General features: G+C 47.9%; 2 protein-coding genes and 1 pseudogene across 2 annotated transcripts; 1 reads left to right on the forward strand and 2 right to left on the reverse strand.

The window, feature by feature from the left end:
* Window positions 1-14,766: 14,766 nt before the first annotated feature.
* Window positions 14,767-15,181, reverse strand: LOC116887530 (annotated as a pseudogene).
* A 1,584-nt stretch (window positions 15,182-16,765) lies between these two features.
* Window positions 16,766-107,085, forward strand: Scml4 (Scm polycomb group protein like 4). The gene is given in 12 exon segments (XM_032888868.1): window positions 16,766-16,782; window positions 16,784-16,812; window positions 16,815-16,855; window positions 16,857-16,905; window positions 16,908-16,946; window positions 67,109-67,323; window positions 75,966-76,095; window positions 79,447-79,647; window positions 83,277-83,471; window positions 95,806-96,096; window positions 104,613-104,758; window positions 106,738-107,085. Coding segments are annotated over 12 exon segments (1,479 nt in total). The 3' UTR covers window positions 106,864-107,085.
* LOC116887288 (60S ribosomal protein L31-like) lies at window positions 24,664-25,226 on the reverse strand. Its single transcript, XM_032888867.1, has 2 exons — window positions 25,079-25,226; window positions 24,664-24,981 (listed from the first exon to the last, which is right to left on the reverse strand). Exons 1-2 carry the CDS (start codon window positions 25,199-25,201, stop codon window positions 24,724-24,726), a joined length of 381 nt encoding a protein of 126 aa, XP_032744758.1. The 5' UTR covers window positions 25,202-25,226; the 3' UTR covers window positions 24,664-24,723.
* Window positions 107,086-144,179: the final 37,094 nt, after the last annotated feature.

Raw genomic sequence — 144,179 nt, forward strand, 5'->3', positions numbered from 1 at the left:
AGGACAAGTTGAAGATCAGCGGCTTTCCAGGTATCCTTTAAGACTTTAGCGCTAGACTGGGACTTTTAAAAGTTGGAATGTTTTATCTTGTCATAGCAATAGTAACATGAAATTGTGGGGGCAAGAAGAAAGGAAAGGTTATGGTTTAATAGTAATGTGTCTGAGAGTTAGTTGATAAGGGGTCAATTGTTCTAGTTAGTTGGGTCAACTTGACACAAGCTAGCATTATCTGAGAAGGTGTCTCCATCAGACGGCCTGTAGTGCATTTTCTTGATAATGATGTGGGTGGGCCTGGCCAGTAGGGCGTGGTGCCACCTCTGGACAGACGGTCCTGATTGTGTAAGAAAGCAGATGGAGCAAGCCAGTAAGCAGCACTCCTCTATGGCCTCTGCTTCAGTTTCAAGCCTCCAGGTTTCTGCCCTGAATTTCTGCTGTGGCTTCCTTCAGTAGGCTGTGACCCTGGATATGTAAGCCAAGCAAATCCTTTCTTCTCCAGGTTGCTATTGGCCTTGGTGTTTTTATCAAAACAATAGAAACTAGTGGCTAAGGCAGCGTCTATTTTGTTCACAGGGACTGTTCCATTGCTGTGAAGAGACGCCGTGACTGCTGCAGGCTCTTCCAAAGGAAAGCATTTAAATGGGTCTGGCTTACAGTTTCAGAGGTTCAGTCCATTATCATCGTGGCAGAGAGCGAGAAGCAGGGAGCATGCGTGGCACGAGAACAGTAGTTGAGAATGACATCCTGACCCATAGGTGAGTGGTAGAGGGGCAGACTGGGCCTGGCTTAGGCTTTTGAAACCTCAGAGCCCACCCCTAGTGACACACTTCCTCCAACAAGTCTCACCTCCTAATCACTGTAATCCCTTTGCAGAGCTCCACTCCCTGGTGACTAAGCACGCAAACCTATGAGCCTCTGGGGGATCATTCTTACTCCAACCACCACAGTGCTCGCACTGGATCTGTGGCCTGGAAGGTAGTCTTTAGGAAGTTTCTGGACTCCTGGCAGGCAGGAGAGGCCTTCCCCTCTTCAAAAGGCCTTTGTGTGATGTATCGACCTCAATCAGAGACCCGCTCGCACCTGCCATTGTAAGCAGAACGTTGTCATTAGTAATTATTTAATCTCGATTGGGGTTTCTACCCCACCTTTGATTATTGAGTTCCCAGATAAAAAATACAGACAACCCCTGTACTGGCTGGTTCTGTGTGTCCACTTGACACAAGCTGGAGTTATCACAGCCTCAGTTGAAGGAAATGACTCCATGAGACCCAGCTGTAAGGCATTTTCTCAATTAGTGATCAAGTGGGGAGGGCCCAGCCCATTGTGGGTGGTGCCGTCCCTGGGCTGGTGGTCCTGGGTTCTATAAGAGAGCAAACTGAGCAAGCCATGGGAAGCAAGCCAGTAAGCAGCATCCCTCCATGGCCTCTGTATCAGCTCCTGCTTCCTGACCTGTGTGAGTTCCAGTCCTGACTTCCTTTGGTGATGAACAGCAATGTGGAAGTGTAGGCTGAATCAACACTTTTCTCCCCAACTTGTTTCTTGGTCATCATGTTTGTGCAGGAATACAAACCCTGACTAAGACAACCTTTATATTTATAATAATTAGCTTTAATCAGCACTAAAGCTGGGCAGATGTCTACCCTCTAAGCTATTAGAATCTATTTCTCCATCAATAACACCAAACTATAATTTGTCATGATCCATCCGAGCTGCTCTTAGATTAGCGTGCCCTCATGCCCACGCTTTCCTGACTCACCTAACCCATGACGTCTTCCTTATTTTCCTCCTTCCTCTCTCCTCCTCGTGGTTCTCCGGAAACCCCAAGCCCCGCCCATGTCTCTTCTGCCCAGCTATTGGCTGTTGGCATCTTTATTTAACCATAGTTGTAAATTGAGGAGCAAAGTCACATTGTCCATGCAGATTCTCTCATTCCTGAGAGCAGCCAGGCCTTGGGGGGCCAGCATTTTGCACTGTAATACATAGCATAGAGATCAAACCTCAACAGTAGAGAGACGGACCTTTGAGCAGAACTTTCTCCACAGACCTGCCCAACAAACACGGAGCCCTTGAGTTCAGTGGTGGAACAGGGAACTGGGTCAGCAAAGAAAATGAAGGACTGGCGGTTTGGAGGATCCAAGGAAAAACTTAGCAACTAGTTTAGCAAATGTTCACAATAATTTGGGTCCATAAGGTGCCCTTCCCCACGCTGTACTCCTTCCTCAGACAAGGAGCTCTGAGGCAGTTGCGTCAAGCTCAATGGAAAGCCAGGACTTGGAAGAACCCACTTGCTTATTCAAATTCCCCTTGCCGTCCCTGTGTGATTTGAATATTTTATATCAGTACCAGACTTGCGCAAAGAAGTGAGAAAGTTCTCCCCTTTTCCCTTGCTTCACGCAGGCTGACCGAGGAGTCGTATCAGCTACTCCTCAGGCCCTGAGAAACACCACATTCCCAGCGGTCGTGACGACCAGGCTGGAAACCGGCTAGCGCGCCATCCCCGCCCCCAACACACGCAGGCTCAAATGCTGCCAGTGCTGTGCCCACGAGAACTTCTCTGCATAGGACAGACGTTCCTTTGGACCTCAGGTTTCGTTTCAGAGACCCTTCAAGTCACCGTGCTGGTGCGGATTTCTCAGTCTCCATGAAGTCTGCAGCTCGTGGTGGAGGTGTGAAATTGGGCCTGTGGACAAATGAGACAAAACTGACTGCCGTGAGCGAGACCCGGAGCTCTGTGGTTGCAATCCGGGGCTCCGTAGGGAGATATGGGGGCGGGGGGGGGATTGAACCGCATCCTTCAAGATGAAGTCACTTGGCAAAGGCGGGCACCTTGATGCAGCCGGGAGCCAGAGGAGCGGCAGGGATTAAAGTCTCCACACCCACACCTCTCATTCAGCCAGACGCTTCAGGAGACAGTTTTCACAAACTGGGCTCTCCTCATCTTCCTCCCTTGTGAGCGCACTGGGTTTTGCTGTTGTGTGATTTGGTTTTTCCAGACTGTGTTGCTTCATGTAGCCCTGGCTGTCCTGGAACTCACTTTGTAGACCGGGTTGGTCTTGAACTCAGAAATCTGGCTGCCTCTGCCTCTAGAACGTTGGGACCAAAGTGTGCGTCACTGTGACAGCACGTTGGTTTTTGTTCAGTTTTGGCCTTCCAATTCTTAATAATTTTTTTTTTATTGATTCTTTGTGAATTTTACACCACACACCCCCAATCCCACTCATCTCCCTGTCCCTTTGTATCTACCCTCTGCCCTTGTAACTGTCCCCCAAATAAGATCAAAACAAACAAAAGCAAAACAAAATCTCATCGTGGAATCTGTAGCATGTCCCCCAGTATACTCTTTCAACCACATGTCCTCACTTGCCAATGTGCACTGCAGTGAGTCACTGGTGTGGTTCCAGGCCTCTGGCTTCTGCTGCACCGTCAATACTGGGGCCTCACCAGGACTCCTCTCAGATGTCCTGCTGTTGCCCTGAGTCATGGAGACCCTGCAGCTTTGGATCTGCAGGACCGACCCTTTTCACACCCTCCAGTAGTTCATAGATGGGGTGAATGTTGGGTTGGGCCAACTCCAAGCCCCAGATCTGGGCCTGGGTAGTAGCTGAGTTAGTCATCCCACCAAGTCTTTTGAACCCACACCACTAGGGTGAGTTCTCTAGCATTGTCCTGGCTTACCCAGTGCTGCAGCCTGCAGGGGGCAGGGCCGGCTCTGCCATGCTCACACCCTCCGGGCTCACCCTTGCCCCTGGCACCAGGGCCAGCTCTACTGCGCTCGCTACTCAGTCGAGGTGCAGGGCCTTCTGGGCATAACCCCCTTCACGCTTCAGGAGCCTTTCTTGTATACTTCGATTTTAATCAAGACATGTGATTTTGACATTCTTGCAACCATTTCCCTATCCACTCTCCTCCTTAGCAGTCACCACTATTTATCATGTACTCGCTGGTTTGTGTGTGCACACATCTGTGTATATGTTCCTCTGGGTATGTTCACCAGCACTGCATGCATGTAACGTGTGTGTGTGTGTGTGTGTGTGTGTGTGTGTGTGTGTGTCTCCACATGGAGGCCAGTCTCCATCTCACATTTTGACACAGAGTCTCTCAGAGCTTGGAACTTACCTATTCGACTGGAGCTCTGTGGACCTGCTGATTCCGCCTTAGCAGACACTGGGACGAGCTTTTAGACGGGCTCTGAGGATTTATTTCAGGTCTCTGTGCTTATTCCTGCTAAGTTTGAGGTCAGTCAGGCCCATGACCAGATACTGCTATGTCCTATTGCTCCAAAGCGGGCTATTTTCTCACTCTCCAGAGCGCCCAGGCTGACCGAGCCTCCTCACTAGCCTCTGTAGCTGCCCTTCGCAACTCCCCAGGCTAACTTGCTTCTCTCCAGCTCTCCAGCCGAGTTAGCTCCCAACACCACACCCAGGACTGCGAAGCCCCTGAGTGCCTCCATACGGAAGCAATCCCCGCAGCGCATAGCATTCCTCACAAGAATAACTGCCCTGCTCGGCACCCTTCAAGACAAAGCTTCCCTCCTCAGGACCACTTCTGTCTATGATAGATGCAGGTCAGCTGCATGCGCACCAAGCTCAGGTCGTTGCGTTTATACCTGTGACTCCCATCCCTGGAGACTGGAGCTTGGCTTGCTCCGCTCAGGGTGGCCTGCTTTCCCCGCCCTACAGCCGAGGAAGGTCCCGCAGTAGCCTGAGCGGGGCTCTGCTTCTTCATCGCTGTCCTTCATTTCATCCAAGCTCATCAAAGATGCAAAGGTGAGGTCTCTTATCCATTGAAAGCCAACCACGTCCCGCATGCTATAATTTTCTTTCAAGGTTGAGGTATTCGTTACTTTTCTACGGCTGTGCAACTTACAGAAGGGAGGCTTTCTTCTGTGTTTATAGTTCCTGAGGGTTAAAGTTTATAATGGTGGGTGGAGTGCAGGTATGGGGGCAGACACCACTGGAGTGGGATGGAATAGGGGGCTGAGGGGCTGTGGGGGTGGGGCTGCCATGGGGCACTTACATCTCTAACCACAAACAGGAAACAGAGAGAGAGAGAGAACTGGGCATGGGGGCGCCCGTTTGAGACCTCAGACAGCTGATTTTTGGCACCTGGTCATCATGCCCCCAATCTTCTGACCCACCCTGCCTCCACTTCCTCAATGGCACGTGGGAGAGTTCAAGCCAATCGGCACAAGCTTGTGGCGAGCATTGGTTGAGGAAGGAGGCATGGCCCAATTCCAGCCAATGAGATGATAGGGGTGTGGTTTAGGCTGGCTGCTGCCTTGCTCCTCTACAAAAGTTACTCTTGCAGGGTTTTTCTAGGAGTATTAGCTACCCATTCCTTGAGCTGATTGGGAATGAGAAAGCACGAGACTTGGCAGCAGTTAGAAGCCATGTTGTACACTCGAGGGAAGATAGGCACAGGATGATTCAGACCAGACATTTGGTGAGAAGACTGAATTGTTGATCAGTCTGACTTGAAACTCGTAGATCCCACTGCCAAGAAATGCTTTGACCTTCCTTCCTTCCTTCCTTCCTTCCTTCCTTCCTTCCTTCCTTCCTTCTTCCTTCCTTCTTCCTTCCTTCCTCCTCCCTCCCTCCTTTCCTCCTCCTTCCTCCTTTCTTTTCTTCGCCCTCTCAACCTCTCTTCCTCTCTCTCCTCCTCCCCCTCCCCCTTTTACTCCCTCTCTTCCTCCTCCTCCCTCTTCTCTTCTTCCCAAGACCCGGTCTCTAGCTCTAGCTTCTACTGCATGTCAGCTCACTGAAGACATACCGCACGCACTTTAAGCTGCTTGACTGTAAGAGGAATTAACCAACCAGTTGACATTCATTCACCAAACAGCTGCTTTTTATTAAAGAGTGTAAAAAAAATTGTCAGACGAAATCATTCAAGTTCCTTTTTAAGGTAAAAAATGTTTCAAAGGTGAGAGTGCTTCTTCGCTCGCCTTTGGTAGCTAAGGGGTCCGTTCTTGAAGATGGCTCCTTAAATAACTGGGAATGGACGGCCACCTCCCATCGGTGACTTTGTGGACTTTCTGGTTCTCTCGCCTCTATTTCCTGAGTGGTAGATTGTGAGTGTGCACTGCTGTGTGTCCAGTTTTTTTTGTGAGACTGGAGACGAAGCCCAGGGCCTCGCGCATGTTAGCGAGCACGCTACCAACTGAGTAACACCCCCAGCCTCTAAGCGCCGCTCTGTATAAGTCAGGGTCTCTTTGAGCTCCTGCTCTGTCTCCCTCGTCTCCCAAGCGCTGGGGTTATAGGCGTTTACCATTGCACTGGGCACCAAAAGACCATCTTCTATCTTTCTAAAATAAATAAAAAAAGATGTCTTTGATATTAGAAAAGGCCCCCAGACTTTAACACAACAGACTCCATGATGGAAGGACCATTCAGATTGTAAAACTCAGCTCATAGATGGTACTAGCAACCAAAATGAAGACAAGGTCTAATCCATCAAAGCCCACAGTTCTGGGCAGTCTCTACATGTACTAACCATGCTTTTTGACTTCTGTAGTTCCACGTCTGGCTACCTGTTCTTGTGAACTGAGGAATGGCAACCCAGAACATGATTTTTGTGCATAAAAGCTCACCCTTGAGAAAGGCTCGGGGCTGTACTGGGATCCCAAACACCCAGAGTAGTCGCCGGCCAGCTAGATAATAGAAAAGACTTTCTATTGGCTTAAGCCCATGTCTGAGCAGTCTTCTTTGATGGATACCCCACAATAGTATGCCCTGCTCTCTTTTCTTTACTGATCTCTCCCCACACACACACACACACACACACACACACACACACACACACACACATAGTCACCCACACCACATACCCCCACACCCTATATCACACCACACACACACTCTCACACACACCACATAACCCCCACACCCTATATCACACCACACTCACACAATCACACACAAACACACATACTCACACACACATACCCCACACCCTATATTACCACACACATACACTCACACACACCACATATCCCCACACCCTATATCACACCACACACACACACAAACACACATACTCACACACACACACATACCCCACACCCTATATTACCACACACACACACACACATACACTCACACACACACACTCACACACACCACATAATCCCCCACACCCTATATCACACCACACACACACATACCACACACACACACTCTCACACACACCACATAACCCCCACACCCTATATCACACCACACTCACACAATCACACATTAGCACTGCTGGAACTGGTGCTAGGCTGTAGGAAAGCGCTGAGATGTGGGGAAGCAGATCTGGTTGGGGCCAGAGGAGATCCCTGGCCTGTAACAAGGTGGCCCTTGGGGTTCTCAGACTCTTGGACATCTAGGCACTGCTGGGAGTCATGGAAGAGAGGAGAATGGAATGGAGTTAGGGGCCTGATGGCTGCATCTAGCCTGGGGTGGGGCTGGGGTTGAGGGTTGGGGTGGGGGACAAGGGAGCTCCCGCTTGTCCCAGCAGATGGTTGTCCTTAGCTTTGTGGATGCAGGCTTGGTGGCAGTTGTGGCTGGGAACGAAGAGAGGCCTTCTACTGGAGATTAGGCTCTGGCTCTGTAGGTAAAGGCCTTCTCTGTGGCTCCCTACAGTGGATTCCGATGAAAAGAGACAGTCCATGGTTCTAAGACATTTATTGTCATGTCGGAAAGTGGATGCGTAAAACCATACCCAGTTCTCAGGGTAAGCCTGAGATTAAATACCTTTTGCAGGGAGGAATGTCTGGGAAGGGAAGCTTATTGGCTAAGCCCTCTGGGCCCCTAGGTACCTCATTAGCACGGAGAACTCTATCTTGAGCCGACGTGACCACAGCACATGTCTCTTTTATGTGAGAAGCATGGCATGTGTTCCAAGTCAGGAGTGTGGCAGGGAGCTGGGAGTCACCTAAACCTCAGGTGCGTGCCTATCGAGTCTACAAGTCTGGACCTGCTCTACCTTACCAAACTTCCTGGCATGGTTTTATATCCACAATGCACCACACACACACACAGAGAGAGAGAGAGAGAGAGAGAGAGAGAGAGAGAGAGAGAGTCAAAGCAGAAGGACTCACAAGGTCGAGAAAGCATTTATAGATAAGGAGGCCTTTGGATTGCTACGAAAATAGTTTATCTTTCTCCCTGAAGGCAGATGTAGTGACAGTTTTATATCAACTTGATACAAGCTAGAGTCATCAGAGAGGAGAGAGCCTCAGCTGAGGAAATGTCTTCTAGGTAAGCCTGTAGGACAATTTTTAAAATTAATGATAAATGTGAGAGGGCCCAGCCTATCATAGGTGGTGCTATCCCTGGGCTGGTGATCCTGGGTTCTACAAGAATGCAGGCCGAGGGGCTGGAGAGATGGCTCAGTGGTTAAGAGCACCGGCTGCTCTTCCAAAGGTCCTGAGTTCAATTCCCAGCAACCACATGGTGGCTCACAACCATCAGTAAATGGGATCTGATGCCCTCTTCTGGTGTGTCTGAAGTCATCGAGAGTGTACTGATATAAAAATCAATCATCAATCAATCAATCATCTTTAAAAAAAAGAATACAGGTCAAGCAAGCCACAGGGAACAAGCCCGTAAGCAGCACCCCTCCATGGCCTCTGCATCAGCTCCGGGTTCCTGCTCTGCACAGGTTCCTGCCCTCACTGCTTTTGATGATGGAACTGTTAGCAAAATGAACTCTTTCCTCTCCAAGTTGCTTTTGCTTACGGTGTTTCACCATGGCTGTAGTAAACCCGACTAAGCTAGCAGATATCTACAATTAGTGATTTCGAGGGATGAGGAAAACCCGTGTCTGAGAGTCTGACACTTGCTGAGATTTACCTAGACAGACCTCTTGAAACTCACTCAGTAATAATGACTCGTCCATTTCCACCTCCATACCAGGAGCTGCATCACGTGCTGAGGAACAGCTGTGTCTTAGGCTGGCTGATGGTGGTGGAGGTGGTTTGTTTTGTTTTGCTGTGAAGAGACATCATGACCACAGCAACTCTCAGAAAGGAAAACATTTACCTGGGGCTGCCTTACTGGTTCAGAGGTTCAGTCCATTATCATCATGGTGGGAAACACGGCAGCGTGCAGGCAGGCAAGGTGCTGGAGAGGTGGCTGAGAGTTCTGCATCAGGATCAGCAGGCAGCAGGAAGAGAGAGTGACACTGGGCCTGGCTTGAGTTTCTGGAACCTCAAAGCCCGCCCCCCGTGACATAGTTCCTCCAGCAAAGCCACGCCCCCTATAATGCCTCTCTTATGGGCCTATGGGGGCCATTTTCATTCAAACTACCATAAGCTTAGAGTGGGATCTGTTCTCCAACACTTTGGAATTTATAGACTCATGACCAATGTACAGCCCTGAAGTTGGTGCCCCTTACTTTACAACCCTTTTCAGGCCAGATTCTGTCTCAAAAGGAGAAAGTCTGGGCTGTGAGTCCACCTAACCATCCAACCTCAAGGTCAATGCTTCTGTTCCGATGACTCCTAATATCAACCAACGTCTCAGGCTCAGAGCACAGAGAGAGGAGGCCTGTCTGAAGCGACCATGTTTTGGGTCCAGCAGCGTCTGAATGAACAATCCTTTACTTAGATGGGACATGTTTTCTCTTCACTCAATCATCAACTTTATTTAGTACTTAACACGGGGTTTTACCATTCTAGGATGACCCCCTCTGTATATTGCTTGTGCTCAGTGCCCCAAGCCCTTCCAGAGCTCCAGGGTATGCCTGAAGGGAATCCCAGAGCAGGGGACAGCAGAACAGTCCTCAGGTTAGCTTAGGCTGTTGTCTGATGTGTTCCGCCTTGCAGGAAAAAAATATTTGTTTTTATTTTAAGGGTGATTTATGAGAAGTTCTGGGGATGTGGTTTAATCCAAACACTTGGGAGGCAGAGGCAGACAGATCTCCATGAGTTCCAAGCCACCTTGGTCTAATTCAATAGTTCCAGGCCAGCCAGGGATACGCAGTGAGACCCTGTCTCAAACAAAGCAAAACAAGATTTATGAGATGTGTGAGTGCGTTTCCCAACATGACAAGGAAAGATTTCGTTCCTGAAAATGGATGGCTCCACTCAAATCCCTGTTAGCACAAAATGAGTGGGGCTGCTCTGCGGAAAATATAAAAGAATAAAAGCATGAAAATTACTCACAATTTCACCACTGATAAGTCATCACTGCTAACATTTCTCCCACATTTTATAAATCATTCCTGGTTTTTTTTTTTTTCAAAATAAAATTCCATTCTGCATCTTACTTCCTCAGCTGCAATTTTCTCAGCAAACGTGCATCATGAATCTCTTTTCCTATTGTTCTAGCTCCCTGACATCCATTTTTTTAAAAATAGGATAATATCTCTTATTTATTCTTGACAATTTCCTACATGTAAACAATGCATCTTGAGCATTGGGACTCACCCTCCCAACTCTCCCAGAATCCCCCACGGCTCCCCATTCCCAGGGGATTCCCTGATGGGTCAGGCGCTTCCATGTCCTCTTTGTTTCTGTAAATATCCCACTGAACCCACTGCACGCTGCCTGTTTGGGATGCTGGCTGATCTTGTGCAGGTAACCATAGTGGCAGTGCCTGGAGCAGGTCCCAGTGTCACAGCACAGTGTCTCCTAGCATTCTCTCAGCCCCTCTTCTCCAGCTGGTCTTTGCTACTTTGTGGGTTCTTCTCCCCCCCCCAACCCCCCCGCCCCTGGTTCACTCCCTTACACTAGACAGGAGAAGAACAAGGGCAGAGGGAAGAGAGGAATTAGGAACAGCCTTAAATCTGATTTCTTTTGTTTCTTCTTTGACAAGGCTACTAACAAAACACAACCAACCTCCCTAAATGAACATGTTCCCCGTCCCCCCTACCCCCCACCCCACTGCCTCTCTGGGGCCCTAGCATTTATAAACCTCTGAAAAGCTTCCAGAATTCCAAACATAACACGATTGCAGAAATCGATCTGCAGCTGACCAAAACATGCTTCTGCTAGAGCACGAGGCAAATCATGGTCAGCTGCTGTGGATGGTCCAAAGCAGCCCCACTCCCCACACCACCCCTCACCCACTCCTTCTTTCTGAGCTGTCTTCTTTAAAACTTCCTCCATGGGCGTGGAGGTGCTTACCTTTAATCCCAAACACCTAGGAGGCAGAAACAGGTGGCTTTCTGAGTTCAAGGTCAAGCCTGGTCTACGAAGCAAGTTCCAGGACAGCCTGGGCTACATAGAAAGATCCCGTTTCAAAAAAAAAAAAAAAAAAAACCAAATAATACTTCCTCAAGTTGTCAGATAGATATCTCTATTCATTAGGTCATATGCTATTGGGGAAAGAAAAATATGCTTTTTCCTTTTGCAGCACTGGGAATCCATCTCCAGGCCTGGCACATGCTCAGTACGTAAGCTATCACCGAGTTACACCTCCAGCCTGAACGTGTGCCTTTTTGTGTCTTGTTAATCACAATCACAGCTACTTTAAGCCGCAAACCCATCAACCTGAAGTGCTGATCTGTCAAGCCTGGTGGAGAGAGTGACTCTTAGGGTTGTAGAATTGTTAGCCCCAGATGGGCTCACAAAGACAGCATAGTGTCCAGTTTCATCTCCAGTCTAAAGCAAGGTGGTGATTGGACCAAGGTCATAGAGGGCTGGAATGAGAGGCAGTGCCAGGAAGCTGTTGGGAGAGACCAATTAACCACTGTGTCTTGGAAGCAAATGCCAGGGCAAACCTGTCCATCACTTCTGAGCCCTTGGCAATTTGCCTAGCATCCTGGAGGCTCTTTTTTTTTTTTTTTTCCTGGTCTATGGAGTGGGACCAATACCTATTTTCCAAGATTGATGAGTGTCTTAGTTAGGGTTTTACTGCAGTGAACAGATGCCATGACCAAGGCAACTCTTATAAAGGAAAGCATTTAGTTGGGGCTGGCTTACAGGTTCATTATCATCAAGGGGGCATGGCAGCATCCAGGCAGGCATGGGGCTGGAGGAGCTGAAAGTTCCAAAGCTGTTCTTGTTCCAAAGGCAGCTAGGAGAAGACTCTGGCTTCCAGGCGAGGAGGGGTGTCTTAAAGCCCATGCCCACAGTGATAAACTTCCTCCAACAAGGCCACACCTCCAAATAGTGCCACTCCCCGGGCCCAGCATATCCACCCCACCACACTGAGGTTGGACTACATGGAGCAGTAGTCCTTTAGTGTTACGTATCACCTTAGAATGGCTGTGTGGGCAGGCCATAATGCTGATGCCTTGCCTACAGCGGAATCCTCTCAGCCTAAAGCTCGTGTTGGGAAACTCCATTTCTCCAAGCAAAGGTTACACTTGATCTGGGTGATGTCTTCATCAGCAACTAACAAACCCCCAAAGGGAACCCTTTTCCCTTCATTGCCTCTTGCTACCCACCAACCAAGTGGTGTTTATGTGGAGTATACTGTGCTCTGAGAGAGAAATGTGACCACAGCACAGAAAAGAGCAGGGGGGCAGGGCGGAGGGAGGCTGCAGAGATGGCTCAGTGGTTAAGAGTATACACACTGTTCTTCCGAAGGCCTAGAGTTCAATTCCGAGCACCCACATGGCCTCTCACAACTGTGTGACGTTGCCTTCTGGTATGCAGATGTATACGCAGCAAAGTACCCATATACATAAAATTCATAAATAAACACATCTTTTGTAAAAAGAGCATGGTGGAAAGCACTAAGCGATACGATGCACTGTGTGTGTAAGTGTGTGTGTGTGTGTGTGTGTGTGTGTGTGTGTGTGTGTGTGTGTGTGGTGTGTGTATGTGTGTGTGTGTGTATGTGTGTGTTGTGTGTGTGTTGTGTTGTGCATGTGTATGTGTGTGTGTGTGTGTATGTGTGTGTATGTGTGTGTTGTGTGTATGTATGTGTGTGTGTGTGTGCGTGTGTGTGGTGTGTGTGTGTGTGTGTGGTGTGAGAGCTGAGTGTGGGTGTGTGTGTGGTGTGTGTGTGTTGCATGTGTGTGTGTGTGTGGTGTGTGTGCATGTGTGTGTGTGTGTGTGTGTGTGTGTGTGTGCATGTGTGGGTGTGTGTGCATGTGGGTGTGTGAGTGTGTGTGAGGTGTAAGGTGTGTGTGCATGTGTGGTGTGCGTGTAAATGTCTGTGTCTATTGGCACATATATGTGCACATACGTGTGAAGGCCAGAACAGAGGTTGATGCTAGGCATCTTCTTTGATCCCTCTACTTTACTTAGAAGGGCAGAGTCCCACAATGAGCTGGAACTCTCTGGCTCACCTGACCCACTTAGCCAGTGCACGCCAGGATCCTGTCTCTGCTTCCTGGTCCCGATGGGATTGCAGACTCACCACACCTGCCTGGCATTTCTGTGAGCGTTTGGGGTCTGAACTCCGATACTTATGCAGCACGCACACACCTTATCCACCGAGCCATCCCCCCCAGCACAGCCTGAGCATTTTGGTGGTCATCCAGGGATATACAAGGTCAGGGCTGTGATGGAGGAGGAGGACACTTTGCCTTTTAAAAATCCTTTGGCGGGGTTGGGGATTTAGCTCAGTGGTAGAGCGTTTGCCTAGCAAGTGCAAGGCCCTGGGTTCGGTCCCCAGCTCCAAAAAAAAGAAAAGAAAAAAAAATCATTTGGCAGATAATCACCATCCCACACATTTATTTTTCTTACATGCTTAACTTAAATTTTTCTTGGAATAAAATATTCAATATTTTTTGTAAACTATTGGTGACTTAAGGCCTGCGGTGATGGCTAAGCAGAAAGGATTTTGAGTATCGTGCTTGCGTGCATGTACAGTTCATCTCAGTAATATCGATCTAAATATTTCAGCTGGGCTTTAGTTAACTTCAAGGTCATGTGTGACTGCCAAGTTGACCCATGGAATGGCGAAGCAGCAGCCCAGCACACCTGGCTGAGGGACAAGCCACACAGACAGGGTCTGCATGCAGAGGTAGCGTTCGGATCAGAGGCAGAGCCCCTCAGAGTCTTCCTGGGAAAGGAAAACCGAAGGTCTTTGGAGTAAGAGTCCACCGAAGCCTTTTCTCTTTATAGGGTTTGATTCCTTAAGAAATGTTGGTTTCATTTGTCGAAAGAGCCATATTAAATTAAACACCAGTTACCCACGTTCACCTAAGGTGCCCTTTAGTGGAACACTGTGTGAGACTCTATGACCACAGCTATGGCTGGAACTTGGTGCAGGCCACATTTAAACCACCCATCAGGCCCTAGTGTGCTCCCCCTCCCCCCAGGGCCTTACCCTATAGCTGAGGTTGCCCTGAGACTCACCATGTAGCCCAGGCTGGCCCATTTCTTTCTGCCTCAGGCTCCTGAATGCTGACATCACAGGTGTGTGGCCCACGCCTGACCGGCTTCTAATTTCTCTTCCCCTTCTCATCTTCTTCTTTAGGCCCCTTTCTTCTTTAAATGAAGTCAGTTATATGAAATTACAAACAGCTCCCCCCACCCAAATGAAACTTCCAAGACTGTATTTTCCTGAATAAAACATTAAAATTCGACAGGTGAGTAAAGTAAGGATGTGGATTCCTTCTCTTCCTTCTCTTCCTTGTCTCCACTTTTTACTTTTTCCCTTTGGTTTTATAATATATTTATATTCAAAGGATAAAACCCTTGACAGTTTAAATACATACAAGTCCAAAGGAGTTGCTGTAGGTCAGTGGCGAACCCACGATGCTTTTTCAGTTGCGCACTGCCTCCTCTAAGGCCTCTTCCCACGAGGAGAGGACTCTGTGACTATTCCTACCCCTACTCCTACCCCTCCTACCCCCAGGGTTGGAAATTAGTCTTTATTGCCTCTGCTACTTGAGGGGGATGAATCGGGAGGAGTGGGTGGCCTCAGTATTGGGCCGGCTATGCTTTGCCAGCTTGTAGGCGATGGAGAACTCGCCCAGGTAGTGGCCGATCATCTCTGGTTTGGTCTCCACCTGGCTGAAGGTCTTGCCATTGTACACACCCACCATGCTGCCGACCATCTCAGGCAGAATGATCATGTCCCTCAAGTGGGGCCTCACCGCCTCGGGCTTCTCCATGGGTGATGCCTCCTCCTTGGCCTTTCTGAAGCCCTTGAGCCTGCTTCCACCGCAGGCATGGTCTCTGTCAGGCGCTGTACAACGGCATCAGCTGTTCGTAGGACATGTCTAGCAGTTGGTCGAGATCCATGCCATGGTAGGTGAACTTGTGGAAGGTTCACTTCTTCTGCTCCACCTCGGCCATCTTGGCTGCTGTTCGGTAAAGGAAGCGTTCCCACCCATCCTCCCTAACCACACGGATCCGCACTTTGTGGTGAACATGCTTACTTTTCCTCGTCTACATCATGAGTTTCAGCCCGAAGTTTGTCTCTCATGACCCTAATAATTTCTACTTGGGCCAAATTGCCCATATCTTTCATAAAATGGAGATCTATTGAGAGCTTTTCTGGACCAATCTTGTTTTGCTAACTCAGCCTGATTCCCTTGGATGTCAAAGGGAACATTTACTATACTGTTGGTACAAATGTGTGACTCTTTGTGGTGTTTGGTAGGAATGGAGACTGCCATCCAAGCTGGGCCAGGACCAGCATGGGAACCAACTTGGGGCAGAGGAGTCAGGGCCATGGCTGGCAGCCGACATAGGCAGGAAGGACACATGCCACCCAGGGGATCCCTTCTTTCTTAGTAAGGTTAATGCTTTGACTTCAAAAACATCAATTTCCCGTATCTATTTAATTTAATTGGACAAATTTACTTCAGACGGCACATACCTTCAGGTAAACTTCAAATTGAAGTTCCTTTCTAATTTTTCATATTCTCGGTAACTGGCTAAGCTATGACCCAGACCTTCCAAATTAGCTTAGCTAATGGTCAGTCCTGGCTATAAACATGCTGCCCGTCCCTGCCCGTCAGCCTGGTAGAGAGACCAGGCATTTCATCTGTAGGAGATGCTTGACACGCATCCCGTGTCCCCAGATGAATGAAGTCAGCACCAGAAAACCTGGACTCACTTTATAGAAAGAAGGGGAGGAGAAAAGGCGCCTTCTCTGGTACAGGCTGGTTTAGTGGACAGGCAGTGGGTATGGAGGAGAGACAGCAGCCCTTCCCCAGGCAGGTCCCAAGCGTGTTTGGGCATGGAGAAACACTTCCATATGTGCATACACGGATGTGGAGCCGTGTGGCATTAAATGTATGATAGGTAGCTTCAGAGATGAGAGGTACAGCCATGGTGTGTCCCCATGGGTAAGCTCCTCTGACAATACACAGGTTCTCTGTTGGAATAGCATCGTTCTTCCTTCCTTCCTTCCTTCCTTCCTTCCTTCCTTCTTTCTTTCTTTCTTTCTTTTCCCCAAAGCCAAACATTAGCCGTGTCAGATCACGACAGTCTTATAAGCCTGGTGTGGCCCTCACTGCTGCAGGACTGGGACAAAGAGATGGTGTTACAGTCTGGTTTCTATGGCAACGGAGGAGGGGTCATGAAAACTGAAATGCAGGAAAACACCCATTCTGACTATTGTGACATAATTCAGTTTATTACAAGGAAGTAACTATCTAAGAAGCAGAAGTGTCATTACCTGCCACAGCTCCTGTTCACAAAGAGCTGCACTGTACAGAGGAAAGAAACCACACACACACACACACACACACACACACACACACACACACAGAGCTCTCGCTTTCTGCATGTAAAATGTGTGTGTGTTTTTTAGAAGCCAGTGGTTGGCTGGTTTTCCGGACATGATGTGGTTGAAGCTGTCATCGTAATGGAAATTCACTGCTGTAGCTATGGTAAATCGAGCGCTCTGCCTGTGCTGAATGCATTAGTCTAATGAGATGTTTGCAGCGGGCGAGCAGGGCTGCTGGCGACTGGCTGTGAGCCGTAGCACACGGGTGGAGGATAGCTTGTGCCACACTCACAGGACGTGTGCGTGCGGGAAGTCACCTGTCTCCTAAGACAACACTCCCGACCTCATCAACACCCTGATCAGGGTCCTGTGACCCAGCTGTAGGTAAGGGACGCGCATGCTGGAGGGTGTGCTGTGGTACTGTTATACGGCTCCTTTTCACCGGGCTGTCAGCACAACAGGTTACCTGCTTCAGTTCCTTTGGGAGGGTTTGCATGCCTGCCTCCGTGGTAATGCACGAGTATCTGGTGCTAAAACTACTGAGTCCGGCGGGGAAACTTCAGATCCTAACATGCAAAATACGATGTTTGATTTCTCAACTCTATCTCAAAGGAAGATGAGATAGAAACATACAGTTTATAGCCATTTTTGATATTACACACCGCTCTTTAAACCTGCATGTAAATATGTGCAAAGTTTTATTTTTTCAAACGTGAACTTGGTGTATTTTTTCCCCTAATAGTGATTTTGCCTTATTTTGTTTTATTAATTTAAAAATTGTAGTGTGGTTTAGGTTACAAATATTTACCTAAAATTTATTATTAAAATCGGCATGATATAAGCACTCACCAAAGTGTTTGCTTTTAAGTTGGATTTTATTGACTTACGTTGAATGTTGCAGGTGGGATAGTTCATGTGTTTTTGTGGCTAATTTACCACAGATAAGAATAGTATTAATTGTCTGCAAGTTCCTGCTGTTAGTTCTTTAGGAAGAAAAAAAAAAATCCCAGGTTAGTATGGAATGCTTGGAGTTTTCCCAAGTTCAAAGACAAAGTCACTTCCTTCCCCAACACAGTACTATGTGACCCAAACTAGCTCCCACCGGTTCTTCCTGCAGCACCAAGTGTCACAGACAGGTGCTCTGTGGATGGACAGGACCGGTGGGAACCGGTGCGGAGGGGGCTGCTGAGTAAGCAGTTTTTACTCGTCATTGATGGGTTTTGTGACGATAAACCAGGGGTGGCTTGCTGTGTTGCCTTTCTAGGGTCATGGCATTTCTCACAAGGGCTAAAACCATCAGCAGCCCTCTGAGAAAACAGGGCTTTGTAGCCAGGGTTGGGCCGGGGGGGGGGGGGGGACTTGAAAAGTGATCCAGATGTGGTGGTTGTGTGTTCCATGCTTGTAGTTCCTTTCTCAATTAAGGAACGATGTTTTTGAAGGGCCAGAGACATAATTGCCCTTCCCCTCCTCAAGGCATTTTTCTCTTCTTATTAAAAACAAAACGAAACGGAACGTCTGGAGAACTCGGGAAAATATAGAGGCCACTGTAGAGAAGGTGCCCGAGTTAGACTATTTTATGGATCATTTTGAATGTCTGTTGCTTGGTAGAAATGGCTTGGTCTATCTGAGTAACAGTTACCGGGTGGCAAGTACCTGGAAAACTAGCAGTGAGTGGCCGTCAAAATGCTGCTACAATGTAAACACCGATGCCCCATTCAGAGAAGCTGCTTGTAGCTTTAGGATCGACCTTTAAAACATAGCTGTCAACTGTTTTAAAAACATGAGTGTTTTCTATCTCTCTTAACATTGTGCCTGTCTGACTTGTATCAGAAGAGGAGACGCAGATTCTACAAAATCCCAAATTTTGTCGAAATTACTTTTATTTTATTAAAAGCTGTATACTCGAGCAATAATAAGACAGGAAAAATGAGCGGGCAGGTGTGACTTCTTCCTGCACAGCCTTTCTGCTGCTGGTGTTTTCTGCCAGCCCAGCCGTAGTTTCACTTTCTGGTTCTGGTTGTGGGGCTGAAGGTTGGAGGTCACAGGCGATCAGCTTCTGGGAAACAAGCCAAACTCAAATGTTGTCACCTCAACTCATCCGCTTTGATCTTGCCAACTCAAAAAAAAAAAAAAAAAAAAACACCAACAACAAAACCCAAGGACTTTTAATATATTCAATACTGCTCTCGTGTGATAAAAATTCGAACAAGATCCTGAAGGACAAAGACAGAAGTTTAAAAAAAAAATTTTTTTTTGACTAAACGGTTGGAAAATCATGACCAGATTGCCTTAAACCTTTCATAACATGGTGGCTTTTATTTGTTTCTTTTTCATCTTAATGTTGGAGCTCAGTGCTTAACTGCAGTGAATGGAGGAAAATAACAAGGAATGCTCGCCGAATAACGGCTTTTCTGGTGGAAAGCTGGGGTGTGGAACACAAAACTCAGAGTGTTTGTTAGGTCTGTCTACAGTTTGTCAGACCCAGGGCATCACACACACACACACACACACACACACACACACACACACACACACACACACACACACACACACACACACACGCACGCACGACGCACGCACGTGCACACCCCTGGTGGTGCACACTTTAGAACAGACACCACCTCCGACAGCTTCAGCATTCCATGACCTCAGTGTAGCTGGGCTGTACGCTTTCTCGAGATCAGAATTCTACCTCCCTCCTGTTTCACCTTCTTAGATTTAGTTTGAGAACAGATCTGGGATGAAGATGAAGATGGACTCCTTTCCCATGAGGGGAAATCGTTTTCCTGAGATGTTTATGGGAACAGGCTCCTTCCTGTCAAGCGTGAGCACAGAGGTTTCTTTTTAGTGATGGGCAAATTCAGTATTTCTGAAAAAGCCTTTAAAAAAAAAGTTTATAAGGCTATTTTATGTCTTCATCCCGAAGTCTCCCAAGAGACTTTGAAATTTACACGTTTTCCCCTCCTTTTAAAATGTTTTTGTTGCTCTCGGAGACAGGTGAGGAGAGACGGGGGAATTCAAATGGTCCCTAGGAGGAAGAAAAATCAGATGGTTTGGTGCAAATATAAAGTTACAGAAGCCGCCAGGGTGTCTAGTAAATTACTCTAAATTTTAATTAATGAGACACAAAAGCCATACTACAAGCTTTAAAAATTACCCTTTTATCAATACGGTGGTAATTAACTTTCTCTAGAATTAGCGATTCTCTGAGCCCCGGGCAGTATGCCGCCTGCTAAGTTCTTTGGAATGCTGCCAGTTTTTAACAATCGGTCTCTTGGCAAAGCTAGTGATTTTTAATTCAAATATCTATTGTGGCATTTTTCAGTTGTGGCTCAAAGACCATTAAGATCACTCAAACCCTGGCGAAATCTCTGAGACCCAGAGTAGCTGGGAATATTTGGTTTGCATTAGAATTAGTTACTTTCTCTTTCTTCGTTTTCCCCGTTTCTACCTTTTCCTCGGCAAACCCCGTGGCTGGAAGCCATGGTGATGAATTATGGTTTGCGGGCGCGCGCACAGCCCCCGGCTTCATTCCGGTTCGCTTTATCTCGGCTTCAGTTCTGGAGAGTGGGTGTGTTCCCTTACACTCCTGCAAGCTTGCGTGGGTGGGCCATCAGATGCAGAGACCTGGGTGGAGACGCGAAGGAAGCACAGGTCTGAGACCTTTTTCTGTTGTGTCCAGAGGTTTGCAATTTGGCTGATTTACCCATAGGGATGGCTACTGGTTGTAGGAGCCAGTCCTCACATCTCAGAGGAGCCCCGAGCAAAACCACGCACATGCACACGCACGCACACCCACACGCACACGCACTTTTTTGGTCAGGCTGGGATGCTAGTGACTAGGTCTAGGCAGTCAGTGCCCACTGAGACAAAGCGCCCCCGCTTTCAGTCGGGCGCGCCTTTTGGAATAAATCAGCTCCCTGAAACCAGGAGGAGCCTTTTAGCCACAGCTAAAGAGACCACACTCTTCAGGTCGTAGGGTGGTGACAGCTTGGGTTACTCTTTTCAGAGAAGGAAGGAAGTTATCGCCCAGGGGCAGTCCTGAGTTTGTACTAAACTAAAGTCATTCCAGAGTCCTGGTGTCACCCTGAAGGCAGGGGAGTGTGCCCTTGGCTCTCAGGCAGGGTCCTCTTCGGTGTGTAGCTTTTCTTCCCCCTGCCTGCGGCAGTGTCAGGAATCTGGTGCTGCCAGCCTACATCCACCTCTCTTGAACCCCGGTTCCTCAGACACCCTCCTTCAGAAAGTTTCACTTATGAAGTACCTGAGTGAAGGTGTTGACTCAGGGAGAACGAGGACCGGGCTCGCTTTCTGCAGAAGCCACAACAGCGAAGGGAGATGTGGGGTTGACTGTAGGGAGAACACCAACATGCCGCCGGGCAAAAGGCCCCAGTGCGCTCTGAGATCTGAGAGGTGGCAGTGCTGGCTGCCCAGACTGATGGTGACTCAGCTCTTGAGAGCTGAATGTTTGGTGAGAAAAGCCTGTTCCCTTTCTCTCTCCTTGCGTGGATTGTTTTATTCAGAGACCTCATTGGTTCGAAACAGAGGCATGTGGCTTGAAAGTCTTAAAGAAATTTTATGAAGGGACAGACGCAAGTGAGGCAAAGCACATAATTGTCCCAACAGGGTCCAAGTGAGGGGAGGAGAGGGGAACTGTGGGTAAGTGGTAATGGGTGCTGGGATAGACCCCCAGAGAAGGGGGTTAGGGAATGTTCCCCTGGAGAGAGATGGCCCGTGGCTCTCAGCCGACAGAGTACAGGCAGAAGCAAGGTATTTCTTTTTTCTTCCTTCCATCCCAGGACATCATGTCTATAAGGAGAAAGTCAGGATTAAACACAAGATGTGTGTTTCCCTAGTATCCAGAGCCCTGCCCTGGTCCACTCCCCAGCCACGTGTGTTCTCAGCCATGTGTGAGACTGGCTCTGCCACGGCACTGGCCCCTAAGCCAGCCTGGGGTGGCCTCAGGATTTGAATCCTGTTTTGACTGGCAGCCTGTGCCTCTGTGGGCAAGAAAAGGAAGAACTAGAGAGAAAACACATGGTGGGAGTCAGCTGTGGGGATACGTGCTTTTGATTTTGGGAACTGAGATTAGAAGTTTATATAACCAAAACATCCCTTTAGACCTATTTCTGGGCTACCACCATATCGGACGCACAACTTGTTCTTTGCATGTTTATGTATGTACACACACATGCATGCATATATGTATTTGTGTTTGTGGCAACCAGAGGTTAATATCAAGTATCTTTCTCAATAGCTATCTTGCTGCGTGAGATGGGGACTCTTATGAACCTGGATCTTGCTGGGTGTCTAGACTGGCCGGCCATTGGTCCCCAGAAGTCTCTTGTCTCTGCTTCCCTAGTGCTGGGATTCAGTGCTTACGTCACCATGCCTGGCTTGTGGTGTGGATGCGGGTGCGGGGAATCCAAACTTGCTTCTCGCTTGTGCTTTCTCAGTCAGTTAACAGACTGGACTGAGACATCTCCAGCCCCGAGGCCCATCTTCCTCTTCCACTTTCCTGAAAAGAGGCTGCCTTCTTAACTCACGGTTCCTTACGCTCTGCTCTCTTTCTTGTTGGGAACGTGTGTGTGTGTGTGTGTGCATGTGAGTGTTTGTGTGTGAGTGTGTGCACTATGTGCATATGTGTCTGTGTAGGCATTTCTCTGTCACCACTGCTGAGCCCCGTGGGCCACGGCACTCTCCACTGTTGCTACTTCCTCTCGCCTCCTTAAACATCCGACTGAGAACGCTTGCGGCTTTTGCTGAGGACTCAGGTTCCGTTCTCGGTGTCCCCATGGGAGCTCACATCCATGAGTCATTTCGGTTCCACCGGATCTGGTGCCCTCTTCTGGCCTCCACAGAAACCGGGCATACACATGGTCCAGGCATGCAAAACACCGTACATAGACAAGAAAAAGTTTTAACTCTTAAAAAAATAAAAGTCTTACTTGATTCAAATGGTGATGCTGCCAGCACCCAAGGGGATCTCGGGGCTGCTCAGAGGAGCCTGAGGGACCCACGGAGGCTTTGAGGGGAGAGATGGAGAGAGGACGAGCCTGAGAGCATGCAGTATCCCTGGAATAACTTTAAGAAAGGGCAGGTCTTATGGGAAGGTGCTTTTTAAAAGTGGTTTCATGGAATTGGATAAAAAGAGGGAAGGAGAGCGTGGGGCCACAGTACTGTCCCAGGACTTCCATGGTCAAGCTCAGGGAGCCAACGGGGCAGCAACGGGACATCCGCAATGAGTCTCGACTCTAGTTATGTATTGGTGGTGCTTCAGAAACCTTTAACCAACACTCCCATTCAGCTGGCACTTGAGACTCCTGAAGTGCTTCCCTGAGTTAACGAGGCCGTACAGTCCCTAAGCCTTCAGCCAGTGACCTTTGCCCACCCTGGGTGTTCCTATCTCCAGACTCCCAAATTGTATGTCTTGGATCACTGCCATCCACGGACCGATATTGATCAACAATCCCCGAGGGTAGGGAGAACCACAGTGAGCCACCATGTGGGTGCCTCGAACCGAACCTGGGTCTTCTGCAAGAGCAAAATGTTCTCTTAAATACAGAGCATCTCTCCAGGTCTCCTCCTTTTCTTTGAAAGGCACCGGTTCTATTGGTTTGGGGCCTCACCCTCATGACCTCATTAACCCTTACTTATTTCTGTAAGCGACCTGTCTCCAAATACAGTCATACTGCCAGTTAGGGCTTCAGCGCATGAAAGAAACACAAATCAGCCAATGGCACTGCTTACCTAAGTCTGGCTTGTTGACATCCGCATCCCTGTAAATAGCATGGAAACCCTGCGAGCCTCTTAGTGGCCTCTCTACTGAACCTATGCCTACCTTTCATGGACATTTAAGCCTATCTTGTCCCTACTGTACTCACTTCAGGCATGCACGGGTCCACAGAGGTTCCAGCTCTCCCCCACGGCAGACGAGGTGGCCTTTATGTCCCCAAATCCCTTTAAACAAGAATCCCCCATTTCTTCTTTCCCCTTCAACATTCCCTCCTCCTCCATGGTACACAGTTCACAAAGTCCGTAAGACTGATGAGACATCCCAAGAGAAGGGTACACTGGCTACGCCTGGTTATCACCCCAGAGTTCACACTTGCCGTCAGGTCCAATGTCCTACCTGTTAGTGGAACATGAGAGGTCAGGATCCAACCTATGATGCTTCAAATGCTCATTGGAGGGAAGTCTTGTTGGTAAGAGTTCCAGGTAAATGGGAATTAGGAGTCACACTTTCAGACCAAGTTTTCTCTACTCCAGTTCTGTTCTGTCGGCTGGCCTCCCAGTGAGATGCTCCTTTGCCCGAGTCTGAGATCCCTTAAGTTAAACATCTCGATGTGGCACGGACGGCTTTGGAAAAGCCTCACCTGTAACGCCTGCCTCCAGCTCACACCCGGTGGGCACTGTGGGTGGCTGGATGCAGACTTCTCAGTTACATGGGGATGCTAAGCCCACAAGGAAGGCTCACGAGCTCAGCTTGCCTGGGCGTTCGAGACAGACCTGGAGATTTTGATCTTTCTTTGTCCACATTTCACACCCTACACCTCAACCGGGGATTTCTAGTGTATCTCGATCCCTGACTGGTGTGGCAGGCAATGTGCAGAGAGCTATGGGAAGAAGACTGCGTGTGGGTAACCTTGGTGACAACCCCCACACCCCTGACCGAGCCTCCAGGACAGAGGCAGGTGCCAGACAAATGTCTGCCCTCCACCTGAGGAGAAACCCTGGCTAACAGCCCCTTCTACCCCAACCCTTCGAGCATTAGAGAGGGGCCATTGTATTTTCTGGGTGCATCAGTAGATCTGCAGACATGGGGAGGGACGGGTCATTGGAAGCAGTTATGGGCCTGAGTCCCTCCATGGCTGGTCCCATCCCTGAGCTGGACTATCAACTCTTCTAACATCCTTGCTTACTGGTTGCATTGAAAACCTAACCTTAGCATTCCAACCCCCTTCCCCCACACCTCTTCCTCCTTTGTTCTGTCCTCATTAAAAGTATCATAGCTTCCCTCCTCCACTACCTGAGGTAACAGTTGTGAATCCCCAACTTTCCTCACGCTATGACTTCAAGTCTGAAAACAAGACCTTACGGATGCTTTTTTTTTTTTTTTTTTTTTTTTGGAGGCAGTTCTGTAACTTTGTTTGACATTCAGCAGTTAGTTCTCATCCACATTGACCGTCTGTAGATTTTTGAGTGTGGTAACAGGCACGTAAGTTACCAGTGTGTAGAGTTTGTTTGGTGAATCCTCATCCTCATTACGTTTCCTGGACAAACGTACTCGGATGCGGTACGGAACATTCCTTATTCCCTTGGCCCAGACGGTTTTATTGAGCCTGATGTCTATGCGCACATCTGGAGTCCCCATCTCCTTCATGGCAAATTTCTGAATTTCTTTGAGTGCCCGAGGAGCATGCTTCTTTTTTTTTTCGGAACTGGGGACCAAACCCAGGGCCTTGCGCTTGCTAGGCAAGCGCTCTACCACTGAGCTAAATCCCCAGCCCCTGAGGAGCACGCTTCTTGAAGCCCACTCCATGGATGTGCTTGTGAATGTTGATGGTGTATTCTCGGGTCACCACCTCGTTGATGGCAGAACGGCCCTTCTTCTTCTTGCCACCCTTCTTTGAGGGAGCCATTCTGCCGGGCCCAAGTTGGAAAGGAAGGGCGCAAGGGATTGTGGGATGGAAAGTCGCGTAGCCGTACAACTCACGGATGCTACTTTTAAGAGAGCATCCTGCTTCCCCTGTCCCCTCCTACTCCCTATGGTCCTTGCCCAGGCATCAGGGCACCCTCAGGAGCCCACGGCACAGCACCTTTATATGTGGCTCCTTCTTTTAGCCCGCTTTGCACACTGCACTAATGGTAGGTACCATTGTAAGACCCAAGATCTGATTTTCTCAGTCCGTTGTTGTATGATAAAACACCTTAGATCGGATAACTTACAGATAATAGGGGTTTGTTTCTCATAGATCTGGAGTTGGGCAGTCTAAGGTCAGAGCGGGAGTGACGTTAGTGGAGGATGCCCTCTGTTTCCAAGATGGTGCCATGTTTCTGGGTCCTTCAGACAAGACACAGTATCGTCCTGTAAGAAGGGCGGGAAGAGGCAGGGAATGGTTCTTAAATCTTGAGTCCTTTGTGGGGCAGCTAATTCCAGTCATGGGAGGAGAGCCTTCGAGGCTTAATTACTCCCCAAGGGCCAGACATTTCAATACAGTGGCCATTGAGATCTAATTTTAATATGAATTGTGTAAATCATAGTGTCTTGGTCACTCAACATGTTTTCCCTCCACATTGAGTGTGTGTGTGTGTGTGTGTGTGTGTGTGTGTTTAGGTATGTATATGGAATAGTGTGTGTGTTTAGGTATGTATATGGAATGTTGTATATATGAGTATAGTGTGTTTAGGTATGTTTATGGAATTGTGTGTGTAAATATGTGTGTGTTTAGGTATTAGGTATGTATATGGAATGGCGTGTGTGTATATATGAGTATATGTATGTTTAGGTATGTGTGTATATGAGTATATGTGTGTTTAGGTATGTTTATGAAATGGCGTGTGTGTGTGTAAATATGTGTGTGTTTAGGTATTAGGTATGTATATGGAATGGTGTGTGCGTGTATATGAGTATATGTGTGTTTCAGTATGTATATGGAATGGTGTGTGTGTGTGTGTGTGCGCGCGCGTGCATGTTTAGGTATTTATATGGAGTGGTGTGTGTATGTTTGTGTATGTATACAGCACGGTGTGCAGTAGATCAGAGGACAACCTTCTGGAGTCAGTTTGCTTTTTCTATCACATGGGTCTTGGGAATTGAATTCAGGTCGTCAGGTTTAAGGCAATCTTCTCTACCTGCTAAGCCATGTCACCTGCCAGCTCAACCACTCACAACCCCAGATTCCGTCGCTTACACTTGGTTGCCAAATACTTTATTCACTGGGCCCTCAACTACACCATCATAGTATATGTCTACTGCTTATAATTACCTAATTATGGGTATTCTTGGGTACACATCTCCAGTGCATGTGTAGTGATGAGATGCTGTATACCAGTGTTAATGCAGTCATTCACCATGGATATTATAAAGCACACGGAAAAGAACAAATGAAAGACCCGTTGAGCCTTTGCCCGCTTCCACTTCCCCTCCCCCTCCCTTCTTCTATCCCTCTCCCCTCCCCCTCATTGCCTCCTCTCCCCCTCCCCACTATCCTCCATGTTGCCTTTCTGTGCCTTGGCATTCTCTTGTGTCACATCTTCATGTGATGACATTCTGTGTAAGGATGCAGACAGACAGACAGACAGACAGGAGGAGGATGGGGAGTAATGGAGACTTAATTCCGAATATCATGCAATTATTAGGTTAATGCAATCCGGGACAAAATGGGTGAGTAAAGCTGGTGTTTATTTTCCCCTCAGACTGTAACTAGTTCTCAGAAGTGCTGTAGGTTGTTGAACCTTGGTAACCAGAAAATAGCACCGCTCTCTGACTTCAAGCAGTAGCGAGAACCTAGTCGTTTGACAGGAGCCGGGATGGAAGATAATCGCAGCTGGAGGGAGCTAGTCTCCATCTTGGGCAGCATTACCAGGGCCTGTGCCTAGGAGAGCTGCGAGCACCGGCTGCAAACCAAGTTTGCAGGCCACAAAGACATGGCCAAGCAGTTCTCCTTGCCCAGCCGGGGAGAGAGTGCTTAATTCGCTTTTTGGGTATTCCCACCAGTGTTGAATTGGGCTAATAAATATGACAATAAGAATGAGATGGGACAGGAAAGGCTGAGGCAGCGTTTCGTTAATCTGTGTGGAGCATCAGCCAAGGCTTCGCGAGCCCACAGCAATGAAACGGGAGCTTCTGCTGCAGGCATTTTAATTAGAGGCCCTGGGAATACCAGAGTCTGTGGTAGTGGACCCAAGGCAAGCCTTCATCTAGACCCTGTGCCGCTATTAAGGAGTCTTGCTAGGGGTGGGGCTTGGGGAGGAGAGCCAAGAGTTTCTGAGAGGAGGAGGCGGGGCTCTGTGGGCTTGTGTCCAATAGCAATTAGCCCCTTGGCTGTCAGCACTCCGGCCCTTGTTTTAACAAAGATTGGCTGAAAGGCTTCAATCCGTGATGGACACCAAAACATTCTTAAAAAGATTCTTTTCTTCCTTTCGTCTTTCACCCTGTGACTTAAATACCACAGAAAGGATAAAGACATCATGAGTTGAAAGCGGCAAGCATACCTAGTCCCTGAAATGTGGGGGTATTGAGCAGAGAACGTTTAGGCACATTTCACCGAAGAACTCGCCAGCTCCCGGGAAGACTCGTTTCACATTCCCCCTCCTCGCCCTCAGGACTGATTCCAGATGCTTTGGCACAGGAGGATCTGTACCCAGGGCGAGGGGGGACAGCACCTCTGTCCCACAGGCTCAATTAATTATCAAGTGTTCGTAATGGGTGCAACTCGTAGACTACCTTACTCTGTACAGTAGAGAACAGGTGTCTCCTAGAGCCACAAACGGGTTTCTAACCCCTAGAGACTCCTTCTTCTACCAGTGCTGCTTTCTGCCGGTCATAGGCTGTCTCATGGGCACGCTCAGGCCCACAGCCAGTTCCCCGTTTCTGTAGGTTGGGGTTCAACTATCTCGTGTGTGAGATTTTTCTTAATGAGGGTACACTCTGAGGCCAGCTACTGCCTTTTCTGCTCTGGCACATGAGGTCCTAGGGTAGGCTGTTGGCGTTGTTCTCGGTTTTTTCTGTCTGTCTGTCTATCTGTCTGTCTGTCCATATGTATGTGTGTGTGCACCTGTGTAAGTTTATGTGCACCATGCATATGCAGTAGAACATCGAACTACTGGGGCTGGAGTTAGGGGTGGTTGTGAGACACTGTGTGGGTTCTGGGGACTGAACCTGGGTGTGAGCGGTCTTAACCACTGAACCATCTCTCTAGTCCCGGCTATTAGCGTCTCGACAGTCCAGGATGGGAACTATAGCCCTGACAATGTCCAGGTAGACAAGTCGCCTCTCCTTGAGTCTCTGAGTCTTGGCATGGTCATGATTAGAGGGGAGATGAGAATGCCTAGCTCAGCTGTCTGTTGTGGCAGACGAAGTGGGGAGTTCAGGGTGCGTCGGCAGGCTGAGCCCGCCCGTGCTCAGTATTTCTTAGAGGCCAGGTTCCCTGTTTGACCGCCCTAAGTTGAGAAGAGAATCTATAACTTGTCTAAACATGTCTTATACACACAAAAAAAAATCAGGGAAGACCATAGGTACAGGACACTCTCGGGTGTCACCTCCATGTCACATCCTGTTTTATTTAATGAGAAAAAAAAGGGCCTCTCTCTAGACGGTTCTCAGATGCTTACATTCAAATGTAGTTGTAGAACTCACAGCCAGGCTTCTCTGTGTGAGAACCTTGGACCTCGTGCTCTCGATTCCTCTCGTCCCAGTTGTCACCCCTGCCCCCCACCCCGAGAGAAGTCCAACTTCAATGCTGTTGTCCCTGTGCTCACTGGAAAGACACTGCATCAGAGCCAAGCTGCATTCTCATCAGCTCTGGTTGCCAGGGTTATATAGCTGCCCCGTGCTCCTCAATCCAAGGGCCTATAAAACAGTTCACCACGTACACGAAACTTGACATCACCCTCTGCTGAGCTGAGCTGGGAAGTTTACAGCTGAGAACACAGAGTCCAGTGGACAGTGCAGTTTTGGCTGAGCATAGCGGGTTCTCAGCTGTCTGTGATGCCTTTCATCTAACAGAAACATCAGGGCACACAGCACCAGCCAGGATTAGATCCAGGGTGTTATGTTAAGAGGTCCTGAAGGGTCCCCCCGACCCCCGCTTCTATCAAAAGGGCAGCGGCATGAGTTCTTCATCTCCGTCTTTCCCAGAGTTTGTGAAGACAAACATGGGGCCCTTGCACCCGTGCACTCTGTTTTCTTGCCAGTTGTCACCCTACAGCTTTTCCAAATGCTGCCTCTGGCCCAGTTCCCGCTCTCGGTCTGTCCCTGTGGTTGTGCTTCTCAGAGACAGGCTACAACATGGAAAAGGAGACCTCAGGGAGAAGGACACGGGCCCAGGTTATCATTTATAGTGTCATGGGTCCTGGGAAACTCACACAGGGCCAAGTCTCTCCTGAGGGAGTTATAAAAATCCAGCAAGGTGATCAAAGCCTATGCCAGGGCCTGGCACGAGGCAAGCACCATTCAACAATCCGTCGACCTTCTCTTCTGCAAGCTGTTTAGTGTCGGGACTCTGTCTTGGAGTCTGAGGCGATGGTAGACTGAGGTGATGGTAGACTAAGGTGATGCTAGACTGAGGTGATGCTAGACTGAGGTGATAGTAGACTAGACTGAGGTGATAGTAGACTAGACTGAGGTGATGCTAGACTGAGGTGATGCTAGACTGAGGTGATAGTAGACTAGACTGAGGTGATAGTAGACTAGACTGAGGTGATGGTAGACTGAGGTGATGCTAGACTGAGGTGATGCTAGACTGAGGTGATGCTAGACTGAGGTGATAGTAGACTGAGGTGATGGTAGACTGAGGTGATGGTAGACTGAGGTGATGCTAGACTGAGGTGATAGTAGACTAGACTGAGGTGATGGTAGACTGAGGTGATGCTAGACTGAGGTGATGGTAGACTGAGGTGATGGTAGACTGAGGTGATGGTAGACTGAGGTGATGGTAGACTGAGGTGATGGTAGACTAGACTGAGGTGATGGTAGACTAGACTGAGGTGATGGTAGACTGAGGTGATGCTAGACTAGACTGAGGTGATGGTAGACTAGACTGAGGTGATGCTAGACTGAGGTGATGGTAGACTGAGGTGATGGTAGACTGAGGTGATGGTAGACTGAGGTGATGGTAGACTGAGGTGATGGTAGACTGAGGTGATGCTAGACTGAGGTGATGGTAGACTGAGGTGATGGTAGACTAGACTGAGGTGATGGTAGACTGAGGTGATGGTAGACTGAGGTGATGGTAGACTGAGGTGATGGTAGACTGAGGTGATGGTAGACTGAGGTGATGGTAGACTGAGGTGATGCTAGACTGAGGTGATGCTAGACTGAGGTGATGATAGACTGAGGTGATGGTAGACTGAGGTGATGGTAGACTGAGGTGATGGTAGACTATACTGAGGTGATGGTAGACTGAGGTGATGGGCTGTTTATTTATTCATTTTTAAAAAATACCCAATTTATTTACTGTCTTCCTCCTTGTCTCTGTTAAGATCTGGTAAAAATCAGTGTGATGAACTAGTTATGTGACACTGGAAAAGCTCGTTCACTCATCCAGCCAATCAATAGAAGCCCCTTCTGCTTTAGCTTTGTGCTCGTCCTTATGGAGGCTGGGGGAAGGACGTGACCTCACCCACGAGACACTCAGTCTAATTATAGTGCAGAGCAGGAGGGCTGTCAAGTCACTGGTGAGTCCCATGTGTGGTGAGGCAGGCTATGCAGGGCGCCTTTGGAAGGATCCCTTTGCATATGCCAGGGCAGAGAGGAGAGATGGGAAAGGGATATGAGGGTGAAGCAGCCTGTGTAGGGGAGTCCCGAAAGGAGAGGAGGTGCTGGACTGGCTTCCGGTGTCTCACCGGGATCTTCCCCTATAGGCAGAATTCTGCTCTACCAAAGGGAAAATGGGTCTCTGCAAATCTACAGTCCAGAGCTGGGCCAGGGGAGAGGAGTTTCTGAGAAGCGAGGGTCCGCAGAGGATCAGGAAGAATTCAGTCAGTTGCGCCCAGCAATGGAGAAGGTCCTGCCTTCTAAGAGGAGCACTTGAGGGTGTGGGTTTTGTACCACCACAGAAGGAAAGCAGAAAGGAGAGGAGAGGGAAGGAGGAACATAACTCTTGGGACTCCTGCCACCCCCAACCCCCACACTCAGATCGCCCCACCCCACCCCCACACTCAGATCTCCCTACCTCCAACCCCCACACTCAGATCTCCCTACCTCCAACCCCCACACTCAGATCTCCCTACCTCCAACCCCCACACTCAGATCTCCCCACCTCCAACCCCCACACTCAGATCTCCCCACCTCCATCCCCCCCCACCTCACCTCTCCTCAACCTCCACCTCAGATCCCCCCCACACTCAGATCTCCCACCTCCAATCTCCCCCCACCCCCACTCAGATACCTTCCCCCCCAGATCTCCCCTCCAACCCCCACACTCAGATCTCCCTACCTCCAACCCCCACACTCAGATCTCCCTACCTCCAACCTCCACACTCAGATCGCCCCACTTGACTGTCTTGCCCAGCTCCATGGTCAGCTTTGCTCTAAGCTGGTGTGAACCAGAGAGGTGCAGGTCAGATAGGGACTATATTCTGCTGGCTCTAATCTGTCTTGGGGGCCCCAGTTTTGAAATACTTTTCTTCTAAAGAGACTCAAAAAAAGGGATGACCAGGTAATATCTTCTGATAGAAGAAACGGCAAAAGGAAATTAACGGATGTGCATGGGTGCTCATATACGCACATACATGACTTTAGATAACTTAGAACGAACAAGGGCATACTGTGATTTGGCATCCTGTGGTTTCTATCTAGCACCTCCTCTCTATATTCCCCTTTGGACACTGCATACTGTTCAGGCCAGAATTCATGAAAAGTTTGGAGCCTGACTTGTCCTGGGGTCTAGCCTCAGGCAACTGTGGTCATTCTGCCTCCACTTAACCTTGCCTGCTCCGAATTGCTTTACATTATATTTCTTAGTTATCCAAGTTGAACGCCATAGTTTTGTTTATATTTCAGCGAAAATGAGTGTGTCAGTCCAGGCAGTAGTTAATCCCAAAGAGGAGAGGAGAAAGACCATTGACCCAAATCTTCATGGCTAAATTAATTGAAACTAACAATTAATTAAAGTAAGCTTTTAAATTCATGTACATGAACTGTCTCCCCCTAAAGCGGGTTTCCAGAGGTCAGCACTGGGTGTGAGGAAAACAAGGTTTTTATAGCTCAGGGGTAGGGGCTTTCCAAGTGGGAGAAAAGAGGTGAGGCTACAGAAACAACATAATCATAACTAGTTAGTCATAATGACCTCCTGGAACAAAGACACAGTTGCAAAGTGGGCGTAACAAGGTAGTCATAACAACAGGTAGTCATAGTAACCTTTTCAAACAAAGGTAGTGTTGTGAGATGATTATAAACCAATTTCTCTCAAACAAAAGCATGGCATTGTTTTCTGGACAGTACAGAACTATTTGTGGTTAGGTGGGGCACAGCCCAATCATTAAGAAACAGAGGTTTAATCCAAACCTTAGTTTGTCTTTCCCATAGATGGGTTTGAAGTCTAAAATGGAGGCAGGCTGGCTCTTCACTGTGTAGCTGTAGAGTGAGAGTGAACCTTTTAAAATACAGTAGGTAGTGGGGCTGAGTGTCATACCACTTAGAACACACACACACACACACACACACACACATATATACACATACACACATGCATACACATACACACATACACACATACATACACATAATGCACACACACAAACACACATATACATACAATACATAGACAGACATACACATATGCATACATACAGCACACACACATACACACATACATACATATATACACATATACACACACATACATACACATATACATAACCATATACACACATACACACACATATAAACATACAGGCATATATGCATACATACACACATACATACACGCACACACATACATAATACATACATGCGCACACACACACACACACACACACACACACACATGGGGAGAGATGGGTGGGAGAAAAATTCCTGTTGTACTCTGCTCAGCTTAGATATGCCCAGTGGTTCTATATCCAGTGTTCTCAGTGGCCCAAGAATAGCAACACTGAGGACCCCATTGTCTCCTCTACCCCATTCCCAGCCCTGTTCCCTCATTTTGTACCTGTTGTGTTAATTTTGAGCACCAAGCCCACCCCTGTCCCAGGGTTTTATTTGTCGTTTTTGCTTCTCTAGAATGTCTTCATCACACTTCCTTAGGACTGTAAGTGTCTTGGTGTCTGCTTGAGTTTCCTCTAATTAGAGAGACCTTCCCAGACCCTCCCTGCATCAGGTTTCACTGCCATTTCTAAGTGTACCTTTGTTCCATGTCTGTCTTTAATGGTTTGCTTCTTCCCACCGCAAGACAAGTTCCAGGGGACCAGTAGCACTGGTTGTCATTCATATCCTTGGTAAGCGGGGAACCCTGCCGGGGAGTGAACACTAGACAAACATTTGCTGAAGAAATGGGTGAATGGATGAGTGACTGGATGCCTCAGAACATTCTCGTCCTGCACTCCCATGTGCTGATCTCCACTGTCTTGGTTTAACTGCTGTGAACAGACACCATGACCAAGGCAACTCTTACAAGGATCAGTGTTGCCTGTGCCCTGGACTGCCTGCTGCCCGACCCTACTTGCCCTTGGGGATTGGAGGTGAGGTGGCTCAGAATCAACAGAACAGACTCCGGAATAGGTGAGAAACACTTAGCAAGCGGCTCTGAACAGTCCTGTGAGCTCTCTTAATACCTTCCACCCACGCCCCATTGGTCCCAAGAAAGCATCTCTTCTGAACAGCAGTTCCCGATTGGCTGGCATTGTCGCATCAGCAATCCTTGGTCTCTCAGGCAGTCTTCAGTTAGGTCCTCCTGCAGGAGATTCCTTTGTGGCTGTGATATCCCCCGCCCCCACACCCCCTCTCCCGGCGTTTATGCAGAGGCGGTGTGCAGTTCCTCCTACGTCAGAGGTCAGAGGTTCATCCATTATCAAGTCAGGAGCAGGGCTGTGTCCAGGCAGGCATGGTGAGGAGGAGCTGAGAGTTCTACACCTTGTTCTGAAGGCAAACAGGAGAAGACTTGACTTCCAGGCAGCTAGAAGGAGAGGCTTAAAGACCACGCCCACAGTGATGCTCTTCCTCCAATGAGGCCACAGCTCCAAATGGTACCACTCCCTGGGCCAAGCATATCAAACCACCACAGCCATCCATCCATCCCAGTTTCACTCACAGACAGTGTGCTCTCTTGGAAACGTTCTCTTGTGAGCAAGTGTGCCAGCAGGCCCTCCTCCTCCGGGTAGATGCAGAAGCTCAGGAGTGATCTCTGTTCCTAGGAAGCAACAGGAAACATCTGGAAAATCGAACATCGTATTTGTCAATGGGAGAAGTGATGGAAACCTTAACAGACAATATTCCAGAAAAAAAAAAAAAAACCCACTCTTCTACTGTGTAACGGAGAGCTATACACAGACGGGTAGGCTTCACCCTGGGACTCAGATAAATATGGCGGGGGGCGGCAGGGGAGGCTTCAGCAGGTGAGAGAGATTCCTCCTGAGCTCCCTGGAAGGATGACTTGAGTGTGCTCAGCCATTTGAGGCGAGGAAGGGACCATGAGAGTTGGGACTAGGGTGTCCGAGTGTCTGGAGACCAGGCAAGGAATGGGAACTGGTCCATCTCTAGGTAGAAGATTCCAGAAGGAGATTAATCTGGTTCTCATAAGAAGGTTACAGGGAGGGGCTGGAGTTTGGAAGACCCTGGGGTGCTGCCGGGAGACCAACCACAATGGCAATTTGCATAAGAAAAGTTAAAATAAAACACTTTAAGGTAGCGACTGCAGGGCAAGGTGGTTTTCCTGAGAATAGAAAGTAAGCAGCGATAAACTCAGAAACTCAGACAACCCAGAAATACAGCCCCTGCAAATACAGCCCCTGCAATACAGCCTCTCCTAACGAGGCTCTGCAAATACAGCCCCTGCAAACCAGAAATACAGACCCTTTGTCTAGGGAGAGCACCGTGAATGGTTACTAGAGATCTGATCGATCTGATGGTGTACCACCACCTCTGAAGAACCCACTGCTGCTTTGTGGGAAAACAGTTCAGTGAACTGTTTCTTCCTCCTCTCCCAGACCTGCAGTCCTCTCCAGGACCCTCTGTCACCGGAGAGACATTGAAACAGGGCGAAGGGTGGGTAGTGGCAGATACCTTTAATTCCAGAACTCAGGAACGTGAGGCTAGACGCCGGTCTGAGCTACAAAGTGAGACTAAATTAATAAAAATTAAAAAGGTCTGGAGAGACATTTCAGCCAGATGTTATTACAAACACGAGGACGGAAGTTCAGACCCTGCTCCTGCACGACAGAGACAGAGCGGAGCAGGTATCTGACAGCACTTAGGATGCCCTAAGCTATTTGATGAAGTTATAGACCAATGAGAGACCCCATCTTAAAGGAAAGATAGCGCCTGAGGAGCCACACCCTGAGGTTGTCCTCTGACCTTTACACACATGTGTGCACACATGAGTACACATACTGTCCCATAATGCAAGCCCCCGCCCACACACACATGCACTGGTAAGACTAAAACAATAAATGAAACTAATCATAGAGAAATAGCTTTTTTTCCTTTGAGAAGCAATCACTTTGTAAATATTAAGAATGCACAAAACAACTGTGTATTCAAAAAGCCTCGAGATCTAGGGTAGAGCATGTAGCCCAGTTGTGGAGCACTGGTCTAATACTCTCAAGGCCCCAGGTTTGGGCTGGAGAGATGGCTCAGAGGTTTAAAGCACTGACTGCTCTTCCAGAGGTCCTGAGTTCAAATCCCAGCAACCACATGGTGGCTTAAACCATCTGTAATGGGATCTGATGCCTTCTTCTGGTGTGTCTGAAGACAGCTACAGTGTACTCATATACATAAAATAATAAATCTTTTAAAAAAATTGGAACTGGAGAGATGGCTCAGTGGTTAAGAGCACTGGCTGCTCTTCCAGAGGTCCTGAGTTCAAATCTCAGCAACCACATGGTGGCTCACAACCATCTGTTATGGGGTCTGATGCCCTCTTCTGGTGTGTCTGAAGACAGCTACAGTGTATTTATATATAATAAATAAATACATTTTTAAAAAAGTCAAAAACAAAAATAAAGGAAGCATGGAAGAAGGAAAAAAAGGAAAGAAAGGTCAGCGGATCTGAACCTGGAGGTCTGAGACATAAATTCAAGGCCAGGCTGGACTCTAGAGCAAGACCCTCTTTAAAAACAGGAACGGCAGGAAGACCCTTACAACTGTCCAAGGGATGGCCGATGATTACAATACAAAGAAACCAGTGAAGGCATTTAAGAAGAAATTTGTCTGCAATGCCACTGTAACTGAGCATCCAGAAAATGGAGAAGTCATTCAGCTACAGGGTGACCAGCATAAGAACATAAGCCGGTTCCTGATAGAGACTGGACTGGCTAAGGACGGTCAGCTGAAGGTTCATGGGTTTTAAGTGCGTGTGGCTCTCTGTGAGGATTTCCTTGGGATGAGTAGAATTTCCCTTCTGTCCCTTGCCACACGTTTAAAAACCTCATAGCTTATATAATTTGGGGTCCGCTTTTAACTTGGACTACTGTCACTTCTTCATGAAATAAATTGAAAAGAGCCGTAAAAAAAATTTTTTAAAGCCCTGGGGGAAAAAAAAAAGACCTAAAATGGTTCTTTAGGTTTCCACTGTACAAAACTAGAAAAATTAGATCGAGTGAAATTCATGCTAATTGACAGAGAGCCATCCATCAAGGTAACGAAAATCTATGGAGTAAAATCCCAGCAAGAGAGACGTATCGATAAAAGCTGAAGTTGTTTGAATAGATGAATAAAATTACATTCTCCAAATTGATCAAGCAAAGCGATGAATAGCGCCTATCCAGCAAGGGGGAGGGGCATCTCTCGAGCAAAGTGGGCGTGGCGGGGTGGGATCTCCAGCGTGCTTCAAAAACGTAACGAGGAAGGCTGCGAACCAGAACGGAGGCCGTGATAAGGGGGTCCTACAGAGAGCCCACACAGACGCTCTTTTTAAAAAATTTATTATTTTTATTTTTGTGTTCACTTTACATCCGGATCACAGCCTCCCTTATCGCTTCCCAGCTCCACCCCTTCAAAGCTCCACGGCCCCGCCCCTTATCCTCAGAGAAGGGAGAGCCCCCTGGGGCCAGCAGGACTAGGCATATCCTCTCCCACTGAGGCCCAGCCAGGCAGTCCAGGTAGGGAAGAGATCCAAAGGCAGGGAACAGACACCAAGACAGTGCTCATTGCACTCATTAGGGGACCGATATGAAGACCAAGCCGCACATTTGTTACAAGTGTGTTAAGGGATCTAGGTCCAGCTCCTGCAGGCTCCCTGATGGTGGCCCAGGCTCTGTGAGCCTCCACGGTCCCGGCTGTGGGACCCACTCTGTGGGTCTCCGTGTAGTGTCCTTGACCCCTTCGACTTGCTCACTTTTATCCCCCACTCATCCACAAGTCTCCTGGGCTCTGTTGTCTGGCTGTGGCTCTCGGATTCTGCCTCCCTCCGCTGCTGAGTGAAGCCTCTCCGGAGACAGTTATGCTAGGTTCCTGTCTGCAAGCGTAGCAGAGTATCATTAGCAGTGTTAGGGGTTGGCTCTCTCACATGGGCTGGGTCCCAAATTGGGGCTGTCATTGGCTGGCCATTCCCTCAGTCTCTGCTCCGTCTTTATCCCTGCACGTCTTGTAGGAAGGATGGATTTTGGGTTGAAGGTTTTGTGGGTGGATGCTGCCCCCTCCCTCCTCTGGAACTCCTCCCTGGCTGCAGGAGGTGGGCACTTCAGCCTCTCTGTCCCTCTCTGGTAGGAATCTCAGCGAGGGTCACCCCAGAGACTCCCAGTAGCCTCCACCCCAGTTCTCCAGTTAGTAATAGAAATGCCCCAACCCCAATGATTTCCATTCTCAACTGCCAGCCCTCTCCTGCCCCCCTCCAACCTGATCGCCATCTCGTTCCCCACCTCACCTTCCCTCCTACTCAGTTCTCTCTCATCCACCTCTGACAACTAGTTAGTTTCTCCTTCCCAGTGAGATTCAGACATCATCTCTTGCAACCTCATTATCACCCAGTTTCTTCGGGTCTCACACAGATCTTCTTAAAACCAAAAAGAAAGTCTTTATAGCTGGCTGGAGGCTGCCCAAATCACCCAGCCCCAGTCTTCACAGTTCTTTATTTTTTTTTGCACACGAAAACCACATCCTGGGTTGGCACACTTCAGACGGCAGGAAGAGTTAGCAAGAAGCAGAACTACAGAAGCCAAAAATCAAGGTTAGTTCCTTTAGGACAATTTCCTGGATCCTGGAACTACGTACCAAACGTCGTTGTTTGTTCGTTCATTCATCTTCTCTTTTATTGATTCTTTGTGAGTTCCACATCATGCACCCCAATCTCACTCATCTCCCTGTGCCTTTGTATCTGCCCTCTGCCCTTGCATCCTCCTTCCACAAAATAAATTGAAAAACAGAATTAAAAAAAATTAACAAAAGACAGCGTAGAAGTTGTCCTAGTGTGGAGCTGAAGTTTTGGATATGCAGGACCAGCTCTTCCCCGAACTCCAGTACTTTATAGGTGGGGTAGATGTTGGACTGGGCCTGGGAGGCAGCTGAATTCACCAGTCTGACAACTCTCCCACACCTGCACCACCAAGGCAAGCTCTCAGCGCTGCTCCAGGGAGCTCGCCCAATGCTGCAGCCCTTCTGTGGGTGGGCCGCAGGATGGCGGACCTCTGGGTGTCTTCTGCCTGCCCGTGCAGTGTGGTGTGGCTGCGGGTGCCGGACCCAGTGCTTGATGGATTAGGTCTTTGTTCCTGTTTTGGCAAGTGTTGGGGCCTTTGTGCTGGGTCTTAAGGTCAGAATGGTGCCCTAGAACATGGAATCATTGCACCAAGGTCTGGGGTCGTATTCTAGCAGAAGAGGGATACGTCCCAGGACTGTCTGAGCTACAGAGTGAGGCTGCCTCAGACAGCCAAGAGCTGGGCTCAGGGGCCGAGCATTTGCTGGTCACACACAAGTCTTGGGTTCCATCTGAGTATAGACCAGGAGAAACTTCATTAATCTGATAAAAGGCATCTAGGCATCCCGAATATAACAGGTTAGCTAGAAATAAAATACTGAAGTTTCCCCCTAGGAGCAGGAACAAGCAAAGGTGTCCTCTCTCAGTCACATCAGCAATTTCCTGGAATTTCAATCGCTCTAGCAAGACAAGAAAGGTGCAGAGAGAAGGAAAGGCAAAAGATCAGAAAGACATGCAAGTTTGTCGTGGATCTGTGTGTGGTGCATGTATGTAAGTATCTGTATACACTGGGGGGGGTATAAGTGTGTGTGCATGTGTGTGCGTGTGTGTGCGTGGCACCGTGTGTGTGATGTATGTATGTCTCTGTATACATTGGGGGGCATATAACATATATATTACGTGTGCCTGTGTGTGCACATATGTGAGTGTGTGTGATGTATGTATGTATGTCTCTGCATACATTAGAAGCGCATGTGTCTGCATGTGTGTTCTTGTGTGTGTTCTTGTATGTATGTGCGTGCGTGTGTGTGCACATGCACATGTGCCTGTAGAGGCCAGAGGCTGATAACAGGCATCTTTCTTTGCTACTGTCCACAGTGGTTTTGAAGCAGGGTCTCTTTCTGACCCTGGAGCTCCGTGATTTAACAGGGCTACCTGGACTGCAAGCCCCCTGGAGTCTCCTCTTTGCCTTCTGAAAGCTGGAGTTACAGCTATGCATTGCTGTACCCCGTTTTTAAGGCTGATTTTTCTTGTTTTAGATGTATGAGAGTGTTCCCTGCACTGTGACCAGTGTCCCCAAAAGTCAAAATGTGAATGTCAAATCCTTAGTAACTGGGGTTAGACATGATTGTGAGCCACCAGGTAGATTCTGGGAACCGAGCCCAGGTCCTATGTGAAAGCCAAAAGTGCTCTTTAATGTCTGACCTATCTTCCCATCCCCTGCATTTAGGTTTTTAAATATGGGTGCTGGGGACCCAAATTCAAATCCTCTACTCTCCCCAGTCCTAGAAATATACTTTTTTTTAAAAAAAAAAAAAACATACTTTTAAAAAAGAAATACCATCTCAGAGTCTAGGACGAGGCTCAGCAGTTAAGTGTCTACTTTTCTTGCACTGAATTTGGTTCCCAGCACCCCCGTGGTTACTCATAACCCTCTGCCATGTCAGCTCCAGGGTTCTGACACCCTCCTCTGGTCTCCACAGGTATCAGGCATACGTGTGGCACACACAAATACGCAAAAGCAAAACACATGAGGTAAATGTAAGCATTTTTTAAAATAAAGAAAAAGAAAAAGAAATACAATTTTAAATCCGTGAATGATGTGACTGTGCTTATAGAAAAATCCAGAGAAATATTTAAAACATGGTCCCAAACACGGTCAAACAGTTAGCTTTCTAGTGGAATTGAGTCGGTGTACTAAAACTCAGTTATGGAGGAGGATCTCTGTTGGGCTCCGAGGGAAGAGCCCGTGCCCGGTACCTGCCGCTCCTTCAACACGGGCCGTGGAGACCCCAACAAGCTTCAGGGCAAAATGTCCTCTGCTTTCACACAGACCTGGGAAGAGCACAGGATGAAATCCCCAGTCAATCTCTTTAAGAAGTGCCCCAGTATGACACAAAGTGACAAAGCTCATATGACAGGGAGATGAAGGATTACGTCCCTCGCAAAGGTGATCAGAAAGGAAAAAGACTTTGATGTCCTAAAAGACTTCTTCCTGTTTTGCTATGAGCGGCACCCAAAGGTCAAAGTGAACACTGAGGCCTATGTACGGGAAAGAACGCATAGACGTTGGGTGAAATGGAGTCTGAGCAATGAGTTAAGGGTAAATGATCAAATAAAGAAGCAATGGAACTGTAGGAGAAGGGCGTGGCTGCAGACTGTGCCAGGGCATGAAGCGGCGAAGAAGGGTCCCGCTAGGTCAGCGGGCTCGAAGAAGAAGAAGAATACACCAGAAGATGAGGAGGAGGGGGAAGGAGAGAGGGAGGGAAAGGAGGAGAAGGAGGAAGGGGAAGAGGAGGAAGCAGAATGAACCAGAAGACAAGGAGAAGGAAGAGGAGGGGGAGGGGAAGGAGAAGGAGGAGGGGGAGGAGGAGTGGGAGGGGGAGAAGAGAAGGAAGAAGAATGAACCAAAAAGAAAAGGAGAAGGAAGAGGGAGGGGGAAAGGGGAGGAGGGGGGAGGAGAGAAAAGGGGAGGGAGAAGGAGAGAGGGGGAGGGGGAGGGGGAAGGGAGAGGGGAGGGGGGAGGAGGAGGAGAAGCAGGAAGAGGAGGAGGAAGAGGAGGAGAAGGAAGAGGAGGAAGAGGGGAAGGAGGAGTGGGAGGAGGAGGAAATGGCTGTCTTATAATGTGTGTGTTGCTAAGAACGTAAGCGCGGGTCAACATTAGCGTCAGTATAAGAGTATACAGAGTTTTGCATAGCTGATGAGACTCTGTAGAGAAAAAGAAATTTTTTTAACGCAGTCTGCAGTTTTTGAGGGGCTACAACAAACAATTCGATTTAAGGCTTTTGATGTTGAGGGCTCCTAAATATCTAATGATTACTTTAATTTCTTACATACGGTAATGCAGCAAACTTCATAGGAATTCGCATTACTGGCAAAATTGAGTTATTGTTTATTAAAATTGCAATAAGAACGTATACTGAAAAAAAATCAATCGCGTGTCTGTGGAAAAGAAACAGTTTCTGGGAGTAAAGGCAGCCTCCACAGTAGCATTAAAACCAGAGCATACTGACCGGGGATGCTCGCTGAAAACTGTACAACTATTTCATGGGCAAGCTACAGAGCCCTAAGAGAGCAGAGGCTGGCAGCACATGTCAGAACTGTAAACCAGACATTGCGAACATTTCAGCCTATCTTAATTACTCATCGATTCAAAGCAAACCCAATAAAAATTCAGTAGGTTATTTTTTTCAATTCGATGAAAATTACAAAATAATTTTTTGATCAAACCCCGGGCTACGAGCATGCTAATACTGTCAGAAACTAGTGGTGAAAAGGGAAGACAAAATTGAAAATGCAGTCTCTCTCATTTCAAGACTTGCTATGAGTCGCAGTAACCTAGAGAATTGGGGGTCAGTACAAGGATAGAGATGTCAACAGAATAAGATCAAGAGGGCACAGTGTCCCCTACCTGTAACCCCAGCGCTACTCTGGCTTCCCAGTGAGCATCGGGCCATCCAAAGAACACATCTCAATAAAACCAGACAAATAGTAACCAAAACAAATAAACTAGAGTCCAGAAACAGACACCAGTTCACAGAGCTGATAGTCTGAGAGAGGCGCCTCAGAACAACTTTTGAACCCGCTCTGGGTAACTCACAGTCATACAGTAATTAACTGAGGATCAGGTAAGCAGCAGCCTGCAAGGGGTGAGACAAGATGGTGGGTTGAAGAAAGCAGACTAGTCATAGTCTTGGGGTGTCTTGGTCTTTAGATGCAGAAGCCGATAACCAGAAAACAAAAGGTTGTTATATTGGACTTCAGAAAGCATTTAACACATCTGTTTGCTAAAAGATGCCATTGAGAGTCTGTCGTGGTGTGGGACACAGTGGTAGAGCGCTTGACTGGCATGCAAAGGACCCCAAGGTCCAATCACCGTCACTGGATAAAAGAGCACACAAATAAAAAGTAAGATAGACGAGATACTATCTGGAAAGTGAATAGTGAGCTAAAGAGGATAGTGAAGTTCTAGTGTGTGTATGTGTGTGTGTGTGTGTGTGTGTGTGTGTGTGTTTGAACAAAAGACATGTATAAGACTATATAAAAAATCCTTACAGCGTAACAATAAAAACAACAAGCAACAAAAATATGTGTAAAAATCTAGAACTTTAAACTTTAAACCGAAGCTATATGACCGACAATCTAGACACAGAAAGACACCCAACGTTGCCATGCATGAAGGAAAAGAGAATTGCTTTCCACCAGCAGCTCCTCAGCGGAGGCTGTGGAAAGATCGCTCTGTTACTCTGACATTGCTGGGAGGATCAAGGCTGTCCCCGCCCCCGTTCCCCCCCACCCCCCACCCGCTGTTCCCACACAAAGTTCAATGGGAACCGAAGCTATGGCCCTTCATGCCTATCGTCAAAGAAGAGCAAACAGACATCTACAAAGACCCACGCAGGCATGTTGCTGGCACAATCTTAAAAGCAGCTTAAAATTGCAAACAGCCCCAATAAACAGCCGGGTGGAGGACTGGCAGGTGGTACTTCCATCCTGCGGTGGGGTACAGTGCAAAGGCCCATGGGTAGTGGAATGCCGGCTCTGTCAGCCAATAAGCCAGGCGAAAGAGTGTGAATCATTAAATCCATATATGTGTGGGTCGAAATAGTCTAGTGGGGAAAACAGTCATTGCCACGGAAGCAATAGGGCTCACCGGGAAAAGGCACGATGAATCTTTCTGAGGAGACAATGGTTATTTATTTAATGTTTTGAGGTACTGGAGATCAAACCCACGGTCTCGGTGCAGGCCAGAGAACTGATCTACCCCAGGGCTATATTCTCAGTCCAGCAGCCGATATTTTGAGTGGGGAACGGGTTACATTGGTATATGCTTTAGCTGAAACTCGAATATGTCTTTAAAAACCGGTGAGTTTGAATGTATGAAAATTATCCGTCAACAATCCAAATATCAGGGTTTGAAAATAATCTTAGAAAGGGAGAGAAATAGTTCCCCAAACTTGCGGAAAGTTAGGTGACCTTACACAGTAGCATCAATCTACAGAACTTCGTGTTGAATTAGCACCTAGTATGGTGGCCTCACCTTTGTAATCTGAGTACTGGTGAAGAGCAATCAGGAGGATCAGGGGTTCAAGGCCAGCCTTGGTTACACAAGATCTGTCTGGAAAAGAAGGTGCAATAAGAGAAAACTGTACATTGAATTAATTAGTGGTGGCGGTCTTGCCTGGAAAGGTTGCTACAAACTATTTGTGTAGGTTGAGCAATGTCTCTCTCAAAAGTCTTATCCACACAGACCTTCAGACTTTGAACTTATTAGAAATACAGTCTTTTGGGACTGGAGAAATGGCTCAGCGGTTAAGAGCACTGACTGCTTTTCCAGAGGTCCTGAGTTCAAATCCCAGCAACCACATGGTGGTTCACAACCATCTGCAATGGGATCCGATGCCCTCTTCTGGTGTGTCTGAAGATAGCTGTACTCACATACAGAAAATAAATAATTCTTAAAAAAATAAAAAAGAAATACAGTTTTTTGCCAATGTTTTTTAGCAAGCTGAGATGAGATGACACTGAGATTGGTGGCCATAAATTCAATGGCTAGTGTCCTACTCTGACCCTATGGATCCTGAGGAAGAGAAGCCTTGGAGCAATGGAGGAAGAAACTGGACTGGTGTGGCTACTCGTCAAATAATGCCGAGGACTGGTGGCAACCAGGAGAGGCCAGGAAAGGGGCAGAGTGGACCCGGCCAGACCCTCGGCTGGGTTCCAAGACTGAATCAGCAGGGTGGCTTTCAGACCCTCTGCCAAGACAGGTACAGCTGTCGCCTTGACCTCAGACTTTGGCCTCTGGTATGAGGACCCACTTTGGCTGTTGCAAGCTCTCAAGTGTGGGGTAATTAGCGAGGTCTGCATTAGGACGCTAGTTCACTAAGCAATCTGGCTACCAGAGAATACTTAAGAATTCAAGCATCTGCCTGATACAGCAAGACTCAAATCAATATATAAATGAGCTACTTTAAAATTAGGCATTATATTTAGCATACCATATACCCCATGCATCTCCAAATATAAATATCGTTCTTTTATGCAGTTTGAGTAGCATGCAAACGAGGTGTCAGCACATAGCCATCGGAGACCTGTATTGTCATTTTCTGATGGATTTATAAATCCTAGGGACCCTGCCCTGTCAGCAACTGGGGAAGCCTGAATGGGTCCCTGTGGGCCACTTTGGGACAGGTTGATTGCTGTCTCAGGAAATCACTGTGTCCCAGGATATGAATGTATGGTCATTTATTTTGCCAGTCTGGTTCGATTAGACTAAGGTTTATTAAATGTCTCAGCCTGAGCATCCCCATTAAAACCGATTCAGTTCAATCCAATCAAACCAATGAGATCAGCGTCTACCGGGGCCTTTCTTTAAAAGTCACCACGCTGAGCCCCTCTCCTAGCTCCAGTCTTGAGTGCTGCCTCTGCCCCTCGGGTCTCACCACAAAGGTACTTTTTGAAAATCTATTATGAGATGTATGTAACAAGAGAACAGTAACAAGACCTCAGTAAGAGAGATCGATGGCTGGGATGGGACACAGTAGGTTTTGTTTTGTTCTACACCGCCCTTCTTATTTTAATAAGCTTAAATATCCTTATGAAATTGATCTTCTTGGAGTTAGGGATTTGCCTCCAGGTGTCCTTCCTCTCCTGCCAAGAAGTAATAGAACGGGACATTTACTTTTGGTTGCTGTTGAAATACAAATACATTAATCCCCCCTTACCCACTTTTGAATGACTGGGCCATAGATAATGAGAATCCAGTTATCTGTTTAACTAATGCTTTTATTTTACATATGCTTTGAAATATTTTACTGTGTAGCCTAGGTTGGCTTTAAACTCCTGATCATCCTACCTCAGTGTTGGGAGTGTTGATGTGCATGTGCATGTGCATGTGCATGTGTGTGTGTGTGTGTGTGTGTGTGTGTGTGTGTGTGTGTGTGTGTGTGTGTGTGTGTGTGTGTGTGTGTGTGTGTGTGTGTGTTTTGAAATGCCATTGTATTTCTCAGGCCAGAGATGTGGCAGTGGTTGTCTCTCAGGCTGGATGTTCCCAGCATCACATAACCAAAATGATGGTGCCTGCCTGTAATCCAGTTCTTGGGTTGTGGAGGCAGGAGGATCAGAAGTTCAAAGTCATCTTCTTCTATATACCAAGCCAGAGACCAGCCTAGATTACATGAGACCTGTCTCAACTAGGTTTGTTGTTGTTGTTGTTGTTTTGATTCAAGGGTGAAAATTTATTACTAGAAATACCTAGTCTTTGGACTGCATGCTTAAATAATTTTACAAATGAAAATCATCAATATCAATACTCTTTCTTCTCTGTCTTTCCGTCTCTGTTTTTGTGCCTCTGTCTCTCCATCTATTTGAGTCTCTTTCTCCATATTTCTCTGTATCTCTTGTCTCTGTCTGTATCTGTCTATCTGTCTGCCTCTCTCTGCCCTTTTCCTTCAACAGTCTGGATTAGTTCTAATTGTGCTTCCTCTTTTTTCTCGAAATTCTTAATGCAGTGCAGGGAGGCTGGCTCACGAGACTGTTGTGATACACATTGATAGTATGCAGTGTGAGGAGACTGTTGTGATACACTGTTGGTAGTATGCAGTGTGAGGAGGCTGTTGTGATACACATTGCAGTATGCAGTGTGGGGAGGCTGTTGTGATACACATTGGTAGTATGCAGTATGGGGAGGCTGCTGTGATACACTGTAGTATACAGTGTGGGGAAGCTGCTGTGATACACTGTAGTATGCAGTGTGAGGAGACTGTTGTGATACACTGTTGGTAGTATGCAGTGTGGGGAGGCTGGTGTGATACACTGTAGTATGCAGTGTGTGAGGAGGTTGTTGTGATACACTGTACTATGCAGTGTGGGGAGGCTGCTGTGATACACTGTAGTATGCAGTGTGAGGAGGTTGTTGTGATACACTGTAGTGTGCAGTGTGGGGAGGCTGTTGTGATACACATTGGTAGTATGCAGTGTGGGGAGGCTGTTGTGATACACATTGGTAGTATGCAGTGTGGGGAGGCTGTTGTGATTCACTGTCGTATGCAGTGTGGGGAGGCTGTTGTGATACACTGTAGTATGCAGTGTGGGGAGGCTGCTGTGATACACTGTAGTATGCAGTGTGAGGAGGCTGTTGTGATACACTGTAGTATGCAGTGTGAGGAGGCTGTTGTGATACACTGTAGTATGCAGTGTGGGGAGGCTGTTGTGATACACTGTAGTATGCAGTGTGGGGAGGCTGTTGTGATACACTGTAGTATGCAGTGTGGGGAGGCTGTTGTGATACACTGTAGTATGCAGTGTGAGGAGGCTGTTGTGATACACTGTTGGTAGTATGCAGTGTGGGGAGACTGTTGTGATACACTGTAGTATGCAGGGGGGGGAGGTTGTTGTGATACACTGTCGGTAGTATGCAGTGTGGGGAGGCTGTTGTGATACACTGTAGTATGCAGTGTGAGGAGGTTGTTGTGATACACATTGGTAGTATGCAGTGTGGGGAGGTTGCTGTGATACACTGTAGTATGCAGTGTGAGGAGACTGTTGTGATACACTGTAGTATGCAGTGTGAGGAGGCTGTTGTGATACACTGTAGTATGCAGTGTGAGGAGGCTGTTGTGATACACTGTAGTATGCAGTGTGAGGAGGCTGTTGTGATACACTGTAGTATGCAGTGTGAGGAGGCTGTTGTGATACACTGTAGTATGCAGTGTGAGGAGACTGTTGTGATACACTGTAGTATGCAGTGTGACTGTTGTGGAGTATGCTGTTGTGATACACTGTAGTATGCAGTGTGGGGAGGCTGTTGTGATACACTGTAGTATGCAGTGTGGGGAGGCTGTTGTGATACACTGTAGTATGCAGTGTGGGGAGGCTGTTGTGATACACTGTAGTATGCAGTGTGAGGAGGTTGTTGTGATACACTGTAGTATGCAGTGTGGGGAGGCTGTTGTGATACACTGTAGTATGCAGTGTGAGGAGGTTGTTGTGATACAGTGTTCATAGTATTGTGGATCCACCTCATGTTGCCAAACAGGATCATTTCTTTCCTGGCTACATGTCCTTATTTTTGATGGCTACACAGAGGAAAGCTCCATGCCTTGCCCTGCCCTCCTGTTTGAGTCAATATTTATTTTAGTTCCGTCTGGGACACAGGTGTAGATCCCAGCTGTTCTGCAGACAGTGGCGCTATTGTTTCTTTCAGCTGGACTCCGGTCTTAGCCCCAGAGGCTCCTTCGTCAAATGCTCTAGGTCATAGTCAGAACCAGGCCTTTTCAACTAAAATCCCTAAATCTCTTTTTAAAGATTTATTTATTTGGATTTATGTGTCTGGGTATATTGGCTGCATGTGTATCTGTATACCACACACATGCCTGTTATCTACAGAGGCCCGAAGAGGGTGTCAGATGTGTTGGGACTGAAGTTATGGGTGGTTGTGAATCACCATGATGATACTGAGGTATCACTGAGTACTGAGGATTGACTGAACCTAAGTACTCTTGAAGAACTGCGAATGATCAAACCCCCAGCCATCTCTCCAGCTCCACGCCATCTTCTTCACACTGGAAACCTCTCCTGCCTTGTCTCTGCTCTGTATCTTGGAATGACAGGGTGCCTTTTCGTTTCCTCTGGTTTTGAACATTTTGAATCCCAGCTCTGTAATCTGCAGTGCTGGACGCCTCTCCCGAGCTGGGTATTTGGCACTCCTGCCTTCCAAACCTTCATCCATGTTCCCAGAAGATGATGACTAAACTGGAAGCCAGAAGCTTGTGGCTAAAGGCAGCCTGTGGACCGTGCTGTCACCCGCCTCGGACGTGGCTCATTAGTCATGAACTCTACCCCACCGCATCTTCCTCCTGCTCATATGCTATTTAATATCCATTCCAGAAACGTCTGGGGCAGTTTGTCAAATGCTGGGCAGCTGTCAACAGTCTGTGGTTATTTCATGCTTCCGACCTCCGTGTAACTCCCCTGCTCTTTCTCGCAAGTAAACCTTAATAGGTTAACCCTTAAATTTGAAGGGAATTAGTTCTTCTGGAGCCAGTGATACATTACGAACAAAGGCACCATCTTCTCGAAGTATTGCGTATGGATCTGTTGGTAGTTCTGAAATGATTGTTACACACAGGGTCCAGCTTGCTTTGAAGTTGGGAAAAATGTGCTTTTTTTCCCCTCTGATTCCATAGAAAACTCCTCAGACATATTCATAGACTCTTGCTGTACCCCAGAGCTCATTTTGTTCAAGGCTACCGAGATCTGACTTCACAAGACCCTGAGCTGTGATGAATGTCTCCACTTGGACCTAGGACCCTTCATATTGTCCCACCTCCTTGGCCCCATCTCTATCTTCTCACCTCTTGTCCCCTCATGTCCAGTCCTTACTCTTGTCCCTTCATGTCCAGTCCTTACTCTTGTCCCCTCATGTCCAGTCCCCACTCTTGCCCCTCATGTCTTGTCCTCCCCACTCTTGTCCCCAGTCCCCATGTCCCCTGGTCCCCCTCTTGTCCCCTCATGTCCCCCATGTCCTCACTCTTGTCCCAGTCCTTACTCTTGTCCCTTCATGTTCAGTCCCCATTCTTGTCCCCTCATGTCCGGTCCTCACTCTTGTCCCCTCATGTCCAGTCCTTACTCTTGTCCCCTCATGTCCGGTCCCCATGTCCCCATTCTTGTCCCCTCATGTCCGGTCCTCACTCTTGTCCCCTCATGTCCAGTCCTTACTCTTGTTCCCTCATGTCATGTCTGGTCCCCACTCGGTCCCCACTCTTGTCCCCTCATGTCTGGTCCCCACCTCTTGGTTCCCATCTCATCCTGTGTCCTGCTGCTTCTTGTTTGCGATCCTTTCCTGTTTCTTACTAGACAGAAACGAAACAGTTCCTGAGCAGTCCCAGCGCCTTCTGGTTGGCTAATTTCCTAGGAGCAGGCTAAGTTCCTCTTTTTTTTCTGGCTTCCAGCACCTTTTGTTCTTCCAGGGTCCCACACTGTGCCTCTTCCTAAACAACCATGCAGGTGTATCTCTGTCTTCAGGAACACGTGTCCCATTGTCCTCACGCAGCCTTACAGTACCACATAAATGCCTCAGTGTCCACTGAATATTCACAGAGACAGATACATGTTTTCAGAAGGTAAACTGACCACCAATTAAGAACTGACTTAGCTGAGGCTTCCTGGACTTGGGAGACCTTTGAGAATGGAGACCTGTCCTCCTACCAAGCCCTGCTTGCTGACTATACCACCCTGGGGAGTGAGCTGGACAAAGGAAGGGGTCATTGTCCTTTATTGACCTTTCCTTTGGCAACTAAAAACGGAGGCCTACAGCTGTGTCATGCTCCCCACCCCCACCCCCAACCCTGTCCCCTCTCACAGCATCATCTTCACCCAGCCCAGACACAGCGTGTGAGGTGGTGGCAATTTTACCCTCTAGCTGTTTTAAGCCGAGTTCGAGGGTCCCAGAGTAGGAGCCTTCTCTGCTCCGCTGCATACGTCTGACAGGGTCGCTCTGTATAAGAGGGGCTTCTCACGCCCCTGGCCTCAGAGTCCCACAGTGAGAATCGAATGGAGAAAGAGTAGCATGTGTGTGTCAATCCCCCATTTGCTCATCCTCTCTCTGTGGTCTTGTTGGTGCTGTGGACACGGACCTGCGTGTGACTGTGCACCAAGGACAGTCCCCATACCATGAAGGTCATGGTGAAGGGTGGGGGGGGGAGCAGGTTGTCTTCCAAAAGTGGCACTCTAAGAGGAGCCACTCCCAGAGAGTCTTTGTGGTAGGTGTGCTACACACACACACACACACACACACACACACACACACACACTGTCATTTTGGCTACTGGTCACTGTCCAGTGTGTCCTGAGGGTATACAGGGTCTGCTTCTCTTCAGGTGACCTGTGGGTGTGATCCAGACTCAGCACCATGGGGAGAAGCTATGTGTTAGTGACGAGGTAGTCACACCGTGAGCTGTGCTGGGTTTGCACACCCCAACATGTCAGGAGGACTCACTGGACATGTAGGGATGCTCCGCCCTCTTCAAGGGACCCCCTGAGGGTATCTGGGTACATCTTCATCTCCTCAGTGTTCTGCACAGATGATACACGGATGGTCAGGAGTGCGACAGGATGGCAAAAGGATACACAAGCAAAGAGGGAGGCGCATCTGGCCAGCACTTCCCCCGTGAGGGCTAAGAGTTTGCCCTTGGCTTGGTCTTGTGATACCTGTCAGGGTGGTGTTGGGCGACAGTAGGTTGTGAGAGGGTATGGGAACACTGACCAAGGAGGGAGTGACCCTCCTAATCTGAGACCCTGGTTGGGGTGAGTGCAATTGCCCCCTGATGAGGACAGCCCAGAAGCCTTTGTGACCCTGGGTCACAAAGTGAATTCAGCCCATTTTTGGTCTCCTTCCTGTAAGATGTGGACTCTGTGGTATGTGTCACTCCAGCCCCCACATTCTTGCTGTTTGAAGAGTCTGGGTTCCTGGAGAAGTACCAGGGGCTGGTGAACCAGTGAGTAATGGCTACGCACGTCCAGACAAGGCTTACGCCATGCCTGGCTCTCAACGCCCGCCTTTCTTCCCAGCCTCACATCTTTCTAGACCGCCGAGCCCCTTCCCAGGTTTCAGCAGTGCGGACAGGGGACTACTGTGCCACACTGCAGGCAGAGCTGAGTCTCACAGCATTGTCTGGGTGGATTCGTCTTCTCGGGAGATAAAGGGAAAGCCCTTGCCTGCCTGCTGGCTGTCTTTGGGGCTGCTGCAGGGTGATCAGGAAATACACTTCCTTCTACTCCATTCTTTACAAGAAGAATAGAAAATCGTGTCGGGGGAAGAGCAGTAATTCATATCTCACGGGGCCTACTTATTACGCAGGGCTCCCACGGGATCCTAGTGGTATACTGGCAGCACAGGCCTGGCAAATTCTTGTGTATTTGATTGCCAGCTCAGGACAAGGCTCACCCGTCTCTCTGCCATTCCACTTACCGCCCATCAAAGGCAGCGTGCGTGATTGATGCCTGCTCCCGTCTGCTGGGGAAGATGAGCCCAACTACGAAGCATAGAGAATCAAAATCAAGTCAGAACAATGGTGTACTTGCTGCTGCCTTCGCTGCCAATGTAGCTGTTGTCTTAGCTTCTCGAATGCTGGCTTTCCCGACTGCCGGAGGGGCAGCGGTATCGGTTGCGATCCCACACTGTTCTTTCTGCTTTCTGCTGACTGCTATACGCTGCTTATGCTGGCCCGGAGGCAGTGGGTCTTCCAGAGCAAACACCGAGTTGCTACAACTCATTCTATAGTTCTAAAGACCTGCCTGAGAAACTTGGTATTTTCCAAAGAATCTCTCATGAAGACATCAGAGTTGCACATCTCTGGACTTCAGAGTGATTAACTGTGTGCCCCAAATTCTACGAAACGCGGGCATTGGGAAGGTGGCCATTTCAGAGAGGTTTGTCCTTATCCTAGCTGGCTCTCCTGTTGCTATGATAAACACCAGGATCAGAAGCGATTTTGAGAGGAAAAGCTTTATTTGGCTTACACTCCTATATTGTAGGCCATGACTGAGGGAAGTCAGGGCAGGAACTGAAGGCAGGAATCTAGAGGCAGAAACTGAACCAGAGGCCATAGAGGGAATGCTGCTTACTGGCTTGCTTCTCCTGGCTTGCTAGCCTGTTCTCTTATACAACCCAGGACGATCTGCCCACGGGTGGCACCTCCAACAGTGGGCTAGACCCTCCTTCCTCAATTAGGAATGAAGAAAATGGTCCAGAGACATTGCCACAGGCCAATGCGTCTGTCGGAGGCAATTCCACCATAATGAATGAGGTTACAAGGTTCCCTCTTCCCGGGTGTGTCAAGTGGACAAGTAACATTAGCTGCTACCGTCCTTGAGAAATCCACACACTCTGGAGACTGCTAAGGTCCCAGATTTGGGGAGTTATGACTAGCACTATTTGAATTTTTATCAGGGAAGTCTTTACTATTCTTTCTAGCAAAGTATTTGAAAAGAAACTTGCTCTGTTCTCTCCCCCTCCCTCCCCCTCTCTCACACACAGCACCTTGAAAAGAAGGCTTTTTTTGCAGAGCTTGAACGATGAAAAACCCAAAACAACCAAACCACAAGCACTTTCTCTAAAGATAAACAGAGAGCAAAACAGGAAGCAGTGGTTTGCTGAAAACAAGAAATACCACAGCTGCCCTGGAAAGTGCTGCTCCCCGCCCTACAGAGCACAGGTTCAGAGATGCAGTGAGCGAAGAGCCTCCTGGCAGCTGTGTCCTTAGCAGACAAGTGTCTTCTACGGGCACTGCTTGCAATTGCTCTTCAGCAATGGCTAACAGTGTCTGCATCCACTCCAGCTACCACAGACGCTAAGTCACAGGGGCATCCTGTGAATTATCGGGTTATGAAGATTGTGGCCAGAGGGGTCAGGATTCCTTTTTGTGCCCCACCTGTAGCATTACCAGTTCCATTCATGGCTGCCCCAGAGGAGCACTGACAGGGCTTTGTACAAAGCTCTGGGATTAGATCTGAGCTCTGAACTGATGGTGGTGACCTCATGCTATCTCTCTGGGCATCAGCTCCTCTCCTGTAAGTCCGAGGGCAGTAATGCTCGCCTCAGAACTGTGGAAAGTAACAGAGATGAAGCAGGTGAACTGTGGCAGGTCTACTTTGGAAACGTGTGGCTGCCATGACTTGCTGGAGTAGTTTTCTTGTTTGGAAATGGTTATTTTTTTTAAATTAGTGTATATGCGTATGGGCATGTGTACATGCCATTGGTGTGTGTGTGTGTGTGTGTGTGTGTGTGTGTGTGTGTGTGTGTGTATGTGTGTGTGTGTGTGTAGGTCAGAGGGCAACTTTGTGAAGTTGGTTCTCTCCTTCCACCTTTGTGTAGGTTCTGGGAGTAGAACTCAGGCTGTCAGGATTGTGTTGTGTTTTTACACTTAAGTCACATGTAGCTGTCCCAAGAACATAGATATTGAAGACTCCTCAGGTGGAGTTCTGAGCACAGGGCCACTACTAACACTAATAAACACATGGCTGGTCTGGACCCTGCTGCCTCAGTGCAGTCCTGGGTGAGGGGCAGCTCGCCACACCACTCAATCATTTGCTGAACGTTTGTTACTTCCCCGAGATGTAATGGATATTCAGCTCTCTGGAGTTGAGTCAGATGTGCATACCTGTAATCCCAGCACCCAGAAGCAGAGGCAGAAGGATCACAGTGGATTCAGAACCAGCCTGGTCTAGATAGCAAATGCTAGGCTAGTCATGGATACACAGCAATTCCCTGTCTCAAAAGCCCAAAGCAATCAATCAAAGACATAGAGCTGCAATCGTGGGCTTTTCTACCCACACCCCAGTTCCTGTTATAACAACTCTGAAATCTAATTGTATGTGAATAAATGCCTAGGCTGTAAGCTTTGGCTTGTTCCCACTACCTTGAACTCAGTTATCCCGTTTAAACAAGTCTAAATCTGCCATAGGCTAGTTACTCTCCTAAGTCTGATGTGTCTGTCTCCTTAGACTTCAGGGCGAATTTCTTTCCGTGCCCAACTCTATCCTAGAATTCTACTCTCCCCACCGGAACTCCCACCTCCTACTTCCTGCCTCAGCTCATTGGCCAATCAGCTCTTTATTGACAGGTGACACTTCCATACAGGACACAAGAGATTGTCTCTGCACAGGGCTCAAGTGTATCAAGAGAGCTAGACATGGATACACATTGGTGTTAGGAGAAAAAGAATTTAGTTACAGTATAGAGAAGGAATTGGGAATTGGAAATTTCTGTTGGACTAGCAACTTCCAGTCAGAGCTCTGGGAAAAGAGGTAAAGGCCCTAACGCCAAAACCGTGCCCTCCTAAAACAGCCCCCTGAGGTGCCTTTTCATTCAGGCAAGGGTAACGACTCTGTGTGTGTGTGGGGGGGGAGACACTTGTGGTAATTAATTAATTAGGGATCTACCCAACCTTTGATCATTTAGTTTCCAGATAAAAGACACAAAACCTTCATATTTATATACAGCATTAGAGCTGGGAGGATACCAGTCCTCTATGATATTCTGTCTACTCCCCTGTCAGTAACCCTGAGATATGACTTGCATGTTCTGCCTGGGCCACTGTTACTCCAACAGGCAGGCCCTCATGGCCGGTTCTCATGATCCCTTACCGCATATCATCTTCCTCTCTCTTCACTCTCACTTCTCTCTCTCCCCTCACGGTCTCTGCTTCAGATCCCAAGCCCTGGAACTGAAGCCCCGCCCACCTCCCTTCTGCCCACCCACAGGCTATAGACATCCTTATTGACCAATAAGGAATAACTTGGGGGGCAAGGTTACAGAGTATCACTTGGTGTACACAAAGGATCCCTTGTCCCTGGGGGCAACCAGATCTTGAGGGGTCACAAGATCTTGGGGGGCAGTATTTAACATTACAATACATGGCAACAGACCGAACCTCAGCAGACATGGATTCCTGTTGGAGAGTGGAGGACTGACTTCTGTCGTGTAGAGTTGAACAAAGGTTAATTAATATTCTTTGACAAAAATGTGAGGGAAGCCCCAAGCGGCAGGCTCTGAGGCCCTCTGTGGCTCAGTTCTCACCTCGGGCCCTCATTCTGCATTTGGTTTGGTGGTGAGCAGGTTATGGAAACCTCTGAACGAGGTGAGAGTAAGGGCTGTGGGAGTCCAGGGATGCAGACTCGGAGCTTCCAGCTTCCCATATGCTGTAGGGTTAGGGGTGTAAGGAACACCCAGGAAGGGCAAGGTGGAGAAGAGCAGGAGTGCTGCAGGCTGTGACTGTCCTGGACTCTTGGGTCCCATCTTTGAGGTTCAGTAATCTCAGAGATGTTCTGTTCTGTGGTACGTGAGTATATCTACTCCCTTCTGAGTGTTCACCCTCCAAAGACAGGGCACAGGCTCCAGCAAGGTACTCCAGTGACCTTAGTTGGCTCCTCTAGACCACATAGACGAGGCTTGGCTGTGGCTAACCTATTGTGAGAAAGCCTCACAGCCTTCCTCCCCTCAGCACACGGCTGGTGAGGAGCCGCTCCACTCTACTTCGAATCTAGACATCTGCTGGATGCAGAGGCCTTCTGTCTCGGCTGTTTTAGGTCACAGCTAAGGCTGCAGCATAGTTCAGCTTCATCACACACACCACCCCTGCTGAGTCATCGGGGCCCCTTCGTTCTATTAATTCTGAGAGTTGCCAGAAAAACCAACGCCGCCATTTTGGGCCAAATGTAAAGCAAGCTTTACAAAATATTAAATACTGACCAAGATTTGGACTTTGGTCAGGACCATTCCTATGAATTTCCCAGCTAAGAATGGCCTCGAGCCACATGTTGCAGGGGCTGATAAGGACAAATCTAGAGGCCACTGTAGTTTCCAGTGGGGCTTTGCTATTCTCCAAGAACTACAACTCCCAGCAATCCCAGGAAATTACCCAGTTCCTGGGCAGGGGGGGCTTACAGGTTAATTTTGGGCATTATAGTTTCTGTGTTGTGATTGTGAGTCCAAGGACCTGGGAACTTGTTGCTTTGACTGTGTGAGTCTGCACCGTTCACTTAGCTATGCATGAACATGGGTGTAAATATAAAATATTCACTGTGCTTTTACCGGCTTTGCTCAATGGGGAGTTCAGAAACCCAAAACTGTACCAATGAGGGACTAAACTCAGAAGGGTTGAGCAACACGTCCGTCTGTCAATTAGTCAACACCAGAGTCTACATGGACTTAGTCCAGGCTCATTCCCACCAGTTCCTACCACAAGACCCGATGTGCCATCAATTCCCATGGGGATAGGCATGGTCTGGTCATCTGACTCACTAGGATGCGTAGGCGTCCTGGTTAGTGTGAGTGCACACACACTGCAAATGTAGCAGACTCATGAGTGTAACACTCGGATGTTGTCCCATGATTTGCAATCTAAAGGTTGAGCTCTCCTTACCCTACCCACATCACCCAGGCCAGTGCAGCTGGCCCTGCCAATCAACAGCCGTGGCGGGCAGATCCACTCTCTCCTTTAGATCACACCTGATTTTTATTCTTTGAATAAACAGCATTCGAATTAGAAAACAAGGCAGAGAGGAAAGTCTCTCTCCATCCCTCAGACCCCAGTTTCCCTCCTTATCCTGTCAAGAGACAGTAGCTACCGTTGTAAGAACACCTCCAGAGAGAGACACTTTGTGCATGGCAGTCTACACAGTAGCCCCTCCCCTCTGCCCCATCCACAAGAGACACAACCAAGCCCCACATCGAAAGCCTAGAACTTCAGATAGCGCTACTTGTACAGTGTTTTGTTCTTATACACATAGCTGTGACAGAGCTGAATTTATAGACCCAGCATGGTGAGAGAGCGACAAGAACAACTAACAATAAAACATGATATATACTATAATAAAGGTCATGCGACTATGATCTTTCTCTCAATGTATCTTAGTCCCTCATTGTGTTATAGCGATATTTTCAGACTATGGGTAACTGATGTCCCTCAAAGCAAAACCATGGCCAAGCGGCCAAGGGAGTCTGCAGGGATGCATAGCTGTGTGTGCATTTATACATATACCTTTCCTGCCCAGCATCTGGTTCACGATACCTTGCAACTATGCAAATTTCAACATTTACCCCTCCTTTTTTCTACCCAGAAGTCTGGGGAGCATGGATCGCCTGTCAGGTCCCCTATTGAGACCCATAAGCTGGCTCAGGGGCACATCTCGAGCTGTGGCAAGAGAGGGGCATACTCAAGCCTTTGAAATAGCAGACACAGAACTTCCCAAACATCCCAAAGGAGCCTTTCTTCCAAGGTTCCACTCGCCCTCGTTGTTAAGGACCTGCCTAGGGCAGGTCCATGCTGTCATTTCACAGATATCGTCAGGGAAACCTCTCTTGTATTTAAGACAATGATCATTTAACGGAGGGGGATGGCCACAGGTGATGGAGAAGTCAGAATAGAGGGCTGGCTGGGTCTTCAGCTACAGTCCATGCAGCAAACACTTCATGGTACAGGAGACGGAGGATCTGTCACTCAGCGGAAGTTAGGACCCTGAAGCCAGACAGGAGGATGTTTCTGGTAGACAGCTAGCAGAGCAGCGAGGGGGCTTCATCTGCTGGCTCCCTCAGCCCATGCCCACCTTCCAAGCTTACGCCATCACCTCCCAGATAGTAAACTCAGACAGCATCCGGGTGTCACAGGAACTAGGGCATGTGGCTTAGGCAGGCAGCTCCTCTTTTTAAGGAATGTGGTGGAGAGCATCAGATCCAGGCCAGTACCCAAGATCTCCAGAGCGTTGTCTTTTGTGAGGATGTCCCTTGAAGTGTAAGACACTGTGGTGTTGATATTAAAAGAAATGAGCACTTGACACCAGGAGAAGTCAAGGCTAGCCTGACACCAGGAGGAGGCAAGGCTAGCCTCTCATGGCCTTACACTCTGCTTCTCTTACCTCAGACTCATCTTCTGAGAAGCAGGTCTAGACCAATGGACCCTGAGGGCAAAGGTAGTTATAAGGAAGTTCCTAGGCTGCCCAAGGGGACTGAAGAAGAGTTAGGACACAGCTAAGCCCTGTATGGCAATTTGTCTCCCACATTTCCAGCTACTCTGAGGTTTCAAAATCCTGCAGGGTGTAAGACCCTACTGCAAACATTTGCCCTTGTGTTATGACCTCTTGCCTCCTTCCTCTGATGCAAATCACCTTTGGTTCTCTATCCCCCTGGCGGCGCTACCATTCATCACTGGAGTTGGGTTGTTCATCAGGAGGGAGAGTAGGTGCAGCCAACGGTAGCTGAGTTTGCTTGCTTCTCCCTCCCCAGCATGTGGCCCAGCATAAAGACCCAGGGCAACTGCCACCTCGCCTCCCTGACATCATTGTGAGGATGCTATTTCTGTGGGCAAGGAGGCACCAAGGGCCTGAGATCTCCTTCTATTTCCTAGGCATGTCTAGAAGCTTCATGTCCTCCAGCTCCTCTGGAGCCCTTTTCTCCTTGGTTATGTTGTGGGGACCAGCGCTGACCATTGCTTCTGCTCTGGGTTCAATTCCTATTCTTCCAGGATGAGTCGTCATCTTCACAACATAGTACACTTACCTTCTCTATTTAGACTCTAGAGGCCGGTGCATACCAGAACTTAGTGGAACGAAAAGCTATAAACGAGTTCTCGCTCCCATGAATGAGGCCAGCTAAAAGAAATTATATTTTATCCTGCTTACCTTTCAATTATATTAAAATAATTACAGTTACGTCTGGGCTCACTTCTCTAAGACTTCTGTGTACTGAAAAGAATGTATTGCTGCACACGTAATGTATCCCGGTTGCTATGTTACTACTGTCCCTGCAGACACACATCATTACATTGTTCCCCTTTGCTCTTTAGTAACCTCCTCACACCCTCAACTCCTCCACCCTTGCCCTACACTAGTCAGAGTCAAGCTAACCCTGACCCTTCTTTGTCCTGCACAATATGAATACAGCTGCCTCAAAAGACTCTTAATTTTATTTATAGGATAAAATAAATGAAATATTTATCCTATAAATAAAACATGGAGAACAATATCACAGAGTAAAATTTTAATGCTAAGAATAAATATATGTATTGATTTTTGGCTTCAGTTAGCTAAACTTTGTCAGAACTGGGAAAAGCATGCATTAAAAAGAACGCATTTTTCTCAATTTAACAGATTCTATTATTGTCTTTATTCCTTATTTTTTTTTTCTTTTTTCTGGAGCTGGGGTCTGAACCCAGGGCCTTGCGCTTGCTAGGCAAGCGCTCTACCACTGAGCTAAATCGCCAACCCCTTTACTCCTTATTTTTAATAAAGATTTATTCTATTTTTAATTATGTGCATGTGTGTGTCTGTGTGCACATAGAAGGAGTGTGTGTTCTGGACTGCTGAGTTATCTCTCCAGTCCTTATTGGGCCCATTCTTTGTCATATTTATTTTGTTTTGGCAGAACTGAATATGGAATCCAGGGCACCGCATAGTCTATACAATCATTCTTTCACTGAGCTGCGTCTTCATCCCACTGTCTATAGGTTTTGTTGATCTTCCAAGTGCTCTTTTATACCGAACACACTTCTATCCAAATAGATATGTTTTTTGGCCCATAAAAACATAGACACAGGGGTTGGGGATTTAGCTTAGTGGTAGAGCGCTTGCCTAGGAAGCACAAGGCCCTGGGTTCGGTCCCCAGCTCCGAAAAAAAAAAAAACAACATAGACACAATGTTGCCACCTCACAGGCGTCAGGTGCACTCTACAGGTGCAAAACTGAACCAGAGGCGGAAGAGCAGGGTAAGAAGTGGAACGCCGGCTGCAGCCTCCAGGAATGTACCTCACACACTTAGGCGCATGACACAGTGAGGAACTGTGAAAACCATCGTTAATCAGTACGTGAGAATATTACTAGTCAGACAATGGGGGAGGGTGTAGTTGAGAGGTGAGTAAGAGGAAGTATCTCTGAAGTTTGAGCTCTTTGGGTAGCATTGAGCATGACTGACCAGTGCCGAAGGGAGACGTTATCATTAGAAAGCACCTCCTGTATACCCCTAAATCCCTAGAGCTATTAGGGCATTAGGCGTCTGAAGGCTGCATGTAAAAGACGCTGGGTCACAGTGAATTCAGCATGGAGCCTCAGAGCAAGATGAAATAGGATTGCTGTAATGTTTTGAAACGCTAGCGAGAAAGACCATTACACTGTGGTCAGGAACCCATTCCCTGTAGTTAACAGGAGAATCCAGGAAAGACTTGAGATCCTGCACCTGCTGTCTTTGGTACTTTTAGAAACGACAGAAAGCCATGAATCTTTCTCCTTGTCTAATTTATCCACCTTTCCTTCATACAACCCTCAAATATCCCTGCCCAACCCACCAGCCTAGGTAATTCTGCCTGAGAAGGTCATGACGCCATGCTCTGATTTTCCCATCCACCCACCCCAACTCTGCTAGCAGAACAGATTTCTTCTATCTCTGATTCTCTAGCATTTCACTTTATTATTTTGTTACATATACACACACATATAGCTTTACAGGTAAATATTATATATAATCTTATACTATTTCAAAATTATTATATTGCTTTTATTGCCTGCTTTTCTATAGGTGGTGATTATCATAGAATCTTTCTGCCCCCTCTTCTAGAATGTTCACCCAGGTCTTGAAGGGGCTGATATGTCATTTAGAACTGAATACTAATAGTCTCTAATTCTCAGAATCTCAGTTATGAGACTGCATTATCTATTACCCACTGCAAAAAGAGACTTCTTTGACCAAAGCCAAGGGTGAAAAGCCATTAACATTCTTGAGAGCCCAAGTTGTGGACCCTGCTTACTACAATGTTGCCATCTCATTAAGAGATGCCAGTGCAATAGTGGTGAGACTGTTACATGGTAACCAATTATTTTCTGGTTGTGTCTGAGGCCTGTTCAGCAGGGGGATTATTTGTCTGATACTATAAAACTCCCTAAAGTCTATGGCTCAGTTGGTCATAGGCCCTACCTGGAAACCCACACTAGCGTTTTGCTAAATGGATGTACACAGTCAAATTGTCCTCTGAGTAATGTTTACATCAAATGCTGTAAATCAGGTGCTCTCAGCCTCGTTCAAAGCAACTCCCTTTCACTGCTTTTGTCTGGGATAGTAAAGCAATGATCAGTGGTGTTCAGTGTCTTGGGATGTAACGTCATCAGAAAACAAAGAAAATGAAAGGCTATTTTTTTTTTAAAGAGTAAAGGTTTCCAAAAGAGCTTCTGGAGAATGAGACTCATTCATGAATCGTTCATTTTTCTCTTTGCATATTTGTCTCTGATTTAAAGTTTTCAAACTATGCAAAACGACACACAAAACAAAGTAAAAAAAACCACATTGCAGTTTCTTTGCTCAGGGGTGACCACCTCCAGACTTTTGAGGGTTTTCTTTCCCAGACCTAGACTAGTTTATAAAGCACTGACGATTCCTACATAAAGCCATGCAAACACTGTAAGAAGAGCCCTACATGTGCCCTCTTGTACACACACACACACACACACCACACACATGCACGCACATGCACACACACTTTCGTACTCATGCATGCTTAAAGTCAGTATGTATTCCATCTTATGAGTTAGAAATAATACACTAAATCAAGGCTGTTTTGGGGGATGTTTAGTAGTTCACCTTTATAAATCATTTTGCAAAGAAGGACCTTAGCCATTTATTTTTGGGTTGTCTTTAAATTTTTTTCTCAATAATTTTTAAGTAAATTGTTTTCATTAGAATTTGTTCATTCTACCTTTTCTTTTCTTTTTTTTTTATGTTTTTGGTTTGTTTGCTTGAGATAGGGCCTCACTGTGTTGCTCTGGCTGTTCTAGAACTCACTATGTAGACCCGGCTAGCCTTGAACTTATAGAGATTGGCTTGCCTTTGCTTCCCAAATGCTAGGACTAGAGGCTTGCATCACTACATCTGGCTATCCTTATATCCAGAGGAACTTTTCCTTCTGGATGGCAGTCTTTTATTGCATATTTCAATATTTGCCTTTTCTGTTACCACTGAACCATGTTTAAGCATGATAAAATGTCATGGTATCTTCCACAGTTCTATTCTCCTAGCGAAATCTCCTGTGTCTTGCTCTCAGTGCTCCAAAGCCGAGACACTTCCTTATCTTTACTATAATTTTTTTAATTCTTTTTCTCTTTTCTATCCAAACCATAGTTTTGGGAAGGGAGATTTTGGGGACCTACATTCCCCACCCCATGCCCTCACACACACTTTCCAAAGTGTCTGGACCTGTTATTGAAAGTCAGTTGCTTTACTGGTCATTCTCTGAACTCTAAAATAACCCTACAGAGACATTTAAAGGAACCCTGTGGTACTGATATATTCATTTATTATCCAACCAAGTATCCTTGGTACTTAGCATTAGATTTGACTGGGATGAGCGTTGGGAAACCCACTGAAGTGGAAATTTCCATTTTCTTTGGAGACTCAGTTGTGTCATGGGATGTTTTTCTGGAAACTTTCCTATGAGAGGAAGTTTTGGCTGAAGCAGACATGTGGGAGGGTGTTTTGCTGAGAACAGACACGTAGTGTTTTTCTAGAAACAGCCAGGGAAAAGGGCACCATATGTTTTGCTACAGAGGATGCTTGGAAAGGGTATAAATATCACCCATTAGACGGTAGACGACGCTGTCTGGTATTGGTTCGCCTTGCCACCCTTTGCTGGCCATAATTTGCCATGATTTCAGAGAGAGAAATGTCACCAAAGAACTTCTGGTGGTGTTCTGGTGGCTTCTTGCTACTTCCTTAGGCTCAGGCTGATTGGCGGAGCCTTGTGGTTTCTTCTGGATTGAACTGCCGTTGCTGAGTCGTGAATGGTGTTTTCAGGTGAATCAAGCTGCCACTGCTGCTTTGGTGGGAACTGAACTGCTGATATCCTGACAATGCAGATTGGATTTGCTCCATAGAGCTACTTCTAAAGAGGTCCACATCCATCTTTTTCCCTATTAACCTTCCCTTCCCACTATCTCTGGTGGGTGGTGGGCTAGAAGGGCAGCTAAAGCATTTAAGAACCTTATTAAAAGTAGGTTTTGAAAGATATAAGCCTACAACCTGTTCTTGATTCGTAGGTAAAATGAGCAACCACCCGGGCATGGTAGGATGAGGAAGCTTGGCTATTTCTTGCTTCTGACTCTGACTCCCATCTCTGTACTACCTACAGCTCCACCAACAATGGCTTGTCAATTAGCATAAACTTACGTATCAGACTAGTTATCCAGCAGGGCTGTCACACTGCCTAAGACTGGCGCTTCTGTGGAGGCAGTATGAGGCATGGTCTTTCTTCAACGAGAAGGAGGTGAAATGTCAGGGGAAAGGAAATTAGTTGAATAAATAGCATCTTCTTCTTCTTCTTCTTCTTCTTCTTCTTCTTCTTCTTCTTCTTCTTCTTCTTCTTCTTCTTCTTCTTCTTCTTCTCCTCCTCCTCCTCCTCCTCCTCCTCCTCCTCCTCCTCCTCCTCCTCTTCTTCTTCATCTTCCTTTTTAGGAAAGGATTTTGTTATATGGAACTATGTAAGGAAAGTTAAGTTTAGTTGTTAGACGTCAAAGACTTCTTAGGTTTACTTCTATTTGAAACTTTGTTGCTAACTCATATTGTTCTAAACTTGATTTTCCTTAGAGATTATTGCATTTTATTTACTTATTATGTGTGTGTCTGTGTGTGCACACAGGAACAGACCTGCATGTGTTTAGGTGAATGTAAAGGGTAGCAATTACCTTCCATGTTGGTTCTTGGATGCTGTCCACCTTAGTTCTGAGACAGGGTCCGTCAGTGGGAACTGGCTCACTAGTTAGGTTAGGCTGGCAGGCCAGTGCACCAAGTCAACAAATATACCTGTTTCTGCCTCCCCAGTGCTGGGACCCCAAGCACAATTACTATGCCTGCCTTTTTATATTGCGCTGAGGATGGAACTAGAGCCTCACCTTGCTGTATGAACAGTGTAGCAGTTGGATTTCTGCTCGGCTCCTAACCCTAAGCTTTCTCTTGCTTCCCTTTTGACACTGATGCTATTAGACACATTGTTAATCTCTACACAAAAGGCGAAGTAAGACAGGCTTGTCCAAACACTGTGTTCCCAGCACTCTGGAGACTGGAGCAGAAGGAACCTAAGTTGGAGGGCAGCTTGGACTGCATGGCGAGGCCTTGTCTCCTGAAACTAAAATCATAAAGCAAAATAAAATTTAAAGAAGAAGGCAAAGTAGAAAGGTGCAGAAACACAGCCTACAATAAGAAAACCACCTGTTTCTGAAAACTTAAACTCATTATAAAGAAGCAGATCTTTGATCGCCATAGGTCAAAATGAGGCTGACTTTCACCCAACAAGATCTTCTTAGTTTTGTGCTTTTGACTTCTTCTGTACCAGTGAATGTTTGGGAGGTTTGTCGGTGTCGAGGTCCAGGAATAGATTTTTATGCTATGGATTCCTATACAGTGATCATAATTTATTGACTCTAAGATGTATTCAATTACAAAACGCGTCATTTTCTTATGCCTTACTAAGAATTCTGATTTGCTTGAAGTGATATAGGGGCACCTGTATTGCAATAAGGTTAATATGTTAGAATATGTTAATATGTTAATATGTTATCTTAGAATCAGTAATATAGGTTTTTTAACACAGAGAAAAAAGATATTTTTAGCAGGCTGAGTGTTTTATGTAAATTATCTTATTTTATTTGTAACTATGTGTTTATATATGTGCGTGTGTGAGGATTTATGTTTGTGAGAACAGTGCCCGCAGAAGCTAGAAGAGGCCTGGGGAGTTGCGGGCATTTGTGAACTGCCTGAGGTGGGTATTTGCGTTCTCTGAAGAGCTCTGCCTACTCCTAACCACAGAGGAACTCTCTATACCGAGCCTTTTTCTTTATCTGAAATATTCAACAGTCTGTAAAATACAAATATTTCTACCTTAAAATTCTATTTATAGATTCGGGGAGTAAAAATGTTCCTCCTTTAAAATTGTATTTATGGAGTGGGAAGTGTGGCTCACTGGTGAAGTGCTTGGTTAGCACACACAAGGCTCAACCCCTCACATTTTATATATATATATACACATATATATACATACATATATATACATATACATATATATGCACATACATATATACATATATATGTATAATGTATATATATAATGAAACCTATCCACCAAATATGATATTTCCAAAACCAAATCTTCCCCTGTTGTGTTTTAAGAGAATTTCTAGTGTTTTACCTTTTCTTCCCTGAGTAATGCGGTGTAGTTTCTGCTTCCCTGACCCCCCCCCACCAAGGTGGTACGGGGAGCTTCCCTACTAACACCCACTGCAGGCTTCTCAGAAGAAGCCTCTCATTTCTTCTGGAAGGTTCCTCTACCCTGTAGAATTGGATTGCATCACCTAACATCGTCCCTGAGTTAAAGCTCGGCCCCACCCGACACATTCGCGCCCGAGCCGGCTATCTGACCTCTGAGCGTCCACCTCCTCTGCTCTGGGTCATGGTCTTGTCGGTGGCCTCTTGCTTGCAGATTTATGGACTTCTGCTCGAGCAGCTTATGATTAATATTGTCGGAACTATGCTAAGGTCACGGTCGCGTGCAGGGGGGCTGTGTACAAAGAACGTTGCCCACAGTCTGGTCATCTTTAGTGACCTTTTAGCAAGCCTCCTTCCTTTTATTTTACCATATAAAAATTTTTGCATAGTTGGGATCATTTTTATGCATCGTTTATGCGCGGGATGCTTACTTTGCCCAACATCGTGCTATGAAAAATGTGTTGCTAAAGGCAGCTTTAACTTCTTTGCCGGTTTTAGTTTGTGGATGTATTAGCTGTTCCCTTACGCATCGTTATTTGGGCTGTGTCTATTTTATTTCTGCAATTCTAAATAATGGTGAAGCGAACAACTTCTATGTACAAACTCCCGTCCACGTTTTGATTGAGGGATATCATGTCTTTAATAAAATTGACTTATATTGTTAAAAAGGGCGATGACAATTTGTAATTCAACCAAAGGAATAAGAGTAAATATGGGGGATGGATGAGTTTGTGTAATACAATAGTATTAAATATAATACAATTATATTATATATTTAATTTATCAATATATTAATTAGCAATATAATTATAATCGTTATTCATGTGTCATATAATTGCATACCAACCATTAATATGCTGTTATAATATTAATTAATATGATTAATATGATATTATATATTTATTATTAACATAATATAGTTTATGTAGCATTAAACATTATAAATGTAGAAGATCATGCATAGTATTTAGATACTATTATGATACGATTTTATTAGTCCAACATTGAATAGAGCCGTGAAAGCATCCAGTCACTGGTGATAATCTCAGGTATGTCTAGATCCGGGAATCTACTGTCTTCTCCACTTAGCAGGACTGCAGCCTAGTGGTGCCTGGCTCACTTCCGGGTGCCGCCATGTTTCTCCTGTAAGTGGTAGGTGTGCACAGATCACTATCAGATCTACGTGCTTTGAAAACCAAGCAGACATTTCCAACCTTGTTTTCCTTTCTGTCTGGACTAATTCCCAGGACCTCTCTTGCCTGTGTGCGGTTTGCCTCCTCATTCAGTAAGCCTGGCACCAGCAGAAATGCAGACCCAGAGGGTCCCAGGGAGGAAGCGTGGCCGGCCTCCACTTCACTCCACGCGGGTGCAGATGGCAGTGCATAACCTTTATTCTGCTTCTTCTGCCTCCGTGCCAGCAATGACAATCCCGAAGAAGAGAGGACGGAAACCCAGGTACAAGGTATGTCTCCTGGTCCCCATCATGTTGGGCTGGGGCGCTGGGAGACTGGGCACAGCTGTGTTGTTAAACCCCGTGGAAGACGGGGCCTGGGCAAACTCAGGCTGAGAAATAAGTCTCTCAAAAGAGCATGTGACGGACAAGGTCTCGTCGGGACAACGTGGCACACGTTGTGTGCTTTTTTTTTTTTTTTTTTAACAAGTGGAGAAAGCGAATCACAGCAGATGGGGAAGCTGTAAGTTGAGCAGATTTTAGGACTGTTGCTAAACACATATTGCTAAGCTTGCATCTAAATGAGTGTCAGGGGCTGAGCTGTCCCCTGACTATTCTCAGCAGGGTGGCTCTTGAAGCCACTTGTAGAACGTATTCCTCATCTATGGTGGGTTTTTTTTTGTCTTTTTTTTTTTTTTTTTTTGTGAAAGCAGTTGACATTCCCGAGACATTTAAAGTAATGCCGTAAGTAGGCCAGTGTCAAAAGATGTAATAAGATTTTGATTTTTCTGGACAGAGATTTAGCACAGGACTCCTGGGGGATGGATTATAGTTTTCGGCTTATAAAAGATGCTGATGTCAAGTTTGGCTGCGAAGAGGCAGATTTATAGCAATGAGGAACCTGAGAGCATCGTAAGGACTCACAGCATGGAGGGAGAGGCTGTGGGTGGGAAACGGATGACGTAACCCCAATCCTACGACCCCGATCAAACCAGGGGCCAGCCTCCAACTGACCCCGCCCAAACTAGCCCCCACCCCCCGCCTATGATGTAATCCCAATCCTACAACCCCGCCCAAACCAAGGGCCAGCACCCTCCCCCCCTCCCCGACTATGACATAACCCTAATCTTACAGTCCCACCCAAACCAGGGGACAGCTTCCCCCCCATGACGTAACCCCAATCCTACAACCCTGCCCAAACCAGGGGCCAGCCCCTCCCCCGTCTGACCCCGCCCAACCCAGGGGCCAGCCCCCGTCTATGACAGATTGTGAAGGACTGGCTAACTGAGGGAAAAAGAGAAACTTGTTTTCTGCCAGCCTCCGGGCTTTAGAAGAGAATTTGTAGTTGTCTCCCACATAGTTTCCATGAAGTAAAACTGGAGTTTCCATCTTGAGACCTGAATTTTGCAACCAAAATGCAAATTGGCAATTAACTCTCAAGAATTAGGAAAATGTATGGAAATTATTTTAGGTCAGCAGAGAGATCTTGTGGAAGATTCGGTAATGAATTCAACCTTTATCCTTCTTCTTTGCAACCCTTTCAAATGCAAAAAAACAGTCATGAGAGAAAAAGGTTCTTGGCTATTCAAAATTACTTTAGTTTTCTTAACTTTTTTTGAGATGTCATTTATTTTTATTTTATCGTATGATTTTGCTAGAATGTATGTAGCATATGTGTGCGATGACTGAAGAGACCAGAAGAGGGCGTTGGATCCCCTAGGAGAGATGGTTATGAAGCAACATGTGGGTTCTGAGAATTGAACTTGGGTCCTCTGCGAGAGCAGCACTCAATGTCTGAGCCATCTTCCCAGCTCCTTATTTCAATTTTTAAAAAGTGTGTGTGTGTGTGTGTGTGTGTGTGTGTGTGTGTGTGTGTGTGTGTGTGTGTGAGTGTGTGTGTGTGTGTGTGTGTGTGTGTGGTGTGTGTGTGTGTGTGAGTGTGGTGTGTTTGTGCCCACAGAGGTCAGAGGCATTGGTGTCTCCTGAGTTACAGTTGGTTGTGAACCACCTCCTGTGAGGGCTGGAAACAGACTTGGGTCCTATGGGAAAGCGGTGTGTGCTATGAAATGCTGAGCCGAGTCTCTAGCACACGGTATATATTTTTTAAAGATCTTCTTCACCAATTCTTCCATCATTTTTCTGATGGGGAAACCTCTGTTAGGAAAGCTCATGATGATTTGAGTTTAGGATTGTGTATCTGGTCTCAGAAGCTAGCCTGGGCACTTGTGCCTTCTCAGGCACCTACCTGTACCATTGGTGGAGTCTGGGAATTGCGTTAGGTCGGGGGAGGGGTGGAATGGACAGGTTTTCTGTTTCATAGAACCAGGGAGCAAGTCCAAGTTCCAAGAAAACATAGTAAAACTTCTCTGGCCTTCTTTCTGGTCCCCGGGGGGCTGTGACCCAAGAATGAAAATTACCAACAGACACAGTGTTTCTTGGGCCAAGAAAAACGGCAGTTCGCCCCCACGGAACAAACCTGATTCACGTTGCACATTTCCTCCCTCCTACAAGGGGGTTTTCAGTGTCCCCAACACTCAGGGAAACCTCTTAGTGTGCCTGATATTCAGGGACATCTCAGAGCGGTACACAGCATAGGTCCCTTGGCTGACACAAAGACCCTGCACAATGCAAGCAGGTCTGGTTCTACCTCACGGTGAATTTCTTTTGTGGGAACAAGAGGCCACCGCTGTTTTGTGAGCCTACTTCCCTCAAAGTTAGGAAGATGCATGGGACATTATCTCAGACCCCCCCACACACACACACCCGAATGACTCTATAGGCCTTAAGCTTAATGTCCTAGAAGAATAACTCCAAACCAGGTGCCCATCTCTGCGTGACCCTGTCACCCATCAAAGATGACACAGGAAAGATAAGAACCACGTGAAAGTTTCATAAAGCTAAAATGATTTGCTCAAAAGATTACCCTTTATTCTAAAATACATGGTGAGAGAAAGTTTTTAAAGCTGTGATAATTTAAAATGTTCTCAGTTGGCAAAACAAAGTTGCTAACCCAGCCTCCTCAGTTTCAGTTGGCGACACCCCATTTTACCATTAATGACGGGACTCTTATTGTAGCAAGTAAATTGTACAGGCTCACCCCACTTACCAAATGGCCACTAATTTGGTGATTTTTAACTTTGGGGCACAGTTGGGAGCCAGAAGTTGGTTTTGTTTTGTTTTGTTTTGTTTTTGTTTTGTTTTGTTTTGTTTTGTTTTGTTTTTTAACTGACTAAGTAAGATCTTACTCGGTCTGGCCTTAATGACCTTGTATTTTATTACTAAGAAAATGTTTCTTGGCTTGGATACCGTGCTGCAGGTTTGCATTTCTAGCTGTCTGGAGGCGGAAGGATTCTCGGAGTCTGCGAGTTTGAGAGCAATTTGGGTCAACAGTAGGACCCTGTCTCAGATAGATAGATAGATAGATAGATAGATAGATAGATAGATAGATAGATAGATAGATAGATAGATAGAGAGAGAGATAGATAGATAGATTGATAGGCAGGGAGACAGACAGACATAAAATTAGAGTAGACAGTGGATGTGTTGGAATGGGGGAAGGGCTCTGTGGGGAGGGTAAGAGGAGAAGAGAAAGCAACCCAGGACGAGTAGGATCCAAATGCATTAGATATATACAAGTTGCTTAAGAATAAATAAAAATTGTTTTTTTTAAAAGGAAGCTCTGCCATGCCCGTCATCAGAGCCCCTTTACATTTATGTCAACTCTCCTTGCAAGTTCAGTTCCCGTAGTTTCTACCCTCAGATACAAAGAGGAAAGTATTCGCAAGGGAAGACGCTGAGAGGGTAGCTATAACTCGCTACAATCCGATATATATTAACACAGTGAGCACTGCTAACAATATTACCCAGTAGCAATATGGCTAGTGACACTGTAATCGTGATCATCCCGTGACTGTGACAGTATGATGTTGAGTCTTTGTTGCACTTTTCTCTTAGAGATTCTGAGGGCTTCTCTTCTGTGGCCCGGGTCTGTGGCAGCTGATATCTCTCCCAGTGCCTCTGTCCGTCCTCTGTCTCTCTGAGAACCTCCCAGGCATCTCTCTTCAGGACTTGAGCCCAGTTGACAGTAGGACATCTGAGTGCTTCTGAGGCTGATGCTAACACAGGTCTGCTATAGAAAAGGGAGGATCGGGGTTGGGGATTTAGCTCAGTGGTAGAGCGCTTGCCTAGCAACCGCGAGGCCCTGGGTTCGGTCCCCAGCTCCGAAAAAAAGAAAAAAAGAAAAAAAAGAAAAGGGAGGATCAAGCTAGAGGGCAGATGTCAGTCCCCTGGAGTTCACAGCCCCTGGACCATTGGGCTGAGTCCTTGTGTATGGAACCTGCCACCATATTACTGGGGTCTGCTCACCACTGAGCCTTGCTGTAAAACTGTCGCCTTGGGAAAGGACACAGATAACCTCTGGACACTGTAGTTTCCAGAAAAAGCCATACTCTGTCATGTGGACAGCCTTCTTTGTTTCAAAGGGAATGCTTACCTCTTAGCATCTCAGTCGGGCCCTCAGCTCAGAAACTCTGCCAAGGGCAGCAGGCAAAGGTCCCTTATAATCCATGACTGGAAAACGCCTTGATCTTTGTAAAGATACAGGAGGGGCTACATGAAGCAAACCCTCTGTCCTGGAGGTGCGCTGACTTAAAAACCTTGAAGTAGTGGGACCGCCATCCTGTTTGTCAGGGCTGTGAACTAAAAGCCAGTTTGAAAACAAAGAGACAACAACAACAGGGTTTTATTTCTTTGGGTGTCACCCACCACATAGCAGCCATATGTGCGACAGGCTTGGAGTTTAGATCAGCGTTTTGAAGTCTTTTTCAATTCACGCCCTTAAGTCTGTAAACCAATGCAAGAACCTGGGTCGGAACTTGTAACATTTGCAAAGGTACAGGTGACACCATCCCCATGCTGTCTGCTCTGAGCCACCGACAAATGAACCCGAGTATGGGGTGGGCAAAGTGAAGCTCTGAGGACTCATTACCTTTTAAATAGACTTAATTCAACTGTAAATCGATGCACTTGACTTCTGTCTTAGTTTTCATAGCTATGACAAGACACAGTGACCACGGCAACTCTTATAAGGGAAAACATTTCACTGGGGCTGGCTTACAGGTTCAAAGGTTTAGACCTTTATCATCATGGTGGCTGGCACGCGGGCAGACATGGTGCTGGAGAGGTAGCTCAGAGTTCCACAGGCAGAGGAAGAGAGAGAGGCTTGAGCATCTGAAACCTCAAAGCCCACCCCTGGGACTCAGTCCTTCCAACAAGGACACGCCTCCTAACAGTGCCACACCCTGTGAGCCCACGGGCACCATTTTCATTCAAACCACACAGCTCTCAACTTATAGGCCTTCTGGAAGATTGTATAGCCTCTTCTTCTGGACTGATACGAGCCAGTTCTGGGACCCTGTAATTGTCTTCTTAGGATCTTTTGTCTGTGGAAGTGGCTAATTTTCCCTATTTTCTTATGATGGACAGTTTTGAGGAGTTTCACAGAACGTCATACAATTGACTCTGTCTAGCACTTGCTCCACATATTAGACTGTGCGTGGGAGGGGATCACAGAGGGGAAGTAACATCCCCGGGGAACTACATCAGAAGCAACTACCGTCCCTACCGCTGCTGATGTTGACTTGGATCCTGTGGCTGAGGTGGCTTTGGTCGGGTGTCCCCACTGTAGGAGTCACCGGCCCATTTCTACACTGCAGTATTTAGAAGGCATTCAGTATGCACATCCTTAAAGACCAGGGTGTTGAGCTCACCTGCGAGAGAAGACGTGCATGCTTGGTTCATGAAAGATTGATTTGTTCCCCTTACTTATTTACGTTGTCAGACATTTACGTACAGCAGATGGACCTGTGGACATCGATTACATAATACTTAGTGCTATTATAAGTCACTACACTACCTTTCTGTGGCTCGGAGTGGTCCAGATCCTGCTTCTTAAGATACGTCTATCGCTGGTTGTTTTCGTAAATATCTTATTATCTCTTGTCATATCGAGATGCTTCCAGCTGCCTCTGTACTCCCCGTCTTAGTCTTGGGACCATCCATTTCTGATAGAAGTCCCTGCTCCTTTTATTGAAGAATGGCATTAGAAACCAACATATGAGCATTTCGTTTTATTTTTGTCCACGAAAACAACCATTTTAACAAGTTAATTTTTTTAAAACAAAAAAATGCAAATCAACACTAATGAAGACGAATGGCCTGCAAGAGAACAGCACGCGACGGTAGAAATGGATGCCGGCATCATATCACGGACAACGTGCCGCGTATCTGTGTCCCTCTGTTTCTAGACGTTCCCCTCTGCCCATGCGTTTGACTTCCGACTACTGTAAACGGTGATCCCGTAAAGCTGGATGCCCAGAAGTCTCTCTCAGAGCCTTCGCTGGTTCTGCTTGGGAGTTTTTCACGGAACTTTCTTCCTGGTTTCCATGGTGACCACAAGCTCGCCAACCTTGTATCTTCCCACAGTGTCTGCCCCAAGTGTGTGAGGTGGCACCGAATTGTAGGGTAAATCTTTTCCCGTTGCTGTGGATAGTTCTCTGTCCCCTCCTAGGCAAAAACGCCAAGACACAGTTAGATTTATCTTCTAATTCACATTCCCCCCTCCCCCACCCCCAACTCTTAAGTTTATTCCAATAGGAAAGATAAATTTTTTCAATATTCCCCGGGGGGTGGTGGAGCACACCTTTAACCCCAGCCTTCCTGAACTGACCCTCGGAACCAGTTGTGACTTCTTTCTACCCAGATATATTTCCACCTTCTAAATGTGTCCAGAAACGTCCATCAGTCCCTCCAGCCCCCCCCACCACGCCCACCCCTGCCCCACCCTGCCCGCCCGCCCCCACCTACCGCTCATCTGCTCTAGGTTAGTGTCCCTCTCCCCCCCTGCCTTTAAGCCGCTTTCAGCGTGGGGGACCAGAAAGATTGTTACTTGCCTGTTTAAAGGTGCTCAGGCTGAGGTCTGCGTGTCCTCTGAAGCTAAGCCCAATCTCACTTCTTCACTTTTCCGACTTCTCCCTGGACTCCTTCCTCCTGCCTCAGGGCCTTGGCGCTCGATGCTCTCACTGACAGGAATATTCTTCCCCTAGCAACTGAATTCCTTGTTCAATCCAATCCTTATGAACGTGACCCACACCATTCTGTTTTCATCTCACGAAGCTCACTTCCTCAGCTCTTTCCCAGATGCCTTTCCTCCTCGTTGTCAGTACTGGCTGACTCACTTCCTAACATTCTATAACACATTCTACGCCCATTGCCTCTCCTGGCCCATTGCAGCAGTACCTTCTTGAGGGTAATTTTTGGTTTGTTCCTGGTCGTATCACCAAACAGCTAGAGAAGGTCCGGCTTGGAACAGGACAATACATATCTGTAGAATGACTAAATGGGTGGATAGAGCATAAAGCTTATAGTGATTTGGATGAGAATGGCCCCCACAGGCTCATATATTCCAGTGCTTAGTCACCAGGGAGTGGAACTGTTTGGGAAGGATCAGAGGGCGTGGCCTTCTTGGAGTGGGTGTGGCTTATTGGAGGAGGTGTGTCACTGAGAGTGGACTTTAAGGTTTCAAAAGCCCAGGCTAGGTCCAATCTCTCTCTGTCTGCTGCCTCAGCTATTGCTCCAGCAGCACGTCATTCTGCTTCCTGCCATGAGGATAATGGACTAACCCTCTAAAACAGCATGCAAGCCCTCAATGAAATGCTTTCTTTTATAGGAGTTGCCTTGGTCATGGCATCTTCTCACAGAATAGAATGGTAACTTACTCAATTGATCCATGGCATTGGAGCATTGTTTCTCCCTCACTGTTAGTAGTTCATTCTAAAAGTCTAGAAGAAAGTTAAGGTGTGCGTGTGTGTGTGTGTGTTTGTGTGTGTGTGTGTGTGTGTGTGTGTGTGTGTGTAAGTTAACAATGGGACATAATACTTGGCCTACCAAAGTGTGCTCATGGATCTGCAGAGACGTCCTACCTGGGGCTCATTAGGATAACAGGATACTACCTCACACCCAGAATCTAAATTGACATTTCTATGAGACCCACAAGAGATTGTTTGAAAGAGGCTTGGGATTGAGCGATGGTTCTTGAACTGTGTCTACACGCTGAACATCTTTTGAAACATTTGCTGCCAGGGGCCCCACTCTTATACATTGACTTAATTCTTCTGGGGTAGGGTCCCTACATAAGTCAATCACTGGTGGAAAGGAGAAGCTAATGACATATTCCACCTTCAAATTATATCCCGGATCTGTCTCCATTGACCCTCTACTGCTGTCCATCACTCGGACCCAACCTAGTGCCAGGTGCAGAGTGACTTGACTCCATGTCCCTGGCTTGTCTTCACCAGTTCCAGTCGTGTAAACGCCATCTTCTCACGTGCAGTTTCAGGGAGACCTTCACAGTGGTGGCTGCTCCTTCCGATCCCCATCTACACAGTTCAGTCTGCTACAGGAAGTTACCAATGAACAGCTACTCAGCAACCCGGAGAGTGCTCACCCTGTGAGCTCGTTAGAGAATGGGAAAAGCATCATGGTCCATCTCCTGGTGGATACAGGGAGAGCCTACAGCTGGGATTGTACCCAGCACGGAGTGTGGACAGGGCACTGCCCTGCAGTCTGCATTCTGGTCTCCGGAGCTCATGTGTTTTGACAAATCATGCCTCTCTGTGTTTCTACACAAACACCCACTGCCCGATGCTGTCATTTCCTGATAGTGCCAATGTAAGGGTACAGAGCTATCGATCCTCTGAGGATAATCCAAATACGAATTTTGAACTTGAACTTGAGTCTGAAGCTCCTTTCCCAAAGCTGAGGAGGAGAAAGGTGTAGGAGTGTGAGAGTCTAGAGAAGTTAGCAGACATCCGGACGGTTGGGGTGGCAAAGAGAGCATTTCTAGACATTCGCTGAGTAAACAGACTCTCTTGCAGATCAAGTCTCCGGTGCTCATGACTCCCTTGGCCCTGTCACCTCCACGGAGCACTCCGGAACCTGACCTCAGCTCCATCCCTCAGGATGCAGCCACCGTCCCCAGCTTGGTGGTCCCACAGGCTGTCACAGGTATGTCTGCAGAACAGACACATTGGTGGCAATGGTCCTAGAGTAGCAGGGTGTCATTTCATCTCTCAGGTACTTTATGAATCTAAGGTTTTCTCCAAGGTATCATTTCAGTGGGTGTGATGGTGCCTGCCTTTAATTCCAGGCTAATCTCTGAGTTTGGGGCCAGCCTTGTCTATAGAACGAGTTTCAGGACAACCAGTGCTGCACAGAGAAACCCTGTTTCTGAAAAGAAAGGAAAAAGAAAAGGAAGAAAAATTTCCCTGAGATAGCTCAAAGAAAGATTAGACATGGTAGCTGGCAGCAGATAGGACAGCCGCCCCCATTCTCTGAAAGCACGTATCTACTTGTCCTGCAGTTCGGTTATTAAAAACTTTGTTTTCAGTCTGGTGAGGTGGCTTAGCAGGTAAGAACACTGGCTGTTCTTCCAGAGGTCCTGAGTTCAATTCCCGGCACCCTCATAATGTCTCATGACCATCTCTAAAGAAAGCTAATGTCCTCTTCTGGCGTGTAGGGGTACATGCAGACAGAGAGCACTCCTACATTAAAAAACAAAACAAAACGAGAAATCAAAACAAAAACCCCTTCGTTCTCCGTGAATGTTGTTGTGAATGCTGGGTTCAGCTGGCTGCCTTGGGGTGTACAAGTGAGAGCAGCGGCTGGATCTGAGTGTGCTCACTTGAGTGTGCATTACAGAATGTGTCCATCCTGCGTTTGTGATTCCAGTGGCTACCATATGCTCCAGTGTCTGTCTGTCTGTCTGTCTCTCAACAACTTCATCTTGTAACAGTAGTTAGATGGCTATAAAGGCACATGCATGTGTAGTGTATGCACATGCACATGCACATGAACATACACTGCCCCTCATCACAATTTCAGTCCCTGCTCCCCACCCACTGAGTCCTTTAACCTTCTAGCCCCTCCCACTGTAGTACAAAGACTAAACCCATTAACACCGCTGAGGGAGCACTTGCAGCTTCCAGCCTCCGCCCCCACCCCGTGATTCCACTCAGCAGATGCGTGATGTCCGCGCATCTCAGCATATTCTCTTTCTCCGTTTGGAATGAGCTTCCTGTCCAGTCACCCCATCACTGCCTCACACTCAATTCCGACAGACCCTGCCTCCTCTCTTGGATCTTCACTGCCGGGGGTCTTCACCTCAGCCTCTGAGATGTGAGGGAGAGTGGGCGCCCTTGGAGAATGAAGTGAACTCTTGTGGTCAGAGGGAATTGTGGTCCAAGTTCCATGGCGCAGCCCTGATGGCAGACCTGAGCCGTTCTCCACGCACTTTGGTTACTTCATGAGCGAGGCCGTAACACTCAGTTCAGGCTTGCTTGAGCGCGTGGGAGGTGCCTGCCCGCTGTCACTGTCTAACCATCCCAAAAGCTCTGCTAGTCACCTCACCCCCTAACGTCCTTAGCACTCCCCTCAAACAGTGACCTCTGAGGAGAAATGGTCCTATTGTGGAAGGACAAACACTTAAGAAGGCCATTGATGCATGGACGATCATATGACCCCTGTTGTTAACATTCTGTTTTACTTTACTCTTGTAAAACGTCTATCTCTCAAATCTATCTTACACTATCAACAATACTCATGAGGCAGAGCCTCACTGTCCACTGGAAGGGGAGAAAATCACATCTCCACCTTACTTTGCAGACAGTTTTTCTCAGGAGGCAAGCTAGGAAAATCTTCGTTTGCTAAGGGTCCGGCATTGGGAGCAGAGAAGAAATCAGGCTTTTCTATGTAGGTCATGATAACATTGTTGTTACTTTTAAATCTTCAAGCAGCTGACCTGACAGCGGAGGACAGGACGCGTTATGTCAGGGCAGTCTGGGGTCAGGCTGACCTGTTGGGTAATCACTGTCGAATTACAGGTGAAATAGTTGTGAGTGAGCACATGCACTGTGTTGTAAGAACGGAAGGGAGTTGAACGTGTATCAGCTGACATCTTGTATCAGAGCCCCTCAGCCAACTGACTGCTATATTAACATTATTTATTGTTATATTCATATAAACACAATTATTATTTACATAATAACAGTTAGTAATCCATTGGGCAACTTGTCAGTAGAAATATTTTCTCTGAAACAGAACTCATGGTGGTCCCTGAGATGGCTTAGTAGGTAAAGGTGCTTGTTGACAGGTGCTTGGTGACCTAAATTCAGTACCTGGGACTCACAGGGCGGACGGAGAAAACATATTCCCTCAAGCTGTCCTCTGATGTCCACATGTGTGCACCATAGCATGCCTGATGCAAACACATACATGTGCATGTTCGTGAGTTCGTACACACGCACACACACACACACACACATACACACACACCAGTGTAAAAAATGATGTGTGAGGTTTTTATTTCCTCTTTTAATTGTAAAATTGATTAATCTATTAAACATGGAAAATCAGTTTACAGACACTCTGACACTTATGTTATATAAATATAACATTAAATTTATGTTATATAAATGTTACTTACCTATAAGATATACACAATACATTAACAGTTAAAATGCAGATGAACACAATTTATGTTCAAAATTTCATAATGAGATACATTACTTTATTAAGTAGTTAAAAGTGTGAGGAATCTGGGGCTTGAGAGGTGGCTCAGTGGCTAAGAGTTTAATGTGGGCAGAGGAACTGGGTTCAGTTCCCCACACCCACGTGGTGGCTTTACAACGGTCTGTAATTCCTGACACCAGATCCCAGGACACTGCATGCATATGGTACATAGACATACATAGGCAAACACACGCATGCGCATACAGTAAAAATAAATAAGTCTTTTAGGTGTGGAATTACTGGCGGTTTTCGAACATTATTTTCTGGAATTATAAATGGAAGTCCCACAGGAACCTCATACTGCTTCTAGAATGATCAGTGTTGCAACAAGCTTTTTATTGGTGCAAGTTCACAGAGGGATAGCCAGCTTTTCTTGGAAGAGGAGAGAGATTTGTCATGTACCTACTCAGATGAAAATACCTTTATATACACTGCCCGTATGGGGGTAATAGTCATCTTCTGTTCAGTTTTACACTGTTGGGGGACACCCAGCTATCCTTCTCCTCACTGCCACGAGGTCGCCTCTAGAGCAAGCTCGGGCAATTAGAACCGGCAACTGTTTAGCCTTTTTATCGTCTTACAGTGGGAGGATCGGTCACAAGTCTGCCCTTTGCAGTTTTCCCAAGGCCGGGGCCAGATGCAGGCCTTGCCTTAGACAGCACCCTCCACTCTGTGCCCCTCCCCCCCAGCCCCCTCCCCTGCATCCCGCCCCTGCCGCCTACGCAGCCTGCAGACCGGATGTACTTGGAGTGCTAGACGTCTCACCTCTGGTATTCTCTGTGCCCACAGTGTGCCTCTACATTAACAAACAGGCCGATGCCGGGCCATACCTGGAGAGGAGGAAGCTGCAGCAGCTTCCGGAGCGCCTGGGGCCCGAGCGACCTGCGGCTGTCCTGCAGCAGGCGGTGCAAGCATGCATTGACTGTGCGCACCAGCCAAGGCTGGTCTTCTCCCTTGTCAAGCAAGGATACCGTGGCGAGCTGGTGTCAGGTAAGGTCTGGGGTGTGGGAGGGATGCCAGTGGTCTCTCTGCAGCCATCCCCGATTGGGGACAGTGTGTGTCTAGGTCTTGTCTTTTACCTGTTGGGCTCCAGGTCCTCTGTGAACTTATGAGCAGAATGTTTCTCTGGGGATGACTTGAGAGACAGCTACCAGACCTAGACAGCAGGACTGACCTCCTGGGTCCTCACCCTTGACTCGTTTTCCTCTCCTGATTTCCAACACCATTCCTCTGCCTTCAGACATATCCGCAACACAGCCCAACCACAGTGGACTCTGGAATAGAATCACACTTGTCCTTTGCTTTAAATCCTCCACCGGCTCCTATGTCCAAGTGAAAGCCACATCTTTACTCGGCCCACAGGTCTATGTGAGGTGTTTCCAGCTCCCTCTCCAAACTCTGGGTGGCTTCTCTCTCATCCTGTGTTTAGCTCAGGCTAGATGGCTTCTCTGCTAGCCTTCCTGCATCCTACTATACTCTAACCCCAGGACCTTTGCACTTGCTGTCCTTGTCTTCCGGAATGCCTCACCCTCGTGGTCCATGCTACATGCTCCTGGACACCCTTTAGGGCTTCTCCTCAAATGTTGCCTTATCAGACTCCTCTCTTCTCCTGACCTTGACCTGAATATCAGATCCTTTTATTCTTTTTTCATAGCACTTACTACCATGGAGTGACATAGCAAAAGAAATCTCCCAATTTCACCCTATGGGGTGTGGGGTGCAGGGCGCACCTCCTTAAACAGGGTCTCAGCTCATCTCAGATTTCAGCCCTGACCGACAGCTTCCAGGGGAACAGATTTGCCTGCAGAGGAGGGAGGGGCAGAGCCCCGGGTCCTGCCTGGCTTTGCGTTTTGAAGTCATGGTGGAGAGGCCTCTTTTTCTGGCACACTGTGACAACTCTCCTCCCTGCCTGGAAAAAAGGCAGATTTCCTGGTGATGGGCTGTAGGGGTTATTGAAGACTGTGGGAATGTCTGTGGAGGTTAGGCTTGAGTTTGAGGCCAGTGTTTCTCTACACAGAGAGCTCAGACATTGTGGTGAAACATTGTCTCCCTCAAATGGAAGTGGGGAAGAAAAAGGCAGATGTGTTAGCTGGGGATATCTAAGGGCTTCAGCAGATAGGAAAACAGGAGGACCTGTGAACAAGGGAGGGGAGAAGCTAGTCCAGGAGTTCCTCTACTGTTCCACCTCTGCCTTCCACTCACCACCGTCCTACCCTGTCCCCTTTCCTTGTTGCATAGCAGAGCTCAAGACAGATCTGGGGCTGAGGAGGTCCTTGTCTCTGTGTGCATTCTCCATGTTGCCACCTGTCTTAAAGACTCTGTAGTCCCTGATCCTGAGCTGGAAGAATGCCAGTTTTCCTGCTCCTCCCTCTCTGTGGCCTCAGGGCCTTGGCACTGTGGAGAAGTAAGACCGGAATGGACATCTTTTGGAGTTCCAGTTGGCTGAGGGGATTCCCAGGAAGCCAGAGTGGACCATTTTTCCTGATGTCTTGGAGAATGTTAGCCTTGGTCCAGTTCTTCTTGACTCCACATGGAGGCCATGAAGTACGGGCTAGCTTCTCATGTTGTAGTTGGAAATGGAGGTTCAAAGCTACAGGACAGCATCAATGTGGCCCAGAGGGGTGGGGGGAGACTCAGGAGAAACAGCCAGGTGCCCACTCAGCACTTAGAAGCTGATCTTCAGGGCACTGCTCCCCCAAACACCCTACAACACAGCACGAAGAATTTGGTCATATGGGTACTGGCAGAATCAGGGAGGAACCTTAAGGCTAGAAGAGGGTGCCTGGATCCTGATTCTCTGAAGAGTTGAGGGGAGCAACATCGTAGAGCCCCACCATTCTTCCCAGCACACCTGGGACGCTCTGCCTTAGCCGCAACCCCCGAGAGGGAGAATCTATGAACTCAACCGTTCCACAGCCTCTTGAGAGAGATGGGATTTTCACCATGTGTGCAATCCCATGAATAGTCACAGAACATGTGCCCTCCCCCTCCAAGACCCTCCTTACCTTGGAGCAAGTTTCCGTATCACTAAGCCTTTTAAAGACAGCAAAGTTCTGGGATAGCATGATGACAGCGCTGTGGCTGGCCCCTGGATCAGAACCACGTAGAGTTTTAAATAAAAGGGGAGCACCACATCGAAGCCACATGAACTGAAAACCCCAGCCTAGGTCCTGTCCGTCCCTGTGTCCCCCACCTCCCCCAATCCCACCCCTCCCCGCCTTCCCTCCTATCCTCACAGGCTGGTCAGGAGGCTGTGAGAAAATGAGTGCCCGAAGGCCTTACCAAACTGAAAAGTGCTACAAGAAGGAATGGGCTCTTCTGATGTCTGGTTTTAATAAAAACTAGCTGTGGTAGCCCCTGCCCTCTGCCAGCACACAGTGGTATAATGCAAATCAGGAGGCTGCCTGCTTGCAGTTGCTGTGAGTGGGGAGAGCCTAGGTCAAAGCTGGATGTCCTTTCTGAGGTGTCTTTGTCCCTCACACTGGAGCTGTGTGCAGCTCTGAGGGGCTGTGAGACCGGAGACAGGATGAACTAGTCTCAGAGCTTCCGGAAAGTGATGCTACTTTATGTGTAGAGCTGGAACTCAGCATTGCTGTAGAGAGGTGGCTTTAAAGACTCTTGTTGTTGGTCTTTGCTACAGACTGCAACCAACCTCCCTAAATGGCCACCAACCACCAACCCCGCCTCTCGTGGCCCTCGAATTTATGTACCCTCTGAAAAATTCCCAGAATTCCAAGTATCACACAATCGCAGAAAGTATCTGCAGCTGGCAAAACCATGCTTCTGCTAGAGCATGAGGCAAATCATGGTCAGCCGCTGTGGACAGTCTGAATCAGCCCCATATCCCTACATCTGGGATTAAAACGTAAGCACATTCTTATATTTCTGTACTTTAAAAAGAACCCAAAATTTCATAATTCTCAAAAATGTCACTCTAGACCCTTCTAAGGACTCTTCTCTTCAGGGCTTACCATGAAGTCCCCTGGGGTCCTGCGGTCACAGACAGGATGTGGAAGTAGAGACTTGAAGGTGAACTCAGGTGTCTGCCTCTGTCTCCTCCTTCAGACATGGATAAAGACAGACCCAGTGTTGCAAACGCTCCCTACCCTTTGAGTATGGGCAGACTTAGTGACTGGACCCAGGGGCCAGAATATGGAGACCAGGGTAGAAGGATGCGGAACTCATTGACTCCACCAAGTGTGGAAGGTTCATACCCCTGAAGAGCTGTGGGTACACGAGGGCTCCTGTCTACTGTGCAGTGAAGCCTCTGTAGTCTCTCTTCCCTGTCCCCAGTCCTATGACTCCAGCCGTGAGAAAAAGCATCAGACAAAAGGAAATGGAGGAGCAACAGGTCTCACGATATCTGAGCAGAAGTAGTCAAAGCTGCCATGGTCATAGAAAGCAAGGGAAGGCTGACAGGTTGTCATAGACCAAGGAGACAGGGGAACATGGCAGCTGAGGCAGCTTGCGGTCCTGGGTGGTACCTTAGACAGGAAACAAGGCGTTATCGAGAGCTCCAGTGTAATTCAGTACGACGTCCCACTTACAAATGAAAGAGAATGGACGGTCCTTGCTCCCTGCCAGTGTCCAGCTCTAAGCTGCTCCTTCTGGTTTTCCAGTCTCTGCTTCCTTTGATGGAAAGCAGCACCTGAGGAATCTGCCTGTGGTGAACAGTGTGGGCTACGTCCTCCGCTTCCTGACCAAACTGTGCCGCAGCCTCCTGTGTGACAACCTCTTCAGCCACCTGCCTTTTCCTGGGAGCATCGGTGCCTCTGAGAAGGCCCAGGAGAAAGAGGATGGGAGGACTGAGTCAGGTAAGGCAGAGGTGGTTTGTCCTGCCACAGATGCCCTCTCTCAAGGTGGGCAGGAGAGATGACAGATAGGCAATGCTGCCGTCCTAGAGAGGCCCAGGCCTGTCTCTCTAGGCTGCTGGGAGGACTTCCAACTAACTGGAACTTTGGAGTCCAGACTATTCCCGTCCTGTGCTGCCGGGAAATGTGGTCTGAGGGCTGACAGTCTATCTTGGTGGCATGTGTGCATAGAATTTAGACTATAAGACCACGTCACATCTTCTCCACCCTTGGGTGGGGGTGATTTTCTTCCCCTGACTGCAAGGAAACTCTGGGTAATTGTTCATCGTTGCAAAGTTGTCAGAGGACTCTGAAATCACGGAACTGATCAATCCCAAAGAATCTAGGCTGGGGCGCTGTGATCAACTACAAGAGCAGTTGAAGCGGGAAAGCACTGGTTCTGGCTCACCGTTCCGGGGTGGAGTCAGACCGTCATGGTGGGGAAGTGAAGAGGGCAGGAGCTGATCAGGGTGCACCAGAAGTCAGGGAGCAGAGACCAGCAAATGCTGCCGTTAGGGCTCTGCTCTCTTCCTGTTATACAGACCTCAGCTTTCCTCCCAGAGAAGGCTGCCATCCACAGCTAAGATGGGTCTCCCCACATTGATGAATGTAAGACTGTTGGGGTCTGACCTCCCCAACCCCCAGCACAGCTGTGGCCATCTTGTTCCATGGCCGCCAGCTGTTTCCTACTGTTGCTGTAACACGCCTGCCAGTCACTGATACAGAAAAGTAACCTGACTCAGAACAAGGTCATGCTGACCACAGACCGTATTCTGTGTTCTGTTCAGTTCTGTACATTCTGAGGTTTGTTACTCTGAAAGAATCCCACAAAGCTTTACATAGAACCCATCGAGGTAAAGGTCAATATGAACTGTTATGGCTTAAGTCAGAGCTGACCACCAGGTAGAACCTCCCTGTGCCCTGTGAGCTCTGTGTGTGTGTGTCTGTGTGTGTGTGTCTGTGTCTGTGTGTCTGTGTGTGTGTGTGTGTGTGTGTGTGTGTGTGTGTGTGTGTGTGTGTCTGGTGTATGTGGGTGTCTGTGTGTGTCTGTGTGTGTGTGTGTGTGTGTCTGTGTGTGTGGTGTCTGTGTCTTGTGTCTGTGTGTGTGTGTGTGTCTATGTGTGTGTGTGTGTGTGTATGTGTGTGTGTGTGTGTGTGTGTGTGTGTGTGTGTGTGTGTGTGTGTGTGTGTGTATGTGTGTGTGTGTGTGTGTGTGTGTGTGTGTGTCTGTGTGTGTGTATGTGTGTGTGTGTGTGTGTGTGTGTGTGTGTGTGTGTGTATGTGTGTGTGTGTGTGTGTGTGTGTGTGTGTGCCTGTATGTGTGTGTGTGTGTGTCTCTGTGTGTGTGTGTGTATGTGTGTGTCTGTGTGTGTGTGTGTGTGTGTGTGTGTGTGTGTGTGTGTGTGTGTGTGTGTGTGTGTGTGTGTGTGTGTGTGTTTGTGTGTGTGTGTGTTTGTCTGTGTGTGTCTGTGTGTGTGTGTTTGTGTGTGTGTGTGTGTGTGTGTGTGTGTGTGTGTGTGTGTGTGTGTGTGTGTGTGTGTGTATGTGTGTGTGTGTCTGTGTGTGTGTGTAATGTGTGTGTCTGTTGTGATGTCTAATATCATGCTGTGTCTGTGTGTCATCTCAGTGTTGTGTGAAATGTCCTGTTGTGTGTGTATGTGTGTGTGTATGTGTGTATGTGTGTGTATGTGTGTATGTGTGTGTGTGTGTGTGTGTGTACCTTGTGTGTATTTGTGGCAGGACCAATCAGCCTCATGATGGTTATCTCATGTCATCTCAGTGTTCTGAAATTCCCTGTTCACCACCCACCTAGAACCCAACTGCTCCCAATCAGCCCTTATGAATGATTTTACACTTTGGAACCTGATTTTCCTATAAAAAGCCTGTCCCGAAAACAGACTGGACCACAATTAGGCTCTTGCCTCCTTTTCGTGGTCCTGATCTGATCACTATTAGGATGTGCGTTCAATAAACCGTCTGCGTCTGACTGAGATGGGCGTTCACGTGGTTTGTGGAGCGACTCCTAGAACACAACAAAGACCAAGCTGGCATGCCCTGTGTCAGCTTTTCTATGGCTGTGATGAAACACCACAATCAAAAGGCCAGTTGGGGAGGAAAGGGTTTATTTGGCATTGTAGTCTATCAGTGAAGTCAGAACAGGAACTCAAGTCAGGCGATGCGGATACAGTATCCTTTCTGTGGCCTCGGAACCATAGTGAACTCAGAATTGCATGGGGTTAACTTTCGGCAAGATCTTGGCAGGAGACGATCAGAGATACATAGTTTCATTTCTCAAACCCTTGTTACACTGATCAAACAGAGGCTCATAGGACTTGACCAGGAGCACACAATTCATGCCTCCCTCTGCTCTGGAAGTCTGTCCTCTGGAACCAGCTCTTCCTCAGCTATGGATGAAATTTAGGACAAATCTTGGGACTCTCCCAGTCCCTTTCATGCTACAAAACGTTCCTATTCAACAACTAATGTGTTGGGATCAGTATGATCTCTAACTCAGTTTCCCTCAGATTTCACTGCTATGTTGCCAGTTTCCAAGTTGCTTGCCTGCAGTGGTGAAGGTGGGTGTGGCTGGCTTCTTCCATCAACCCTTGGCCCCTCCCACACCTAGCAAACCCTGCTTGATTTCAGAACACTTCATAGAAGCTTGGGGGGATGGGCTGGAGAGATGGCTCAGTGGTTAAGAGCACCAACTGCTCTTCCAGAGGTCCTGAGTTCAAATCCCAGCAACCACATGGTGGCTCACAACCATCTGTAATGAGATCAGATGCTCTCTTCTGGTGTGTCTGAAGACAGCTACAGTGTACTTATATATAATAAATAAAAAATCTTAAAAAAAAAAAAAGAAGCTTGGGGGGATGAGGAAAGAGAAGAGGCCACTGGTCTTAACTTGACAGGCCCTGCTGAGTACAGCATTACATTGTGTTCTATGTTCTGGCAAAGGTTTAAAACCTGTGAGCTCCTTGACATGGACAAATGTTTGCTGCTTTTTCTAGATAGTTATATATGTTGCCTTTGAGGATCGACTCTAGTCTCTCTCTCTCTCTCTCTCTCTCTCTCTCTCTCTCTCTCTCTCTCTCTCTCTCTCGTCCTGGTGCATCATGGCCTTGACTTAAACACGAGGGCAAGTATCCCACCTCAGTCCATGGATTTCTGAGGTAGGGTCTAGAACTGGTGGTCCTCCTGACTCCTTTGTGGTGAGATTACAGGAGAGTGCCACGCTGACACCTGTCCTGTGGCACGGACTTGTTCCTTGAGAAACACATAGTCCTTCTTTGCCACAAATACCTCACCAGGCAGACTGAGCTCCACGGGGTGGCCCTCCTTTCCTCTGCCAGCTGTCTGTAGTCTACCAGATTTTCCAAGGGACTCAGATAGTAATTGAGTATATAACCCAAGCTCCAGGGGACAGATACCAAACCATTCCCATGGCCATGTTAAAGCCATTGGGAACAGACCGGGAACTTCTCTGTATTTTGGTTTCCAGTCAGCCTTTAGGTCAGCCTTGTCAGTCTGGTTCACACAGAAGATGCGGGCAATTATTTTCCTGGAGTAAAACTAGACTCACTCCCTGCCCCCTCTGTGTGAGAGAAGGATGTGGTATTTATTGATGAATATGATTAACAGGAGGGTCAGTGAGAACCCTCCAGAACACAGGGCCTACCGCTTATCTAAAGGATCCATGATTGGGGACGTATTTGTCCCCATGACCGTCATGAATGAGTTGCTGGCAAAGCCCAGATCTTTGAGATTTGTCCCCTGGGCATCCGGGGAACCTGAAGTTGTTCTTTCATGGGACCACAGTGACACGTTCTCTTTCCTCAACTTGGTGCAGATGCATATGAGGATTCGGCCATTGTGAATGGTGCCTACTGGCCCTGGGGCTTCCTAAAGGCTGTCTGAAGGTTACCAGTGCCAACACTGGACAGTAAACGATGCTAAAAGGTGAAAGCTTTTTACATGAAAGCTATCTTGCTAAGATCAGCTATACACAGACCTGTAAGAGCATTTTCTTAATACTGATTGATGGGAGAGGGCCTATCGCTGGGCTGGTGGTGGTCCTGGGTTCTATCAGAAAGCAGGCTGAGCAAGCAGCACCCCCTCCCCCCCATGGCCTCTGCATCAGCTCCTGCTTCCAGGTTCCTATCCCGATCTGACTTTCTTCAATGATGGACCACAGTGTGGAGGTGTAAGCCAAATGAATTCTTTCTTTCCCAGATTCCCTTTTTTGTTTGTTCTTTGTTTTACACAACAGGGCTTCTTTGAGTAGCCCTAGCTATCCTGGAACTTGCTCTGTAGACCAGGCTGGCCTGGAACTCAGAGATCTGCCTGCCTCTGCCTCCCAGATTCCTTTTGCTCATGATATTTCATTGCAGCAATAGAAAGTCTAACTTAGCCGGGGGGTATGTATGTGTGCATGGGGGTGCACATGTGTGCATGTGCATGAAGGTCAAAGCACCACACAGAGAGTCTTTCTCAGTTCCTTGCCACCATTTTTCAACTATTGATTCCCTGTGAACTCCACAGCATGAAGTCTTTTTTTAAATTTTTTTTAATTATTTTTTTATGTATATGAGTCGTACACTGTAGCTATCTTCAGACACACCAGAAGAGGACATCGGATCCCATTACAGATGGCTGTGAGCCACCATGTGGTTGCTGGGATTTGAACTCAGGACCTCTGGAAGAGCAGTTGGAGCTCTTAACCACTGAGCCATCTCTCCAGCCCCACAGCATGCAGTCTTAATTCCACTCATCTCCTGGTCCCTCTGCTTCTGCTCTCCACCCTAAAAGATATCAGCAGAACACAACATATCAAAATCTTGTCACAGGAGCTGCAGTGTGTCCCACAGTCTACCCTGTTGCCCACTCTGCTTCACTTGTAAATGTTCACTGCAATGAGTCATTGGTCTGGTTCGAGGCCTCTGGCTTCGGTTACACCATCAATACTGGGGCCTCACCGGGACTCCTCTCGGATATCCAGTTGTTGCCCTGTGTCATGGAGACCCTGCAGCTTTGGATCTGCAGGACCCGCCCCTTTACACCCTCCAGCAGTTCACAGATGGGGTGGATGTTGGGTTGGGCCAACACCAAGCCCTGGATCTGGGCCTGTGTGGTAGCTGAGTGGGTCAGCCTGTCAGCTCCCCGACACCCACACCACAGAGCCAGCTCTTCCGCTCTCATTCCCTCGAGGCCAGCTCATCCAAATGCTGCCCAGGTGAGGGGCAGGTGCTGCAGGCAGCAAGGGTCAAGTGGGAAAGGGTTTCTCTCCCTCAATCACAACAAGGGCAGACAACGGGCGGGGTCAGCTCTCACACTCTCATACCCCAGGGCAGCTCACCCCCAGCCCCAACCAGGCAGGTCTCTGTGTGTCTTCTGCCCTCCCTCTCCCCCATGAGAGGGCCTCTCCTCTCCACCTTTTTATTAAGAGAAAAGATTCATTTTCTTTTTAATTATATGTATATGTGTGTGAGTGCAAGGCCCCTAGGAGTCCAGAGAGGGCATCAGACTTCCTGGAATTGCTCACAGGAGGTTGTGAACTGCCTGATACGGGTGCCAAGAACATAACCATGGCTCTTCAGAAACCAGAGCTGCTCTTAGCGGCTGAGGGGCTTCTCTAGCGGAGTCACCTTATTTTCTCAGAGAGACTTCCTGAACTTGGAGCTCACTAGTTAGCTTATGAACAAGTGTGCGAGAGAGAGTGTGCACGTGTGTATGTTCATGTGTGTCTGTTTGTGTGAAAGTGTATGTGTGTGAGCATACGTGTTTGTAAGTGTGTGTTTGTGTGAGAGTGTGTATGTTGGTGTGTGTGTGTTTGTATGAGAGAGTATGTGAGTGTTGTGTATGCATATGTGTTTAGGTATATGTGAGCGTGTTGTATGTTTGTGTGTGTGTTTGTGTGAGTGTGAGTGTGTGTGTGAGAGTGTGAGAGAGTATTGTGCATGCGTATATGTTTGTGTGTGTGAATGTGTTTGTGTGCATGTGTGTGCACTTGTATGTACTTGCATGTATGAGAGAGTGTGAGCATGTATATAAGTGTGTGTGAGTGTATTTGTATGTGCATGTGCTTGTGTGTTTGTGTGTGTGTGTAACAGTGTTTGTATGTGTGAGCATGTGTGTTTGTGTGTGTGAGTGTGATGTGTGTGGAGTGTGAGTATGTGTATAAGTGTGTGTGAGTGAGTGTGTTTGTGTGCACGTGTGTGCACTTGTGTTTGTGTGTGTGGAGGAGTGTGTGTGTGTGTGTTTGTGTGTGAGTGAGTGTGTTTGTGTGCATGTGTGTTTGTGTGTGAGTGTGTAACAGTGTTTGTATGTGTGAGCATGTGTGTTTGTGTGTGTGAGTGTGATGTGTGTGTCTGCACTGTGGCAAGGGTTTTGAGTGTGAATATAGGAGCTCTGGGATTCTGACTCATGTCCTCACACTTGTTCAGAAGCACTTTGCTCACTGAATCCAACTCTCTAGCCCCCAAGTTTATGAAAGGGCAAAGCACATGCGACTGTTGAGGAAGCAGAGTCAAGCCTGAGGGCCGCCCCTCACCACCGCTCTCTTCACTTGGGTTTCCCACAAGCTCTGGGACAGAGGCTTGGCAGGGCTGCCAGATCCAGGGGAAGGTGGTCATGGAGCCTGCGGTCCTCTGGAGGCCCCGAAGGGAATTCATTATTCCAAACAGCTGACTTCAGTAAAAACGGTCTTCGGTCCAAGTTTCCAAGGGAGGAAAATCAAACCGTAGCTTAGAACAAAGTCTCAGGCAAACCAGAAACACGCTGGAGAATGAAAGAAACGCAGGTGTCAGGCATTAAAACCATTAAAACGAGGACTGCTTGTGGGCCTCTCATTAGGGATGGGAAAATGTAAATGCACTAAAGTGGATCAGAGAGGAGCCAGGCTTGGTCCTCGGGCTGAGTGATGGAGCTGGGGCCAAGCTAAAGGAGGAAAAAGAAAAAATCTATACTGGCCAGAGACTAAGTTAATGGAAGATGTAATTGAAGCGAATGAATCGCTCCACCCATAGGTGGTGTGGCCCGGTGCCCTTTGAACCACGAAGGCAAGGCATGGGCCACCGAGGCCCTAAGGGAAAACGAGAATTGCTTATCTGTAAGAACAAGGGCGGGACTGAGCCTGGGAACAGAAAAGCTGCGACCAGAGCCTCCTCAAAAGCTGCAGAGGGACGGTGGTTATTTGCAGACCTTGGGGTCCCTTAGAGGACACGGGGTCCCGCAGCGTCTGGCAGTGTTGGGAGCGGCGGCCCCCCGGGAGTGTGGGCTAAGCTGTCAGGAGCAAGGACTCTGCACCCAGGTAGGATGAGAGGCACCTGCGTCTGGGTGAGAGAAGAGGGAGCCCCCAGCCCTTCCCTTCCTGCCCCCCAGCCTCTCCGCTGAGGTCTCCTGCTCTGTGCTCCGAGACCCCAGGCCTTTCTTTCTAGGAGCGGCTACCTGGCTAGGCCTCCCTGGTAAGCATTTCGCAGCTCTTGGAAGCTGGGCCTGGCAGGCTTCAGTCCAGCCTTTTCTTCTCTGGGCTTTGAGACTGAAGTGCTGCCAGCTCGTAGTGGAGCCAGGCCAAGCTGTTCTCGCGGAAGCCTTTGAACCCTGCCCAAGAACTAGGCAGACCCGCAAAGGGCCAGACCATCCGTGAGAAAGGCCGTGCCTTTCAGCCTGGGAGAAGGTAGCGTTAATGGCTCGACCAAGGGCTCATTCTGTACAGCTGCTCCCTCAACCGGGAAGTTATGATTGATGTGGGAGAAATGAGAGAGAGAGAGAGAGAGAGAGAGAGAGAGAGAGAGAGAGAGAGAGAGAGAGAGAGAGAGAGAGATTGCAAACACGTGATGTGGCATATATGCGTGGTGTGGCGACTGGAAATGGTGGAATAGCATGTTGGTTTGGAGTCTAGGTATCACTGGGTATTGTTTGTGTGAGGTATTGATTATGTGAGGGGATTTGCAGATGGCTATCTTGCTGTATCTCAAGCCTTCATTAGAGAATCCTAGTAAGCACGCTTGGATCCACCGAGTAAAACCCATGGCCCGAGCTCCCTTGGCTGTTTGCAGTCGAGCCTGTGCCTTTCGCACTGAGGGCTAAGGCTCGCTCTGCTTCTCTGTGTTTTCCACACAGGTCTCCCTTGCTTAGGGACTCCCTTTGTCTCTTGGCTTTCTCCTTCGTGTCCCCCTTTCTTCTGCTGCTTTCCCCTTTGGTGTTCTCCAGGACTGTGGGGAGAGTGGCTTGCCCACAGCGGTCTTGGAAGAATCCCTCAGGGGCAGGCAGAGGAAGGGAGGAACCTTTTTCCTCAAATGGAGAAACTTAGACAGGAGACTGCTCCTGTTCTGCAGATGTCTTTGGTTTCATCCATGCCCAGGCTTTTAAACCCAGCAGCCGAGGAAACCACAGTCCCCAAACAGATCCACAATGGTGAAAAGGAAACACAAAGCCTACCAGAAAGTTCCTCAGACACCCAACCCCAAAGCTCCCTTCCATTTGTAGGCATGCGCTGCGCATGCGCTTGCCTCCAAACTGAAGCAAGCTCTTGTGGGGGCGCAGAAAGCAGGGTATTGTTCTCCCTGACGGAGACCCAGAATGATTTACAAGGGGTTTCTCTGGGTTCTGCGGTGGACACAAGGGACTCGCAAGGTGCCCGAGGCCTGCCTTTGCCTAGCTGGCCTTTCCACAGCCCCAGGCTGGGTTCTCTCACGGGGAACACACAGCTTATTTCAGATGAGCAGGGGTTTTGTGAGGATTCAGGAGAGAATAGGCACCGGCCATGTTTCCCGACAAGCCTGCGGTTTTCCAGGTCTGCGTGGAAGGAAGGCGAAGTCTCTGTGGAGACTTCTGGATGATCGGGTCTGCTGGCCCCATCTGCTGTTCACACTGTCGTCTGCGGCAACTGAAAGCAGTTCTCCCTGCCAGTGAAACGGTCTTCCTTTGTGTGCCACAGTGCAGTTAAGCTCGTAGGTTCCTAGGCGCTCTGGCTCTGCATACCTGTAACCCATCGACCTGTTTAATGACTTCATGGTTTTTAATACAACCACGGGTATCCACTATGCAAACAGCAATCATCTTTTATACTAAAGCGAGAACAATTAGACTTAGTTGTAAGAGAGAAATTTCAGCCAGTAGATTTGTAGCATAGTGGCCTAGCTTTGGGGCAGGCTGTAAGATTCCTTGGTGAAGATTTTACCTTATTTCCTTTTTATTTATGCGTGCATTTGTGGCTTTGAGCATGTAGGTGCAGTACCAACAGCAGCCAGAAGAGGGCATAAGATTCCCCCCTCCCCCTTCTGGAGCCAGCATTGTAGACAGTTGTGCAAGGTTCCGTTCTAAGCCCATCCAGTGTGGGTGCTGGGAACTGAACTCAGGTCTTCTGCAAGAGCAGTACAGATTGTTAAACCACTGAGCCATCTCTCCAGGCTCCTGGGAACGCTTTTCCCATAATGCCGTAAGAGGTTCAGTTACTACAGAAGAGAAAGATTGTCTCTAGCCCAGCGTGTTCCCAATGCTAGCATGTTCCCTTCCCAATTTTCACAATGTCTGACAATGACGTGAGATGTCCCCTTCAACTGACTCACTCCTTTCTAGCAAGACTTTCAGCAAGGATATAATTTGCTAATTGTATTCTATGGAGATATATTAAAATAAATGACTTAAAGATTAACAGCTATGTGTGGTCACTTACACCTGTTATCTCGGCACCAGAATTGCTGTAAGTTCAGTGCCAACCTGGGCTACATTATGAGTTCCAGGCTAGCCTGGGCTACTGAGTGAGAGTCTGTCTTAAGTACACCACCAACAAAACTCAATTTACTCGTCCTCCCAAACGTTGTACGCTTAAGCCCCAGCCCTAGGTCCTGTGAATGGGTCCTTATTTAGAAATGGGATCTTTGCGAAAAGAATCTATTCGTAGCCGATGAGATTCCGTCGGATCGGAGACTGTTTCACAGTGGGAGACGGGCGCATAAACACTCGTGCACAGGTTTTGTATAGGCGAATGTTTTTATTTCCCTCGTGTCCACTCCTGGGATATTTACATCCCAGCCATACGTCCCTTGTTCGCTGCCGTTTCTCCTGGCCACTTGCTCAAAGTCTACCTTCACTCAAACCTCAAGTCCCACCTCTCTCTCCCTACTGCCCAGGCGCAGGCTCTGGCCTCTTATTAACCGGTTGACTTTGAATAGGGGAGCAGGGACTACACAGCATCCCTTGGTGTAGCGAAGATCTCCTTGTTGGCCTCCTGACCAGGAGTGAGCATTTGAATGAGCAGACCCACCTCCAACAGCACACTCTCATTTCCCTTATTCCTGTAAGACCGAGAGAAGTCTCCTTTTATTTGTGACTCTGGTGATCTGAGTTGCCTATATTTTTGTCAAGACATTTAAAGGTTTGTCAACTTTGCTAGGGTTGCCGGAACTAGCTTTTGTTACCTTTTTTTTTTCCTAGTGTTTTTCTATTGGATTAACTTCTGCTCGAATCTTTATACGTTCGCTGTAAATGTAATTTGCTCAGTTTTTAATGTCTTAGGGCAAATGGGTATTAATATGAAATTCTCATCCTTTACAATATAAAGGTTTTTTGATGTTTGTGTGTTATCTGCCTGCCTGTATGTTTATGCACAGCATGCATGCCCGGTGCCTGCAGAGGTCAGAGAGGTTGTTGGATCCCTTGGGACTGGGGCTACAGACAGTTGTGAGCTAACATATGGATGCTGGGAATTGAGGTGAGATCCTCTGGAAGAGCAGCCAGTGCTCCTAACTGCTGGGCCATCTCAACAGCCCTAAAATAGAAGAATTCGAACCTACAAAATTTACCTCTAAGTTTCCTCTTCAGTCTTACATCTTGGTGGCTTTTGTTTCCAGGATGTCTCCATGAGGTCCCCAGTAGTGGGACCTGCCACTTACCCGAATAATATCAAATCTTAGTTTTTCAGTACCTTCCTGCAGGAGAAATGGAGACATGCTGAAAGTGTCGGGGTCTAACGGTCCTAAATATGTTTCTTCATTGTCAATCCTGGAACACTTTTTTAAAAAGTGATGGTGTTTCTTTTGGGATATCAGGGTCTGTTTGGATGGTGGTATTTAATATTCCGTTATTGGTGGTTTTGACTCGGTGAGGAGGGAGACAAGAAGAATATCCTCTATTTTTATCTCCATTATGTATCTGGACCTACACACACACACACACACACACACACACACATACACACAAACACAATCACACACAAACAAAATCACACACAAACACACACACATATACACACACACATATACACACAAACACACACACACACACACACACACACACATACACACACACACATACACACACACACACATACACACACACACACATACACACACACATACACACATATACACACACACATATACACAAACACATACACACCCACAAACACACACACATAAACACAAATACACATACACACACAAACACACATAAACACAAACACACAAACATACAACACACACACACACACACACACATACACACAAACACAATCACACACAAACAAAATCACACACAAACACACACACATATACACACACACATATACACACAAACACATACACAAACTCACAAACACACACATAAACACAAATACACATACACACATAAACAAACACATAAACACAAACACACAACACACAAACACATAAACACAAACACAAACACACAAACACACACAATCACACAAACACATAAACACAAACACACAAACACACACAAACACAAACACACACATACACTCACACACACACAAACACAAACACAAACACATACACAAACACACAAACACAAACACACACAAACACACACACACAAACACACACATAAATACAAACACACAAATACATACATACAAACACACACACAAACACAAACATACACAAACATACAAACACACACATAAACACACACACACACACACACACACACACACACACACACACTCCATTTGGCCACATATATGGCTCACATACAGAACTATTGTTTCTTGGGTTGGGTTGGTTTGACTTAATTTATTTTCAAGTGACTAGGGGCCAAGATAGCCACTGGGCTTTCTAAACACGGAAGAGCCTAGGCCTTGGTTCCTCCCTGGTGAGGCAAGATCCCAATTTGCTATCCATGCTGTGCAGAACTATTATTCTCTGTGTTCACGCTCTCTCTTTGCCTGTGCTTACTGGTAATGGCGATCATGTCAGAGCAAGATTTGTCAAGATGGAGGCTTGGGGAGCTCCCTGGACTTCTCTCATGTCTGTGCTCTTCCTCTTTTACGTTTTAGCCAAGGTAGCCACTGCTGAAGAGTGTCTGGTAAACACAGTAGGCATGAACCGCTACACCATAGACGTCTCCTCCACTGCCTTTAGCCACAGGGGCTCCGTGACCCACTCTTCCTCGCTGTACTACAAGAGGCTGAACTCTGGAGACAGTCACCTCGTGGGAGGCCCTGCCACTACCACCAGTGGTTCCCGTACCAACCCTGTGCCCTCTGGAGGTTCATCAACACCTGGGCTGAGGCTCCCAGCCTCCAGCCCCAAGAGGAATGGCGCAGCCCTCGACGGAAACAGATGTGGTAATGTAATTCAAACTCTGGCTTCCTGGTGCCTTAGCGGCCTCTGTGTTCGCACAGGGGAGAGGTTATAGTGATTTGAACATGGAACCTCTGGGAAACTGGAACTTTCCACAAACCTCTTGAATTTTTATTATTCTTCTAGGCAGCCAATCTCAACTTCTGATCGTAAATGACGGAAAGGACACATTAGGTTAGGAATAACCAGTAGACTCCAAAATGTCCACTGGCTCAAATGCCAATGACAAATTAGTTTGAGTCCAAAGTGGGTGTTCCACCTCAATTTGGGGACCCTTGCTCTGTCCCTCTTGTGTCTCCATCATGCTTGTCTGTCTTTATGCCACACATCTAGTGGACAGGAGTGGGGATGGCACTATGATGCCCAGGAAGAGATGGGCATAGGTATCGATCACAATCTATTGGCTGGATCATTCAGTCCCACTTAACTGGGAAGGAGTCCAGCTCTTTCCCTAGAAGAGAATTTTGCATGGTGGATGATTCATTCATCCATGACTCGAGTTCCCTGGAGAGAGCAGAAAAGACACAAGTGCTTCCATGCTGCTTGTTAGGTCCTCCTGTCTCCCTCCCAAGGGAAACATAATACATGGAAGTGTTCAGAGGACATAGGATTCTAGGAATATGGTGGCGGCCATTCTGATAGACGCTTTACACCAGGTGTGTCCAATCTGCAGCCTGTGGACTACCTGTAATCCAGAGTGGCATGGATTTAGTACAGCACATGCCATACGCCATCATAGCGCCATGTCAAGGGATCAGACACCCCTGCTTCATGACGTCATCGGCAAGCTTCTCATTAATGGATTAGCAGCCATAGAATGGAGTGGATAACTTCATGGATGCTGCAGCTTGGAATTCTGGATTAGCTGTTTCCTGGCTGCATGGCCCTTTCCAAGTCCTGGTTTCTTTGTGCTTCTGTTTCCTTCCCCGAGAAGTTGAAGTTGTAGTACCAGCAACCCCTTTCTCACAGAATCATGGGGAAGGTTAAATGAGTTTATATGTATGGTTAGTAGGAAACCTATGGCGTAGTAAGTGGTTAATAAATGCTAATACCGTAGACCATAGTCTATCTCTACAGCTGGAAGTGCTGATGGAGACTCCAGGCCAGAGTCAGGGATTCCTCAGCTCGCTCCTCTGACTCTGCCCGCTGGGCTGGTTGTGTGCACTTTGGCAAAACACAGCTCTTCTCTAGGCGTGGATCCCTTTTCCAGTGGCTGCCACAGGTCACTCCCATGAGCTGTTTTGTATAAGCCAACACCCTCCACACACTTCCCCCAAACAGCTTCACCCATCCCAGTAGGGCCTCCACTTGCCAAGGGTGGAAGGGTCCGCAGAGACCCCTTGAAGGAGACATGACTCTGAAAGGCATAGAAATGAAATTATTCACTCCTTATAGCTGCAGGAACTCTTCAGTGTAAGCATTCCATAGACAATGTCTCTGCGGGGAGCTAAGGGGGGAAAATACAAAGACTTCTACCTGAGCAAGCAGCTCAGACAGAGGGCTGTACCTCTGCTCAGACAGACAGAGGGCTGTATCTCTCCTCAGACAGACAGAGGGCTGTATCTCTCCTCAGACAGACAGAGGGCTGTACCTCTCCTCAGACAGACAGAGGGCTGTATCTCTCCTCAGACAGACAGAGGGCTGTATCTCTCCTCAGACAGACAGAGGGCTGTACCTCTCCTCAGACAGACAGAGGGCTGTACCTCTCCTCAGACAGAGGGCTATACCTCTCAGACAGACAGAAGGCTGTATCTCTCCTCAGACAGACAGAGGGCTGTACCTCTCCTCAGACAGACAGAGGGCTGTATCTCTCCTCAGACAGAAGGTTGTGCCTCTGCTCAGATGGAGGGTTGTATCTCTGAAAGAACTTCCCATTTCCGCTACACCTCCTTTTCTAGAATTTATTCACACGGCTACTGACTGCAAGGGAAACTAGGAAATGCGGTTTTAATTCCAAGCAGAAATCGGGGACCCCATTATAAAGAAATGGGGGAAGAGATGTTCTGGAAGCAACCAATAGTCCGAACAACCTTTTCTTGTTAAGAATGTTTGTGTTCTCCAATTCCTCCACCCCCACCCTGACCCTAAGTCTGCTGTGGTAGGGGAACCATGACTTCAATTTTGTGAGGGTCTCATTTATATTCGAATCCCTGACAGTCAAGCAAGGCTGTGTCATTTAGCGAGCGCCAATTATGGACGGCTTTCTGCTATTTACCATAAGCTGTAATGTATTGCTTTGAGACGCGTTGCTATACATTTCTAGCTAACGGCGGGGCAAGCAAGAGGCCTGCCAGTTGTTACGCCAAGCTGACTTGGCTGACTCTGTCCAAACCACTCCAGGGGTTCTGGTCTGTGTTCGCAGGGTTTCTTGGGGCTTCTTTCTGGTGTGGAAGAGGATGGAGAAGAGTGTGGGTGTGACAGGAATCCAGCCCCACTGTGACTCCTTATCAAGGTCTCTTCACACTTGCTGTTCTTGAAACCAATCTGTCCAGCTACTGGTCGTTAGAGACCGTGGTGAATCACGTGCTGAGCTGAGTGGTGTGACAGAAGCCTTCCAGCCAGCCTGCAGCTCCCTGCTGTTGTCCTTCTCGCTCCCCACCCCCACCCCACCCAGGCCTCTGTCAAAATCTTCCCGTTCTCAGAGGACTGTTTGATCTGCCTCTGAAAGTGTACCCCAGGAGAGAACCACTTGCACCCAGAAACTGTTTCTCTTTAGTGTGCTTGACCCAACTCATAAGTCCTGGAAGAAACCTAGAAATGAATTTTTCTCCCTATGTACTAATCACAACGGTTTAAAACCACAGAGTCTAGAAACCTACACCAGGCTGCAGGCAGGAGGGGAGGGGGTGAGGATGTGCACAGTTCTCAGCTGCCTTTTCCTCCGGTGTGAATCCTTACCCCACCTTCCTGCTGCCCTGACAGCTCGAGAGCTGGTTCCCCAGGCTGCCAGCTCTCTGGGCTGCAGCACCGGATGCAGTTCCCTGGGGTTTGCTGATGTTCAGGTGAATATTTGGGAGGGGGTTTCTCATCTGAGATATACTCAGCCAGAGCTCTGGAAGGCTGCAAAAAAGGTTTCCGAGAACAAAGCTTCCAGCACCCGCTATAGAATTCCCAACCACAGGCATCTACAAGATGTAGAAGCAAAAGCAAAATAAACCTGACATTGTTGTTACAGCTCAAAAGTTTCCTATGGGCTGGGGTTGGCTTCGTGGGCTGTAAGGTCAGGAAGAGACGATTCTGCTAGAGAAAGCAAGAGGAGTGGGGACTCATGAGGGCTGGGATCTCTAGAGGCAAGAAGGGCTTCCTTGTTGTAGGGAGAAGGGAGAGGGGGCTGGGATGATGCAGGAAAGCACAGTGAATGCATTTAGGGCCCATGTCAGGCAGGTGGAGCTCCAGTTATAGTGATTGTAAATCCCACATTTCTGACCAAGGGAGTGAGCCACCACGGGTGGTGAGATTTAGGGAGCTAAAACTACTGGATGTGTGTTGCATGCCATAGAAGAAGACCGCCTAGCTTTGGGGCTAACCTCTACCTCCTTATTCTGATTGATCCTTGATGCCCAAAATGGCAGAAGGTTTTACTAGTAGACCACTAAGAGACTGTGTTGTTCTGGCCTGCAGATGTCCGCTGATCAGCTAGGCAGGGGCTCTTCCTAGATAGGGGCTCTTCTCAGGTCTGAGGATGGTGCTGTGAACAAGACAGAAGGATCCTATTCCAGAGAAACCTCAGCATGTTACTGTGATTACTGTTGGGGGTGGAAAAGTGTGGCCAATGTGACAGTGCTGGAAGGGGAGGGGCTGCGGGACAGTGTTGGAAGGGGAGGGGCTGCGGGACAGTGTCGGAAGGGGAGGGGCTGCAGGACAGTGCTGGAAGGGGAGGGGCTGCGGGACAGTGTTGGAAGGGGAGGGGCTGCGGGACAGTGGTGGGAGGGGAGGGGCTGCGGGACAGTGTTGGAAGGGGAGGGGCTGCGGGACAGTGTTGGAAGGGGAGGGGCTGGGGGACAGTGTTGGAAGGGGAGGGGCTGCGGGACAGTGCGGGAAGGGGAGGGGCGGAGGGACGGTGCGGGAATGGGAGGGGCTGCGGGACAGTGTTGGAAGGGGAGGGGCCGAGGGACAGTGCTGGAAGGGGAGGGGCTGCGGGACAGTGCTGGAAGGGGAGGGGCTGCGGGACAGCGCTGGAAGGGGAGGGGCTGTGGGACAGCACTGGAAGGGGAGGGGCTGCGGGACAGTGCTGGAAGGGGAGGGGCTGCGGGACAGCGCTGGAAGGGGAGGGGCTGCAGGACAGTGTTGGAAAGGGAGGGGCTGTGGGACAGTGCTGGAAGGGGAGGGGCTGTGGGACAGCGCTGGAAGGGGAGGGGCTCAGGGACAGTGTTGGAAGGGGAGGGGCTGTGGGACAGTGCTGGAAGGGGAGGGGCTGTGGGACAGTGTTGGAAGGGGAGGGGCTGCGGGACAGTGCTGGAAGGGGAGGGGCTGTGGGACAGTGTGCTGGAAGGGGAGGGGCTTCTATGACAATGTTGGAAGGGGACGGGCTGGGGCTTTGGGCCACCTCATCCTTGGAGTCAGGAAAGGCTTCAGTGTGATGGAACCTACTGAAATGAGACTTGACACTTGAGCCTTTTGAAGGACCAGTGTCTAGAGGCTCCTGGTGGAGCGGGTGGTTGCTAACAGTGTCAGTTTCTGGCTGAGAAGGAACGCAGCCCAACCTGGCCTGCTGGTCCCTAAGGACATCTTCTGTCCTGTTGGTAGGTCAGCTTATCTTGAAGGATTAATAAAACAAAACAAACAGACAAAAATTCTGATTAAAATCTAAGGAAGGATCAGGCTTTCTCCTCTCTGGTCTCTGTTGCCTTGTAGTACCTTAAAAGCCGGAACTGAAAGAATGTAAAACAACAGTGTCTCAAATCACCTGATTCTGCCTAGATGGTGGGCTAGCCTGGGCACCTCACACTCTACATAGCCTTGATATACACCTGAGGCTTTCAGAAGTATCACTTATTGACAGCAGTCTGCTGTGCACTGGGTCACGTGGTGCCTGAGGTTGGCGGGAAGACAGAAACACACACAGAGACAGACCCACAGACAATACTCTGGAGAAGTGTAGAGTGTTGTGCAGCTGCGGAAGGTAGGGATTTCTGACTCCTGGCTCACCCTGGTTCACCACTCCCTTGTTCCACTCTCCCACTCTGTCAGCTAAAGTTTCCCCTGAATTATGAATGAGCAAAAGGCTATTATGTGTGCTCGCGGGATGTGTAAGACGGAAAGAGATCTGCAGATGTGGTACGATCGCCGCGCTTCAGAAGGCTCCGGCGGGATTGCTTTTCAGCACCGAGTCTGTCGGTGGTCTATTTTTCTGCTCACCGTGGATTCAGAGCAACGGGATTTAATTACGCACCCATTCACCACCGGGTCTCACTTTTCACAGCTCAACAGCACACAGGGAGTGACAGAGCTAGAGAAGGCTTTGCACACTCTGTCCGCACAGGGGCGAGATTTGTTCAATCCGTCCAATCCTGTTACCTGTCACATCTGCCTGCTGCAGCCCCTTCCTGTGCCGGACTGGACCCATCTGTCTTCCTGACACCGCCCCCAGCCCCTGGCTGGAGGAGGGAGGCAGTGGTGTGTTGATTTTTCTGTGAGCATAGAATTGCACCAGCTTTGCAAACCCAGTGCTGGAAAGTTCCATTTTCCTTCTCTGGAGTTGAATTTATGTGCTTTGAATGAGGGGCGACCGCAGAGGTGTGACTTAACCTACCTGCTGTCCCACCTTATATGACTAAAAGGTCCCTCAGAAAAACCCCTGAGCCAGCCTGGCTGTTTTCCCATCATCCTGAAAGGGGGAAATGCCCACAGCCAGCACCAAGTCCCAGGCACAGAGAGCACTTGCCTCAGAGACGACCAGGAGCCCTCTGTCCTGCTGTAGATGGTGTCTCCTGTTTGTGACCTCGCTCAAAGGACTGCAGGACCTGGGGCAGGATCTTATCAGTGGGCCAGACTTCCCCTCCTTCCTGCCAAGTATAGGAAATTAGATTTGACCTCTGCTCTCATCACCGCAGAATCATTCTTGGACTAAAGACTTCCTTCTGACATCTGGACATCTATTACCACGCTGATTAACAGCCATGCTCCCGTGGGCGGGCCCTGAAGACAGATGTGATTTCTGGGCTTCTTCAGCTCCACGTTGAGTGCAGATGTCTTTAAATGGAGTAAAAAAAAAAAAAATCATCTTTCACTAGCGGGCATCAGTGTTCCTCAGCGAGAAGCCTGGTGCCATTCCACCTCATGGGACAAGTTAGGGGAAAACAAGACAAAACTCAAACAAAATCTGGCTCTCCACCAGGACAAATTCAGAAATGAATCTTGCTCTCTCTGTGCAAGAGCACCGGGAGCTTCTCAGGTATATCATAAGTGGGAAGGGAAGCACAGAAGAAAGCTGTTTTAAGACTTGGGGAAGGCTGACAAGCACTGGCTTCTAAGCTCCTAGAATCATCCTGTAGGGCAGTCGCTATTTGCTCAGAATCTTTGCCTTTGTCTAGCCAGGAAATAGCGGCAAGGATCACTCACACACAGCTAGCCTCTTTCTACTGAGCGTATTGATCCATCTCCCAGCCGTCAGATCCATGCTTCAAGTCTAGTTAGTCTCTGCTCAGCTGTGGAGGGGTCAAGGTAATATACGACCCTTGTAATGAGGGGGCTTGGTCTGCATTGCTCACCAAACACCTCTCCCAAGACTAAGCCAGGGAAAGAGCTTGGTACACGATTGTGAGGTGAACATAGGATTTATAATCTAAAGTACAGAAACGTATGCAAGTGACTACACTGCAAAGGAGGATGTGGGAAGCCTTCTGGGAGAAGGATAGACAAAGGTCAGATGGACAGGCAGGTGATAGCAAGGAGGATGGCCACAGTGTTCATGAAGGGGTCTGATGGCCCCGGGGCTGGCATGCACTTGTGTTGATGTTCTCTCAAGACCTGGATCAAAGTCATGCTGTCTTCCTGCCTCAGGATCCGTGCCACAGGTGTGCCCTCCATTCCTGGATTGTAGTTCATTCCACATACAGTCAAGTTGACAACTGAGAAAGGCCATCATAAGCAGTATGCCCAGATGATTGTACAGGGAGCCCCTTTCACTCTGTAGAGCACCCGTAGTAGGTTGACCAGAAGGCCCAATGCTAGCTCACTTCAGTACCTATGGCTATAGAATGCCACCATGGTCTAAGACATGTTGCAGTCAAATGACAAGCAGTGGAAGCTCCAGGATTTGTCTCTAGGACCCCTGGCCCAAAGTCCTTTCCCTCTATCTAAGAAGGAAAGGTATGGAAAACACAATACAGCCATTGACTTGAAGGCACAGTGCCCAGGCAAGGGTTACTCAGAGGGACTGTGAGTGTGAGAAGTTTACAGACAGAGCTTGGTCTCAGGGACAGCCTGAGGCAGTGGCAATTATATGGTAGATAGAAAAGAGCAGAAGCAAAGAGACTCACGGGGAAAATCATTGCAGGGTACACTGCAGGTACATTCCTGACTTTCCCCATCTTTATGAACAAACGCTTGACAGCAACCAACTGAAGGGGGAACTCATTTCTCAACTGAGGTTCCTTCTTTCAAAATGATTCTAGCATATGCTGAATCCACATAAAACTAGCCAGCACACTAACGTTCTCCACCTGTACCTCATTCAGTCTGAGACCCCATCCTCTGAGGTAGTACTGCCCATTCAGGGTGGATGGGCCATCCCTTCTCTCTGAAAAAGTTCCCCAGAGGTGTGCCTCCTCAGTGATTCTAAGTGTAGTCACGCTGACAGGACAAATCAGCCATAACACTAGTGGCATGAGTTTACCAAAGATTCAGCATGGATGGCAGGGGAAAGGACCAGCAGGAAAGGTATCCTCCCAAGGACTCCTATGAGCCTAATGCTGGGGACAAGGGACACGTATTGAAGTAACACCATCTTCTAAGAGCAGACAAGACATGGACAGACCCTTCCAGTGCTGCTGGAGGTATAAACAGTAGATTAGTCATTGTGCAATGTCCAAAAGTGAACCACCTCTGTTCTGCCACACTGCCATCATCAGAGGACACAGGAAAGGCCCAGTATTGCTTGGCCCCACAGGCTGCAGAGGCCCATTTTGCTTACCACTCAGCTCACCAGCCCCAGGTACCAATAGCTGTCTATAGCAGGCTCTGGACCACAAACACAGAACTGAACCAAAGGTCTAAGGAACTTTAGCTAGGATTTTGAACCAGAATTTCAGTTTGTGAAGGACGAGAGCTCTCCCAAACTTTTCTTTCATGGACAGACAGTATAGCACAGCCCTTTGGTTCTCACTGACCAGCCACTCACAGCATCTACCTGTCACAGAGACACTTGGTCCTACCGTAGACTTTAGAGCACTAAGGACTCCTTCTGGGCAAGCTTGGGGTGGGTAAACCCAGTAGGCAGCACCAAATGAGCACTGAGTTTCACTGGTTCATGGACTCCTCCTCTGCTTACTCCCTCCAGCACCGAGCCCATCACCGGAGGTACAGGATACCAGGAGGCCAAGCAGCAGGAACCCTTCTACCTGGACTGTGGAGGACGTGGTCCGGTTTGTGAAAGATGCGGACCCTCAGGCTCTGGGGCCTCATGTGGAGCTCTTCAGAAAGCATGTATGAAAGTCGTGGGTCTGAAGGGAGGGCCGGGGAAGAGGATGCATGGAAGGAGAGAGGAGTTCAGGATCCTCCAAATGCTGGTGATCTAGGCTAAGCTCTAGCCGTGCCCTTAAGTGAGCCAGAGGCAACCATAGGCCTGTCAGGGCAAAGCAACCACCAGATTTGTGTTTTGAAGAGACACATCTCTCTTCTGTTCTCTTTTGGGCCTTGCCTGCTCTTCTGCCAATCCATCCACCCCTCCATCTGTCCATCCATCATCCATCCATCTGTCCATTCCTCTACCCATCCTTTATCCATCCACCTATTGGCCCACCTGTCTGTCCATCCATCCATCTACCCACCAATCCACCTATCTATCCACTCACCCACCTGTCTGTCCATCCATCCCTCTGTCCACCTGTCCATCCAGTCATCATCCACTTACCCACCCATCCATCTGTCCGTTCATCCAACCATCCATCTAACCACCAATCCACAAATCTATCCACTCACTCATCTGTCTGTCCATCCGTCCATCTACCCATCCACCTGTTCATCGATCATCCATCTGTCCATCCACCTACCCACCCACCTGTGCATTCAACAGTCATCTATAGCACCCCTGCAATTTGCCAGGCAAACTGTTATCCAGTGGTTCTCAACCTTTCTAATGCTACAGTCCCTTAATACAGTCCCTCATGTTGTGGTCACTACCAACCATAAATTTTTTAAAATTTTTTTATTAGATATATTTCTTTACTTACATTTCAAATGTTATTCCCCTTCCCGGTTTCCCTGTCCATAAGCCCCCATTCCCTCCTATCCCCTTCCACCATACGGGTATTCCCCCCCACATCCCCCTTACTGCACCCCCCATATTCCCCTGCACTGGGAGTCCAACCTTGGCAGGACCAAGGGCTTCCCCTTCCCCTGATGCCCCAACAAGGCTATTCTTTGCTACATATCCAGTTGGAACCCTGGGTTAGTCCATGTATAGTCTTTCGGTAGTGGTTTAGTCCCTGGAAGCTCTGGTTGGTTGGCATTGTTGTTCTTACAGGGTTGCAAGCTCCTTTAGCTCTTTCAATCCTTCCTCTAATCCTCCCCAAGGGGGTCCTGTTCTCAGTTTGGTGAATAAAATTATTTTTGTTGCTACTTTATAAACTAATTTTGCTCCTATTATGAATCATAATGTCAATATCAGTGTTTTCTGGTGGTGACCCCTGAGAAAGGATCACTCGATCCCACAAAGGGGTCACGGCCCTCAAGTTAGAACCACTGACTTAGAGGGTTAAATGAGAAAATACACACAAACATGTTACACGAAGCCTCACTCAGATACGCAGCCTTCATATAAATGTTATGATCATTCAGGCACTTCTGAAATAAACAAAGATGGTAAGTAGGGCAAAAGGTAAGAATTACTATGTTACTTGCCCAGCTTACTGTATCAGTTTGAGATTGGTAGTATAACACATTGCTACATATCCGGGCTTTTAGACAACTGAGGGACGTCACTTACCTTTATTTCTGTGGTCTGGAGCCTAAATGGGTCTCAGTGGACTAAGATCCAGGTGTGCGAGGGATACATTGTTGCCTAGATATTTCAGGGGCAATCTGCTTGTCTAGCTCTCCCACTTCACGACCCTCTTTAAAGCCAGGAGCATCAGTCCTGGTCCTCCTCAGGCTAACCTGTCTGTGGCTCTCTCTTTATTTGGATGACATCTATCCCACATGAGATAGGAGGACTCTAAGTGAAGCTCTGTCTGCTTCAATCAGAAGAGGGCAGGAATCCAAAAGGTACAAGGCAGCGAATGAGTTCCGGGAGGGGCCAGGAAGAGGAGGGCATCTTGCTTCAATTGTACCCAAGTGCTTTCCCAGAGCAAGGAGTGTGTGCTCTCTGATCTATTCACCTGCCCGTAAAGTGCCCTGTGAGCGCCCCCGGACCTTAGCCCCCGTCTGACTACTCTGACTGTCCTTTGGCTTTTCCTTCCCTCCAGGAGATTGATGGCAATGCCTTGTTGTTGCTAAGGAGCGACATGATCATGAAATACCTGGGACTGAAGCTGGGCCCCGCGCTGAAACTCTGCTATCACATTGACAAGCTGAAGCAAGCTAAGTTCTGAAGTCCTTACGAGCTGGAAACGAAACCCCAGATCTCAAGGTTCCGTCTGCCAAAGCAGCAGTCGGCCAACGTCACGAGCTGACAGCCACAAAGACTGAGTCTTTTTTATAAAACGTGTGCATCCTTGCCTTTTCTAACACACCAAGTGGCCCCTTTCAGAGACACATGTGTGTGCGCTGGGCTTGTCAGAAAGATCACGGAAAGCCTATTACATTGAATGTTCCTGACATGTTGGTCTCTCTTTACGGGTGCTATTTGTGCCATGACAGAGTGGATAACTGAATGTTGTCACCCAAGAAGAGTCCTGGGGAGTCTTAAGAAGGACCCTGTCCCTGCAGGGGCTGTGGGGACGCTGCCCCGGGAGGTAGTGGCAACCTCTCCCTGTTCCTGGGACGGTGGCAATCCCTCCCTGTTCTGGGAACTGAGCGTCACTGGACCCAGCTCTGGAAGCTGTCTTCTCATGATTGCCTCGCCTTGCACTATCTGGAAAACTTGAATTTTTTGTTTTTTTTTTTTTTTTTTTTTTGTCTGTTCGTTTGTTTTTTTTTTCTCTGTCAAAAGAGAAAGAGGAAAGGATGTTTCCCGGGCTCTAGCTACTGAAGTACTTCGTTACTCCACCAGAGGGCAGACTGCTAATGAGCTTTCAGGATGTACTGACTGCATGGCTGGGGTAGGGTGTTTACAGGCAAGATCTAGGCTGCACAGGGACAGGGGACGAATTCCACACTCAGCACCGCAGGTTGCCACTTGGGAAGAAATCGTGCTCCGTCGGGGTCCAACTCATATCCATTCCTTACTGACCGACTTGTACAAATTCGGAAGCAACCATCTGCTTAAACAAAGACCTGGTGACCCTTCCCTCCCAGAGTCTCACTAAGGCTCCAATGGGATAACGTGCTGAAGAATCTTGGTGTCATTTAGCTATGGGTGTTTCTTGGGGAAAAAGGGGGTGGGGGTGGGGTGGGAACTGTCTGAGCAAAGTTTGAAATGGGACATGCTGATTTCTAGTTACATGACCGCGCTCTGTAGCTGGGTCTGCGGCTAATTTTTCTAGTCTTCAACAAATAGTCGGACGTGTTTTTATTGGGTTTAATTCAATTTACAAATAGGTTTCTACTCTTCACTGTGAAATAATGGGAAAAAATTGATTTTCTACCCTTTGCAGCTGTGTCCAGAGGAGGGGGGATGGGGCCATGGTTTCCTCGGCAGAAGGGCGACCTCTTTGATGCTATTCTTTATGGAATCCTTCCCCCACTCCCTTTGTTTATTCTCAATGAATAGAGAACTCATGGGCATGTCCTTTTCCATAAGGCACATCTGGGGAAGGTGAGGGTTAAGGGTAACCCTGGCTGTCCCATGACAATGGTATGAATTTTAAAAAGGTTTCTTCCCCCAGGTTGCAGTCGGAGCATGGTCTAGCTGGCAAGGGTAGCCAGACGTCCTGGTCTCTAACAAGACAGACGTAGTCTCTTGGACGGATCTACCCATTGTACCAATCAGTTAGAATTTAGGTAAAGAACACAGGACACATTCCATGCTGTGCTATAAGGGCCCCCTTTGATGTTCCCTGTTTGTGGGAGTATGACATGACCCTGTAAGGTCTGTGTTACATATACACCAGTGGTTGGGTTTAAGTACGACAGAGAAGGACTAAAAAATGTCCCAAAGCTTCCCGCTGAATGGAACTTGATCAGGTTGTGGATGAGCCGGATGTCTGTTATTTTTAGCATGAGGCAGAAATGACCTTGAAATAGACCTTGGAGAGACTCTTCAAAATGTTAAAGCAATGAGCAGACTCTACCTTGAAGAAGATTGTTAATGCTGGGTGCTCGATGCCGTTCTGAAGTTAGATCCTTGTCTCAAAAAGCACCAGACAATTCCCACGTACAGAGTTGCTGGTGGGAAAGCATCGAGATTAGAAAAGTCGCTTCTCGAAAGCGTTTGCCCCTCCCTGTAGGCTCATGGTGCGGCTTCCAGGGACATGGGGTTCCTGAATGACTGGCAGTATTAAGCTTGCCAAACGCCCTGACTAAACTGACCCATGTCTCACTGGTACCCCAAGTTAAAATAAGGCCGAGCAAGTCAGGGGAGGCCTCAAGAGGTTTTGAAAGAGAGCTAGGTTCAAGTCTGTGGAAAACTGGAGCTCTGTCCCCAGACATGATGTCTTATTTCACACGAAGCCTTAAATTAGCTCAATTGTAGGATTCCAGACATTTAAGGTTTGGCCAAACAAAACAAAACAAAGCACCAGGAAGCAATCTCATTAGTCTGGGAACGAAGGCTGACATATCACAGAATACCCGGCGAAACCAATTCTTCTTGCCTGTTTTCTCATGGAATCTAATTAGTTGACCAAATCACTGTAGCAATACTGTAAGTATAATTAATTTCCATCCCTCTCAAAAATCTTGTCAGACAGCGCAACTAAGTAGCTTCTCAAATGTAGAACACGCAAGGCTATTTCCTCTGAGCAGACCTTCCGGGGTCAGGCCATCCGGGTTACCCTGGCCCGAATGAGAGAGACTTGAACTCACATCTGACGGTTCACACGCTCGCTGTGCCTGCCGCACAGCTTGGCCTCAGGTTGTGGTGGGTAATGATCACATTTTGCATAATTCCAAATTAAAGAGTGTGGGTGCCCGTGCTCCGAACATTTCCAATTACACTTGGAAACACTTGGTGGGGGGATCAAGGGACAATTCGGTGGCCTAAAGCATTTTAAATGTTTTATGAAACACATTATTCCTGTTGTGAAGATTTTAAATAAAAGGTGTGGCCTGTGTGTGTCTCTGTGTATGCCTGTGTGTGTGTGTGTCTATGTCTCTGTGTATCTGTCTGTGTGTCTTTGTGAGTGTCAGTGTCTGTATCTATGTGTGTCTATGTGTGTGTGTGTGTGTCTGTGCCTGTCTGTGTGTGCCTTTCCCTGTCTGTGCCTTTGTGTGTGTATGTGTTTGTGTGTGTATGTGTGTGGTATATGTGTGTCTGTGTATCTGTGTGTCTCTGTGTGTGTGCCTGTGTGCGTGTATGTCTGTGTGTGTCTGTGTGTGTATATGTGTGTGTATGTGTCTATGTGTGAGTATGTGTGTCTGTGTGTGTATATGTGTGTGTGTGTCTGTGTGTGTGTGGGTGTGTGTGTATGTGTGTGTGTGTGTGTCTGTGTGTGTATGTGTGTGTGTGTGTGTGTGTGTGTGTGTGTGTCTGTGTGTGTGTGTGTGTGTGTGTGTGTGTGTCTGTGTGAGTGTGTGTCTGTGTGTGTGTATATATGTGTGTGTGTGTCTGTGTGTGTGAGTGTATGTGTGTGTGTGTGTGTGTGTGTGTGTGTGTGTGTGTGAGTCTCCTACACTGGAGTTGGAAAATCTAAGAAGTGGCAGGAGTATAGCCGCTATTGCATGTTCTTAAATATCTTTCCAGCTTGGTAACGAACGTGGAGGCACCACACAGTCTAATCTTCCTACCAGCTGTTACTTATAGGCGTCCCCTCTTACTGTAGCACGGCCTGTCCTGTGGACAGCTAGGTAACCAGAACAGTTCTGGTGCCTGGGGTCGGCTGAGTGGAAATGCCAGACCTGAGGACCTGGATATCTGAGAAAGGCGTACTGGGGAGTCCTGGCCAGGAGCAGCTGCCTAAGGGTTTCAGTTATGTCTGCCCGGGAGGACAGGCCTGTTATTTCTCTTCCACAAGATTGTCATTTCTTTCCCCTTTCAGAAGAAATAAAAGAGCAGAGAACACCTCAGAAAAAACTATGTTCAGAATTGAAAACTTGGGAAGGGAGGCTGGGCTGAGAGGTTGAGAAACAAACAGAACATACAGAATTATACATTTCTTAGGAAAACAGTGCAATACCATGTGTGCTCACTGCCCCTGCCCACGACACAGCCACAACCCGATGATGTCACAGAATACTTCTTTAAATTAAAATGGTTTAAATTAAAACACTTTTTGTATATTCTTTTAGGAGGGTTTTGTTGAATCTGAAGGAAACTGGAAACACCCAATGTTCTATTTGAACATAGTCATCATCAGAAAGCCTTGAAGGACATTCTGATCTCTCCCTGAGAAGTGTTCTGGAGAGAGACTACCTGGAGAGGTAGCCCAATGCATCAGCTATGGGATGTGCCCTCAGAAGGTCACCTTTCCTACTTTCCCCAGTAGAGCCAGGCTCATCTTGTTAAGAGGAGAAGGCCAAAAAAAATCCTTCGGCTTTTTTTTTTTTTTTTTTTTTGACATAAACACACTAAGAGCAGAATCCCTTCTCGGCTTTTGCGTTGCCACACGATTTTATTCTGTCCCATGAGAGGGGCAGACTAAGAACCCTGAGGGGAATCCAGCAGATGGTCAGATGTCCAGAGGCACAAGCATTCCCTCCTCCATATTGCCAAGTTAGTAATGTCTGCCCAGGAGCCCCGCCCTGACCCTGCGGCGCTAAGGATGCTGGGACCTCCACCCCCTTGTGTCTTTCCCTCCAAGGTTTAGTTAGCCCCACCCCACGTGATTCCTTCACGGACAATTGGAAGCTGGGTTTTGGGGAATCTAGTATTGACTTGAAAGAGGATCGCTCCTATTTACAGCCACCGGTTAAAGATTACGGCAACACGTCTGCTAACAATTTACTTTGTGTAATTTTGTTCTAAAGCTAATAAGCAACAGCCGGGACACTTCCTGTGGTAACTTCCTCTGTGGTTACGGTGCAGTCAGCACACAAGACTGTACCAAGTGCTGCACTTGACCACACGCTGGCCTGGAGACGCTGCGCTGGGAAGCCAGCTGTACGTTTTCCCAACCTGTGCCCCGGACCAACATGCTAAATCAACATGCTACCCTGAGACGCTAAACTCCCTACCTGGGGCTTCTTGGCACACTTAGCAAGACACCATATCCCAGGCTGGCTGCTATTGACCAGGAGTTGATGCTGTGGCACAGGATGGCAGAACAGGAAGATGACAAATACCGGGGCGAAGTGGCTTGGCGGTGACCGAATCACGATTCTTGATACTGTGGGGACAGCGGCAGCTCTACGCCTAAACATATCCATGAACCACCCGGACTTGCTCTGTCACTTTCTGGACCCCGTGGGCTGAGCCGCGGTGCTAAGGCAGAAGGGCAGTCTACCAGCGGGTCCTGCTCTGGGGAAAAAAAAAAACAAAACAAAACAAAAAAAAAAAAACCCCACAACTTGCTTCTTCAAATGGCTCACTGTGAAAGGAGACACTCAGTCATTTTCCAGCAGTCACGTGCTATCCAAGGCTACTTTCATCGGAAATGAAGCAGCCTCAAGTCGGGGGATGTCTCTGCCTCTCCACCCAGGGGTGCACTGCCTGCCCTAAGGTCCTGCAAAGTGTCTCTGCTTGGTTTCTTCCCATCTAAGGGAGTTCCCTCCCTGAGGAGCTGGCTTATCTCTCTGTTGGACAGCGCCGGTTGTGAGAAAGCTTCCTTCTCAGGGAGACCCAGATGTCTGTGAATCAGATACAAATATTCAAGGTGCAGCCAATTCTGAAATCTTTGTCTGTTTAATAGAGTTTATCCACGAAGAAGCCAAATCTATACCACAAACACCTTGGCTAGTTGATCTCAACAATAGGTCTCTTTCTTTGTGATAGGAGAATGGACACCATGTAAGATTCGTACCCAGAGGCTGCAGTTAGGTTTCCATTGCGAGGATAAACACCATGAAAGAACAGTGTTGTGTCCGTGCTTGGCCGTGGGAAGTGGCACCGTTAGGAGGTGTGGTCTTGTTTGAGTAGGTGTGGCCTTATCAGAGGAAGTCCATCACTGTGGGGGTGGGCTTTGTGGTCCTATGCCCAAGCTCCACCCAGTGAGGAAGAGAGACAGACCCTTCTCCTAGCTGCCTGTAGAATACATGGATGAAGATGTAGAACTCTCAGCTCCTCCAGCACCACCATGTCTGTCTTCCCATGCTTCCCACCATGATGGTGATGGACTGAACCTCTTAAACTGTAAGCCAGCCCCAATTAAATGTTTCCTTTCCTAAGACTTGCTATGGTCATGGTGTCTCTTCACAGCAATGAAACCCTAACAAATGCAAGCAATTTGGGGAAGAAAGGGTTTGGTTTGGTTTGGTTTTTCATTTTACACTTTCACATTACATTCCATCAAGGGAAGTCAGGGTGAGAACTTAAACTGGGCGGGAACTTGGAGGCAGGAGCTGATAAGAAGAAAGGCTGCCTACTGACTTGCTTTTGCACAGCCTGCTTTCTCATATACCCAGAGGACCACCTGCCCAGGACTGGCACCACCTACAACGGGATGGGCCCTCCTACAGCGATCACTGAGAAAACATACTACAGATTTTCCTTCAGGCCAACTTTATGTTGCTGAAGCCCTAGCTATCCTGAAACTCACTTTGTAGACCAGGCTGGCCTGGAACTCACAGAGGTCCTGCTTCTGACTACTGAGTGCTGGGATTCAAGGCATTCACTACCACGCCTGGCTATTAATTAATTAATATCTGTGTATGGGTGTTTTATCTGTACACAGAAGAGGGCTTCAAATCCCGTGGGACGGTAGTTACAGATGGTTGCGAGCCGCCATGTGGGTGCTGGGAATTGAGCTCAGGAGCTCTGGAAGAGCAGCCCGTGCTCTCAACTGCTGAATATCTCTCTGTCTGCCCTCTCTCCGGGCCCATCTTATGGAAACAGTCTCTCAGCTGAGAGTCCTTCCCAAATGATTCTAGCTTGCGTCCAGTTGACATAAAACCAGTGTTTCATTTGGATAAGATTGCCCCACCTCTGTAGGCTTAAGTATTTGAAGACTTGGTTGAGAGAGTGGCACTGTTTGAAAGGATTAGGAGGCATGGCCTTTTGGAGTAGGCGTGACCTTGTTGAATGCCCAAACTAAAACTGGGCAGGATAGCATGCCTTTAATCCAGCACTCAGGAGGCAGAGGCAGGAGGATCCTGGGAGTTCAAACCCAGCCTGGTTTACAAATCGAGTTCCAGGACAGCCACGGCTACACAAAGAAAACCTGTCTCAAAACAACAACAACAACAACAACAACAACAACAACAACAAGAAGCCAAAGTCAGGCCCATTGTCTCAGTCTCTTCCTGCTCCCTGCCAATCTGGTGTAGAACTCTTAGATCCTGTCCAGCACCATGTCTGCCTGCAGGCTGCCATGCTTCCTGCCATGATGATAATGAACTGAATCCCTGAAACTGTAAGCCAGCCCCAGTCAAATGCTTTCCTTTACAAAACTTGTCATGGTCATCGTGTCTCTTGCAACAATAGAACGGTGACTAAGACAACTAACCGGCAAGGACACCGGACACATCATCATCTTCCAATTCATCAGGCCTGTCAGTCAGAAAAAGAATAACGAAAAAATTGGTAAGTCTCACCAAAATGCTGCATTCACGTCAGCAGCTACGTTGTTCATGCTTAGGAGATCACACGCTTCATTAACTGTGGAGAAGACACTCAGAGATGGTGAGGCCCTGTATCTGTGATACAAGGAACTAAGGATGCTTTATTTTGATCAAGAACAAACAAACAAGTCTGTAATTTATAACGGGAAAGGAAGCAGTCTGCTGCTACCAGCAAGGCAACTTGTTAAGTACTAGACCTGCTTTCTTATTCCCTCCCAAACAGGACTAGATTTTGTGTTTAAGGTTTAACACAGAAGAGGAAACAGAGACCATTTGTCGGGAAAAGAGAAACATTCCTGAGAGCATGGAAGGGCTGGTGAGCAGGCCTCGCCTTGTGTTCCAAAGCTTAGATTGTTCTCTCAGCCCGGGCTCTCTCTACTGAGAGCAGAAGCACCACTGAGACGGGCTCACAGATGGGATCCAAGCCTTCGCTCATTCTAAGGCTCAGCCTGCTCTAATACCCACCCTTCTGCCTTAAGGCCTCAAGCTCTGACTGGCTTTGTGTGTCATGGCAAGAATTAAAGAGCAAGAGCTGATTGTTTTCAGGGTTGCTGTGTAACCTGAAAAAAAAAAAAAAATATATATATAAAATATATATATATATATATATATATAGAGAGAGAGAGAGAGAGAGAATCTGGCTGCTTAGCTCAGGCTGGCCTTGGGCTCACAGTCTGACCTCCGCACCCCTTTCCCCCATGCCGAGATTATGGGCATATGTCGTCACCCTGCACAGCTACAGCCTTACTTTGTAAACACCTTCTCTTTCTCAACCCACGATGCCTCTTCAAAACGAGAGCCAGGGTTCTTCTGCTGGTTGAGTTCTCCATTGGGAAAATTTCTCTCTTCACTCTTCCCACAGACACTCCTGCGGAAGTAGGTAGAGAGAAACTCTGCCTACCCTTTTCTTTTTTTCTTTTTTTTCAGAGCTGGGGACCGAACCCAGGGCTTGCGCTTGCTAGGCAAGCGCTCTACCACTGAGCTAAATCCCCAACCCACCGCCTACACTTTTCTGATCTCACTCGCCTTCTCCCTTGAGAACAGATTCAAAATAATAAGGGCTCCCCTAACCCCCCTAACTCCTTGCCCACCCATATACATGTAAGTCATTATTGGGGAGCCTCGAAAGTACAATCATGTGACTGATTGTTTGGCAAAATCAAAAAACCCAAAAGAGTGTTTCACCTTGAAAGAAATCACTTGAAAAGCCTAGGCAAGTGTTCCCCAGATGCTGCATTGCTCAGAATATTTTTTTAGTACATTTCTTTGGAGCTGGTCTTTAAAAAGATAGGTCACATTCTTCCGAGAGTTGCCGAAGTCCTTTATTGTCACTCAGAGTGATACAGAGGCACTGGATGGTGTCTGATGAGGCAGGAGGTACCAAATTGATGTCTAAAATTCCGTGTTTCCATTCATGATAGGCTGAGTTTTTCTTGTGTGTTCCCTTACTTGGTACGAATGGTTTGAACAATAACAGCTGTTGATTCGCTCCTTGACACGACAGCCTTTTCCTTGTGTTTTTATTTGCCAATTGTTGGGTTAGGGTAGAAGCTGAGAAAACTCACCTCAGAGACCAAAGCTTGAAAATGAAAGCTTTTCTGTGCACGCAGGGAGGTGGCCAGTTTGGGATCTGAATGAACTTCATCTCTGAAGGAAGATTACACACCACTTTTATAGGATGGGAACAGAAATTGGGGAGGAGCAGGGTGGCCTGTTGCATTGACGAATCATACGTTGACATAAGGGGTTAAGCAAAGACGTTAGCATTGGTAGCTGGGTCTTATCCGGGTCGCCTGGCTTCAGGGTCCTTGAGTTGGCTTTTGTGGTCAGGTGCTCTCCTGGACTCTGGGATTGAGAATGAAGAGGGAACCAAGGAGCAGGCAAAGAGCACGTAGTCAATTACGTCAAGACAGGCAGCGCATTCGTGATGTGTGGCCTTAGTTTAGCTAAGGGATAGGAACATCTGCCCTCTTCGCACCCTGTACTGGTTAAGACAAGCATGGAGCGCACGAAGAAGCAGGGCAGGAGTTGGTTCCGGGGCCAGGGAACCAGGGCCAGTTTTGGCCCTGCCGGCAGGTGGAAGGAACTTGTTCCGGTGATGGCTGGACTCAGGAAACCGTCTCCTAATACAATTTGTAGTGAGAATCCTGGAATTTGGTTCCTTAAAACAAACAAACAAATAAACCAGAAATATTATAAGAATGCCTTTTTGTTTTAATCCCAGATGTGGGGACGACACGGGGCTGCTTTGAAGCAGTTGAGCGCGATTTGCCTCGTGCTCTAGCAGAGGCACAGTTTTGCCCACTGCAGATAGTTTCTGCTAGTGTGTGACCTTTGGAATTCTGGGAAATTTTCAGAGGGTATATAAATGCTAGAGACCGGATAGTGAGACCATGGTTGTTGGTTTTTCAGGGGTGGGGGGTGTCTTAGTTAGGGTTTTATTGCTGTGAACAAACACCATGACCAAGGTAACTCTTACAAAGGACAACGTTTAATTGGGGCTGGCTTACAGGTTCAGAGATTCAGTCCATCATCATCAAGGCAGGAGCATGGCAGCACCCAGGCAGGCATGGTGCAGGAGGAGCTGAGAGTTCTACATCTTCATCTGAAGGCTGCCAGGAGAATATTGACTTCCAGGCAGCTAGGATGAGGGTCTTAAAGCCCACGCCCACAGTGACACACCTCCTCCAACAGGGCCACACCTTGTAATAGTATCATTTTCTGAGTAGAGCACACACAAACCATCACAGGGGTTTCAGTTTGTTTGTAGTCGTACTCAAAAAAGAAACAAAAGGAAACAAATTAGATTCAGGGACCGCCCACCTTTCTCTCTCCCCTCTATCCTTTCTCTCCCATCTAGTCATAGAGGTAGAGGGTGGGGGATAAGGGGTGGAGGAAATAAAGCACTCACACAGCAGCTCTGAGGTATGATGAGTCTGTTGAGATGTGAGCAGAATTAAATGGCTGTATCTGAGTAGAGGGCAATGGTGGTAAATTTCCTGGCCTTTCCCTGCACAGTTCCCACACCAGAAATCCTTGAGATGTAGGTGACTGTCCTGTCTTCAGTGCTAGCTGGGTAAGAGAACTCCCAGAATGCTCTTGGACATCAGTATACTTCCTGAAGATGGTAGGGGTGGTCTTCTGGAGAGAAGCATGTCATCCCGGTCATCCGGCACTTGGCCTTCAAGACTGAGTGGGAAGGGACGGTTAGTTCAATGTTTCTGAGGCTCAGAGAAACCAATGAGCTATTAGGTTTTTTCCAGGGGTCAAATTTCTTTCTTTTCTGGGAACTAAAACTGGTTCTGCTAAAGTATGAGAGAGTTTAGTGGGCTTGGATTTCTTTATTATCCATTATTTCTCAGCCGCAATATTTAATTTTCTGTTACTGTTTAATCTTATTTTTGATTTTTTGGGAATTAAGAGAAAAAAAGACAGCTCTTCCTCAAGAAAATGTAAAATATCGGTTGCATTTTAAAGCAAATATTTCTACTTTACAGACATTGCTTAGTTAGATTATTTCTCTCCATTTTGCACAGAGAAATAATATAAAGGTTTCATACTTAAACTGCATTCGTGAATAAATTTACTTTTAAATTCTCTATATGTGCAAGAAAATTAAATAAATTGATTCAATACAATCTTTTCGTCATAATTATCTCCTATTTTTTCCTTTTCACTAGCTAAGGGAGAGAGTTATGTTAATTAAGGGCTATTGTAACATCACAAAGCTTCAGGAGGCCATAAGGTGTGTTTTACTACAGTTCCAGGATGAGGCTGTCATTGTATGACAAGCCTCTTACTGAACAATGGGGGAGCGTGGGCCCTGGGAAACCCGGCTGCCTGAGCCTGCGAGGTGGAGTTGATACTGATTGAAACATTACAGCTTTTGTTTTGTAAGCTGACAGGCTCATTTGCAGATTCTTCAAACTCAGCCTTAGTTAATCTCCTCTTTATTCTGGTTCATTCCCCCTGAGCCCACTTGGGAAGCTGAGTGATCTCGCCCTACCTGGGAGCTGGCTGCTGCACCTTTCCCTCACGGCCTCTTCCTTCCATTGCTGAACCACAGGAAGCAGACGGGAACCAAGGACCCAATAAGTCCACCTCGCATGTCAGGGAAAAGCCAGTCGACCCTGTCCCAGGTCCTTTCTGTTATGAAATATAATGTGGCGAGGGGGTACCAGTGAACCCCTGAGAAGTTATGCCAAACAACAGATCTGGTAACGAGGGGTCTTATTAGGGAGAGAGATAAATGGCCGTGTAGAGACACTCCCTATATGGTCTTTCCTCCTTTATGAAAGATTGCGTGCGTGAGCCTGCGAATGCTCACACACGCTCTCGCGCACTGAAGCAACAGTGTTTTCTCTTCCTGTGGACCCAAAAGGATCCTGGGACATTTTTGTAACTCCATGTTTCATTTGGAAGTGCTTGCAAGGAAGAGTGGAGCTTCGTGCTTGAAAGTGGGGTTGCTTGGGTGCTAACTTAAAAAAAAAAAAAAAAAGACAACAAAAAAACAAAACCAAAAACCTGATGGATGTAATTTTGCAGGACGAGCAGCAGAGAGTAGCTTTTGTAGGGACACTGAGCAGCATTTGCATTGACAGAGCCCTAAAGCCTGTCACCTAGGGGGAAGGGCTTCACCTTAATTTCTGCTCTGTGCGGGCAGTGATGTAATCAGTGCTTCCCAGTACTGGTAAAACCCTCTCACCTCACATCGTTCCTCTGTAATTGTGTCACATAATGGGAAATTGTAATAGGCAATTTGGTTGTGTAATTCAGTTTGCAGAGCATGCAAACACGAGATAACTAGGTTAAATTGCAAATGGGCATTGCACTAAGGTGCAGAAAACAAAGGGGAAAGATGTTGTGTCCAAACTTAGAAACGGAGCTCTGTTCCTCCTGGGCCTCGAGGTGGGGAGTTTATTAAAGTTATTTATCCTCTGCTTTAATGCCACCAAATCGTATTCATGCAGACACACTATCTCAGGGTCCGGACAGCGTGCCCTCGCCACTTCCTGTCCGTGAGAAGCAGGCTGCAGCTGTGACACCCTCTATGCTCCTCAAGGGTGAATCCATCTTTGCAGTGGACAACGCCTTACTAGAAAGGCCCTGGTCTGTAAGATTTGATTTTCCAAAGCTTTTTTTTATATGCTGTTTGCAACCTTTTCTTCTGGACCAACGAGTTCATTATTTAGAAGTCTGATTTTATGTTTCTTAATGCACCTTTAAACAGTAACCAGTCAGTACTTATAGTCAGATGTGTACAGTGTGATAAAATGCCACTGGCCCTGGCTATTTTGATAGTATGAGTGTTTTTTTTTAAAGTGTGTGATTTTCATTTTTAATGAGTAACAGTTCTTAGTGCCACGTGTCACCAAGTAGGGAGGAGGAACCAGGCATAACGTCTAAAGTTGGGTTTCTAAATCGTAAGATTTCAAGTCGATGCAGCTTTTTTTTTTTTTTTTTTTTTTTTTCCTGTTCACGCTACAATAACAAACAGCCCGTGAGCTCTGAGGCTGTGTAGCCTTTATGCGATCCATTCTCTAGTCCCCGGGCATGGGGAGGCGTCTCATCAACTGGACTCCAGGCAGCTGCTACATGGCCTCGTAAGCGCTTACTAAAGGATTCCAGGGCCCTCAAGGGAAACGTCTTTGCATCTGTGGAGCTCCAAACCACCTCTAAGCTCATATTGTCCCCTCCCCCGAACCTAGGGGCAAATTGGGGGGGGGGGAGGTAGCCTTTTCTCCTGTCTCCATGAAGTCCCAACAAATCTACAAGAAAACCTACTTCCAAGTGCCCTCGCTCATAGACCTGCAGATCCCTCCTCTCAGCCTCGGTCAGAGAGTCAAGCTCTGAAAACCAGCTCACACTCTTACCTCAGATGTACAAATGGGATTATTTTTTCTATCAGAGGGCAAGGTGCAGAAGAACCCCAACATGAATATTAGGGGTTATATGTGAAGTTTGAACATGGATTTGGCCGCCCAAACACCTAAAGTCTTTCAGGCCTAGGAAGGAAGGAGCCAGCTCCACTGCCTGAACCAGAGCAGTTATATAGGGTGGATGATTTGACCTGGAGGGGGGCGGGACTAGGCACGGCGCAACATGTCACGTGCTCTTGCGCATGCCTCGATCTGCGCATGTGTGTGCAGTGCCCCATCTTCTCTCTCCCACTCTTCTTCCGGTCATCTCTCCGTCCTCCTTTCTCCCCTCATATTTTTTTTTCCTCTTAGAGACAGGGTCCCTCTGTCTAGCACGGGCTGTTCCCAGGCTTGTGACCCTCCTGCCACAACCAGCATCCCCTTTGCTAAGATCACAGGAATGCTGATTTAAGCCCGTGGCCCCTGCTTCATAAAGACAGAAGACGGATGGAGCCATTGAACCAAAAGCCACAAAACCAGATTTAGTCGCACTTTTCAGTGGCTCAGCTGAAGGCCTTGAACAAGTCACTTCGTCTTTATTAGTATCGTTTTAAACAAAATTTATTTTTTTATTGGAAACATCCATCAGAATCAACCAGTTCGAATATTTAAAGTGCTTTTGGTACACTTATATAAGTTTTACTATTGAGCAATATATTTTTCCATTAGTGTGCTTAAAGAGATATTCCCCCCTAACCTTGTGAGCTGGGGGCGGGGCGGGGGTTAAAATAAAGACCTTCCTCAACTTTTCCAGGGCGCCTCATCTCAAGATACGGAACATAATGAAGTCACGTAATCTTCCCTGATAACAGGGGGGTTGGACCAGACAACGCCCACATTTTTACACCTTTACCCGGTCGCAATATCCCACAGGTCTGTAACTTAGCGATAAAATGGATTTCCTGTCACTAGACTCCCATAGTCCAGAGCGAGAGAGCCTACCACAGCTTTGGGGGGGGGGGCGACTTATGACAAAGTTGAGGGCACAATGGTGACCTGCTTTAGGGGTCTCTCAGATGGCAACCTCAGCCGCAAAGTATTGAGAGCCAACTGGGGTGCGTCTTCGTGAGCAGGTCAGCAGAAAGGGTTGTTGTTCGGTTCTGGGGATTGAGAGCGCAGTCACAGGTCACACACACAATAAACGACGACATCCAGCCTTCTGATCGCTAAACACTTCCATTTATTTTAGTACTCAATGAGCTCGCACACATTTCCCCACTCCACCTTTCACTTAAAAAAAAAATTATGCTTTAAGTGGGATTGCTTTTCTTCTCCAACTCCTCGATGAGGTTCACTTGATATCTATCTCGAAGCCGCTCCTAACTTATGGCTAACCTATTAGCAGAGGCAATAAAACACATCAGAAGATGAAGGCTATTGAAATGAGAAATATTTCTCCGAGCTCTCTGGGGATTGGAGGGAAGGAAATGTGGATCTAACAGCAGTTCTATTGCTAGTTTTAGATTAACAGGTTTGGCAACAATGTTTTGTTCGCAGCAGTTAATCAGCGAAATCATTACTTCCGAAGGTTATCACTCGCAGGGAAAAAAAACTGCAAATTACAGTTTCTTTCTCTCCAGGCTGAAGATAACATCCTTAAAAATTTGCATCTACAAGTAGTATCTCATTAGCGGAAGCAGGGTAAACAAATGCTTTGAAAACGCTGCCTTTACAAACCAGGTTGATGTTTGTAGTTTTTGCCTTGTTAGCCTCTTCCTCACTCTGTCCTTTGGTGCTGGTGTGGACCGTGTGTCAGAGAGGTGCTAGGAAAAATGGTGTTTTTCAATCACCAGTTGCAGAAGACACTGTGTCCAGATATTAATCCAGAGGCTTACTGGAAAAAAAAAAAAAAAAAAAAAAAGCCTGGTCGACGTGCTCATGGACTTGAGAGGAGGCTTTTTAATGACACTGGAAAGCCACTCTCTTCCCAAAGTCACCTCCATTAACCCCCATACCTCTTCCTTGTCCATGACTTATGACTTATGCTTCCTCACCCTCTTACCCCTCCCCGCCACCCGGCATCTGTTGGCTCAGCTGGTACGAAAAATCCATACTCCCAACTTTCCCTCCCTGTGTTTCTAACAGATTTATCCAATCCCTCTCCTGATGGGGGCTGGAGGTGTGTGTGTCCAGAGAATACAGAGAACCTCAGAGAAGGATCTGACAGCACTAAGCGCCTACCTAGGGACCTCCATTGCTCCATGTGGAGGGTGTAGCACGCAGTCCACAGGAAACGTTATGGCGCCCCCTGGAGATGAATCCTGGGGAAGCCGCTTCCTTGATGGGAGGAGCTAGGGAGAGCCTTATCTGGGAACCCTGATAACACACAGCTGCATTCGCTGCCCCGAGCCCCAACTCAACAATGTTAGTTCAGCCTCAGTTCAGCTATGAAATTTTCAGTTCAACAGATTTTTTTTAAATCCTCTCTGGCTTACATAGCTCCAGAGGGGATAAATTTGAGTTTTTAATTCCGTTGTGTGTGTGTGTCGTGTATATATTTGGGGCCTTTGCTCTCCTTCCTGTTGTGGGTGCCGTTCCCCACTCATCCTGTGGCCCTCCTGAGTATCCCCCACCCCCTCTCTCCCCACTTAATCCCCCCCCAGCACCCTGCCTCCCCACCCCAGAAGGATTCTGTTCTCTGGTACAACTACCCTTTCTCCACTCCCAGTGCAACTCTCTTCCCCTTCTGCTTGTACCCCTGTATCCTCCCTCCACTTGGCTCTTGAAACGCTTGGGGTGGGGGGTGTTTTATTTCCTTCTCTTGGCCCCTCCGCTCTCACCCAGAGTGAGAACATCTTGTGTCTTACAGCCTTGCGTTTCCCACCAGGAAACATTTCCAAGGGCCTCGGTGACTTGTGAAAATTCCTTCCAAACCTGTCTCTTGGAAACAGGGTGGCAGATGAAAGATTTCTTCATTAAAATTAGACACTTTAAAGAGGCATCGAGTAAAAAGCTCTGGAAAGCCAGTCTGCATCTAGCTAAGGTGGAGGCTGCTAGGAGGCCTGGGCCTCAATCTTTTGAGGTAGGGATTCAGGACAGTGGGGGTTTGTACCTGGCACTCCCTTTCTTATGCAGACCCTCCGGCTAGGGCTGCAGGGTTGAGCCTACTGGCTTGGGTTGTTGACTTACAGTCAACTCTTTTCCCCATCTGCGCTGCTTAGAGCCCCTCGGGTGAGGTGTCTGGCGGTCCTGCTGACCCGCTGTTATGACAGAACAGGATAAGATTTATGGCAGAGAGACTGGTCAAGTTCTAGATGAGGTTTCAAGCTATGATTTCTCACCCGAGCTTCTAATGTTTGATTATACAGCTGGGCGGTGTCCCATGTAAGGCTGCTTTAGGACACTTTACCAGTCCCATGCTGGGGGCGAAACGGACCAGCAGCGTTCAACAGGAGCCTGGAGGAAAGGTCTGGGCAAAGCCTCAGGAAACTCCGGGCTTGGAAAGCGGGTGTCTGATTCTGGCTGAGGGTGGAAGGGGAGGCAGCAGGGCGGGGCTTCCTGGAGAGCAGATTGGCCCTGGGGGCTTCAGGCGCAGCAGACTCCGGAAAAAGCTCGCCTTTGAGCGGCTGAAGGACAGCAGGCAGGTGATTAAGATGAAGTCGGATTCCCCATCTGTGAGAGCTGCGAAGCCTGCCTGTGGATAGAAAAAGATTCGGCTCTCTTCAGCTTGCCTCTGAGAATGATGGGAAGATCCCGTCCATTTTCCTCAGGCCTCAGCTCTTAGATCCTGGGGACTTTAGGCTCTGCTTCCCTTGACCACCAGGTGACGCTGTTGCTGGATGGCAAACCGGGTCGCATTCTCAGCCACCTCTGCTGTCACACCTGGCCTGAATTCCTTCAAGAATGTGTCTAAGAGAGGGAGTGACCATTCTGTTATAGGAGACCCCTAATGTTAGTAACCAGGCACCTCCATGGCCAGCCCTAGAGACCCAGGCGAAAGCAGATCACATCAACGCTAGCTGCGGTGAGGTGACACATTCCCACTATCACCTCTTGTTATATGTCCTACTGCGCATGTGTTTTATCCCCTGATAAAAGGCCCATCTACCCCACCCACTCCCACCCAACTCCCCGCCCTTTTTTCCTCTACCTCCATCAGAGGCAGCCTCTGTATCCCCGCCCCCCTGCCCCCGAATACATCTCCCACTTGTTGCATGGTGTGACTTTATGGATCCCACAGCATAGACCCAACACTTACGTCCTCTGCCTTCTACTTTAGCCCATGTTTAGAGGGTTTCCTTTTTCTTTTTTCTTTTTTTTGCCCCCACTTCCCTCATACTGGGGATTGAACCTAGACTCACACAGGATAGGCAGTTGCTCAATTACTAGGCTACCTCCCGGGTCCTTTTTAGAGTCACTTCATGTCGCTGAGTCTGTTTTTCTCTCTGTGGAGGAAGAGATCTGGTTCACACTTTTCATGCCGTGTCTGAGGCAGAGGACAGGAGGCCTGGCCTTGCTCCTATCCTATCCCCCTACCTCAAGCTGGACCGTCATTACCTGTGTTCTTTGGAGGGTCAGTCGCCAAGGCTTTTGAAATAAACACACAGCAGACAGATTGACAGGAGGAAAGACATCCAAATCCACTGTCAAAAAAATCATAGTTCTCACCTTAAAGGGAATAAAAGATAGTTTATTCTGGAGCCATTTTGAGTGACTGTGGCCTAGGAATACAGATTTAGAAGTAGATTTACCTCAAATTCCGTGTTCTAATGGAAGCAGTTTTATAATCTTGTAAAGTTTTACAGAACAAAGAAAGCCCTAAATCAAGACACGTTTAAAATACATTGGTGGGTGCCTCAGAGGGGAGGTTGCATTGAGTTGGGAGAAGCTTTTCCATAGACCCAAGATGCTATCTGGTGATAGCCTTATCTTTGGGGTTACTGTAAGCTGGTGGTCTGCTAAGTTCATAGATTCCAAAAGGGTTTTATCTATTAGTCACAGAGTGTTCCTACACAGAGGTGGACGAGGAAAGGCTGCTCCTGAGGGTTAGAACTAGCCCAAGATAGGTAACTAGACTTTCGGACCTGCAATATTCCAATCTCCACAGGACTGGAATTCTAACTGGTTAATCGGTTTCTGCAAACACAGCTTTTACCCTACCAATGTACAAACTCTTGGACATTATACGAGAATGACCAGATGGCTGAGGCTTAAATACACTCTTCATAAGAGAGAAAGAAGTTTGGATGGGGAGCAAAGGATTTCCTCAGGGGAGATGAAAGCCCCCCCCCCATAAAAAACAGAGTCCACTCAGGTCTGTCAACATTAGTTTTCCCTCCTAGGGTATGCCCTGGTCTCCTAGGTTGACAATCTCTCTGCCTATGGGATTCACAGTTGAGTGTGAGCTAGAAAACCAGTCATGGACTGGAAGCTCTGGACCGGAAGCTCCAAAACCATGAGCAAAAGACAATCTTTCCTCTTTCTTTTCAGGTGTTTGATCATAGTCACATAAACTGACTAGTACAAGGGGCATACGCCTCCGACGAGCTATCGATCGGACAAACACTAAGGCAGAGATTGGATTTTGGCCACCCGGCCCATGCAAAGGAAGCCCTGGTATCCGGCAGGTCGGCATATCTGTTTCAGTTACGATGGGGAGCAGCAGGTGTGCCCCACCCTTCCCTATGTGGGAGGTCAATATCCTCACCAGAACAATGACCCCTAAAGCACTAACAAGTGACTATTGCGGGGTTTCCAAGGGCTCCCGCTTGTGATTTAATAATAATAAAGTCACAGAGGCATGTGTGTACTAAAAGGCTATTGGCCATTCCCCAGCTAGCGAGCCTATCTAACCTAACCTGGCTTTCCCACCACCGTGTCTCTCCATGTGGCTCTCTTTGCTCTACCTCCCTGTTCTGCTCCCATCCCTCTGTCTTGCTCTCCTTTCCCTCTCTTCTGCCCCAGCTTCAGCTGCCAACACTTTATTGCTCAAATGCCAAATTTTTTCCTCATACAAAAAAAGCTACTACTATAGTGGGAGAGATCCCTCCCCACGGCAGCCTGCTGTTCTCTTTGGGTAAGTGAGGAAGCATTACATAGTTACACATCCTGAGCTGGAGGGGGTGGGGTGCACAGCAATTAACAACCGAGAACAAAGGACACACTTTCCACTTTCATAGCCAGGTGATACAATGTGTATGGGTTATTCCAACAGATACACTGTAACGTCTTCCATATCTAGCCCCACAGCCCACCCCAACAGTTTCCTGTTCCTCCCCATAGCCACCTCGCCAGGTCCTACCCATGGTGTTCTGACTGCACTGTTCCTGAAGCAGATCACTGTAGCTGTCTATTGGCTTCAAGAGTAGTCTTAGTTTTGCTTAGTTAAGTTTTGCTTGTCGGCAAGCAAAAGGAGGCTATTTCCCTGTGTCTAGTAAGGGATATCTGCACAAAGCTGGAGAGGCAGCACATGGCTGCAAAGCGTCTGCTGTGCAAAGCATGAGGACCCGTGTGTGAGGCCCAGAACCCATGTTTAAAAATGAGCCAAGTGTGGTGGCATATTTGTAACCCCAGGACTGGGGAGGTGGAGACAAGTGGGATATCTGGGGCTCACGGGCCAGCCAGCAGAGCCTGGTCTGCAAGTCCCAGGCCATTCAGAGACTCTTAGGCAGACTGTCTTAGTTAGGGTTTTACTGCTGTGAGCAGATACCATGACCAAGGCATCTCTTATAAGGACAACATTTAATTGGGGCTGGCTTACAGGTTCAGAGGTTCAGTCTGTTATCATAAAGGCGGGAGCATGGCAGCATCCAGGCAGGCATGGTGCAGGAGGGGCTGAGAGTTCTACATCCTCATCTGAAGGCAGCTAGTAGAAGACTGACATGCAGGCAGCTAGGAGGAGGGTCTTAAAGCCCACACCCACAGTGACACACCTCCTCCAACAGGGCCACACCCACTCCAACAAGGCCATACCTCCTAACAGTGCCACTCCCTAGGTCAATCATATTTAAACCCTAACACAGACCCTAAGGTGACACCTGATGTCCAATGTACACATGCAAGCACACACATATGAAATAGAAAGATAGATTATATATAGATATCATAGGTAGATGATAGACAGACAGATGGATAGACAGACAGCTCTGCTATGAGAAACTAGTGGCTAAGGACACTGTCGTTTTGTTGCTGTCTTTAGAGGCCGGGTCTCACTATGTAGTCCTGGTTGGCCTGGAACCTGCCACGTAGACAAGGCTAGCCTCAAATTCATAGAGATCTGCCTGCCTTTACCACCAGAGTGCTGGGATTAAAGGCATGCACCCACATACCCAACTGGACAAGAATTCCTAAGCATTTCCTGTAGTGTGTAGTTTCTAAGTTCCTGTTTTAAGTTCCGGGCAGACTGCACATGATAGACAAACATACACACTTTAAACCTGCCTGATGGCTCAGTGGCTGGGCTCTTCTAAGCCTCCTATGGCCAGTGTGCCCTTCCCTTTATTCAACGCTCTAAATCTGCCCTTAGCTTAGTTGCCTGGTTACCTTCTCCTCACTCAGCATCCTACATCTTCCCTCAGCTTTAGCTGTGTCTCTGATCTCCTGCCTTCTATTCCAGGCCCAATCGGGGAAGCAGCCAATGGCCACCCCACCTGAGATCTCACATGGCTGGTGACTCTCCCTTCAAAGCAAGGTAAATCCCTTTCTTTCTCTTGCTTCTCCTACCCTGCCTGTGGGAACCTGGAAGTCCCCCCTCTTCCGCCCAGCCTTTAGCCACTGGTATCTTTATTGATCGATCAAGAACCACCTGGAGACCAGGACCTTTGGTGTTCACAAGCAGATTCCCGATCAAAGCGTCAGAACCACCCGTGCAATTTCCAATCTAATAAATGTCCCCAGTTCCAGTCGCGATCTCCTCTCTTGAAGCTTTAAGACCGTGAATTTGGCCTACTGACCTAAGGTTGCACAGTCAGTGTTCTTCATAGCTCTGCTAGTATCGTAGTAAAGACCAATCAATGACTGATTTGCAGCACAGTTTGTCCTGTGGGTGCAGGGTTCAGAATGAAGGGCTTATAGTGGCCATAGAGAGATACCCTAGCTTTTCCAGTGTTCTTACAACTGCAATAAGTGGGCCTGGATGGGTCTTAATCTGGTATCCCAATGCCCTGAGAAGCAGTCCAGCACCTACACAGAGAATTATAATGACTGCATTCGACCAGCCAAGAGCCAAAATTAACACATATCCCAAAGTGATATACATATAAGAGTCACCTGAGGGTCTCTTTAAAAGTGCTGTCACCTGGCTTCTCCTTGTCAGTATTTTGATTTAATTGCTATGAGATGAAACCTGGGAAGGACAACTTCTTAAGCTACCCTGTTGATTTTGGTTTTGTTTGTTTGTTTTGAGATGAGGTCTCGAATCCTGTGCCCGGCTGGCCTTGAACTTGCTATGCAATACTGACAAGACTTGAACTCACTATGTCATCTACTCTGGCCTGGAGGAGATGGAGTAGATGGGCTACTCTGGAGCCCTTGTCTCTTCGTGCCTCTGCCTCCCTGCTGCTGGGATTACAGTGCACACCAGTAGGTCTCAAACAATGACTTTAATGTGTAATAGTTTGGAAACTGTAAGGTGTCTCAGTCTTCATCTTCTATCTGCACTGCATCAGAGCCAAGGATGGGCTTTGTTGATGTCACAGTACATTGAGGATTATTGATAGTTCATTTACCATCAATGATAAGACTCTGTGCCTTCAGGCTAATTGTCAATTCAACTCTGTTAGGGTTTAAATCTCAGCCTGTGTCTGGACAGAACATATCAAGACAATATGGTCCCACATGGAGAGGTTTAATGAGAGAAGAAGAGTAGAGGAGAGGAAAGGAGGCTGGCCATGGGCACATGGAGGGAAGGGGGAAGGGAACAAGAGTAGAGAAGAACAAAGAGTAAGAGGTAAGAGAGAGAGGAGGGGGCAAGCAGCCCCCTTTTCAGTCAGGCACAGCTGGCTGTTGCTAGGCAACTGTGGGGCGGAGCTTACCTGGCTGCTGCCAGGTAGCTGTGGGGGTGGAACTTAGACCGACAGACTACCAACGAAGTCCAAATCCCCTTCTAAGGTTCTGATTTCTAGGACAATTCTTGTGGTTGTCTTTTGAAGTACGCTGATTGGCTTTTGTCACCTTGACACAAAACCTAGACATATCTGGGAAGAGGGGTCTTAACTGAGAAAGTACTTCCATAAGATTGCTTGTAGGCAAGTCTGCGAGGTGTTGTCTTGGTTAAGGACTGGCGTGGGAGGCCCAGATTATTACAGGCAGTGAAACCCTTGGGCAGGTGGTTCTGGGTGCTATAAGAAAGCAGATTGAGCAAGTCGTGAGGTGCGAGCTCATGAGTGGCTCTCCGGCTGGGCTTGTGCATCCATTCCTGCCCTTCTTGGCTTCTCTCAGTGATGGGCTGTGAGGCAGACAGTAAGCTGAAACAAACCCTTTCTTTTCCTAGATGCTTTGTTCTTGGTGCTTTATCACAACAATAGAAGACAAACAACTGAGCAAAAACTTACATTGCAAGACTGGGGGGGTGGGGGAGGGGACAGGGGCTGTGAAATTCCAGGGACAAATTCCAGAGCAAAGAAAGAAGATAAAGAAGGAGAGAGAGAGAGAGAGAGAGAGAGAGAGAGAGAGAGAGAGAGAGTCCAAATATAAGGAAGTTTCTGATAAGCTGCCAACCGCTTTATGAGCTATTAATTCAGCCGTGCAGGATGACCCCAAAGACAGCATACGATATTACCAGTCCCTCCTAGTGGATGGAGGTAGATTTTATCTCCTACCTCCCATATCCCTGTAGCTGTCTTTACAAATAATCCACTACAGGCATCATCAGTTTATGCTTACAAGCAGCTCTCTTGGTCCACAGTTATGAAGGTGGTTGCAGCCCTCTGGCTCCAAGATGGCAGGGATGGATGTTGGAGCCACTAAAAACCAAGGGCAAGCCTTGAGTCTTGGGGAGCCATGACCTGCCTTCAGAGGACACATGCTGCTCCGAATACTTACAAGATAAAGGATACAACTACCTCAAAGAACACTGTGTAACAATACTGAATAAATCTGAAGATGTGTCTACACAGTAGCCACAATAGTCTACCTCTAGAGAGTCTGGACTAACTGACAAGGAAGGAGGCCATGTGTTTACAGCAACATTGTTCCAAAGAGCAAAACATTGGCACGACCTAGAGGCCTCTTAGCAGTGGGATTTTCACTCTAAGAGTTGCTGCACTGCCCGTACAGGTGAGATCTATAAGGAGGTAAAGTGGGTGGGTGGATGAGTGGGTGGTGCTGGGCGTGGAGCTCAGTGGTAAAACACTTCCCTGGCACCTGAAAGACCCTTGGTTCAATGGAAAGGACTGGAGATCTGTAACAAGGCATAAACCCCATCCCCCAGTCATGGCCTCACGGTGAGATTTTGCCGTAAATCTCTCAGGGGACCCAAGTAGCACAGCTCAAGCAAAAAGAGGGGAGTCATTTACAGAGGGATCCAAGACTCAAAACAGATCAACAGGACCGTCTCTGGGTCTAATTCTGTGACTGTCTTGGATGGGAAATCAGAACTGTGTGGTTCTGTAGTCATACAGATTCACATCCTCACAACCCATGATCTGAGCTTCCCCACCCAACACAATGTTTCTATTAATTATTTAAAAGTTTCTTACAATGCACTTTCTATTTCTCCCAGGTTCACCCTCCTACCCATGTGTCCCCACCCCATCCTCCCGAGGGGCGGGAAACTAAGTCCAATTTGTGTTACTCATATACTCATTGGAGCATGGGTCAAGCTCCCAGTGGCCAGACCCTTAAAGAAAATGAGTCACCCCTCACCCCAGAAGCCACCACTGGGAAGAGCTACATGCTAGCATCTTTACTGCAACTTTTAAGGATTCTTCAATAGTTTTTTTTTTTCTTTTCTTTTTTTTTCGGAGCTGGGGACTGAACCCAGGGCCTTGTGCTTGCTGGGCACGCGCTTTACCACTGAGCTAAATCCCCATCCCCTCTTCAATAGTTTTATGTCTGGATTATTTCCTTTCTTTCTCTCTCTCTCTCTCTCTCTCTCTCTCTCTCTCATCTTTGTGTGTGGGAGTTGGCATAGAAGCCTTCAATGTCTCTCATTCTAAGATACGAGTCTGCAGTCACGCATACCATTGCAAAACAAGCTTCCTTGTCCATAGCAGCTGGGGCGGCACAGATCACGGGCATTGGCATGGTTTATGGGGACAGCATAGACTCCGGAAGTCTTTTGGGGAGACTTAACCCAGAAAATGAAATTGTCTTCATCTCGGAGGAGGACCTGTGTGGACTCCATGAGGCTGCACACCACCTTGCCTTTGGTGCTGCCGTTCTACCCGAAAGCCCAGCTCTATCCTGTTTGTAGCCCTTGGGCAGAGTTGTATCCCTGCCTTCTTCCCCAAGGAGGGGCAGCAGCAGGGGCAGCAGCACAGGAGGGAGGAGCAGGAGCAGGAGCAGGAGGGAGGGGAGCAGGAGCAGGGCAGGAGCAGCAGGAGGAGCAGCAGCAGAGGAGCAGCAGGAGGAGCAGGAGGGCAGCAGCAGGAGACAGGAGGAGCAGGAGCAGCAGCAACAGGGCAAGCAGCAGCAAGCAACAGCAGGAGCAACCTTGGGAGCAGCAGCAGCAGGAGGGAGGAGCAGGAGCAGGAGGGAGCTGGGAGGAGGAGCAGCATAGGGAACAGCAGGAGCAGCAGCAGCAGAGCAGCAGCAGCAGGAGCAGCAGGAGCAGCAGGAGCAGGAGCAGCAGCAGCAGGAGCAGCAGCAGCAGCAGCAGCAGCAGCAGCAGCAGCAGCAGCAGAGCAGCAGCAGCAGCAGAGCAGCAGGAGCAGCAGCAGGAGCAGCAGGGGCAGGAGCAGCAGGAGCAGCAGGAGCAGCAGCAGCAGCAGCAGGAGCAGCAGCAGGAGCAGGAGGAGCAGCAGGAGCAGCAGGAGCAGCAGGGGCAGGGGCAGCAGCAGGAGCAGCAGGGGCAGGAGCAGCAGGAGCAGCAACCAGCAACAGGAAGGAAGCAGCAGGAGCAGAGACAGCAACAGGAGCAGAGACAGCAGAACCAGGGCAGCAAGACAGCAGCAACAGCAACAGCAACAGGAGCAACCCAGCAACAGGAGCAGGAACAGCAGCAGGACAGCGAGGCCAGGAGCAACAGGGCAGCAGGGCAGCAGCAGCAGCAGCAGGGGACGCCCAGCAAGACAGGAGGAGCAACAGGAGCCAGCAGAGACAGCAGGGGGCAGGGGCAGCAGCAGAACAGCAGGGCAGGGCAGCAGGGCAACAGCAGCAGCAGGAGAAGCAGCAGACAGGGCAACAGCAGCCTTGTGGAGCAACAGGAGCAGAGACAACAGAGACAGCAAGACAGCAGAACAGCAGCAGGAACAGAAGACAGCAGCAGCAGACAACAGAACAGCAGAGACAGAACAACAGCAGCAGGAACAGGAGCAACAGAGACAGCAAGACAGGAGCAACAACAGAACAGGAACCTTGGCAGGGAGCAGAACAGCAACAGCAACAGAACAGCAGGAGCAGCAGGAGCAACAGCAATGGGAGGAGAAGCAGCAGCAGCAGCAGCAACAGCATCAGTAGCAGCACCAGCAGCAGCAGCAGCAGCAGGAGCAGCAGCAGGAGCAGCAGGAGCAGGAGCAGCAGCAGGAGCAGGAGCAGCAGCAGCAGCAGTATCAGGAGCAGCAGCGGCAGCAGCGGTGCAGCTCCATGCCATGGGCCAAGCCTGCACTCTGAGCAATGGCACCACCGTAACTGTGGGCAATGGGCGATGTGACCCTGGTGGTGGCCCCAACCCCTCGGTGACCTCAGCACCTGCTCTACTGGACAACATATTCATTTGTCCAGCAGCCCATGACCTTAGAGATGAGAAAGGGAAAATTTCCCACTCCATCAGCACATCCACCCTCTTGGGAAGGACTCTTCTGGGACCCAGTGGAATCTCCTATTCACATTTGGAACTACTCAGGCCAAAAAGGGGGGTGTTATTGTGGCCAAGGGCTGGCGTCGTGTGGTATCATCAGCCCGTAAAGGAAGGCATCGTGCTGTTAACCTGAGGCAAGGAATGGAGCAGGCTGGGGAACAACAGCGAGGGTCTTCCCAGTGAGTGAATGCTAGAAAGCCCAGATTCTCCCAAGACCCAAGGCAGCATGGAGACATCTCCAGTGAAGCTTGTCCTGCCCGCTGCCAGCCACACCATCCTCAGGATATGTGTGGATAGCGTGCAAGGTAGGTACAGTCTCAGGCAGCAAAAATGATGTAGGCCTTAGCAGCTGTCGGGAAGTCTGGGGTGCGGAGCGCCGTGGGGCTTTAGTCCACGGCTCCTGGGCCACCAGTGGCCATTGTTTGAGGGCTTTAATCGTCTGACTGCTTCCTCTCATCTGCTTTCTTTCTAAAGGTCATGACCTTAACGCTCTAACCTTTCCTAGTGGTGGCTAAATGCATCCCTGGCTTCAGAGTGCTTGAGTCTGGGGACGGAAGAGCTGCGAGTGGTGAAAACTTGAGTATTAATCTTCCACTGAGAAGCAGCCTACAGGATTCTAAACAAATTATTAGCCGGCCAAATGCAGATTGCTAATACCTGACTATTTTTGGCCTACTAAATTCCAGCAGTCTCATGTACTTCCAAATTTTCATGTGTATATATATATATATATATATATATATATGTATATACACACATATACATACACACACACATATATATATATACATATATATATATATATATATAAATATATAATTCTACTACCCAGTTAGATTTTAACTTAGGGAGCTTTAGACTTCGTAGAGTTATTTCATTATGTCATGTTATTCCTGCAGTCGATGGTGAATCGGACATATATAACTTCCTATTTCAAGATTAAATACTTGTAGCAGATTAGAAGTAGAAAGAAGATGTTCTTAGCCTAGAAAATAATACTTCAGATAGAATACCAAGGCTACTTTCTTGGTGAGCAAACCAAACGGTGGAGGGTAGAGCCTCAGGAGAGAAGGAAGTTACAGACAGTGAGAGAAGCTCAGAGCGGACGGCGTGGTCCCGGTTGAGAACCAGAGGCAGCAGTATGAACTCAGGTTGCACCTAGCACTGTTCAGATGGATAGAGACAGACATGGCGGTAGGTTCTCGTGCATGCTTGACTAAGCGTTGAGTGTTCTTAGTTCTCTCTGCTGAAAGGCCAGGGACAAAGATATTCTGGTTCCAGTGTGCACACCTCACACGGATCTTGGCTTCCAGGTTGAGAAAGGGCCAGTTTGGGGCCTAGGACAGGGGAAGCGCAAATGGACCTAGAACATGTCATATTGTAAAAACAAATGGAGGACAGCAGGCAGGCCATAGGGATAGCCAACCCAGAAGAGGTCCAGGCTGGGAGAACTGGAGCAAAATAAAGAATAGCAGGGCATTAAAGCACATGCACTCACACACTCACACACACACACGCACACATGCACACACGCACACTCACTCACACACCCACACACAGACACATGCACACAGATACACTCTCGAGTACACACACACATGCACACACACACACATGCACATGCATACATGCACACATGCACACTCACTCACATACCCACACACAGACACACACACACATACACTCTCGAGTACACACACACACACATGCACACACACATGCACATGCACACACACACGCACACACCTGAGTGTGGGTTGGAATAGAATAGAGAGGATATTGAAGAGATGCTTCCCTTTGGAAACGAATTGTCACGGACCAGTAAGGATTCACAATGATGAAATGGCTACCCCGACTGGGCCCCTAAGGAGATCTGAATGAAGGCCAGTGTTTAGCCCATGCTGATCTCTCACTGCTGGGGGCCTGGGCTTCCCAGTACTATGCCATATAATATGATAGCCATGGGGAGACTGGGTGGGGTGTAAATGAGAACTCCGTGCACTGGTTCTGCTACACTTTTATTAGTCCATTAATTCTCCAAAGTAAAAATGTCCTTAAGTGAAGCAAGTAAAGACACAAGCTCAGAGTGCTCAGGAAGCTGGGGCAAAAGAAACCCAAGATCCAGGCTAGCCTGAGCTACATAGAGAGTTCCAGGCTAGCCTGGGTTACATAGTGAAACCCACCTCCAAAAACAAGGGGTTTTCTTCCCTTAAAATTCAGATAGGGAGAAGATGACCTCAAGACACTGACGAGTGCTGTAAGAAAACTAAAGTGAGCCTAGGAATCCATAGCTCAGAGGCAGAAGAGCTGCCCATCGAGAGTGCAAGGCCCTGGGGTCAATCCCGGCAATACAAACACTAAGAGGGAAAGAAGAGAGACGGAAGCAAGTCTTAGTAGGATCAGAAAGAGAAAACCCAAAGCCGTTTACGTTATCTCTGGAAATAACGGTTTAAGAATTTGGCCTTATTAAGAGGGGCTTCATGGCATAAACCTTTAGCCCCAGCACTCTGGAGGCAGAGGCAGGCTGATCTGTAAGTTTGAGGCCAGCCTGGTCTACAAAGCAGGTTTCAAGATAGCCAGGGCAACACAGAAAAACCCTGTCTTGAAAATAAAAAAAGAAAAGGAAAGAAAAAAGAATTTAGCATTATTGAATACGACACTAGGAAGCTATTAAAGTTATTTCTTTTAGTTAATACTTATCAAAACACTCCTAGAACACACATGTATTTGCATGTGCGCCTGTAATAACAGTACAAGGGCAGGAACCCCCAAATCCTCTATGATGCTTTCAATTTCAAAACTATGTTTTATTTCAAAGTGAACTGAATCTTGCTAGTTCTTTATAGGAAAAACCTAAAATTTTGTACAGAAAATTCTAAAGAAAATTTGAATAAATAGAAAGGTACACACTGGTCATGAATGGGAAACCCACATCCTGAAGGTTTCAGTTTTCCAGGAATTGAGATGTAACTTGGTTCCTTTAGAACTTTACTGTGGGCTTCTCCTTTCCCAGAGTAGCTCCCCTCCTCCAGGATCAGGTCACAGGTAAGACTCAGGAAACAGCAAACAGTTGGGATAGCCTAGCCCCTCTTTGCTATCGTGCCTATGTGAACTACCTGACTCCCACCACGGCATGCGATGAGCGGTTAAGTCTGGAGTTTGGCCTTTGACAGTTTTGATATCAGCGGGGCTCAATGGTTTTAACTGAGTTGCAAAGGACAAATTAGTCCTTGCTGCTTCTATCGCTCTGGAACCGAAACCACCTCTGCCCTGGGCTCTGGCCAGTCAGGACATCATAAAGAATGCCCACATCAGTGGAAAAAATGCCTTCATTCAGTTCCATGAGTTTTTAACTCAGTGGTTCCCTGCTCCATCTCAGTTTTCTCCATCATCCTACCGCTGGGGAGTGTCCTGAGGAAAGCGTAATGCTCTGAAATGTGCACTTCATGCTCACCCGATACGGAAAAGCGGGCTCACTGAAGAAGAAGAAGGAGCAAGCACTGAGTGCCAGCTCGCCCCTGGACACGGGCTAGAGAAAGACATCCAGGAGGATCTGGTTCGAAGATGGCGCTGTCAGGCTGGAAGAAGTTTATGGCTGGCAGCTCACGCTAGAGAGGCCATATTTCCTGAGCAGGGTCAGCCGGCTCCTTCACGATGCGGAGTCTACAGGGAGCTCCGCGATACATCTCAGCTGAGAAGATGATTCCCTCGAACTGCATCCATGTGTACACAACGCCTCCTAATATGAGAGTCGTTTTATGTTATTTGAACCATATTACCCTGTGGTTAATACCACTTTTAAAAAGTGGGGATTATGTTATTTGGGTAGTCAGGAAGCAAAGCCACATAGCTAGTAACCACATAAGCCCAAACTCACACGACATCAAAAAATGAAATCTGCCCTCAACTATCCCGTCTCTGAGCATCCCCCATGTCCCCGCTTTCCTGGCTGTTTTGCCCTCAGCGCCTGCCTGCACTGACCCCTTCACACTCAAGTTCAGAGTAGTCAGGACATTTGGCAGAGGCAATCATCTAAAGAAGACACTGGCAGGAGCAAGGGAGAGTCTTTCTGCAACTTAATTAAATCACCACGTCCCCACTAATAAGAAGAGAAGTCTCCCCAAGCCAGGAATTTGAAGGTCAGACAGTGACCCTCCCCTGTCACCGACCCCACCCCTCACCCCCCAACCCCTCCCTGCCCCCACCTTACCCCCAACCCCTCCCCTGCCCCCACCCTCACCCCCCCAACCCCCCTCCCTGCCCCACCGCAGGCATTGAGCTACCTCCCTGGCCAGCCCACTGCTGACATCTTGTGGTGGAGAAACAGAGTCCTGTGCATTTCCTAGTTCGTATCAAGTCGAGGGCCAAACTATTAGGAGTCGCCAGACACGCCCCACACCCCCAACCTCTTCCAGGATCCCCTTACAAAACCTGCAGCTGAATCCACAGGGCTAGGATTGGTGACAGCTGCTGACCCCACCCCAAATTCCTGTGGGCTTTGCTGAATTTCCTCTGGGCTGGAGCTACCCAGCTCCTGCCAAGCCAGGGCAGCAGTCACACGCCCTCTAGGTGGCACCTGCTGTCCAAAGGAGAGGCTCACACATATATATAGCCTTCTCCAAAGGATGGTCATCTGAAATAAAGATTTACCCATACATGTCGCCTGAGCTAGACACTTAAATGGTCCGTCTTCTTGGGGGCACTGCTTCTGCAGTCATAGGATGCGAATGGGCTTGGGAAGGAAGTCAGCACACCCTCCAGGACATAGGTTATGTGGCAAGAGGCCTTCTGTGAATACCATTAAGGTAAATGACACTTTAAAGGCAGAAGTCACCCAGGGACTCGTTTGATGGCAGCAAGGAAAGGGGTGACTGATGTTTGAATACAGAGGGTTCTGCTCAGCTCAGGCGGTGCCTTGCCGTTTTAAAATGTGGCGCGCAAGAATTTCAGCTCAAGGTACCTTTAATATTCCTAGTGGGGATCACCAACATGGCTGTAATTAGTTTAATTAATTAGGCTTGTAAGAGTTCAGGGTGGATCTCTGGGAACACATCATGATCGCTCCCGTTAGAGCCAGGAGTCCAGAAGCACGTTCCCACCCAGCAAACGAACGTTCTAGATTTCTTACAGTGTGGTCTGCAAACATACTTGAATCGTGAGCACATGGTCTTATTAAAGGGTGCAGATTATCGTTGGTGGTCTGAGGCACGGTGATGTGTATTTCCACCCGCCGAAACAGTCGCAAAACAAAGTGGCAGAGGGTCTAACTGGAACCTGTTGTGTGGTTCTCCGGTCGGAGATCTTTGCCCTGAGGGAGCCTGAAGCGCTGCTTACAATGGACACAAAATAAACGGAAGCGTGGAGAGGGTAGTGTGGATGGAGGAGCCTTGCCCACCTCGTGACCATGCCTTGGTCCCAGGGAAGGCGGAGCCTCGCCCCTAGAGCCCAGCCAGCTGTGTAAGAGGAGAAGGCTACTCTGAGGACTAGCCTGCGGTTTTCATTTGATCCAAAAATGGATCCAAAGCTCTGGTAATCTCATCCTGTCCTTCCAAAGAAGCAAGAGGTCAGGTCCTCAGACAGGGAACGCCCAAGGGGTTCCTGGGCACGCACCACAGCAGGCCCACGGGGAGGGATCTGGAAGCCACAGGGCAGGGAGCACCGACAAAAGCTGACCCGGAGTTTTGTGTCAGAAAATTACTTCCTTAATAAAAGACTTTAAAAAAGAAACATTATCTTTCCTTCTTATTTCTGTCTCTTTTTCCTTTCTGTTTTCTTGAAACTGTTTCTTTGCTTCTCCTTTTGTTAGTTAAGAGTTTACTGAGTCCCGTTTTGTGTGCAGCCCAGACTGGCAGCATAGCGAGTTCCAGGACAGCTAGGTCTATGCAGAGAGATCCTGTCTCAAATAAGTAAATTTAATAAATAGCTGGGCAGGGTGGTGTTCTGTGCGTTCGAGGCCAGCCTGGCCTACATATCGAATTCCAGGATAGCCAGAGCTACGTAATAGAGAGACCCTTTCTCAGAAACAAAAATGACAACAATTGAGTAGATACAAAAAGCCAGGTATGGTGGTGGATGTCTGTGTTCCCAGCACTAGAGAGGCTAGCTCAGGGGTCTCTAAGCTTAAGGTTAGCCTGGGCTATACAGGAAGACTCAAAACAGCCGCAGTGTGGCGCTGGAGAGATGGCTCAGCAGTTAAGAGTACGGGCTGCTCTTCCAGAGGTCCTGAGTTCAATTCCCAGCAACCACATGGTGGCTCGCAACCATCTGTAATGGGATCCAATGTCCTCTTCTGGTGTGGGGGATGTTGAGCTAGCATACATAAAATTAAAAAACAAAACAAAAAAACCAAACAAACAAAAACAACTACAGTCTCAATACAACAATAGCAACAGGATTTAAATAGTTATATTAAAAAAAAGAAAAGTAAGGGCCAGCAAGATTGGCTTAGCAGGTCAAGGTACTTTGTCATGTGAGCCTGGTGACCCGAGTTCAATCCAAACAAAGGTCAAAGGAGCAAACTGACTCATCCACGTTGACCTCTGGCTTTTACACGTACACTCTGGCTTGTGTGCGCGCACACACACACACACACGTACACACACGCACACAAACACCCCCAAATGAAAGGAAAAATAAAACGAAAGTTATAAACACTACACACATGTTATGTTTCAGTTCTTTCCCTACATTGTATTAGCATCCATGGTCTTTTATTATATCTGAATATTTCATAATGGCATACCACTGCACAAGAACTAGTAACGAAGCCCAGTGACCTCAGATAGCCTGAAATCCAACATGGCGGATACTCATCATGACTAAAGTGAATTATTAAAGGGAATTTTAATAGGATTAAAACTTAAAAGTGTACTGTATCTGGACAAGACGGTACAGCTATTCAGAGCATCTGTCGCTCTTCACGAGGATCTGGGTTTGAATTCTCAGAGCCCTGTGGAGCCTCTCAACCCCAGTCCAGGGTATCTGGTGCCCTCTTCTGGCTGCTCTGGGCACTGCATGTATGTGGTATACAGACACAGAGCAAGCAAAACTGCCTGTATACATAACACGAAAGGTGCGTCTCGCCCATGGTGCTGTATTGTGAGTAGCCCAGATGTTTCAGGAACTATGCTGCCAGCATTTGAAAACCATCGCCTGACTGAGAAGTCACTTGTGTCACTGATGAATGTGTCAAGTTCCAATCTGTGTCTTCAAGGTTTCCTTTTAACTGATACATTAACATTTAAGGAGACATTACTCAACATTTACGTCCGAGCCATACTCAATCACCGTCTTCAGCCAGGCACGGTTCCAAGAGCTCAGCAAAAACCAACAAGTTGCTTCAGGGGGAGTTGAATGGGCTCTGTGGAATGTATAACAAAGAGTGTCGGTATTCTAATAGTATTTCTAAACCCGAGTGCTATGCATCCTGTAAAATGGCAGCCTTTATATAATACATTTATGTACACACATCTATGCATTTGACCCTACAGAGGCACAGTTGAACATTTCCTTTTATCTATTAACATTTAACATTATGTTATCCGACATTACGTCAGAACCACACTTTTCACCAGGCCCTGTTTGCCAGGTACCACCCGACCTCCTGCACCCCTACATTCACAGAACACAGCTCATACCCAGCAAAGCAGCAACTACTGTAGTTGTTTACATTGCCGAGAGGGGTGGGCGAAAGGAGCAAAGAATCCAGGACCCGTGTCCACCCACATTCTCCTCTGGACACTGCCAGCCACATTGTATCTGTTGCTGCTAACGGTTGTTACCTAGTGTCAACACGGAGGGCAGGGCGCTGGATAGTGGGAACAACCCAGCAAGGCCTTTCTGGCCCTCAGATGTTATCACGCATACACATAAGTAAGGATGCACAGCAAGAGGATGCCACAACGGTAACACACCCGTCTGGGGATGTTGTGCCAACACAGGGGTTTGCAATGTCATCTATGAGACCGAAGGTGGGTCTGAAACGTTGGTGACTATGGAGGCTACGTGGCATGTAGGCAGCCAGCGGGGGAGGGAGAAGCCTCCCTAGAATGTCTTCCTAGCTCTGTCACTTTGAGATGACATAACATCATCCTGCCTGTTGCCATGGCACTGAGTAAGACGTCATAGCTATGCTCCTTACTACTACTGCCCTGGTGTCCCCAGCTCATGCCCCCTCCTCTGCATCCAGACTGTCCTACACCATGAAGCGGCTCAAGCCCCGAATTCCCCTAGGCGGCAGGACACAGCTCTCCCCACTGGCTTTGTGACATAAGCGGAGGCTGCAGCGGGAGCTGACTGACCCATAATAGGCATCACTTCAGAGCAGAGAGCACCTTTGTAGTCTCCTCAGTGTTGGGTAGGAAATGGTTAATCAGGGAGGGCTCTGGGCTTGGACAGCCGATTAATTACACTGCACAGGAAGCACAGGGCTCGACTCTGCTCAATGGGGAAATCCATTTTCAATTTTGACCTCAATACGGAAGTTAGTCTTCCTGACAAAGAAGCGAATAGCTTCCCTACCCTCACAGCACTGCAGAACCCAAAGAGCCATGGGCAGAGAGTGGCCTGGGACAGCGCAGGGATCCTGATGGGCTGTGGAACAGGGCTCAGAGGACAGCAGAGACGGGGAGAGACCAAGCCATGCCTGGCAGCACAGGCTGCTCATGGAAGCCATCTGGGAAGCCGGGGTGGGAAGGTGGCAGGTTCAAAGCTTGCCTGAGGCTAGCCTGGACGATGTAGCAAAACTGTACCACAAAAATAAAGTAGCTCAAATTAAGAGAAGGCAGGGACACAAACCAGAGCTAGAGCATTTGTCTGCTGTGCACAAGCTCTGGTCTCAGGACAACAACCTTGGAGGGTTCAGACACACCAGCCCAAACCAGGAGCAGTGCCACCAGCAAGGAGCACAGGGACAGAAGGTGCCCTGGAATAGTCCAGTGGGCATTTCTTTCCCATTAGAGTCTGTATTTTTATTTTGAGACGTGATTCTTTTAAAGTCATGTGCATGGAGTCTTTTAATTCAATTTTTTTTTTGTAGAGTTCCAAATTGAAAAGCTCCACTAGAAATGGTTGCAGATTGATAACTGGCCCAGAAAGACCCCGAAATCATTATGGTTAAACTTGGAATCCGATGCCTACGGTCAGCAGTCCCTCCCCTTCCTATGTAATAGAGTGAGATCTTCGAAGGCTGTTTCCTCCTAAGTGTGAGAAACACACGTTCACGTGTTCTTTTCTGAACCAACCAGGAAATAGGAAGCCCGGAGACAGTCACATCTAAGAGCACCCATGCAGCGAGTAGGTTACAACGGTGACAGAGAGCTGAAGATGGAATGGTGACCCCCAAGGGTATGAGGCCATCGGCAAGAGCTGCCACTCTTAAGGAGTTACCATGGAGACACGGAGGAAAGAAGTTGTTGCTAGGAGGGCGTCTGAGGCAGAGACAAAGAGAGAGATGCTTTCCCCAAGCCTCTCATTGGTCGATGCTTTCCCCCAAGCCTCTCATTGGTCGAGCTCAAGTCACCTGGTCACACAGCGGGGGGAAAGATGGACAACAGAGCTGAGGGCTCACAGCTCCAGTCATTATGCTCTTGATTGATCCCAGAAGTAACCTCATGGATAGTTAGCAGAATCTGCCTATCCCTGATGGAGACATAGTCTTGAAGACGTGACAGACCTCCAGAGCCAATGGCACACAGCGGTAAACGGTGGAGCAGGGACACGAGAACTTAGTTTTTCCATCTGTCTACCTCGCTCTGTCCGTTCTCCTGTCTTGGCCTCGCCATGATGTAGAGGCCAGGGACATCTAACGAGACAACATGGCACTTCAAAGCTGGTTCGATGGTAGGGCGTCCTTAACCCTCTGTTCCTTCCCATGCCAGGAACCAGCGAGGGTGCCACATGGTCTTCTGGCGCCAGGGGCTGTCATTATAGGCCAGGACCATTAGCCAGGGAGGTGGGCTTGTGGAAGGCCCACCCCAACCTTGCCGAGCCTACATTAGAGGCCTCTGCGTGCTCTTGAGAAGGGCAGAGCAATGGGCCAGCATGTGGGCTGTGCCAGCTCATTATCCGGGCCTCCTTCTGCTCTCTGGAAGGCCCAGCCTTGCTGGACAGGCTGCGTTCTGTGTTCTGGTGTCAAATGGCCCGGTTCCTCCTCTCAGTGGGGCTGGTATTCAGTTGATCCTCAGACTTCTATTTGGCTCATAAAACACAAACATCTGCTGGGGTTCGGGTTGGCCTGCGGAAGGCTTCGGAGCCGAGAGGGATGGAGAAGAGGTGAGGCGAGGCAGAGAAGGCAGCAGAGTTAATCAGACACTGAGGGGTGGAGGAGCCGTAGCGGAGCCAGGTAGCTCGCCCCTTCACCTGGTTCCCAGGCAGAGGGAGAAGGGGAATTAGCATGGCGCTACGTTGGAACCTGCCTTCGTGGCGCAGCTGCCTCCAACTGTTCCTTTTCTCACCAGTTGGCTATTATTTTCTAACGCGTTTTGATAATTACTTTATCAATCAAGAAAGATTAAACAAAAGCCTAAAAATACAGCTGAGTGACTTGCTGGAGCCAACGGGCTCTCAGTTCTCGGATTTGGGGGATCTTCATGACAGACGATCAGAAACAAAAGCGCCACTCCTCTTTCATGGTCAGTTCTGTCCCTCAGTCCATTCTACACCCCTAGCCCTTGGTAAGAGGGCTCCTGGAAGATTAGGCCATACCCGCTATGCAAAATACCTCCCTGCCCAGCCTCCTTCTTATTAGAATGGCTCTCCATTTTTGATTTGCTTATTTAATCAACAAATTACTGGGTCAAGAGTTGAGAGAACACAGCATCACGCGCCCCGTGAAAACGGGAATACAGGGAGAATTTGTTCTATTATAACGGTTTAGGAAGAAAAAAATGCCCATTACTGAAGGATAGCTCGCATTTCAGAAGCCAAATGTTGTCTAGTTATGGCCTCTGAGTGACTGGACAGAAACCGGCTCATTAACCTCTTTGAATGTGTCACAGAGGGGCCCGGACCGCCCACGCTTGGGGGGAATGGGGGATGGGGGAAGGCGGGCCCTGGGGGAAAGGGCCAGGTACTGCATCAGGGGAGGCACTGCCTGTCTTAGTCCTAAATCGGTGACTCG

This window comes from Rattus rattus, chromosome 18, assembly GCF_011064425.1.
Source record: "Rattus rattus isolate New Zealand chromosome 18, Rrattus_CSIRO_v1, whole genome shotgun sequence".
Classification (NCBI taxonomy): Eukaryota; Metazoa; Chordata; class Mammalia; order Rodentia; family Muridae; genus Rattus; species Rattus rattus.

Coding starts and splice junctions, on each gene's coding strand:
- LOC116887288 (XM_032888867.1), bottom strand. CDS start 25,201: ATGGCTCCCTCAAAGAAGGGTGGCAAGAAGAAGAAGGGCCGTTCTGCC. Junction 24,982..25,078: donor GAGTGGGCTTCAAGAAGCGT/GCTCCTCAGGGG, acceptor AAAAAAAAGAAG/CATGCTCCTCGGGCACTCAA.